This window comes from Molothrus ater, chromosome 7, assembly GCF_012460135.2.
Source record: "Molothrus ater isolate BHLD 08-10-18 breed brown headed cowbird chromosome 7, BPBGC_Mater_1.1, whole genome shotgun sequence".
NCBI classification, from domain to species: domain Eukaryota; kingdom Metazoa; phylum Chordata; class Aves; order Passeriformes; family Icteridae; genus Molothrus; species Molothrus ater.
In genome coordinates, this window is record NC_050484.2 from 5,316,570 (window position 1) to 5,440,240 (window position 123,671).

Sequence of the window (123,671 nt, forward strand, 5' to 3'; positions counted from 1 at the left end):
AAGTTCTGTCTCAGCGTGAGGAGGAACTTCTTGTAGCCGAGCCCTGGAACAGGCTGCCCAGGGAGGCTGTGGAGTCTCCTTTCTGGAGACATTCCAAACTCACGTTTCTGTGTACCTGCTCTGGGTGACCCTCCCTTGGCACCGGGTTTGGAGTACATGGTCTCCAGAGATCCTTTCCAACCCTAACAGTTCTGGGATTCTGTGATCTTAATCACTTCCTGGATCTTGTGTTATGTTTCTTTCATAGAGCCCACAATGGAAAAAACTGCCTTTGTCTTTCTCTTTCACTTTTCTTTTTCATATTTTAAAATTTTGTTTTCAGGAGCTGAACCAATGACTCTTGGCTCCCCGACATCTCCAAAACAAGGAACTAGTGCTCAATTCCTCCCTGGGTTTTTGATGGGTGACTTACCTGCACCAGTGACTCCGCAGCCACGTGCTTTATACGGCCCTTCAATCGGTGTCATGGAAACAAGGTCTCCACTGCTTGCAGGTCAGAATTTGTTGAATGTCGGAAAATTGTCCTGAAAGCAAAAAATTGGTTTGTTTCATTGTTCTGCATGACTGCTGCAGACTTGAATCCTTATAGTTTTAGTTCTTTCTGTAAGCAAACTCCACTGATTGAGTAAGTGGTGAACTCAGTGTATTCAATTATAATAAATGTTTTAAATGTGACAGTTTTGGTATCAGGAAAATTTTGTTTTACGAGGAAGGTAATAAACCTCTCCTAATACAGAATCAATTTACACAACTCTTTGCAAGTCAGTTGCACTTACATTGATGTTGAAAACAGAGATACCTGCTGGCAAACGAAATACAGCTTGTGCAAACTGCTGATTTCTTTGCAGAAATTTTTCTATTTCTTTGAATTCTAAAAGGCCACTTAACAGATTTTCAAACTTAAAAAAAATGGAGGGAGAAAAACTGAAAATCAACTTCTTAATTAGTATCTAGTGATTGTTGCTAAACTCTTGATGTCTGCTGTCATTGGGCTGGAGTAGTGACTTTTCCTAGCTGTAGATGCTCATTTCTCTTCAACCACCTAATTAATCAGACTAGGAGAGGTTCTTACCCATGTTAGTATTGTACATCTATTTTCTTCTCTGAGAAGAATCAATGAGTAGTTGACATGCCATGGGTGATCTTGGCTTTTGTACTAAATCAGTTGGCATAATTTAACATCTGATAGTGCTAATATGCTAGTCATTTTGAAGGAAAAATTGAGGATTAAAGTACTGCAAGAATTTCTCTTAATAAAATATTCTCTTCTTTGAATGTCAGGCCGGATTGGACTCAATGATCTTTCCAGGTCCCTTCCAAATTAAAATGTTCCGTAGTTGGAGGTTTGCTGGTCGTCTGCTTCTTGCTCTTATCTGCCTGCCCCTACACATCTGGGAACAAACCTCTTAGGAAAATATTTATGAAATTGAAAGTAATCATGTGAATTTCACCAAATGGTTTTTTAAAGGGTTTTTTATAGCCTCAGAGTATCAATTTTAGCAAGAGAGGAGCTAGTAAGACACTAACACAAACTTCCTAAAGGAAGTGATCAAGTACATCACTTAAACTGCAAACCTTGATGGGAGAGTGCTTTACATAATGCACATTATTCCATGTAACAGAAGCAGTTCTTGTATGTGTTCAATAGTTCAGAGTAGAGCCTTGAGGCTCAGAATTTAAGATTGGAAAAGCTTGGTTTCCAAACATTTTGCAAATGAAAACTTGATGCAAACTACTTTTTTTTCCCCCTGGGGTAAATCCACACAAAGGGTTAAGATAGGTCAAGTTCTTTCAAGAAGTTTACTTCCCTGTTATACTGGAAGTCCCCAAGTTTACAAAATCGGAGGGCAGCTGGTTTAACTTCATCCTGTCTATATACAAGCTAGTCCTTGCTCTCAAGAGCTTACACTTTTATTTTATATGAAATTAGATAAGAAGCCAAGGAATTTGGACAGTGGGAATGTGACAGTAATGTGCAATGTCTCTGTGCATTTTGGTATGGTTCAATTTTTATAAATCTCAATTTTATATATCTCAGTTTTTAAAATTCTTGCTTTTGTGTCTGTACTATAGGCAAGTTAGTCTCTCAAACAATTAAAATAGATTTCTAGCTTGGCTTAAAATTGAAAGATACAGCCATGCTCAGGACTTCAGAGAAAGAACATGTAAACAGTGAATATAATGGGTTAATAAGAGGTCTTAAAGTTCTAAATAATACTTCTGTATTATTACCAATAATACTTCTGTATTATAAACAGGATGCTGTGTGAGACATCTGTGATGTTCCTACCTAGAGCATTCAAACCTGAACAGTTTGGTAGGACAGATGGCTCTGCAAACCTCCAGTGAAACCATCAAGTCTCAACAACAATCAACACGAGAGCATGGCTGAATGTATTATTGAAGTTTCAAGAACAAGTAGCACCAAAGCAAAATGACAAGTTTTCTCATGCTCTTCTTTTGTTCCTTTGAATTGCAGGAGGGTCTCCCCCACAACCAGTAGTCCCTTCACATAAGGATAAAGGTGGTGCTCCACCTGTTAGAAGCATCTATGATGAGTTATCTAGTCCTGGGCTTGGATCAGCACCTCCGTCCTTAAGAAGAACAGTAAGTGTCTTCAGCACTGGCCTGTTCTTAGCAGAAGATGTGAGGCAGCTTACTGCCTCAGTGAATTCTCTAACTTAGCTGTAGAAACTGTTGTAGCAAAATGAGTGTTGAGCCTAGAGATCATGCTGTTGCTTAGTATGGGTTGTTTGGTGTACCTGTTCCTGTTCGAACAAGAGCTGTGGTCATGAAGCAGTTTCCTGTTACTGCCAATTTTCAGTTCAGCAGCAAATGAAAAATGCAAGTGATCCTCAGTTATGCAAGTCAGTTATGTTCTCAAATTCAGCTTTGTTTATCAGCTTTTCATTTTCTTGTAAGTTTACTGGGCTGCTGATTGCCAGAAGGACCATTCCACAACCTGAAAGGAGCTTGTAGCAAGGTAGAGGCTGGTCTCTTCTCCCAGGTAACAAGTAATAGGACAAGAGAAAATGGCCTCAGGTTGCACCAAAAGAAGTTTAGATTGGATATCAGGAAACATTTCTTCACTGAAAGGGTGGTCAGGCATTGGAACAGGCCACTTAGGGAAGTATTAGAATTGCCATCTTTGAAAGTGTTCAAAAATGTGTGCAAGTAGCACTTGGGGACACAGTTTAGGGGTCAAGATGGGAGTGTTAGGTTAATGGTTGGACTCGATCTGAGATCTTTTCCAACCTTAATAATTCTGGGTTTCTGTGATTACCTTTTAGAAGGCAATAGAGGCACTTATGGAAACAGCAGGAATTTTTTTCTGAATAAAGTATCTAATCAAACAGTTGGGGTTAATTTTGAAGGAGAAACACTGAACTTTCTATGAGCTAAATTTTATTATAATCTCTGCTGCTTAACTAACTAATGAAGCATTACTAAGGTCCTTTTTCACTGAACTCTTCTGATGCAAGGAGAACACTTTAAACTGAATGAGCAGTCTTTGTATTGAGTGTTGCCTTCTGAAAAGTTTATTCTGAAAGCTGAGGTTCTCTGTGAAGGACAGAATCCTTCACAGAGCGTCTTCAAGGACTGGATGTTAAATTTCAAAAAATGTTGAGCATCTATGAGAACCTATGTTGCTAGGTCTACAGGTATCTCCAGGCTGTTTGATCTTGAATCTAAGAAATGCCATAACTCAGGCTAAAAGTAGACTAAAATTGTTTTGAGTGTTGAAATCGTATGTTAAAAAAAAAAAAAACAAAAAACAAGTGCTACCATCTAAAACTCAAAGTATTCTTTCCTTCTATGCACTAAATAGTTGAGCAGGAAAGTAAGTCTAGTAATAGTCTCCATAGAAGGGAAGGTTATGTTCCCATGATTTCTGAACCCTTTAGGCAGTGAAAACGCTGATAAAATTAGGATGCTAATATCCTTCCCATCAGGATGCATATGAATGTGTGAATTATTACAGTGCAGCAGTAGTGCATTGAACTGTTCTAAGAAGGTTTCTGATTATTGATACTTAAAGCTACTTTGTTTCACAAAGCATATGTCAAATATGCTGTCAAATAACTTTTCATTAATAGCTCTTGGTAATCTTTTGTTAAATATACATGCAAATATCTGTTCTCTAAAAAATTAAGAATAACTTAAGGCAATTAATATTATTACCTGAATGTTTAAATCACTTGATCTGAGCAGTATACCTATAAGAATAATTTGTTCCTTTCTGTATATTAATACAGGGCAGCTTTACTTTATTACAGAGCCCATCCACTGGAATTCTGCCATCAACTCCAGGAGCAGGTAGATGTCCTGTCAAAATTTCTGTTCTCTTTTCTTACTGCTTTTTTTAATACAGAAAAAGCATCACTGTTCAAGCTACATCAGTTCCTTGCTAGTTTATGAAGAGGTGGTGTATTTGTTAGCTTTTCAAAAGGTGTGTGGGTATGAGTAGGAAATAATTATTTATTCTGAGACTGAGTTTCAAGCAGCTTTTCTTGTTCCCTGTTCCAAATGTGGTGTTGAACTGAGCACAGAGGTGGTTGTAATTGAGTGAAGAAGCTGAGATTGATGGATTGCCTTCCATCTTCACAAGGTTTGATATCTTGTGTATGAACTGGTGGCTTCTTGCTAAGCTTTATTGTGTTGGCCTGTTCCTATTTGGCAACTGTATTAAGCTATTGGTGTTTTGAAGTTGAAGAGAACACTAGGTTGCTAGCCATAAAAACTTCCTAGTGTGTTTGCAGATGTGAAGTTATGATTGACTTACTTGTTCTGTCTGTGAGTAAATCCCCATCAAACTCTTCGACATCCAAGTGAAATGCTTGACACTGAATGTATTCTTTTCTAATAAACCTCTGTCTTGCAAAAGAAATCTGTTCAGCAATATCATTTCAATTGAACAGCTTCTTCAAGCATGTTCAGCCCTGCAAGTATTGGGCAGCCTAAGAAGACAACTCTATCTCCTGCTCAGCTGGATCCTTTTTATACTCAAGGTGATTCCCTTACTTCAGAAGATCAACTCGATGACACATGGGTAACTGTATTTGGGTAAGTTGATTTCCAAAGTATTGGAAAAACCTGGGTGAAGTCTTTAGAGCATACTTGGGCATTGATGTTGTCTGGCATTGGTATGTGCTGCAAGTACAGCTATGGTTAAAGCAAGCAAACACATACATTTCAGTTAGCCATCTTAATTTGAGCTACACATGATTTTTTCTAGTTAGAAAGGCACCATTCTGCTGTTGGGGTGTGTGTGCTAAAGTGCCTAGAAGGTGGTATTTCTCAAGTCACTGCTTCTGATATTACAGTGCTCTCTTCTGCATTTCTGTAAATGCTTCACCTGAATTCTTAAACCACTCAATTTTATGAGTATTTTTTTCTGTCTTTCAGATTTCCTCAAGCATCAGCTTCCTATATTCTACTACAGTTTGCTCAGTATGGAAACATATTAAAGCATGTGGTATGTCTTAGTTTGACACTTAGGTCAGAAAACATTGTGAATTAAGCATTTAAACAACTACATTTCACAATTTTCACTTGATCTCATTCAGATGTCCAACACAGGAAACTGGATGCATATTCGATATCAGTCTAAGCTTCAAGCCCGGAAAGCCTTAAGCAAAGATGGAAAAGTTTTTGGTGAATCTATCATGATTGGTGTCAAGCCTTGTATAGAAAAAGTAAGTTAATAGTTGCTTTTAGTTCAAAGGCACTCTGCTTTTGGCCTTGCTTTTTATTTTCCCTGATGTGTTTATTTTTTTTTCTTTTGGAATTGCAAACTGTAGGTAGTTCATCTCTATAGATATAGTCTGTTACACATTCACATAAGTTTTTTCTTAAATACGTGCCCACATTTCCTGCTGAGAAAGACCATGATGAGCACTCTCTGTGCTCTTGGGAAGTTACAATGCACACAATTATATTGCTGTATGAGATGAGGAAGTGAAACCATACTATAAAACACAACTCACATAAGTTTCCTGACTGGAATTTAGGGCCTGCAGTAGATACCTAATGGCAGATTAAGACTGTGGCTGCTCCTAATTGTATCTCTCTATTTTTTATGTGACTATGTGCTTCTGGCTCTTGAATTTATCTTAGTAATTTGGATTGAAAATTTGTTAGCGAGGAAATCCCAATCGTGTCCTCCCACCTGCCCCTATAAAAACATGTCACTCTCTTGTAAGTAGTAGCTGGGGGTAGACATGGCTGTCTTGTAGTCTTAATATTAACATGAGTTATTAATGTCTAGGTATTGGCAATATCCTGACCTTTAACAAGTGCAGCCCTTTGCACTGGGTACTGTACATTAGCTTAAGAAAATAACAGTCATTCCTCAGTCATTCTGCACAGATTATTTTTTTTTGGTCTCCTTTAAGGATATATGATACTAAAGAGTAATGTAAGCTTTCTAATGTAAACTATTCTGAGAAGGCAGCCTTAGAAACTGAACTTGCAATTACTGAAGTTTTAGCAGACTGAAACATTTCTTAGACTCAATAAAATTCAGAAACAAGTACTTCTATGGCCCTTTTCTCTGTGGGCTTCTGCTGGAGGTCTGTCCATGCCTTTTACTCTTTGATATCCATGATATCGTCTTTTACACTTTGTATCCATGAATGAATTGCCTGTAAGCTGAAGCTCTAGGAGTAATGATCTAAGACATAATTGCCAGGCATCTGATCTTCATTACTTCTGAATTCTCATTATGTTTTTTGTGGATAATATTCACTTTCTTATACCAATAAATAAACCCATAGTCATTCATTTGTATTTTTGGAGGCAAAAGATTTCAGGAGACTAATCCATTGAAGGATTGGTTTTGGTAAGACTTTCCTGCAACTGAAAACTAGATATGATGGATTTGACATCAGCACTTAGGCTTCTGATTTAAAAGGATTAGTCAGTTCCATGGGTTCCCCTTGTGCTAAGCAGAGCCAGCTGCACACCCACCATGTGCACCAGTCCTATTGTTTCTTTTGCAAAGTGCTCTTCTACCAAACGTGCTGCTGAATTTCTGCTGTCTTTAGGCTGGTTGAATCCTATGCTCCACTGAGTCTAAATGCACCAAATCACATGTCCCCAGGCTGGTTGTTATTTACCATCTTGTTTTCTCTGGTTTGTTGTGGAACTTGTGGTTCCCATCAAGTCACCTCCTACCTCTTCCATTCTACATGCGTTCCTTTCTAAACATGAGCTCCATAAAAATGGAGCCTTGAAGTTTGATTGCATTTCCTTTTCTATTTTAGTCTCTACATTGTTTAACTTGACTGACACTCAGTACAGACAAAGAACAGATTCCAACCTTGCACTACTTTGCAGTGTCATCATCCAACATGTAAATGATTGCAGTGAGGAAAATGCTTGGTGGTCATTTGTACCTGTATGTTCTGTACTGACACACCTTTTATCTTTTGGGATCCAACTATGTTCTATCCAAAAAATTCAAATAGTAGATAATTTTAGATGATAAAGGTTGGAATACTGCTTTTCAGAATTTGTTTACATTATATTAACCCTCTATTTAAGAGTGTGATGGAAAACTCTGAAAGAAGCTCTACATCCTCAATGTCTTCGATTTTCACTCCACCTACAAAATCTGTTGGCACACCAACACAACCTGCAAATTACAGTGCAAGGATTTCTACCATGAGACCTCTGGCAACAGCATATAAGGCTTCCACTAGTGACTATCAGGTATTTTAAGGGAAACAGAAACATGTGTTTTTGTGTTGTCTCCCCTTACCTCTATGAGGCTGTGCAGACATTAGCTTCAATGTGACCTTTACCTTTTGCTGTCAGTTCTTTAATGATGTGGTTCCAGTACAAGCTCAGTCTGTTCAGTCTCTAAAATAATAATAAAACAATACTCAATTAATGACTTGGTACTTTTCCAGGGATTAAGGGGTTGTTTTGAAGAGATTTGAAACATATTTTGTCAAAATATAGTAGCACTTAGGAGAAGAAGAAAAAAATGCTTAGTGTAAAAACTATTAACTACATGTTGACTAATGCTCTGTATTTTCTCTTTTTGTTTTTCTCCCTGCCTTCTAGGTGGTTTCTGACAGACAAACTCCTAGGAAAGATGAAAGTCTTGTATCTAAAGCAATGGAATATGTTTTTGGCTGGTAATATACATGAGGAAGTAACACACTAAGCTGGTCAGGGTTTGAACTATGCTACTGGCATTTGTAGTTAGTTGTATAACTACTGGTGGCAGTATTTTATCTTACATAGCACCTGGTATGCCTTCAGTTTATTCAGAAGACATGTAGCTTGCACTTTAAATGATGGCAGTGTACACATGGTTTTACAAACTGAGTAAGTGTAAATAAAAGTGCTTTACCCCTGTTTGTTCTCTGATGGCATGATTGTGAAAAAATTCTGTCTCATTAAGAAAAGCTGTCTGAAGCCAGCAGCCTGTCAGTTCCCTGAGGGAGAGGTGGGCAGGACTGCAATACATCATTTTATTCAGCCTCTAATCAATGACTGTGCCTTTGGTTGTGTTTAAAGCCAAAGGGGAAGCTGCTGTCTCCAGTGCAACAAAACTCCTTCCTCAGCTGAAAAGTTTTCTAGCAGCGCTGAGAGGTCAGGCTGCTCTTCCCCAACTCCCTGTTTCCAGCTGCAGAAGGATTGTGTGTGCTCTTCCCTTAAGGCAGCTGAGGGCAGCTTCTGTCTGTGCAAGCTCTGGTGGCTTTGGGATGGATGCAGAGGATCTCAAGGAAGGCCAGAGGAGGCCAGCAAGGAGCAGGAAGTGGTCCAAGAACTGGAGCATTTCACTGATAGGCTGGGAGAACTGGGAATGTTCGGCCTGAAGAAGGCTCCAGGGAGCCCTTAGAGCCCCTTTCCAGTGCCTAAAGGGGCTCCAAGAGAGCTGGAAAGAACTTTGGGAAAGAGCCTGGAGGGACAGAGAGAATGGCTTCCCACTTCCAGAGAGTGGCTTTAGATGGGATATTGGGAAAGTCCTGTTCTATTTCTTTGAGCTACAAAATCTAATCAGCTGATATATTCACATTAGATCAAAATCCAGAGGAGGGAAGGTAAAGATGGATTAGTCCAATCGTAATGGAAGGTGTCCCTGCCCACAGCCAGGCAACTGGAACTACAGGATCTTTAAAATACTTTGCAACACAAACTGCTGGGGGATTCTGTGATTCTCAAAGCTGAGAGCAAAACTACAATTGTCCTCAAGTTCTCAACTGCTGAGCAAACATCACAGCAGCAAAGGAGTTTTAGGACTCCAGCTTAGCCTTATATAGTCACCATAGCAACTTACCAGTCTCAAATTCAGCATCTTTGTTGTCACTGCAGACTCTGGAATTAGTGCAAGTTCCTTATCCCAACATTAGGTAGCCCAAAGGCAGCAGAACAGGCACTGGCAGAGCCAGAGGAGCTCTTTCTTGCTGGAGAAAGCCGCATATTTAAACTGCAAAAGGGTAGATTTGGGTTAGATGCTCTTGCAAGCACCTTCCAGGACTCTCCACTGTGCACAGAGCACTTTTCATGCCTGTTCTGAACAGTCTTTTGAAAATAGAGCACAACCTGGCTCTGGGATCAGCAAACCCCAAACATAGGAAGAGGAAGAAGCAGCAGCTGTTTTGCAGCCATGCCCAAGAGAGACTGGAAGGGTCTCCTCCCTCTGGTCTCACTTCCTTGGGTTCCTAACTGTGTACGAGGCAGGAGCTGTAATTCCTCAGTTGTGGGGAACAGAACTGCACCCAGGATCCCAGCAGTGCCAGAGAGCGCTCCGTACAGCAGGATAGTCGTGTGTAAGCCCCTGTACTGCTGCTTCATTTGCTTCCTTTTTAGTACACCTAAAGCTCACTGTAAATCAGGGTGGTCTCTGGTTCTGCCCTCTTCCTCTCCCTTTGTAGGGAAGGACCACTGCTGTGCTTTCAAGGAATCTATTCTTGAATAACTTCCAGCATTCCAAGCTCCTTTGCCCCCAGTGGATGCTTGCCATGGAATCCCTCACAGCTGGATTCAGGAAATACTGAAGTTGACTCTTCTAAAATCCAGGCTCTTCGTCCTACTGCTGACCTTCAGTGTGCTCAGCAAGACCCTTAGGTCTTTCACAATGCTGTGAAACCAGACCTTCAGGGCAGGGCCCTTTCCAGCCTGATGTGCTTTGCTTCTCTCTGCACAAAACGCAGCACAGAAAAGAACGGCAGGACGGGGCCTGCGTGCTCCAGGGCTCAGGTTTTGATCCACTTCAGCTCCACAAAGATACAAATGAGGTGAAGAAGCTGAAATGTTTATTAATGGCAAAGCTGGGGAGAAGGGAACAAGCAGGTTCCGAGGGCCGCAGAGAGGGACAAGTAAAGAGGGAAGGCAAGCTCAGGCTTGCCCAGCATCAGCTGGGCCTGGAGCTTCAGCTGCTTTCCTCTCATCTCCAGGTTGTCTCCTCCTGCATGGGATCTGCTGCTGTCCTGGTTGTCTCGATCCAGAAGATGAACTTAGTGATGTAGCTCTTTCATCCAACATGACTTGAACGACCAGGTTTATGTTGGAGGGGCTCTCATCTGTGCGAAGGGCTTGAAGGGCTGAAACAAACAGAGCCACGGTCAGAGTGAGGAAAGCCCCTGAAAGGACCGGCCCACTCAGCTCTTGCCATGGCCTGAAGGAAGCAGGACACAACAAGGATCAGCTAGAAGGTGCTGGCCATAATGACACATCTCTAAAAAGGCTCCGTGCTCTCCTGATGCAGCCCCTCGTGCGCACAAGGAGAGGAGCCCGCTGCAGCTGGGGCAGGGATTGCAGCTTCCCCTGGCAGCTCCTACTGACACCCCGCTGGCCTCACTCACCCTCACAGATGAGCTGCAGTTCCTCCCGCTGTCCTCTCATGAGCATCCCGGCAATCCCTAGGAACACAGAGCCTGTCACGACCCCTGGCCCGGATCCTGAGGCCATGGGGAAGGGAGGGAGCAAGAGCCGGCTTGGTGGCTCACCAATGGACCTGACGGCCGCCTCTCGCAGGGGCTCCTGTGGGCTCTGCAGGTACGGCAGGGCCAGGCGCAGGTGCTCAGGCCGCTCGGCACCTGTCCTCTGCCAGCTGCAGAGAGCGGCAGGGGCGCGGAGAGAAAGGGTCGATGCGGGCCCTGCCCATGGGCCGGGCGCTCCCTACGCCCTCGCCCTTCCACAGAGCCCTGAGGCCCGGCTGGTCTGCACCAGCCTTGGGGCCAGAGGGGCCTGGAGAAGAGCCCACACGGCCCAGGGAAGGGAGCGGCGTGTGGGGCGCAGGCTGGTGCCCCCGCCCGCGACACTGGGCAGGGGCCACAGCTGCCAGCCCCACAGACTGGGCACCGTGGGCAGGCGACTTCTCCAGGCATCGGGCTGGGGATTCCAGCCTCTCCTTACCACGTGCTCGGCAAAGATCCACGGGTCGTCCATCTTCAGCAGCTGTTTGAGATCCCTTCTCTTCAGGAACTTGACTGCAGTCAGCAGCGTTTCCCGAGAGGCCTGCAGAGCAGCAGAGACCCAGAGATGGCACCGCAGCCCAGGGCACAGGACCCGCATCTCTGTGCCAAGGCCAGGAGGAGGCTGGAGCCCGTCAGGTGCCAGGGGTGGGGAGACAGCTGAGCCCCCTCCCATGGGGACAGCCAGGAGGCCTCACCTGTGCCACACGCCGGTTCTCATCGTAGCAGTGGAAAAAGAGAGGGAGCAGGCTCTCGCTCACATGAATCTTCAGGGCCTTTTTTCCCTTTTCCACTACTGATTCCATCACATCTTCGTAGAGGCCAATGGAGAGCCACTGCACGTGACTGTTGTCCTGTTGGAAAGGAAAAAACTCAGCACTGGATTCTCCAGGCCCCCCTGTGCACAGGCCCAAAAGGCCACAGGGCACCACACTTCTGGGCAGCACCCAGGGGCCATGGCTGGGGGCACAGAGCCTTACGCTGTCAAAGAGGGGCCGGAGCGCGTCAGCCAGTTTCGGGGCTGTGGGGCAGGATGTTAGGATATCCTTGTTGAGCAGTATATTTGTGAACACAGACAGACTCATCTTGACCACCTCTATGTCTTCATTCCTCAGGAGATCCATGAGGGGTCCCGACAGGCTGCACATTTTTTTGGCCTATGTGGAGCACAAGGCTGTGTTGTGAATCCATGAAAAGCTTCACCACCAGCACTGCTCCAGCAGTGCAACCCCACCCGCCTGCCATGGAGTCTAGAGGCCTGAAGGCCTGTCCCAAAGCACTCAGGCAGCACAACAGCCACGCTGGAGAGCTAGGAGCAGCTGCCACAGCCCAGCCAAGCCCAAGGGGCTGCTTGCCCCAGCCCCACGCTGCCAGCACAGCTTCAGCTGCTGCCTCCTTCTCACCATTGAGGGGTCTCTGCTGAGCACCATGAGGCCTTTGAGCGCCAGTCGACGCATCTCCACAGACTCGCTCAGCAGGTGCCTGGTCAAGATCTCCAGGATGCTGTTACCCCATTCATTCAAGTCCAGGCCATCCAGGACCTGAAAGGCACAGAGCAGGCACAGAGGTGCCCAGCTGGCAGGAGCTCAGAAGTGCACAGGGCCCAGCCAAGGCAGCAGCAAAGGGCACAGGCAGTGTCCCAGGCAGCTGCAGCTACCAGAGGGCAGAGGGGTGGGAGGCAGCGCGGCCAGGCAGCGCTGGCCATGGGGCTCACCTCCACCAGGAACGCCAGGGCAGCCAGTTCCCAGTGTGATTCCTCCCTGCTGAGCCGGCAGACCAGGCGCAGTGCAATGCAGGAGCAGAAAGGTTGGCAGACACGGCGCATCTCCCTGGCAGGGAGAAAAAGGCACCATTGCTCCTGGGCCGGGCGGGCAAACCTCTCCCAGGGCAGACTCACAGAGCTCTGATCTGCTCCTGAGCACCCCGGGGGCGCTTTGGGAGGCGGCTGTTCCTGCGCACCTCCTCTGCCGGCCTTTTCCATTCTGCTCATCCCTCCCTTGGTGACAAGGCCCTGCCGCCCATGACCACGGGGGACTGTGTGGGGCGTTGCGGGCACAAAGGAGAGGGGCGGTGGGCAGAACGAGGTCTCACCTGGCCAGCAGACCCACTGCATAGTGGTGGGTGCCAGCACAGAGCAGCGTGTCCCAGGCACGCTTGCGTTCCAGTGCCATCAGTAAATTCCGACATCGCAGATGGTGCAACAATGCCTTCACAGTGCTCACTACAAAGCTGTGTGCAGAGCAAAGACCGGGTTATGCTGGGACCTCGGGCTTCAGCCCTGGGGACGCGGGAGTGACAGGAGGACTGGGATGGAGCACCTGTTGGGGCTGGCGGCAATGCCATTTTCCTCCTGACATTTCTTCCAGAAAGTCTTTACTTCCTCTGACACCTGCTCTGTACTGGTGAAAACTTGGCACAGCAGAGCCACAAGGAGATGGGGGGAATATTCCACAAATGGCTCTGGGCACCACGGCAGGCGGAGAATCTCCCAAATCACCCTGGTTGCCTGCAAAGGATAAACCATCTAGAGACAGCACTGAGTATCAAGTGGCAAGGCCTGAGCATACAAGGGAGAGGCCAGGGGAGACACAGGGGGAACAGCCGGCCTGGCACCCCTGAACCCTGCCCCTAAGCCAGGTGTCAGCCCAGTGCCTGAGGCAGGCAGATACATTGCAGTGAGGGAAAGGATGGAGAGGCACTGGAGAAGCAACCTGCATACAAGCAAAGGCCAGTTATGGAAACTCACAGCCAGGGCAAATACATCCTTATTGTCCCCATCAGAGGTGTACATTTTTTGCATTGGCCAGCCGTCCATCACACAGAGCAGGATTGGTAGCACCTTTTCTGTTGTTGTCCCTGATGAGGCTATGGTCTTCCATATGATTGCAGCACCTCTGCAGGACCAGAGCTGTGTGTCATGGGGGACTCAGCCAGGACACTGTGGCCTGGGCAGCCACAAGGGCCCAGGTGACAGAGGGGTAGGGAGGGAGCATGTCAGGAGGCCTATGGGCTGACAAGCCAGGGCTGGGAAATGGAGGCTCCAGTGGCTCCTGTAACTCTCTGCCTGTCTAGCAGAGCCCATTGGACTGGCTGCACAGGGTTAGGCCTGAGCCCTCAAGCAGGCAGGTCCTGTACCTGTCACATGATGGGGCACAGCGCAGCAGGGTCACTGCCACATCGGTGGGGTGTGCCTCAGTCAGCCGCAGGATGTCCATGAACAGCCAGTCGTCTGGAGGCTCATTGGACGCCAGCCTCTGGTGCACGTTCCTAACAAAGCCTGGCACCTGCAGAAGGCACGGGGAGACTTGGAGAGCTGCCAGAGCAGCAACTTGCCCAGCTTGCCCTGAGAAGCGCTTCCCCTTCCCACCACATTGGGCCGGGCCCCAAAGGCTTGAGGCGCCACGCCACTCCTGGAGATACCCAGCCCTGGCCACAGGCTGCTTACTTGACTTGCACTGGAGACTACTCTCTCCCCAAACTGATCCAGGCTGGGAGCAGGAGGTATGCTCTGAGGGGCTGTGGGGCCAGGCTCTGCTGCATCCTTGGTGAACATGGTGATCATCTCTCGACACCAAGTGAGGTTTGTAAACTTCTGCAAAAGAAGGAACAATAGGGAAGAGAGGCACGATCCATGGAGTGCTCCAATGGTGATGCTCGGCTGAGAAGGAGGGGATGGCTCTCAGTACCTGGCCTACAGAGTGCCAGCAGCTACGGGCAGGATCTAGCCCTTGTGTCGGGTCCTTGGCTGCATCTGGCAAAGAGCAAGGAATGCCAGAGCTGAAGAGCTGCAGGCGAGGCCAGAGAACACAGCCCAGCCCTGCAATCTCCCCAGGCAGGGACAGCGCCAGGATGCCCCAGGCTACCAGCGGGGCCAGCTCCAGCCCCTCTTCTGTCCTATCCATGGGCATGTCCACAGGGAAGGGATGGCATGGGGCAGGGTGAAGCTGGCTGCAGGCCAGCCCTGTGTCCCAGCTCTTTGACTCACTCTGCTGCAGCAGCTGGAGCTGCTCCAAGTCAGCACGTCGCTGGAGTGCGGCACCACAAGGGCAATTTTCCACCTTCTTGGGTGGGGTGGGAGGTCTCTCTGCCATGTCTAGGTTGGGATTTAGGGCAAGTTGCAGGACAGACGCCTTGGAAAAGCTGCAGGGCAGCAAGGGCTGCAGCTGTGCCTTGAAGAAAGCTACAACAGAGAAGGCTTGGAATGGCTACAGGACACTAAGTCCTGCAGTCTGGCCTGAAGGCCTCCTGCCACAGTGACAGGAAACATCCTGTAAAGGCTCTGGGTCAGCAAGTCCGACAGACTGCCCTTCAGGGCACCTGCAGCAGAGAAACCTTGGGAAGGCTATGGGTCACTGAGCCCCACAGTCTGGCCTCAAGGTGACCTCCACAGAGAACACTTGGAAAAGCAAGGAACAATGTGGCTGTGTGGGGGCTCCTTACAGCACTGCTCTGTTGCACAGCGTGCACCGAGCACTGTGGTGTGGCCGCGGCGTCACCAGCACCTATGGCATGACATGTCACAAAGGGTCACCCTTGCGCACTCTGTCCCGTTCCATCCCATGGTGACCACAGTGCACTGTGTCACAGAGAGCCCCAGGACACACCTCCACGTGCCCTGGGGACACCCCCACCCCACCCAAACTGCCCCAGCTTGCAGGCAAGACCTTGTCCCAAGTGTTGAAGACACAGCCCAGCAGGAACTTTAGTAATGGCCCAAACAAGAAGCAGCTGCTGCTTTGCTCTGCCTGCTCAGGGCAGCAGAATGAGCCCCCATGGCTGCCAACGCAGCAGAGCAGGAAGGGCACCGGGGCCTTCCACAGGCCCTGCCACGGCCTCTTTGGGACCAGTCCCGGTGCTGGGTGGCCGGCACGCTCGCAGGGGCCTCACACAGACGCGGGACCTGTAGCCCGGAGCACCAATGCTGCTCTGTCCCCTGGGAAGCGCTGGCGGCAGCAGCTGTGGAAGAGTCCCTGAGGAGGGGGTGGGCATTCAACTCCCTCCTGGGGGAACAGGTGGCAGCTCAGCTGGCCAAGTTTTTGCCCTATCATCTTTATGTCCTGCTCCATGCTGGATTGTTCTGTGTTCATCTTGCCCACCCCCTCGTGGAGACCCTAGCACAAACCCATGGCTTAGGATCCCTCATCCTGCCCTGTGGAGTCCATCACACAGCCAGGCCAGCAGGAATGGATCCAGCACCTCCTGCCCAAGCCGGGCTCCGTGCTGGATCACGGAATCCCATCTGAAAGGCAAAGACCTGCTGCCAGAGGTTCAAACAATGCCTGCGCGGGGAGGACAGTGACAAGCACTGCTAAGGAAGGGGGGAGACCATGCGTAGGGGGAACTGCTGGGGGAGCTCCTGCTGCTCCAGAATGGCCTGCAGAAGTTTTCACAGGACTGCAAAGTTGATGCCAGCCTCGCCCTCGATAGCAGAATCCAACAGCTGGTACAGGCTGACGCTGTCCATGGCTACTGCCCTGCCCAAAACCACAGCTCCTGCCCTGGGGGAGCAAGAGTCTTTGTGCCTGGAAGGATCCTCTTGGGTAGAAGGGGCAGTTAGCTGTGACTGCATGGCAGATGATGCCCAGCCAGCCACCCTCCCGAGAGCGTCTTTCTCTGGAGAAGGTGGACAGCTCAGGCAGGCACCAGACCCTCACACAGTCAGTTGATAAACACAGACCAATGGAGAAAGCAGGAGAGGCTTTTTGTATGAAAGTTCCAATTCTGTGAGTGGTTTAATAACAAGCACACCGAAGGCATTCAGGGATAGAAAAGACCCGGCCAAAGGAGGGTTCAGGGTTTATAAACAGTCAGGAGTAGGCAGGGTATCACAATCTGAGGGCCAATGGCTAAAGGGACTAGGGGTGGAAGGAAGGTGGGGTAAGGAGGAAACAACCAACGGGGATACAGTGGAGGAGCGTCTACAAGGGTAAGCCAATGGGGAAGCTAGAGACAGTGACCTTTCCAGAACTGGGGAGGAGAACAGGGATGATGTCATTGAGCTTATTAACATACAGAACCAGAGGAAAGCAGAGGACTGTGGGGAAGAGTTTCAGGGTGTCTCTCAAACAAAGGTGTCCTCCCATGGCATCCCAGTTTCCCCCTCACCCACCTGAGATGCTACATTTAGCCACAAGTCTTCTGTTCCTTCCTGCCCAAAATCTCAGTGCCTGTTCTGGAGGGACAGGAGCCTTCCTGCCCAGAATGGTTTTTGTAGGGTCAAAGGGGTGATCTGTAGTTTCCTTCTGTCCTGAGAGGAGGGAAGCCTTTGTCCCAGAGGGGATGCTGTTGGGTGGGTTAGGTAGGATATAGGGTGGACATCTGGGAGCCTCCTTCTGTCCTGGCAGGAGCCTTCCTGCTCAGAGAGGATAGTGTTGTGTAGAAGATGTGAGCAGTCAGCAGGCTCCTGCCTCATCTTCCCCCTCAGAGAACTGAAGCCTGAAGCACATCCCCATCCTCAGGCCATTGCTTCCTCATTGTCTCCCATTGCTTGGCAGTGCTGCATGCTCAGCAGTAGTAAGTCACAAAGTCATTGAGTCATTGCACCCCCCTGCCACAGACAAGGACGACTTCCACCAGACCAGGCTGCTCCAAGTCCCATCCAACCCGGCCTTGGACACTTCCAGGGCTCCAGAGCAGCCACAGCTTCTCTGGGCAGCCTGTGCCAGGCCCTCAGCACTCTAATAGGGAAGAATTTCTTCCTAATATCCCATCTAACCTTGCCCTCTGGCAGTATGAAGCCATTCCCCTGTTGTCCTGGCCCTCCAGACACTTGTCCAAAGCCCCTCTTAGTCTCTCTTGGAAGCCCTTTAGGCACTGGAAGAGGCTCTAAGGTCTCACTGGAGCCTTTCCTTCTCCAAGCTGAACACCCTCAGCTCTCACCCTTTCCTCACAGGAGAGGGCTCAAGCCCTTGGAATATCTCTGTGGTCTACTTTGGATTTGCTCAAACAGCTCCATGTCCTTCCTGTGCTAAGCCCCAGGGCTGGAGGCAGCTCTGTGTCACAGCACATGTCACAGCACATACAGCAGTTGAGACAGCCACCATACACAGAGCATCACCACACAATTTCAGAAAGTTCCAACCCACACAGAGTAACACCCCACCTCTTCAGCAGGCTGCAAGCATCTGCCCTTCTTGTTTTTCAGCCCAACCTTTTATCCCCTCCTGTTGATGCACTGCACCTGTGTGCCCTCTGTTCCCTTTGGTGGTTGCTCAGTGCCCCTGGGCACTCCATGGCTCATTGCTGTCAGTGCTGCTCACCTGCTTTTCATAGCTGTGCCCCATTGAGGATGAGGCTCAGCCACAGCCCCACTCCCAATCACCACAAACTGTGTTCCTACAGCTTTGCAGGTGTTCAGGTCTCACCCTGAACCCCTGTCCTTCTGCCCACACTGTGGGATCAGCCCAGGACAGGGTTGGTTTCTAGGGGTGAGCACCCATGGCGGAGGTATGTCCAGCTCTCACCCACCAATACCCACAGGTCCTCCTTGGCAGGGCTGCTCTCAATCCCTTCTTCCCCCAAGCTAGATTGATGTTGGGGGTTGCCCTCACCCAGGTGCAGCATCAGCACTTGGCCTTGTTGAACCTCATGAGGCTTCCATGGGCCACTTCCGGAGCTTGTCCAGGTCCCTCTGCATCATTCAGTCCTTCAGGTGTGGCATTGCACCCTCAGCTTGGCGTCATCTGCAAACTGGCTGAGGGTGTTCTCGATCCCTTCATCCATGCCATTCATAAAAATATTACACAGTATTGATCCCTGTACAGACCCTGAGGGTCACTTGCCTTCTCCTAGTGTACCATGACATTGCAAGTCCATGTGGGACAAAGTGGGTAGCATCATGTCAAGAGACAGTGCTTAGGATCACCATGGTCATGGCTAAATCTTTGATCTCTTTTTATTGCATATATAAAAACCAGTCTGCATTTGTATCTCTCTTTTCATGTGCTGCAACTCTTGAGAAACACAAACGGATTTCCTCCAAACCAGAAAAATAATCTCAGAAAGTTTTCTTGGAAGTCTGGGGTTGCCACCCAGGATGTCAGGTCCCAAAACCATAGATCAAATGACTCCAGATGCCTGGGATGAATCTTGAATAGATTCCAGAGCTGAGAGTTTCTCCAAAGGAGAAAAATCACCTCAGGTAACATCCTGGGAATAGTCTAGGACTGACACCTGGGATCTCTGAAATCAGAAATCAAAACACTCTAGAAGATCCCTGGGAAGAGTGTCAGAGGACTCCTGGAAGAAGCAGTTTCTGTCAAACAAGAATTGTACTGAATATATCCTGTATCTCCTTGATCTCTTCTGCATGTGCTCAATCCAAAATTGCAGTTTGGAGCAGATTTTAACAATAGGTGAAATCCACACAGCCATGTCCTCTCAAGACACATCACTGCATGACACTTGAAGAATTCAGTTTCAGCAAGAAGGAATTTAAATGCAGAGTAATATCACAGACAGGTGTAAAGATGTCCATAATTTGGAAAAGGCAAACAGGGCTGAGTTGAGACAGCCTGAGCTGATTCTTCTTAAATCAGTAAGTTTTTCTGTCTTGCTTATCTGCATGAGCATAAGCGGGAGGATGAGGGAAGTGATCATTCCCCTTTAGTGAGCTGCTTCCTTGATTACATTTTTCTGTGGCTAAATGCATTAGAGGAGGCACAGGCTCCCAGCATGGTTTGGTGGATATGCTGCTCATACATCTGGGGACAGGCAACCCAAGCCACAGGACATGAGGCTGCTGTGCCAGCTCCCCTCTGCCTGGGACACACACTAGCAGACAGAAAGGAGAACACAGTGAAGTTCCTCTTGCATCACCCTTAGCAATTTATTATCTCATCTGACTTCCAGCTCTGACAATGACCTGTGAATGCCCCACAGCACCATGGTCTGAGTTGGGGGAAGCCTGGAGCCCTGGGGCTCAGGCTGTGCCATGATGCCAACCACCTCACAGCTTTCTGCTTCAGCTGCCCCTTCTCCAAGGGCTGCTGGTGACTTCACCTGGGGAAGCTAGGTGCCACCAGCTGGGGGACAGAACAAGAAGAAAATTAAGCAAAGCAGTAAGAAAATTAAGCAAAGCACTCCTTTTCTCACACATCTGGGGGAGGACAGGTGTCCTTCCCCTCCCGGCACAGGCTCCAGAGTAGAGCGAGTAACTCAAAGGCCATCGCTGGCACCCACAGTACAGAGGTCAGCTCAGCAGGGATTGTGCAGTGTCCCCCAAGCCCCAATGGTGGGCACAGGGGAGACCCCAAATCCCACACTCTTGGTATAGACAGCCAGCCTGTGACAAAAAAGGCAGCCTTGCAACCCAGGATGAGAGTCTGTCCAAATGTGGAATACAACACAGCTCAGCAGCTTCATCTGATCTTCAAAATGGTCTGAAAAGGCACTTCACTCCCCATCTGGGGATGGAGAACATACCTGGAAAAAACCTTAGAAAGGGAATGTTTAGAAGAGGTTCAACAGCAAGCAGAGGCTCTGCAGCACCGGCACAGCACCCTTCCCTGGCAGAGGCAGTAGTCCACATGCTAAGGTCAGCATGGAGCTGTCCCATGCAACACACACCGCCACGGCCCCATGCAGACTCGGGGATCCAAGACAAGTCCGGGGCCGTGGCATCCCCAGCGTCCCAGGTTCAAGCAGACAGGGCTCCCTGCTCCTCCTGGCCTGCCCCAGCCGAGGGGCTGGCTCTGGCTGGCAGCTGCCCAGCCAGGGGGCTCTTGGGATGCAGCCGGCAGAACCGCCCCAGCGTCCAGATGGGGAAGATGTTGCGGTACGCGGTGTAACTGATGGCACACGACTTGTTGAACACCCCTGCAATGTTCTCCTGGGAGACAAGCAGAGAGCAGAATGCTATGAGTGACAGGGGCCTGCTGCACGTTCAGGAACTTCTCGGAAAGACTCAAGATATACCTGAGGCCAGTCCCCGTTGGGCAGCTGCTTATCCATCAACACTTTAATGCCCCTTTCCAGCACACTGATGTCGGGGTACCTACAAAGCACAAGGGAAATGTAAGCATCTTTATCCAAACCATCTGCAAACCCTCATCCACGTGTTTGGGGAGCTCAACCACCTCCAGGCTGCCCCGAGCTTGCCTCAGGCATACTGAGTGCTTTGAGAAGGGCTCCCCACAACCCCAAGACACTAAATATTATGAATACGGCACCATTTTCCCAGGCTAGAGGCCTGCAGCTATGATCAAAAGCTTTGCTTTGCACTGGGTCACATCAGCCAGGCCCAAGGCCACCCAGCCCAGCTTGATCTCTTTTCCCTGAGCACTGGGGCTACTCTTACCTGACAGCCATGAGCCCCAGCAGGGCCCAGCAGGTGTTGTGGATCTGTGACTCAGCACTCTGCACGTATGTGCGCTGCTCGCAGGACTCAAAATCCTCTCCCCACCCGCCATCTGCCATCTGCTTGGAGATGAGGAACTGGCAGGCCTGGGCCACCTCTTGGCAGACAGTCCTGCAGGGATGGGGGCCAGAATCAACACAGGACTGGGGACAGAGAGTGTTTGGACGCCCACAGTTCTCAGCTAAAACGAGAAGCAGTGCCCATGGCTGGGACTGCCCTGACTTTGAGGGTGAGGCAGCAAAAGTGCCTTGGCCATACTGCAGGCACAGGATTTGGGAGGAGCAGTCCCTGAGGCAGGAGAGTCCATGCACAGCCAGGGATCCATCCAGCCCCACCACTGAGTCCTACCCTGGCCCAGGAGGTAGGGTAGGGGTAGGGCACCCAGACATTCCCTTCTCACCCGTTGTGGTATGTGTGCTGCATGCTGGCAAACGCCTCCAGACCAAACCAGGTGCCATAGGTGAAACAAACCCCCCAGCTCCTAGGAAGAAGAAGAGAGCAGCACTGTCAGGGGTGCAATGCCCCAGGGAGAGGCAGGCTGCAATGCAGTTGTGTTCACAGAAGAGCAGAGCCAGGCACAGAGCTGTAGCTTGTCTTCCCCTATGGCCCAACCATGCCCAGTCCCACCAGCACCTGCTCCCAGCTAACTCAAGTGTCAGCTGAACTGGGACCACAAGGAGCTGGCGCCACCCCAACCTTCTCTGGGTCTTCATCTGTTCTACCTGGGCTGGAGGGAGAGTAACTGAGAGCAAAGCACAGCAGCTAGAGGAGGATCAGCCCTTCCTTTCCCTTGCACAGATCCTGCCAGCCAGGAACGCTTGCCATGATGATCCCTCTCCCACTGGGGCAGCCAGAAGGAAATGGGGTGCTGGGAACACCACCTACCCTTCCCAGGACCCATCCGCTCGCTGCTTCTTGCGACAGAAATCCAGGCCCTTCTGCAGAGTCTCCCTGGACAGGAAAGAAGTCATCCACTTCAGAAGCAGCTCAAACCCAGTGTTTGCTTCACTGGGGGCTCCATCAGCCCCTCTGAGGCTTGGATGGGTCCCATTATTGGAGGGCACAAGAGACAAGAGCATGCAGACAGGCAGCTACATTGTTCAGGAGGCCATGGCAGGCAGCTTGGGACAGTGAGCCTGCCTTCTCCCCTGCCCAGCTCTCATCTCAGTGCCTCACCTGATCTCCAGGGCTCGGTGCTCAGGGAACTGGCTCTGGAAGTGTCTCAGTGCCTGCATGACAGCTGATGTGCATTCCACGTATGTGTAGTCAATCATGATGTCACCTGCCAGCAGGCAGTGGGTATCAGTGCCACAGCCCCTGTGTGAGCAAGCCTGCAGGCCAGCCACTGCCAGCCTGTCCCAGAGCCAGGGCACACTGATCCCCTGCCAGGCACCCGCTGGGCATGGTGAGCCCAGGCCACTCTGTCCCTTCTCAGTGGGCAGGACAACCAAGCCCCAGAGCTGCCCTTACCAAACACCTCCGAGGGGTTCAGCAGCTCCAGTAAGTGGCCTCCTCGCTTGGTTTCATATGTGGCAAAGCCTCCATCTGGGTTCCTCATGCTCAGCAACTGCCCAGACAAGCAGAGGGGGATGGTACAACCTCAGGGGCAGCACTACTCCAGTCTGGCCCCAAGCCAGCTGTGAGGATAAAGTCAGACCTACAGGTCTATGGGGCAGGCAGAAAACCCAGGTCTCAAACCACTGTGACAAAGCAAGCCCAATCTAGGCCATCACACGACATTAGGTGACACAGGCAGCTCTGAATCACAAGAGTGCTGCCACACCAGGCCTCACACTAACTCAGATCTAACCAGATCTAATACCAGATCTATCAATTCCTTGGGCCTTGGCTTCTCTTACAGTCCTGCATGTCCCTTGGCCTAATTGTTGCAGCTCTTACCACATTCACAGCATCAAAGAGGCGCTCAGCAGGCACAGGCTTGGCTATGAAGGGACACTTCTCCTGCAGCAGCATTACTGCCTTCAGCCCCTCTGCTGTGCAGTCTGCCACGATCCAGCCGCAGTCCCGCGTGCTGAAGGGGAAGCCACCCTGGAAAAGGATCAGGTGGGCTTAGGGAGCAGGATCACTTTCCCTCAGCCACTCTATTCTTGGAAGAGAGCAGGTGCTGCCCCTGATTCCTGTTCCCTCTGCCCAAATCCCTGTGACAGTGATGAGTCCTTGAGAGACCAGTGCCAGCCATCATACCTTGTTCATATGGCGGTAATACTTCTGGTAGTCAGGTGGGTTCTCGGGGATCTGCAGGAGACAAGCAACAAGTGAGAGCAGCCTGGAGGTGCCTGGCTGCAGGATCATGGGCTGAAACCATTGCAGGTGGTTTTTCCATGTGGAAGTGGACAGTACCTGCCTTCCACTGAGGGAAGTAGACAGAAAAGAGGTCAGCTCTGGAGCAGGGAGAAATCACCTTTTTGCCTGATTTCAGCAAGTGTTTCTAAAGCCCCCTTTGGGAGCTTGCCTGTCAGGGAACCATCTGCTTTCAATGCAGCAGCACCACAAACAAGACTGGTGACTGCATATGCATCTAGCTGTTGGTGACAATGACGCTCACCTTGAGCCCCTGCTGGCCTGGCGAGCAGAAGCTGAGCTCATACAGTCGCTATCGTACAGTCACTATCCAATGATCCTGGGTTTCCCAGAAGGGTACCTCAAAGATGAAGGGCAAATAAGCCTAAGCTCTCAGTTTTCCAGCCCCTCTAAGCTCAGGCAGACAACCCAAGCATCCCTGGGCCTTGCTAAGGTCCTCTCCAAGCTTCAAAGATGGTTCCCTGAAAACAGGGAGTAGAAAACAGGAGGCTGGGCCTGGGACTTTGCTAGTCAGCCCTTCAGAAACTCTCTTCAGAAGGCAACAGATGCATCCAACAGGGTTCTGAGCAACAGCCAGGCCTGCACAGGCAGTGTGTGAGACACCACTGACCAGCTCTGCTCACCTGGGAGAACTGGAGGAATCCATGGGCGTTCTGGAGGCAGGAGGTGAATTCAGGCATCTCCTGGGCTTCTGCCTAGAAATAGAGATGCACAGTGAGCAGTCAGCAAGGGGCTGTAGCCAGCCATGCTTTCCCAGCTCAGTCACACCATGCCAGGCCAGAACAGAGCTCCAAGGGGGTGCACAGCAGGAGCTCTGGTACTTGGGGACTCATGAGCAGAGATCATTTTCCCAAGGCAGCACTGAAGGGTGTATTACCTCCAGGAAGGCTTGGATGGCAAAAGCAGTATCCCAGAGCTGGGATCCATTTGTGCCCTGGAAGAGAGAAAATGGATAGTGAGAGGCAGATGCTAGCAGCAGCCTGATCCAGCTGTGGGGACTATGGGACAGCACATCCCTCCTGCATTAGCCCCAACAGCTCCTTCCTATGTCATCCTGTGCTGGCACAGAGAGGACAGATGCAGCAGGTCAAGGGACAGCAAGGGAGCACAAAATGAGACAGCTGCTTCAGTCTGCTCTGTGCATAGCCAAGGCAGGAGAGGTGGCTAGCATCGAGGAACAGCAGGACACAATGGCTCTGAGAGAAGCAGAGCTCAGCCTGCACTGAGAATCAGGGGCCTGGCTTTCTCCTGCCCTTCTCCCAGGACTCATGAGGATGGACAGAATGCCACAGGGAGGCAAACTAGCAGGACAGACAGTAGCCCCTCCTGGCACAGCTGGGGGAAATGGCAGTGAGAAGGCCACCAGGCACTAGAGGTGAGATGCCAGGAGCTCAGGCCTGGGATGAACACTCTATGCCATTACTCCACAGGTTGCCCCAGCACACCATGGTCCCTGCAGTCACAGCTGAACTCCTACAGCACTTCACCTGCATCTTCATGCCGTCGAGGCCCAGCCTGTGGGAGGAGAGAGCACAGTGCTGCAGCACAGGCACAGTGGGAACACCAGGAGGCATGTCAGGAGTCATGGTGTGCTGTGCCAGATGGACACACTCAGCCCTTACCAGAGATAGTCAGGGATCCTGGAAACATGCTCCTGAAAAGCTGGAGAGTCCTTCCCTTCCACGAACCAGCGAACCAGCATGTTGATTGTCTTGGAGATCTGCCAAGAGGAGCACTGTCACTGCTCTGGAAAAAGCTTCTTCCAGCCCCAGAAACATACATCCCAACCCACTCAACACAAAGCCATCCAGAGGTTGTCTCAGCCTTGATCCCAATGTGACATCACCCAGCACAGCTGAGTTAGCAGGGCAGGTGCCATGAGATCATCTCCCTGGACCTCAAGGAGAGATACTCCTCAACAGGGCTACAGCTGTCCCCATGCCCTCTGCATCTCCTGTGCCCTGCTAGCCTTAAGCTCTTGAGCATCAGGAGCAGGAGGAGTTGAGCAAGATTTGGTGATTATTACATGCCACACCTGCACAAGCTGGTCCTTGAAGAACAAAGAGACACTAAAGGACTAAGAGCAAGTGTCCTACCGGCCCGATGCTGATGCACTTGGTGAATCTGTCATCAGCCTTGATGTGGTCATACAGCTCTGTGATGGCTCGCTGCCGCAGGTGGGTGCTGTGGTGAGCTTCATACATGTTCATGATGGCTGCAGGAGAAGAAAGGGACATGCAGTGAAAAAACCCACCCTGTGCAGCCAGATTCACTTGCTGTGGCAGGCTGCACCCCAACTCACACAACAACCATCGACCAACAAGCATCAGGACGGAGCAAAGCTCTGCCCCAGAGTGGCCTGAGGACATAAGCACAAGGCCCTGCTGCTCTCAGAGATGGAGAATCCCATGGATCACATAGTTCCAGTCTCCATCCCAGCTGCAGGGCATACACCAGTAGCTGGTAGTAGACCCTAAGCCTCAGTATTCCTGGCAGCAGCCTCTGCACTCACCGTAGGCAGCACCCAGCAGCCAGCTGTGCGGGGTGTACACGTCACAGGCAGCCACGTTGTTCCTCTGTGCTGGCCAGTCTATGCTGCCGTAGTCCTGCACATACAGCTCCTGCAGCAGAGAGCAAAGGGCAGCCTGGCCAGCCAGGAGCAGCACCTGGGGCAGGCACTGCTGGGAGCTGGCTCAGACACCCTGCAGCTTAGGAGAGGCTGGCTCACAAGAGCATGGCCAGCACAGCAGGTGGCCACAGAGCCATGTATCCTTGTCCAGTGGGATCAGCTCCCTCCTTACCTGCCTCAGGCTCTGTATGAGCTCGTCCTCTTCTGCTGACAGACGCTTAGCATAGCAGTAGCTCATGGGAAGGTAAACCTGGCGGCAGTGACACCAGAGCCGCGACGGATGCGCTGGAAACCATGTGGGAAGCAGCCTGGTTGCAATAGAGACAGTGCTGCTGTGAGGAACAAGGAAGGCCAAGGGCCACCGGAGAGATGTTGTGCGGGATGCCCAGAGCAGGGCAGGCCTTTCCTTGTCCCCTGCAGTAAGGGATATACACACAGCCTGGACCTACTCAGATTCCCCCTCCAACAGGAGCATTCCCCTCCTGACACCACTCCAGGCCCAGCTGACACAGGGCAGGGAGGACCTCAAGCTCAAAGAGGAAGGTGAGAAGCTAGTTCAATCACATGGGATGTTGAAGGCAGAGGCCTGCACTGACAGTTAATGGCATTTGCTGACAAAGCACCAGCAGCCCTCAGTACTGTGCAGCCCCCAAATTCCTCTGGGGATAGTGTCAGACACTTTGTGTCTCTGACACCCAGCAGCCCTCTGAGTATTCAGAGAGGGTACAAGCAAGGGTTGAGGGCTGGCAGCCTCACATGTGGCTGTCCCTTCCTGCTAGGGCCCAGTTCTGGCTGCTGGAAGATACTGGTGGCAGGCAGGGAGCACATGAATGTGTTAGGGATCCCGTGAGAAATGCTAACAGGGCTGTGCTCTGGCATCTCCCTTGGATGCAGTGTTCAGTGCTATCCACCTGGCCTGCTGCTGGCTCTCAGCTGACAAGCAGCCTGAGCACCTCCAGTTCCTGGCTGTAGCTGGAGTTATACCAGCAATCACCATCACCTGGTACAGTTCTGGGTGGAGGCTGGTGGCAGGACTGACACCAGCTCCTCTCTCCACAGTGAGGGGGGCACATACCACATCTCTGGGAGAAGCGTGTTCATTCCCTCCCAGCTGTAAACGTTCAAGACAGCCAGCCAAAACTTGCCCCAGGAAGGGATTCCCACAGCACCTCCTGCACAGAACAGTAGCAGCTTTCAGGGTTAACACAGCCATGCCAGCTCCCAGCTTTCTTCTCTATGTTTGGGAGCACATTACTCAGGCTGGGATACATGTCCCAAAGCAAGGCAAGCAGGCAATGGCACAAAAATGCAACACAGCTTCCCATCATTAATTGAAAATACAGTTGCCACGAAAGGCAAGTAAGAACAACAGTTCTTCCACTGCCTGGCAGCCCTCAGTGCTCCCTACAGCCCTCAGGTGTGACCAGACTCTCTCACCAGTGTACCAGCCCCATGGCTGACCTTTGCTGTGCAGGTTGACACGGGCCCGCACGACGTCAGGGTCATCTGGTCCGATCCCCAGGATCCTCAAGGCTACGTAGTTGAGGGCTGTGCCAAACACAGTTGATTTATCTTCCACATGTCTGTCAGAAGCATATACAGAAACACCACATCCATTAGTCAGCTATTGCCATTAGCCAGACACAAGCCACTGCACAGGGCTGTCTTTGTCAGGGTGAAGTGGGATGCCAGGGGTGAGTTTGGAAAAGAGGGACTGACTAATAGAGGAGTAAACATTGCTCTGCACTACCCTGTCACACATGTTGCTTTGGGATATAGTGCCCCAGAGGAGATGTGGCCAGACTTGATGCTATGGCCACCTCTGTGACAAAGAGTGTACGTGGAGTGCTGCACGAGCAACTCCAACCACCCACAGCTATCACACATGATGAGTCCCCCTCCCTGAGCCTGGGCAGATCTGACAGCAGCTCTAAATCCTGCACCTTGGAGCTGCCATCACCCAGAGAAGCATCCTTGGTACTCACAAGCCCCAGCCTCCGTCCGGGAGCTGCACAGAGCGCAGGTAGCGCACCATCTCCTTCCGGAACCCCTCGGGCAGCTGGATTTTGGCCGTGTGGCAGGTGATGAGGAGACCTGGATGACCAGACAGGCCGGCACTGCAGAGAGCCGAATCCCAGGGCACTCACCCCTGGGCAGGTGCCCAGGCTTACCTGGCAGCAGGAACAGCGGCCCCCCGTAATCGCCCGCCCAGTGCCCATCCTCGGCCTGCAGCGCCGCGTAGAACCGCATCCCGTTGCGGGCCGCGTCCCGGGCCGAGCCGGCCGCCGGCAGCGTCCGCAGCGTCGCGCCCTGTGGGGAGACAGGGCCACCTCAGCGGCGCGCCCCGGGCACGGCCCCGCCGCCCCGGCCCGGGCCCCCCGCACCGTGTCCAGCCCGAGGCTGTGCTGCTCCAGCGCCGTCTGCGCTCGCCGCTCCGCGACATCGCCTTCGCCATCGCCCAGGTAGCGCCAGAGCTGCCGCCCACCCTCGCAGCGCAGCCGCCAGGCCGGCAGCTCCGTGGCCGCCGCCGAGCGCCGAGGGCCGCCGCGCCGCCGAAGCGCCCTGCCGGACACGGGCACCGTAAGCCGCGGAGGCACCCCGCTCCCGACCCCACCGCCGGGACCCCGCTGCTCGCCGCCACCGCCGGGATCCACCCAGTGCCCCCCGCCAGCGCCGCTCCGCTCTCCATCCCAGCGCCGGGACTCACACGCCGTCCGCCGCCATCGCCGCTATCGATCCCAGCACCGGGGCCGCGCCGGCTGGTCCCACATCGCCTCACGGGCGGCAGCCAATGGCGGCCCCCGGCCCGCCCCGGCCGGCCCCCGGCCCGCCCCGGCCCGCCCCATCTCCCGTCTCCGGCCCGCCCCATCTCCTCCCGGCCCCGGCCCCGGCCCCGGCCCGCCCCATCTCCCGTCTCCGGCCCGCCCCATCTCCTCCCGGCCCCGGCCCCGGCCCGCCCCATCTCCTCCCGTCCCCTCCCGTCCCCTCCTGCCATGGGACATCGCCCCGCCAGTTGCCGAGGCTCGACTTCTCACTCCCACTCCGTCTGCCCGCGGCACAGGAGTGCCATCCTCTTCACAGACCCTGACAGCCGAGCCGTCCCTTTGGGTAACAGCGCCAGCCCCTGGAACGACTGTCCCCGCCTCCGTGCCTCCCCAAAGTCCAGGCGTGTGGTTTCCATCGTTAATGGAAATAACAAAACAACGCCGGCCCAGCCATGGGCACAGTGGGGCTGGGGAGATGTGTCAGGGAGCAGTGCCAGCCATGGGCACAGTGGGACTGGGAGATGTGTCAGGGAGCAGTGCCAGCCATGGGCACAGTGGGACTGGGAGATGTGTCAGGGAGCAGTGCCAGCCATGGGCACAGTGGGGCTGGGAGATGTGTCAGGGAGCAGTGCCAGCCATGGGCACAGTGGGGCTGGGAGGTGTGTCAGGGAGCAGTGCCAGCCATGGGCACAGGGGGGCTGGGGAGATGTGTCAGGGAGCAGTGCCAGCCATGGGCACAGTGGGGCTGGGGAGATGTGTCAGGGAGCAGTGCCAGCCATGGGCACAGTGGGGCTGGGAGGTGTGTCAGGGAGCAGTGCCAGCCATGGGCACAGTGGGGCTGGGAGGTGTGTCAGGGAGCAGTGCCAGCCATGGGCACAGTGGGGCTGGGAGGTGTGTCAGGGAGCAGTGCCAGCCATGGGCACAGTGGGGCTGGGAGGTGTGTCAGGGAGCAGTGCCAGCCATGGGCACAGTGGGGCTGGGAGGTGTGTCAGGGAGCAGTGCCAGCCATGGGCACAGGGGGGCTGGGAGGTGTGTCAGGGAGCAGTGCCAGCCATGGGCACAGCACACCCTGGACGCGGTGTGCCCACGCTCTCGCTGCCCCGTGCTTCCCCGCTGCTGATTCACAGTCCTCAGCTCTGCTTTCCCGGGGTGTCAGGCACTCTAAACACCGGGGCCCAGCCTGGTGAGGAGGGCAGTGGCTGGCAGGGCTGACACCCATAAAACACCGTGTTGTGCTCTGCAGGTGAGTCAGGTACCTTCACTATGAACCCTGCCCTGGTCCCTCCAGCACGGTTCGAGGGTGTCACCTTCATGCAGGTAATGCCATGGGACAGCAGTCCATGAGGAGATGGCAGAGCTCCTCCTGACATGTCCCCATCTCTCTCCTGACACCCATCACTGCCTTCCCAGGCCAGTGAGCAAGAGGGTTTCAGCCCTTCAAAGCCCCTTGGCTCAAGAAGGCTCCCCAAAAGGAGGCACACAGGGATTGTAAATCCCAGATGCTGTACTTGCTGTTGGAAGGGCTGGGTGGACATTTAATATACACTTGTTTAAATGGAGTGATAAATTCCTTTCAGCCTTTCACAGTGACCTGGTTTCTCTCCTCCCACAGAGGTGGCACCAGACCATATTAAACTGGCAGAAAAGCCCCTCCATGTCTGTGCTGTACCCAGGGACAAAAGAGCTACTCACAAATGTGGCACCCATCAACACCCCAGGACAGGAAAATGACTATTAATACTTCTATAATCATTAATACTTACAGTATATAATGCACAGTAGAAGTTTAAATTAAAGTACTCCTCTTCTAACAAACAGGTCTTCACTCATTTCACGTCCAGAATAACATCAGGGATTATCTGGAGAGGATACAGTGATTTTATGTGAGAATTACTGAATTAATTTTTTATTAATTTTATAAACTAGGCTTAGATCACTCAGTTCAGCCCTGGCTGTGTTCAGGAAGAGCAAAATGTTTTTTGGATGTGTCTGGACTTCTCCTGGAGGGAGAGTGGATGGGGATAATATCTTTGACTTGTGTCTCATCCCACTGGTCCTCAGTAGGGAGAGCTGTGCTGCTTCTCTTGCACAGTTTATAAGAACAGAGAGAACTCTAGCAGTTCACTGACATGGGTGCTGTATTTGAGGGTTAATAGTCCATTTATTTTTGGGTTAAGAAAAAAAAAATTGCCATAATGATTCTGCCTGAAATGAGGTTCATGAAAGTATCTACTTGTCTATGGGTGCCAAAATCTTAAGATAATTTATGGTAATATTTGCCTAAGGGGAGTGATGGAGGATGAACAACTTGGTTTTATTTTTCTGTCTCTGTACAACTCAGCTGCATCAGAAATTTTTACTAATTGCCAAATTCCTGTTACTTAGGCATTGTTTTCACCCATGTTTTTCTGTGTCTGATCTCAGCTGGATTCAGCCAGGAACTAGCTCACCTCTGGCTGCTGTGTTTGGAGGTGCCAGGGAACCTGCTCCCTGCAAAGCTGCTGTGTGTGCTGGCACTGAGAGTGCAGCCCTGCAGAGGCAGAGGCACTTTCTTCCCCCTCCCACCCAAATTCCTCTGCTTTCATGACTTTTTTTGTCCCAGTTCAATGACCGCTGGCATTTGTCTCATGGTCTGGCAGAGCCTGGCGCCACACACACCCGAGAGACAAAGAAATAGGCTGTCTTTTCTCCTGGAATGAGGAGCCCACATTGTGAGGGAGACAGGCAGAGGGCTCAAGTGTTTTGCTCAGCCTTGGGCACTGAAAAATGCCCTTGCTTCTTTAAACATATCAGCCCAAAGCTCTGGCAAGGAAGCTCTGACCCTGAGGAAAGGAGCCCCAAGGCTGTACCCTCCCGTTCAAAGATCAGAACATGAATTTTAAAATAACAGAAGCAGCTCTTTGGGCAGCACTGAAAGCACAGCTCACAGCCCCACACTCATATCCAGACCTTCTGGACTGTCACAGGCTGGGTTAGGGATGATGCAGGCCAGGAGAGCAGTCTTTGCAAAGGATATGAGCCTGGAAAAGGATCAGGAAAGTCTCTTGGAGCTGCCCATTAGCAAAGGCAGAAAAGGGTCAAGGTTTCTGGTGTTCACATCTGATCCTGCTGCTCCTTCCCATCCTATCAGGACATCATTCCAGATCATCACCTGTAAAATACAGGAGTCAGAATGATTTGGGGTGAAATGGACAGCAAGAACCACCAGGAAAGAGAATTTCAAGACTTCAAGTTTTGATCTGTCAAATGATACTTTTTCTGTTCCATTTTAAGGAAAGGTCACTCTCCAGAATGACATCAGAATATGGTTTAAGGAGATGAGCTAGCACCTTGTCTCTGATTAGAAAAGGTTTACTTTAATGCATTTTTTGGCTGAGGACTGAGCTAGAGATCTACCAGATCAAATTGCTATCGACAGAAAAATGCCATCTCTTTCCTGCTGACAGAGAGCCCTATTTATAGCCAGCTCTTACAGGAATGCAAGTACTCTTGGAAAAAATCAAATTGTGCAAAATTGTTGACAAACTACCTCCACACTAGAAACACCACTACTAAAAGCATCCCTGCTGTCCCTGCTAGTCCCACCAGAGCACAGATAACTGCTGTAGTTTGCAATGCCAAAATGCAAGAATTTTAGTGGTCAGGCAAATATTTAGAGTCAACATACTCAACCTTAAAGCCAGGGAAATTATTTTTCCCCAAACCAGTGTTTGAGCCTGTTACAAAAACTTTCATGAGCTGATGTAAGGAACTTATCAGTGTAGATGGGTTTTTTTTACACCAGAATGTGAAGTTTTTTAAGCAACATGGTTGGTGTTGTATCAGTAGATTTGGGAACACAGGAACTGCCAGGGAATATGTCTGTCCAGCAACAGGGTTTAGATAAAAGTGCATTTAATGCCAGTTCATGGTGGCTGCTAGGGCTGGCAGGGAACATGTGAACAAGTTTTGTTTTGAGACCCCATTATAAAAAAGTTTTTTTCAAAGTTTCTAAAAAGAAAAAAAAATTCTAGTGTGAATCAGTATACAAACAATAATTCATCTTTTTTTCTGAGTTTTGCATGTTGATTTACACTTCTCAGAATTGCTTCAAAATATTTGCAGTTTCACTTGTCTCTGGTGTTAGGCGGATATTTCTTGAACATTTTAACATTTCTTGAACAATACACACAGAAAAGTATAAGTCTTATGCTCCCACTGACTGCAAAACATATTTTCATTGATACTTTCACTCCCATGGTATAAATGGTTTTGCACAAGCAGCAAAGGTTTCAGTTTTTTGAGTGGTATGTTTGGTGAAGCTGAGTGAATTGAAATAACCTTATTTTCCCTGTCTGGCCTGACTCTACAATCTTAAAGCAGTAGAAGCAGAAAAAGTGTGTTAAATATTAATAGTGTTCAGTAAACATAGTGAAAAGATCAGACGTACAAGGAATTGCTGTTTTTGCATACTCACTGTTCAGAGCAGAACAGCAGCTTTAAAGAAAGCATTCACGTCTTTGAATTGCAAGCTTGGTTCACAGAACATTCTGTGTTCTGTGCGTCAAAGGAACAGAGAGTAGGCATTCTATCTTTGAAAAATATGAACAAATAAATGGCACCATAACAGATTTACTGGTAATGCGTAACAACTGCGTCTAGGGATGATCTCCGTTTACTGCAATACATTTTGAAACGGGGTATACCCCTATGTACGTGTCGCTTATAAAAATTGGCTGATTGAAGTACCAGCAGGTAAAAAGGAGAACAAGGGAAGCAGGCGGTGTTTCCCTGTCCCAAGGGCGGCTTTCCAACGGCTCCCGCGCGGGCGTTGGGCCGGCCAGCGGCTCTGCGGCTCTGCGGGCACAGCGCCCGGCCCGGACACCCCGCCCCGGCCACGCCGCGGCCATAAGAGGGCAGCGAGGCCCCGCCGGGGGTGCCTGGCCACGCCGCATCGCCGTGCACAGCCCCGCCGGCAGCACGGAGGTGAGAGGGGCCGGGGATGCCGCGGGATGCCGGGGGATGCCGGGGGATGCCGGGGGCTGGCCCTGCCCGGGGGGGAGGTGGGCGCTGTCAGGGCAGGGTCACCGCTCCGCATCACCTCTGCTCGGGAGCACTCCTCAGCCTTGCGGACGGGCAGCAGGCAGGGCTGCTGCATGAAAAGGGTATTTTTGTTAGGATGTTTTCTGCCGTGTCTGGTAACAGTCTTTCGGTTGGGGCACTGACTGCTGGGCGGGGGAGGACATCAGCTGTGGGATCAGATTCAGTAGCTTGTGGTGGAGAAACAGGAGCCAGGTTGCAGGGCAGGAGACATTTACCGATGGGATATGAACGAAACGAGTGCCAGGCAATAAGGCTTCTTTATTTTCCGAGTCTTTGGGTTGGCAGCTCTCCGTCTCCACTAAAGAGATCAGAGTCTCTGTGGTTTGTCCGTTTGTGAAGTCTGCAGGGAACGCTGCAATCCGAATTATTATCATATCCCAAGAGGGTCTCCAGACCAAGTGTGGGAGAGGGAGGTTTGAGAGATGTTCATTTTGACCTGCTCGCACCCATCAAAACCGGTTTCTGCCGGGTTCCCCTGACTGCTGGGCTGGAGAGAGGGCTGCAGGCAGAGACACAGCCGAGGGGACCTGTGACAGCAGGGACAGCAAAACCTTTCCGAAGCTCCGGAGCTGACCCCATGCCTGCCTCTCTCCTCGTCTTGTGGCTCTGCTGTCTTCGAGAGTCCCTGGCAGCAGAGGTTTGGTCTCTCATGACCTTCCCCCTGAAGCCAGAGCTGCTGCCAGCGCTTCCCAGCAGAATGCCTTGAACGCGGCTCCGACCTTGCTGATCCATGGGCGGAGCCCGGGGTGGCCGTGCTTCCAAATCAATGGGAATTGCTGGAGCTTGCCCAGGCTGGCGCTCCACCGTCCCCTCTGACCTCAGGGCTGCGCCGCGACCATGTCTGAACTGGAGAAGGCAATGATCGCCATCATCGAGGCCTTCCACCAGTACTCCGGGAAGGAGGGAGACAAGCACAAGCTGAAGAAATCCGAACTGAAGGAGCTCATCAACAACGAGCTGAGCCACTTCCTCGGGGTAAGCACTGCCCTCCCTGCAGCCTGCCTGGGCTCAGGGGCCATCCAACAGCCCTGCACTCCCCAACTCTGTCTCCCACAGAAGCCTTGCACAGGTGAAGAGGTTTATTTACACAGCAGGACATTAAATCCTTTGCCCCAGCTCTACAGAGCAGCAGGATGAGGGGAACAGCCTATATGGCAGACTGGGGTGTGGGTTGGATACTAGGGAAATTACCTTCCCTGACACGGGGGACAGCCTCGCCCCAGGGGGCTCAAGTGTCCCTTCCCAGCAGCACAGCTGTGGCTGCAATTCCCCAGGGCACAGGGCAGTGCCCCACCAGACTGGGAACAGCCACAAGACATTTAGGATGTGTCTGAACAGAGATTCAGCCATGAGAGCACTTGGGAAACGGGGACATGTTACTGTCTGGGCCACGCTGTGGTCCTCCCCAGCTTTGGCCCCTGTTTCTATCCCTTCAGGAAATCAAAGACCAGGAGACTGTGGACAAAGTCATGGAGGCCCTGGACTGCGATGGGGATGCAGAGTGCGACTTCCAGGAGTTCGTGGCCTTCATTGCAATGGTCACTGCTGCTTGCCACGAGTTCTTTGAGGAGGAGTGAACTGGTGGGAAGCAGGTGAGCCCCTTCTGCTCATGCTGGAGAGAGGCAAGGCAGCATTGCTCCTCCAGGAAAAGGACTGGCTGTGATTACAGACACCTTAGAGTTCAGCTTGCGCTAGACTTAAGCAGCTTATTAAAAGTGCTGTGGCTTTGTGAACAAGAAACACTTGTGTGGCTCAGGAGAGGCTGTTGGCTGGTGCCCATTGGGCTGGGTGCAGTGAGAGTGCCTTGCCTCAAGCTCCTTCCCTGCTGTTTTAAGTCAGGAATGTGCATGGGGCTAGAAGCAGAGGGATGCTGTGATCCAAGCTTGCTTGCAAAGGAAAAAAGGAAATTCAAGGGTTGAAGGAAGAGGTGATGCAGAGGGGCTGGTTTTGGAAACTTGCTGCTGAGCCCACTGGCCTGAACAGGAAGGCTCCCAGTGATTTCCTGTGGGCTCTAGGCATGGCATTAGAAACCAGCTCCTGTCCCATCACAGGTGCTCAGCAGAGCCCACCCATTTCTTGGTACATGGAGACACCTTTGGCTTGCAAGGCAAAGTGTAACAATCTAAAAGCATAACCATCTGACAGCTCAGGCTTTCACTCGTTGATCAATCCTGCTTTAGCAGCCTGCAGAACTGGAAGCTACAGCATATGAGGCTCCTGCACTGGGGTCAGCTCCTGGGCCTGGGATATGCCTTGACAAGGTGTCCAGGCTCAGTCAGAAGGGAAGTGGGAGTGGCCCATGTGACCACAGACAAGGCACAGCCTCCTGCGTGTGTGGAAATGACAAGGAATAAAACATTGGTTTGGCCTCTGGTGAGAAATGTGTCCTTTTGTGCCAGGCTGCTCTGCACTGAGAGAGAAAGGCTGGGGGATCAGGCCTGAGGCACTGCCACAGCTCATGCCCCTGGGGGTCTCGTTGGGCACTGACCCCTCTTCTCTTGCCTGGTGTCTTTGTGACTGGCCAGACAACCCTCGATTGTCACCAGCACCGAGTTCCAGCTGGCTGCCCACACTGCCAGGTGTACCTGCCAGACAAAGGGACACAGGGGCCCTCTGCAGGATGTCACTGCTGCTATTGGGGGCATCCAGGGGCTTGCAGTGGTGAGCCCTTGCAAAGCCTCAGCTAAACCCAGAACAACCGCCCCAACACCTGAGCTTCTGCCTTTCCAGTCTGCACCTGCCATCCAGCTCAGCAGCACCTGTGAGCTGGGCCTTCCTGCAGCTCCAACAGTGACAGATTCACAGCAAAGATGCTCTCAGATGGTACTGGTTTTACCTCATTCCACATATTATAATGATTTTATGCACAAAATGACATCTTTGGACATCTTGCTACTTGCTAGACCATCTTGCTATTCTCACCAGCCTCCCCCAGGTTGTGCAAGGGGACTTTCAGGCAGAGCCAGGCACACAGACAGTCTCTTGTGATTGTCTCTTTGTGTGCATTGCTTTTAAACACAAAACACATTTTGCAGGATCGATTCTTGTGTGTTTCTAAATCTACTGTCAGTGCAAATGGTTTCTGTACGAGCCTCACCTCTCTTGCCTTTTCAAACAAAACACTTGCCTTCTTTTAAAGACTACAACTTAATTTACTTCCACAAACAAGGATCTAAGTAGAAGCAGGTGGTTTGGTTAGGAACCTGTGAAAGTCTGGGTTAAAAAATGCAGATGACATGAAAAAACCTCCCAGGGCTCCTTTCCAAGATGGAATGCCCTGTAAGCACAGAGTGTTCTGCACACTGTGAGCTGACTGTGGGCCCAGCAGTCTGACCCATCTGCTGCACCTCAAAGAAGTGTTTGCACTGAACTTTGTGTCAGAGAAAGGAACCACTTGGGAACACACTTGGGACTAGTGCTGGTGCAGCACATCATTTTGTCTAGATAAAAGTTAAACCAGACACCCTACCTCCCATGAGCCACATTGCAAGAGGGACAGGAAGAGTTCTTTTTGGAGTTTTTTTACAGCTTTTCCAAACTGCTGCAGCTGTTAGAAGTGACATAACTTAAAAAAATAATGGTTTTATTAAATTTTAATTAATCATAACCAGTATATTAATTATAAGCAGTACATTAGTCTTGTATCATTTAAAGCCAGCATTTAACAAAGTTGTCTCAAGTTACTTTTATGGGAACACAGCTTGGGAAAATTTCTGACACATTAAGTTTTGATAAACTAAATCTGATATGCTTCAATGAACAAGGCCTGGGAGATAAAGATGTATTGTTGAAGCTGGACATCTGGAATGCAGAATTTAGGGACTACAAGGACATTTTGCAGAAAGCAGAAGAGACTAACAAAGACTGTGTCTGTGTGTTGAAAAGTCCCTACTGGAGAAAACAGACAGTAAACTCCCTAAAAATATGGACTGATTAGCATGAACAGCGAGGAATCAATAACCAATAGAGAACAGTATACTAATAAATGAAATATAATTATGCAATTTAGAACCAATGAACATTAATTTGTTTGCTAAAAATGTAGAAATAGGTGGAAAAGTTTTGTATTTGTGCCTGTGTAGAGGCTGGAATTTTGTCAGCCATTTACAAACTCTGGCCAGGAATAAAGAACTGCCTCACTCTCCAGCACTACAAAGACACCATTAGAGGACGTGAAGAACACATTTTTGTCCTTGCAGATTTTTCTGTACGAGACATCTATCCGATCTCCAGCCCTTGCGAGGTTGCGACGTGCATGGTAGTACTTCAAGCTGAAAAGGACTGTGCAGAGAGCACTGTGCTCTACCAGCTTCTTGAAGGTTTTAAAAGAGAGGGGGCTTCCCCTTGAATGTGGTGCAAATACAAGTTTCCCAAAGTTTAGACAGTATTTCACAAGTTCCAGGGGCAAACTCTGGGCAAGCTTGTTGTCTTGGCACAGCTCTCTGAGCTGGGCACAGCGTCCTGGCTGTGAAAGGAGCATGGCTGCCACTGGCCTGCCAGCTGAATTCCCAGTCCTAAGCTGGCAGTCTTAAGGGTGAAGTTTAAACAAGAGCTACTTGTGCTGCTACCTATTCCTCTTCCAGCCCCTCTGTGGGAACACCTGTGCCTACCTTGAGGCTCTGAGATCCAGAGAACACAATGGTAGAGGCAGCAGAGAAGGGAAGGACAGAGTGCACTGGTGAGTTTGATGTGGTTTATGTGCAGCAAGGGGAAGGTGCAGCCCTGCACTGGCTTTTACTTCTAGAGCCTTCTTCTATGAAAGCAACTGCTGGACTTTGCAATGAAGATGTGAGAGTGAAAAAAGTGATGCCAGGTCTGTCTGGAAAAAGGAGATACAGAGCATTGTGTGCAGTTTAAATGCTGTTAATAAGAGAAGGAGGTACTTTGAGAACATCTTCTGTCTTGACACTTCCATCTGCATGACCTCTAGCAGCTGCTTGGACATTGAAAATATGTGAAAGTGATTGTGCTGTGAATGTCAGGCTGGCAAATGCCTTCTGTCCTGGCACATCTGTCAGTCAGAACTGCAGCTGGAAACACTTTGCTCTAACAGTGGACTCTGCCACTTTGAGAGAACGTGCTGATGCTATATATACAATTTAGGAGGAAAAGGTCAACCACGAGTATGTTTTGTCTAGCTTACAGACTGCAAAGGGACTATAGAGGCCAGCAGTGGCTTTCTGTTATAGGACTTTTTCTTTGCGAGCAGCTGCTGGACATTTTGAAGGGGTTTGGATCTGCGAGCGTTAGAGTGCAAGATGGCACACAGATCCTGAGGGAAAGTGCATATCTCCAGGGAGCTGGATGCAGTTCAGTGGGTGTGAGTTACATGTTGAGCAGCTGGTGGCACAGAAAAGCTTCTAAAAGGACGCGGCTGTGCTGCAATTGCCTTTTATTTTGAAGCTTATAAACTGCACAGCCAACACAACCACACGATAGCGCTGTCGACTCACAAAACAGGGACACGCACCGAGCTCGAAACCACCCCCAGGACAGAGCTGAGTCAGAAACGTCCCTGCTCTCCAATCACCTCTGCCAGGACAAAAAGATTTGGCTGATCTTCCCCTTGCAAGTACAAACTCTTCCTTGCAGCACATTCAAATGGCAACATGAACTCCTCTGCCCCAACAAACCTTTTCACTCTCACAGAGTCTGGTAACAAACTTGAATACATCTGCCAAAACCAGGGCTCATGTAAGTGTCAGTGGAGAAAGCTCTTTGCTGCCTACAATTTCAACTGCCCCCATCAAACTACAAACACACCCCCTGCTATAGCCCCTTTCCTTCTCAGCTCTAGGTACCATCCTAAGCCTTCAGTCTCAGAGGCAGGATCCAAATGGGATGGCACCAGGGACTGCTCACATGCTAAAGCTACAAGGACAAAAACTCAACAGCTTGGCATCTGCATTCCCACTGGCAGTTCAACAGCTTTAACCCAGAGAACTGAATATTAGGAAAAGCCTCTAAATTCACTGAGATCACCGAAGTGCTCATCCAAATTTACTTTCTTTGCCAAAGAGAGCAACTAGAACTCCATCTCAGAAGAAATGGCATCCCCTCCAAAATCCAAAACATCCAGGGACTGATCCCCTACACATGTGTCAGAACACTGCTATTGGGCATTACCTGCCCGGGGCACTTGATCAGCTGCACACCAACACTCAGTGTAGCTGCTTACCTTGTCCAAAAGAAGTGTGCTGGCAGAATTTCAAGAAGGCTACCTCTAACAAGTGGAAAACACATGCCAAATTGAATCTTTCAGGAGGGAGACTGCTTTTCAAAGATGGATGCTGACTCCATGATTGTACAAATTGAGTCAGTGCTTCCAAACCAAATATGCCAGGGTAGAAAGTTGCTGCCACCCTTGAGCTGCACAATGCAGCTTCTTATCTGCACCTCCAACGCTGGGGCCAAGTTCTTTCCTTCCCATGAGGAAGCACTGCCATTCTCATTCAGGAACTTACCAAGCACAAGTTGCATACCACGTCCAGCACTGACTATGTCCAACAATGGCTCCTACACACAGAATCACAGAATCACAGAAATTCTAGGTTGGAAGAGACCTTTAAGATCATCGAGTCCAACCCATGTTCTAATACCTCAACTAGATCATGGCACCAAGTGCCACATCCAGTCTTTTTTTAAACTCTTCGAGGGATGGTGACTCCACGACCTCCCTGGGTAGATGACACAGCAATGTCTTGCTGGGCTGTACCATGCCCTTAGCTTCTCACTGCTATGGAGCCCTGTGTTCTGCCTCTCTTGTCATCTCAGTCTAACTGGAAACACTTTTAGCACAGCAGCACAATCTGGGTGAAGAGAAGGAGACATGAAGCACATGTTTTTATCCTGGCACATTTTTGTAAGAGACTTCTATTGGGATCTTTAATCCTTATGAAGCTGTAATGTGCACAGGGGTCCTTCAAGCTGAGAAGGACCATGCAGAGAGCTGATCCCTGTGGCCTCAGTGCCTACTGACACCTTCTATGTTGGTTATTTCAAGCTGCTGGACACGCTGGTGCCACTGACGACACACAGGGTGTGCACAAGTGTTGGGGGCTTCCTGCACCTGCTAGGTATGGCCCCCATCCTCCTCCCTGAGGGGCACAGGTGCTGACAGTGCTGGGTGCCAGACTGTGCATGCATCCCTCCTTCCCCCCAAATGACCTCCTGGCTATGCTATCCCATCTGGCACAGTGGAGACTGCACCAACCTTCCTGTGGCTGGCCCTGAGCCCCCCCAAGACTACAGCCTCAGCTATGCTGGCAAGGTGAGGGATCACCTGGGCAGCCAGTAAGTAAGGGTGTCCTTTGGCTTTACTGCTGCACAATGGGCTCCTCCCATCGCCCTGCCTGCTCCCTGAGCCCACCTCTGCTTCCCTGCTCCCTGTGCTGGGGGAGTCTCAGCAGCTGGCAGGGTCACTGCTGTCTCCTGTATGTGCATCCCTGGTAAAGTGTACTATCCTTGCTTTGGCTGGAGCTGCCATGCCATGCCACGCCACGCTATTCCATTCCATCTCATCCCATCCTAACTCCCCTGGCTGGCAGGGACATGTTCACCTGCTGAGCTGTTGTTTTCCAGGGCATCCTTGGTAGTTCAAGGAGTCCTGAGTATGGCCCTCACCCTCTCCAACCCTTTTCACACCCAACATCCCCTCTCCTTCTCATCTTTCCTTCCCAGGGGACACAGGGGCCCATGGGACTTACTGGCCTGCAGAGAGAGCCTTCTTTACCCTGACAGCTCTGGAGAATTTGGCAGCACAGCCTGATGAAGTTGCTGGAGGGCATCATCCCAGTGCTGCTGTTTCTCCTTTTCCTTTTCAGTTAGTGCTTCCTCCCTGGCAGTCATCAGCCCAGATCTGGCATCAGGCCTTTCTGTCCAGCTGGTGCCTTCTGCAATGTCTCCCAGGGGTATAAACTTCAGTGGATGTCTGGCTGCAAAGCAAGCAGGGACAGGGCCAGTCTGTGCCTGCAGCTGGAGCTCAGAGGCCTGGAGAGGCTCAGCCATGCATGGAGCAGCTGCTTAGCTGCACCATGGCCGTGACATCCTGCCAGCCCTGCCCTGCCAGCCCCACAGCAGAGATGTCATACCTGACACAGTGACAACAGCAGTGCAGCTTGGCAGAGGCTCAAAACACAGGAAATTCAGGAGCATCCAGGATTTACAACTCTTTTACCTGCAAAGCAATTGCAGTGAGGTTTTGCAGAAAAAGCTCTTAATGCATTAAACTGATATATGAGTGAAAACTGGTGCTAAGCCAAGGTTTTGACCTAACAGCTTGAGTTTCAACATTCATCAAGTCAGATTGGCAAGAGCTGTTCTGAAATGTTTAATAAGCTTTTTGTTTTAAGATTTACTTTACAAGGCAACTTGTATCACTTTCATCAGTATCTCAATACAAAAGTCTTACAATGCTTTGTTTGCTAAAAAACTACAACATGGAACTGGGGGTTAGGGAGTTGTCTCCTTTTGCCAGCTGTTTTGGGAGGAGGGCTGTCCCACAGCCTGCTGCTGGAGGCTGCTGGGCTCAAACAATAAGTTACACAAGTTCTGTACATAATTACAGTCAGAGTATGCAGCTGTATAATACACCATAGGTAAACACCACCAGGGCCCATAACTACTATAAAGGAGAGCTTTTCTTGAAGATTTCAGTTTGACCATGGATAAATCTAATCTATCAGGGGACTGACGTCCATCTTTCTTAGGCACTGATCCAGGCAGAATTGCCTTGCAGAAAAATCTGGCTCTTTTGCAAACTTGTGCATTATTAAAAAAATTTTCTGTAGCTCTCAAGTCTTTAACAAGTTTATAAAAATAATTATTTGCTAGTCTTGTGCCTACCTTCAAACACAGAATTACTTGAATAACTTCATATTCTCTTTCTGTATTAGGTTCACTGCAGTATTAGATCAGGCAGAAACTCCAAAACCTTAATTAGTCCAACTGTGACCCAACCAACTGGATATTTTAGCCTGAACAAAAGAGTTTAAATACAACTCCAAAGAAAACAAACAAAATTTGTACCACAACAGCTCAAGCTAACTAACACTGAATGGGTTTTCCATGGTGGGAAAAAAAAAGTTACTATTTCAAGTTTTAGCACAGAATATTCAGGGAAAACATTTTGTAAGCCTATGCTTTGTAAACATTTATACAAATCATTCAGAGTGGCTTTGGAATGGATTTTTGAATCCTTGGCATTATGCAGGGCAGGAATTAACAGCTCACACTATGAAAACAAGCGACTTGGACATGGAGTTAGAAGAGCAAGAGCACTGAAGGCTCCTGCATCAAGTACTTAAAACTGGATATTACTTTGTATTTTATTATAAAGTTTATAGCATTACAGAGTCCAGCATGGCACCGTAAGTAACCTTGTTACAGCATTTGTTTTTGCTTGGTACAAAAAAGCTGATCAGCAGCATAACTGTTACACTGAATCCAGGATTGGAAGGGGTTGGCTTCTTCTGAATAGGGATGAGTCAGTGTTTTAAAATAAAAAGGCTGCATTTTTAAATCTCAAATATGTGCAAAATGCCTTTCAGTAGAGAATGTGGCAGAGGTGTGTGCAATGTTGAAGGATATGCCCCAACCCCAATACTGCCCATATACTGCAGTCACATGGAGGGTGAACTCTGGATGGTTACTCACGACTTTGGGTGCTGTTTCCAGGAGTCCTCCTCACAGCTGCTGTTCTGTCCCCACCCCACTCTATGTCCTTTTATGCAGTGCATCAAGTACTGACATTCATAATTATTCTCTCCTCTCTGCCCCCCCCCCCAAAATAAAATTGGTCCATGATAGTTCTAATAAGCTTCCTTCAGGAATTCCAGTAAACTCTCCATCCTAAGACAGCTGTGACTGTTACAATGAAAGCAAATGCAATCTGGGAGATGAAGGGCTGCATGTAAAGAGAAGTATCTCCATTTTCCTAGGGTCTTCAACAGCTTGTAAAAACAAGAGCATGGATTCCAATGTTATTATGAGGAAAGCCCCTTGGATTTTGGTGCTTTAGCCTTGATGTTATTTGCTGTTTTCACATGTTGTAGGCAACATAAATAGGATCCAACTGATCAGCTAGAAATCCGTCTCTCAAGTGCATCCGTTGTTTCTCGCCGCGGGAGTTGATGGGAATGACCCCGGGATCCACGATGACCACGACACCAACAATGAGATAATGCTCTTCCAGGACCACGTTGGTCACCAGTGCCACCAGATCCAGAGCTTCCTGCTCTGAGCCTTCCAGCTCCACCACCACCACCAGCAGGTTTGTCCACGTAAACACAGCACTGTCGGCACGACACACGTGTTAATGGGGAGGAAAGAACACCTGGATAAGTCACTAAAAGAGATTATGAAAAGAAAGACAAGGCCTCCCAAAGCTTACAACTAAACCTGAATGCTTTGAGGCTGGAGAGGATAACAGCCTCAGTTATATCCATAACTCATTAGGGCTAAATGGGAATAATACACATGAGAAGACATCATCCATGAAATCCCTGAGATGTGTTTACCACACCCACAGGTGTACATTCTGACACTGCCAAGGAACTCATAAGTTCTGCTTTAGAAGAAATAAAATGATAGAGAAGAACAATGCTGTGGTTCTTACCATTCTGCAATGCTCTTATGTGCCCTGATGACAGAGGTTTCTATGTCGATGGGGTGGTACCTCATTCCTCTGAGCTCCAGTGTTTCATCCAAAGAGCCCACCACATACAAGGCATCGTGCCTCTCTGCAATACAGCACGCACATTTCAACACCAGCACAGCTACAGGACAAACACAGTCACTTGTAGGAGCTTATTCCTGACCTTCTAACATGTTCCCAGTGCTTCCTAGGGGAAAGTCTATAATGCACGCTCCAGCATTTGAGAGAATGAAGAGCTCATGCAGCACTTCTGCCTATGACTGCAAGCAACTGAAATCACAATGAAAAGAATTTCTGGGTCATCCAGTTCTGTCCTTCGTCTCATGTAATGTAACCTCTGTTCATAAACCCAAGTAAAATCCACCATTAAAACATCTTTTTGTTCCACTGTTCTTACCAGACAATTCTTTTTTGATCAACACAACCACTTTTCCAATTCCCAAATTTAACTTCTTTTTTTTAACACCAGCTTACACCCACTAGTCCTCATGCCAGCAAAATTCTACTCAGTTTCTTAAGATCCCACAGTTTACAAAGTAAGAAGAACAACTCTGTCCTCTCCCCAGCCTCAGCTTTGCCAGGTTAAATAAGCAAAGCTCTCCTGGAAGACCCTACCCTACTCTCAACATTCATCCTTGTAACTCTGTTCAGTTCAATTTTGCTTTTTCTTTGTTAACTATTTCATAGTCTTGTTCAGTTATGTTACTGGAGGTGTGAAAATCATGCTGGGAAGTTGTATTTTGTGTATACTGTAAATTCACTGCCCACAGCTTCTTAAAAACTAAAGGACAACTGACATTGTTCCATGGTGATAAAAATCTCTGTGAAATGTGATTTTTCAGAAAACTACAAGGCACAAAAACTTGCTATTGGGATTCAGTGGCAGCAGTCAGGACACTGACACCATTCATTTAAGTCCAATCACAGAAAACCAGCAATATACATTTGTTACTAAGTGAAGAGCATCCAAACTCCCTTCCTTAGAATGTTCAGAGACTTATTTCTTTACATATATGATAACTAAGAACTGTATCTGCTTTGTGTTCTGTCTCAACAGAAAACAGAGCAGATGGAGGATAAACTCTTCGCAAATTCAGACATTTTGGCTTAGACTAAAAAAACCCAAGTTTAATAATTTATTTTCTATACTGGAAAGTTTCTCCTGTAGGGGAATAGAATATAAGAAAATAAAGAGAGTGTAGAAAGTAATTTACCCCTAGGGAGTTGCAGCTGGGCCAATTATCAAAGATTAGGAACAGGCCTGACTTTAACAGGCCATACATGAGCAGAAGAGTGCTATAAGAGTGGGGTGGCTGGGTGAGAAGGGAACTGGGGGTCAGCTGGCTGCTTTGTGAAGAAGAAAGAGTCAGTGCTCTGAGAGCTGCCCACGAGAAACACCAAGAAGGTGTGAAACTTTTGTGATAAGGAGACAGCAGTGTGGAACCCCTGCAATAGAGACGACAACATTCCCCTCCAGACCTTTAACTTCTGAAACACTGCAACATCACCGGTGTCAGTGCACGTTCTGAACCTGCTGAATGACAGAACACCTCCCCCTTGACTCAGGAGTCTCCTGTGATGGAAGTCAGCACAAGCCAGCTGGAGAGCCCCCCAGAAGCCCTGCAGTGAGGAGTGTGCTGTCCCCGTACCCCCGCTGGCGTCGGTGAGCTCGGTCCGGCGCAGGAAGCCCAGGTAGCCGGTGCGCGCCCACAGGGTCTGCGTGTCCCCGAAGCTCAGGCGGGCGGTGAAGTGATCGGCGTGCAGCGCCTCCTCTCCGTACACCGTGTAGTAACCAGTGGCATTGTGGGGGCTGCTCACCCAGATCTGGGGGACAAACCAAATCCAACTGCAGTGAACATGGGTCATGGTGCCAGGCACACTGAGCATCATTAATTGATTTAAAAGATCTGTTTCACTGACCATTTTCATTACTCCAAAATGCCAGTTTAATTGTATAAAGCATTATATATATATATATATAAAATGTATTATATATATTATATACATCTATATATATTAAAAATGTATTATAGATATTTATTATATATATTTATTATTATATGAAGCATTATATATATTATATATATATAAAATGTATTCTATAGATTATATATATATATAATGTATTATATATATTTATTTATTATATATATATTTATCATTATATAAAGAATTAACTTCTGACCAGAGAAAAGGAGTTTTAGGTACATGTAACTGGGGGGTAGTAAAGGCCATAAAAAAATGAACCAGGCATTTGGCTTACTGGAAAGGAACAGCTGCTAACCTATTAGCTGGGCATCTTATTACACAACAAAAGATGCCTATAAAACAAAGGTCAAACCAAGCAGCAAATTACCTACTGCTGCTGCCCACTGATGGGAGTACATCCCTACCTGTTCTAGTTGCTGGGCAGACACAGACTGTGCAGCCACATGTGCAGGAATGCACACGGTGCCAGCTCTCTGTGGGGCTCATTCACATCCCACTCAGGGGAAGGAAGGCATTTATCTAACAGGAGGTATCCATGCATCACATCACTGCCCACACACACAGTACAACAGTACCAAAGCTTTACCTCTCCTAAATGGGAGTCTCCCAGAGGTCCCTTGGTTTCTGTGTGTGCTATGATGACCTTGACTCCCGGAAGAATCTCGAGTAAGAAGCAAACAGAAATTAAGAAAATGAATTCATCAAAAGAAATGTTAATCAGAAGTCAACAGTCTGTGCTTCCCTTTCTACTCCTTTCTGCACCACAGACACCAATCATCGCTTCCTACTACAGTTTTTTAAATTGTTAAATAATTCTAACTCTGAGCAGCCATTTTGCAGCTTCAGCTTTGGTTTCACACCTAGAAAATGCCTTCCTTATGAAGGTCTCAGATTTGTTTTGGTGGTACAATATATCCTATTGCTTCATGTCATGCACCTGGCTTCACTTAACTACTCACTCACAACCTGTTCTCCTGGACACATTCTGATTAGCCAATCTCATCCCACATATTCTTTCATGAGATCCACGTGATGCAGCTCCCCACCCAGGTGAGGGCCATGAGGACATAACGAGTGTCATAATGGCTTTAAACGGTAACAGGAGGTTCAGAGTAGATGTTGGGAATAATTGTCCCCAACTGAGGGTGGTGAGGCCCTGGCTGGTAAAGGCTGTCCAGAGAAGGCTGTGGCTGCCTCACCCCTGAAGTGTCCAAGGCCAGGTTGGACGGTGTACCCCCACCCATGGCAGACATGGACTGGAATGAGATGAGCTTTGAAGTCCTTTCCAACCCAAACCACTCCTTGATTCTGTGAGGAGGAAGGATGACACTGTCTCTCACCTTGCCAGACTCCATAAGTGGCAGACTGTGTGGAGAACCTCTCTCTACCAAACGCACCCTGAGAAGATAAGAGGAAGGAATACATTTGTACAATGCTTTAAGGACTGTTGGAGATTAGGATTTTTTTTTCTTTTCTTTTTCTCTCAGGGAGTTTTCTCCCATCTGCTGCCTAAGAGATGATAATGACTGTATTTAAAAAAGACAAAACATGCAGTCAAGGAGGAGGGGGAAAGGTGCAGCTGGCTGCACTCTTGTAGCTGAGGGGCTTTCTCTTGGGAGACAGCCCTGCTCTCTTCTGCTGATGCTTTGGGCTCTTCCATTACCCTTCAACCCAGCATCCTGTGCCCACCAGTACAGCCCGTGGTTCCTGTTACAGCTACAGATTTCTGCTATGTTCTGTTTGCCACTCAGGGAAGGCTGAGGAACAGAGCTGTTTTGCTTTGAAGAAAAAAAAAAACCACAAAAACTATGGGAGATTCTAACTGTGCTATTTCCACTACCAAGAGGATTGTTAGGGAGCAGGTTTCTTGGAATTGCACAGCACAGGGATATAATATGGGAGGAAGTCAGTCGGCTGCTGCCAAGGACAATTCAACAGACCAGTGCAATGAGGCTGAAGTTTGTTCTCCACAGCCACTGAAGAGTTAATGCTGCAACACAGACTGTACCTGTCGTGTCGAAGTGCTCTCATATCTACATAGACTGTTGTTGGATCTGGTCCTGCTGTTCCCTAAGAATAAGGAGGAAGAAACAAATTCAACAGAAGCCACAACACCCTGCTTTCATTCTCACAGCCACATAAATTCACAAAGTTCCTTTCTTTTTTACAGACACTTAGAAAGAACTTCCCTAATGTCCAAGAAATAAAGTAGCCCCCCATTCTACAGTGACTACTGTAGAGCCTTTGCTTTTTATGGAATCCAATCAATGAATGCACAGGTGAACTATGTAGTACAGGTGAGTCTAAGTTTGCCGAATTTTTAGATTTAAAATTCACCTTTTAGGATTTTATTTGAGTAAGCACCTGCTCTGTAACCCACATAGGCAGTGCAAAAGGATGCAAGCACAAACCTATGTGGGCCTAGTCCCTAAGACTGCAGAAGCAGATGGACTTTAGGACGTGACAAGCACACATGCATCACTATACCTGTTCAGCCAGCTTGCCCAGCCTGTTTGGCTGACAGCAGGACCACAAACAGAAGTAACAGAGGCCATCAAAGTGTGGGAAACAGAGAGAAAGGGGAAAAAAAGAAAATACAAACAAAGAGGCACTGGAAACATAAGATACACACAGTAAGACAGAAAACAAAACTTACACTGTTTTAGAATGAAAAGAAAATTTCCATTTCAGATTATTTAAGAGCTTGGCACTTTTAGGTAGTTCTTTTGGAAACATGCAAATCTCAGATCATGTAACAAAAGAAGGCTACAGCAACTCATACATTGCTTTATAATAAATCCCTTCTCCCTCTGTAAGACTGTTTGCAGCTTCTGAAACACCTCAGTGAACCAGTTTAGCAGGGCTGGAAGACATGTATTTAGCCTGCTAATTTGTATCAACAGTTTGGTCATTCATTTACATTCATTTAAATCCAATTTAAAAAGTCTAATGGAGGAATGGGGGAAGAATGGGGAAAAAGGGGTAGAAAACCCTCTCACTAAAAAGGGTCTCAAGAATGGAAAACAGAGATGAAAAAGGCATGAAATGAAGGGGAAGCTTGACTGCCCAGCAGTCCTGTATTCCTCACCAGGTTTTTTTGGAGGACTTGTTATGCTGCCATTCAGTATTTTGCAGAAAACTGTTTCTCACCCCTTGTTCCCAAACTGGCTTTTGAAATTTTTATTCACACAGGCAATTTGGAAAGCTATTCTTTCACAGTTGGCAGCTTTATTCAATGTTAAAATCTTAATTTGCTGTCATCTTGATTTCACGTGCATCCTTCCTGTTTTTCCACCTATTGATTTATAAAATCACTCTGACATTTCTTTATAACCATTTAGCTTGGTCTTGTTAAAAATCCTTTCTTCTTTAATTGTGAAAGAAACTACAGAAACTAAGGAAACAATTGTGAATGGCAACATATTGAAGTAACTCATGTCCCAGAATATCTCTCTTGTAGGAAAACTAGAACACTGTAATATATTCTGAGAGATAAAAAGGCTTTTCTTCATCTAGTGGGCACCAGGAAAAAAAACAAGAAAAGGAAAAACAAAATTTTGCTGAAATACAGTAGCAATTTACATAGAATTCTATTTTATTAAGTGTAATCCATACCAATAAAACTGGAAATTAAATTTACAATTACACATACTTAATCATGTGCCCCCTAAGATATCCCCCATGTACAAAGCTACATATTGCCTCATCTGAAACCTGAGCAATTTATTTACTAACTCAAGCATCCTCCAAACTCCAGGGTGCTTTTCCCACTTTCTAGTCCATGCTAACTTAATGGCTGATTTTTCAGGTAAATTTTGGAATATAAATGTGTATGTTTATTATGTATGTATGTATGTATGTTTTTTTTAATCTCTTGACTGGAAAAGAAATACCTCATTAAGAAAAGTTAGATTTCATCTGATTAAATTGCACATAAAAGATTATTATCAGCTGAGTACTAAACTATCAAAGGTGGTTCTAGCCCACAGAATGTCATTATCTGCAGACTGTGAAGCATGGCTGAATACTTTATGGGCATATCCTCCCTCTGAAAGCTTGCAATTTCACAACTTAAAAGTTAAAAAAAACAAAAACCAACAGTCCTGCTCTTACACAAGGTGAGACAAAAATATTTGCATGTCGCTAATACTCATTTGAGATCTTTAAAAATTAAAAAAAACCCCTGCCAACTGTGTTAATTTTTCTGAGTCTTATTTGTGAAATTCTGTTTTCCATTTAATTCCACATTATACAAAACAAGACAAAATCTGAATCACACAAAAGCTGAAACAGCATTGCTTGTAACATGCAATATTTATGTACAGGAAGCTGTTTATTTAATGCATAGTAGGAAGGAAACAAGTTTCTTAGTACTGACCCTCTGGATTAGAAAAGCAAATCAATTGGTCAATTAGTACAGAAAAATGAAATTATCATAATCAACATAATAGTAAACATCCTATTAAAAAGCTTAGCTTGACTTGGTGATGAAGCAAGCAAGCAATGGAGCTCTAGCTCATTACAAAAAGGGTTGTAGTGAACATGAACAACCTGAACATGATTTTCTACCAAGTCCCCAGAGATTCTGTGCAAGGAAGCAGCAGTTGAAGCTCACCTGTAAGCAAATGGCTACGTTGACCCTGCACCCAAAGGTGGTGCTCACTGCACGGGCAGACAGGCCCAGGTCTTTGAAGAGCTTGGAGAAAGACTGGGTGAGGGTGATCCTGGGTCTCTCCTCGGCCACCACCATGCAGGTGCGCACGCAGGACAGGTTCACCCCCTTCATCTGGGAGGGTGGGACAGAACACACACTGTGACTGCAAAGGCAGCAATTCTAGAGAGAAACGGGTTTATTTGTGCAACAGAATGGCTTTAAAAGCACTAGAGTAAGACATGAACTGTTTTAACATTACAGGTGTCGTGTAGCTGCAACACAGTCACTCAGCATTTTGAGCTGAAAACCCCTCAAAATGTCATTTTGCCACAGGGCTGGACTGGCCAGGGACCTGCTGGCTCCCAGCACTGTGCAGTTCAGGTGTCCCAGACATCACCAGCTCCTCTCAATGTGAATGTGAACCTGGAGCAACTGGCTGAGGGCCAGGATTTCCTTTGGTGAGGAAATTCCAGGAAATTCCTTGTTCCAGTGGAACAAGATTTTTTTTTGTCTTTATTGACAGCTTACAGTACAATCACTTTTTTGTGAAGGAACTGCCACACATTCCCAGTAGAAGTCCTGGGCGGCTGAGTTACTACAGCTGTGGGAATACTCCTTCTTCTTTAAGGAAATTAAATCTGAGTTGAGAGATTTCCCTCAAAAATAAATATATGTAGAGTGTAACTGATGTTAGGAATCAAAGAATCATATAGCATATGCTTTGGTTGGGAAGAAAAGAACTTTAAAGCTCATCTCATTCCAACCCCTCTGCATGGGCAGGGACACCTTCCTCTAGATTAGGCTGCTCCAAGCCCCATCCAACCTGGCCTGGAACACTTCCAGGACAGGCAAGATTATATCCATTTTAGAACATAACACTTTTGGTATCAAGTGATATCTGAAAGTAAGTGACCCGTGGTGAGTTCTGGGAGCCTTTCTCTTCTGGCTGTTTTGAGTGAGGTTTGTGTTTGGTGGGGATTTGGGATTTTTCCTTCTGTTGGTGTGTGATTTGTCTGGAATATTTTTTGCTTGATGTTGGGTTGTTTACTTGTCTCAGACACAAAGGTTGATAGGCTTGCTATGTATTTTGCCCAAAATCTCAAAAACATCCAGGAGCACAGAAGTTGCACAAATAACTAAGCCAGAAAATACAAGACTTTTTTTCCTCCACCAGAAACATGGAAGCTGAATATTCCAGCAGTCTCAAAACTCCCTAAAAATCAAATCATAATGGAAGGCTCTCACAGGAACACTTAAAACCTCATCTTCTCCAAGCCCAAATGAAGTATTTTGGAAAGATACTGAAGTATTTCTGGAAAGATACAGGTATGTTTATGTCAGAATGTGGAAAAATGAAGCCCACTCACCCGGAGAACATCAGTCTGTGTCCCAAGGCCCTTGGTGCATATCTCCATCACGGAGTAGGAGCAGAAGGTGACACGCACTTTGTACTGGCTGACAGCAGACAGCCACAGAGACACATTGCTCTCCAGCTCCAGAGGGGGCACCAGGATGGACTGGTGACCTGAATATATGCTGGGGAGAGGAAGCAATAGGAACATGAAAATTTAATTAATTCATGTATATGGCATGCTTCAAAAGGCAAAAAACTTGCAGCTTTGTGAGATGGGCTGCATTAGAGTAGGTATCTGGTTGAATCCAGTCAAGACTCACTCATTTTAAGAAACATATAATTGCTTCCTTTAGCAGTATTTCTTACTGCATACTAATCTTGCAGTGAACACCTTAAAGGTCTTGTCAAAACATGTGGTTTAATCTTAAAATACTTTAAAAGGATTTACTCAATCAATGTGAAACAGACAGTGAAGTCCTTTTCTTTTCTTCCTTGAATTTGGTATGCAATTAATTCCACTTGCAAACAAAGTTACTCCAGTAACTAACCGAGTGAAATGGATTTTCTTATCACAAAAAGCGTTTTCTGAACTACTGATAAAAAGGTTAATTTGGGTTTCTTTGCCAGTTTCTCCCTGGGGTTCTAGAGAGGGCTGAGCACAGGTGAGGAGAGCCAGAGCTGCAGAGCCATACCTGCACAAGCACCAGAGTGCAAAGCCCAAGCCACAGTAGGGGTCCAGGCAGATGGCAATCTGTCGGGACGGGTACAGCTCACACTGCAGCTTGATCGAGCGACATAAGGCACTTGTGGCTGCGTGTGACATCTGCAGGAGGAAAACAGGACCTCTCAGGGACCTTCTTCTAGAAAAAGGGTTTCACAGATTTCTTTATAAACTTCAAGGAATAAAACAGGATTATCTCTTGTTACTGTACCTTTACTCCTGCTAATATACCAGTAGTAGACACACTGAAGTCCAAGTATGCCAACATATCTGGAGATGTAGGTCTGAAAACACTAGCCAGCTTCTTTTTAGGCATATCATCTATTTGAAATACATAAGTAGAGGAGAGTACCATATTATTTTGGGAAAAAATTTATCTTCACAGCATTATCATCAGATCCTCCCTGGAGTTTCTAGACAGCTATTTTAATGCAATGCACAACACAGCCACTCAATCAGGCAATTGTGGTGCAGCAAAATAAATGTATCACTCTTGAAACTATTTCCATTTTGGCTATCCTACCTGTATCCAAAATAGTGGGCCACGTTTTAATATCTACAGCTGCTGCAGCCTCCTTGGACCTGAGCAGTTTCATTATAGCTTGGGTGGTCAATATACATGCAGACTTACTGACCTGCAAAAGGCAAAGTATTAAGACCATTGTTAAAACCAGGGAGTGCATGCTCAAAGTCATGTCATATGCATCCAGATGAGATAAGCAGTAAGATGAAGAGATGAAGATAGTAATTGGAAACAAAGCAAAATATATCACAACAATAAAACACCATTTTAAATAAGTTTCTGAAGAAGTCATTACTGATTCAGCCACAGCACACTGAATATTTATTTTCTAGCTTATTTTACACTGACTGTGGCAAAGCAATTCATCAGGCTGCATCAACCATTCACCATTCCCCAAAAGCACAGGCAGAGCAATGTCTCATACCTACCTCTACAATCATTTTGACAGTGGGCAGAGTGGTAGCAAGGTTCTGAGGATGAGGTGGGCGGACAGTGATGGGAACACAGCCAGCGTACAAACAGCCATAGAAAGTTGCTATCAAGTCTACTCCTGGAAAGGATATTTGTGAAATTAAAGCCATTTTTATCAGATCAATTGGCCAAATTCTTTCACCAAAATCAAAATACCCACTGATTTGTGTTATTAAGACACAAGGATTTGTCACAAGCATCTGTTCAAATCAACAGGCTGTTCCACACCCAGCTTAAAATGTTTTGCATTTGAGAGCTAGCAAAAATTATTCCAATTCAATTAATAAACAGAACTTCTTTTCTTGTGCTGTGTGACTGTGGGTTTTGCTGTGTTGCTTTACCTGGAGGGTAAACCAGGGCCACATGGTCACCAACGTTCAGCCGTCCCTTCTCCATCAGCGCCACTGCCACTCTCTCTGCCCTCTTGTGCAGCTGGATGCACGAGGCAGTGCTGGCTACAGTACCCTGCACAGGAGACAAGTGACAGCAGAAACCTTTACAGGAACAGCAGCAGCTCAGTGACTTGGATATTGACATGAAAAGGGGTAAACCAAGAGGGTTTCTCCCAGAGACAGGTCAACACACAGCACGGTAGCTCATTAGTCCTCAGCTATTTAAGAAAGGTGTTCACCAACAGGTAATTTTTCTTTGTGCCCAAGTTTTGTGTTTCCTTTTGCAGAGTCTCTATGCCAAGGGTAAAACTTGCCTGAACAAAGTGACCTGGGAAAGGCTGCTTCATGCTAGAAAAGCTCCCTCAAATATTCTTTACTCTGAGATAATTCAATCAATTAAATCAAATTCAACAATAACAATGTTGAAACAATTTCTTTTGCTAAAGCACAGTCCCAAAAGAAAAGTTAGAAAGTTTGAACTATGTCCTAAACTCTTTTGCCCTTCTGAATGAGACCTACAAATCCTTCACTTCCCAAAGATTGCTGCTGGACTTTCTGGAAGACTCCTGTCTGCAGCACAGCACAGCACAAGGCAGGTCCAATTTGTCCCTGGGCTCTTATTGTCACTCTATGTGCCATCCTTTTTGAGGGCAGAGCCTAGCCCAGAGCAAGGCATCAGTATATCCCCTGCAGGATGTGACAGTGCTCCTGGAAAATTTGACTCCAAAGCTGTCCCAAGGGCTCTCTACTTAGGCTCTTGATCTTCTTATCAGGAAATTCTCCATTTCTGACTTACAGTTAACCCTTGTGCTCAGGAATGAAGACAGAATCATGGCTTCCATTAATATGATAAAATTGTGTTCCAGCAAGAAATGCAATTACTGCAATGTTTTAAGCTAGGCAGAATGCATACTGAAATTCCAGTAAGTGGAATAAAACATATGACATAAAATTCCAGAAGTGGAAAAATTTATGCTACTTACTAACTAGCAATTTTCATCTGCTTCATTAAAATAATCTGCAGCATTTCAAGAAAAGACTTCATGAAGGAATTTTCTTAGAATCTAATAATCTTTTGCTTTGGTTTTAATCTCCAAGTATGACCTAAAGTGCATCTTACCTTGGAATTCAACAGAAGGAAGAGTGGATGATCTGGAGTTGTCTGAGCTCGCCACTGAAGAACGTCTGCTAAATACAGGAACTGAAAGGGAAGAAAAAGGAGACACTCAAATTCACTCAAAGTACCTCAGGTTTATCTCCTGGTCTTCTCTCATTCTGAATAAGCTAATTCAAATATTTAATAATAATGCCAGGACCCCAGTGTCACCTTTCTTGCCTGGTCATTGTCCTCCAGCTGGCTAACATCTCTCCCCGAGGCTTGTGCAATCCTCTTGCCAGCTACGAGGTTTCCTACAATCATCGACGCAGGACCAACATCTGCATTTTGAAAAGAGCAGTGCAAGTGAGGAAAAAGAACCTAAGGAAGGCAGGACCAACATCTGCATTTTGAAAAAAGCAGTGCAAGTGAGGAAAAAGAACCTAAGGAACGCAGGACCAACATCTGCATTTTGAAAAGAGCAGTGCAAGTGAGGAAAAACAACCTATTGAATGCAGGACCAACATGTGCATTTTGAAAAGAGCAGTGCAAGTGAGGAAAAACAACCTAAGGAAGCAGGACCAACATCTGCATTTTGAAAGAGCAGTGCAAGTGAGGAAAAAGAACCTAAGGAACGCAGGACCAACATCTGCATTTTGGAAAGAGCAGAGCAAGTGAGGAAAAAGAACCTAAGGAAGGCAGGACCAACATCTGCATTTTGGAAAGAGCAGTGCAAATGAGGAAAAACAAGCTGGGGAACAAGCACCAACGCAGCCTGCAGGTGCCAGGTCTGGCAGAACCAGCACGTACTCTGCTTTCCTCACCTGGCTGCTTCTGCCGAGGCTTGGGCAGGTTGGTAACACAGGTGTGGGGACACATCAGGACGTTGCAAGGATGCAGAGCACCCTCCAAAAAGCGCTGCTTGGTTTCTGAAATATGAATTCCTCCGAGCGGAGCCTTTGGCAAAGTGTTGGCTGGCACCAAGGCAAGGCAGTACACACCTACTTGGTGAATGCTATCAATTGCCTTCACAGAAATTAAACAAACAAACAACATTTCACATTATCAACTGGGATGTAGCTAGAGCAAGAATTTGAATTCAATTAATTTATAACATTAAAAGTTTTACTTGCACCACAATTTGCAAATAAAGGGTCCAATTCTGCACTCACTGAACTCATAGAAGCTGTGCCATGACTTCAATGGGAGCAGGAGCAGACCCAGGACTTTGCTTGTGCCCTCTATCAAGGGGATGCCACCTGCACATCAGGGATTAGGAAAGTCTCTTAAAAGTGGGCAAAAAGTGCAGAGATTTTCAAAAGCCAAAGTTATATCACAGCAAATTTAGCATGTATGGCACAATCACAAAAGCGCAGTAGAACATAAAACTCACAAAATTTAGGAGGGAAGCATCTTTGCTGCCTAAATCTTAAGTGTCTCTTTTAGTTATGACACTTCTAAAAAGAGAAAAATATTTTCTGTATCAATACCAGATACCCTCTCCAAAAGGATAAGAAGGCTGAAATTAGACAGAAACCATTATCACTCAACTGCCTTACTCTTAAGAGCAAACTTCCTTTAAGTTGTTTTCTGGATCCTTCCCTACAGCTGTCCCCAGAGTCTTCCATAATTGATCTCTCCTTTTTCACTTCCTGAGAACTGATTAATTCTACAATCTGCAAATGCAGATCTACCACAGCTCCCCTTCCTTCTGTCCTTCATCCCCAGGAACATACAGTAAAATAATTAAGGGGAAAAGTTTTTAATACTTCTTGTTGCAGATCCAGAATAAGGTTGTTAGTGATAAAAAAGCTTTTGGGGCTGTTCTGATATTTGGCAGCATACTTGTGAATATTTTCAGAGGTAACTCTCAGTATGAAATTAGAAGAGACATGTAGCATTGACCCAAACAAAACCCATCACCTTTAGGCCTTTGAGAATCCTAGTAGTAGGAAGTTAAAAATACATTCTGAGAGAAAATCTTACTTTTTACAAAATTCTGTTAATTCTGAACCCTGAAAAAATTATCTTCTTACAGCTCTCTGGGGTTATACTGATAAGTTTTGCTTATGAAAAAAAAAAAAAAAGAAAAGCTCTGATATTCTCATTTCATGCATCAGCCTTATTCACCTGGAAAGAGAAAAGGACAGACTGACTACCTGTAGAACCCTGCTCATCCACTGAAAACTATCCTCCTCTGAGGCGTCAGGGCGTTGCTCTGCCACAAGCACTATCCGATCATCATGCAAAACGGGCACAGAAAACACTGCTATCCTAAAACACAAAGGACAGAAGAATGATAGGGTGCAACACAGGGTGAATGGAGCATGGCTTATCATCACATGGCAATGGCTGCAACCTCTCATGGCACTGTTTCACACACACGAGCATTATTCATGCCAGATCTTCACAAAATCACACAAAGATTTAGAACACGTGTGGGATCCTTGCTGTAACTGCTTTCTGCTGGGGGTTAGGTGGATTTGCAGTCACCCATGTAGCACAGGTCTGATAGTTCCACACATGTAGGGGCTGTGCAAACTTTGCCTACAGAACTCCATCCTGCACACTTAAGACTTGTAGGGCCCTACATACGATGTCCCTTCTGGAAGACAACTATGCCAAATTACTGATCTCTAGGTGCTTGCACTGAAAAATACTTAACTCCCCTGGGGAATTACCTTAGTTTTAGGCTTAGGATAAAATATTAATAATGCCTCAGCCTGGGCTGGTCCCAGTCTGAACCCTGAGAGACTCCACTTGTCACTGATCTTCATCTGGACATGGAGCCATGGACCACTGAAGAGCACTCAGGCTGGTGATACAACACCTGGTCTTCTCTCATTCTGAATAAGCTAATTCAAATATTTAACAATGCCAGGACCCCAGTGTCACCTTTCTTGCCTGGTCATTGTCCTCCAGCTGGCTAACATCTCTCCTCAGAGACCTTTCTCTGAGGATCCTTCAGCAGCCTAGTTTGGTCTTTAGAACAGGCTGCAGAGTTCCTCCCCGTCAGCCACCCAAAAGACCCAGGGGACAGAAGTGTTTTATATCCAGCATATGAGCTTCTTTTGAGAGCCTTAAGAGAAGCTTTGAAATAAGTTTTAAACAGATACTTTAAGATCTACCTTTATAATGTGTGAAAGTAATTTAAAATCTATTATGCATGAAGCAGGGTGCGAATATTTACCTTTCAACAACCCAAATTCATAACCTAGTGCTAACTTTCCTACAAAACACACATAAAAAAGTTCACATGCATTCCTCCTGTGTGTGCTGCGTCACTTGGTGACTGTGGGTTAAAAAAAGAGCAACAAGGCCCAACCAGCAGTGGTAAAGTTTTTAATGCACTCACCTTCCCCGATAGACAAACTTCATGGGTTCAACGGCCAACGCAGTGGCCACCACATCATCTGCATTGTGCCTGCGGCCACTAACTGTCATCAAGCCATCCAGTTTCCCCACCACAAACACCAAATAGTCCTGAAAAGAAGGAAGGATTAGAAACACAGCAGAAAAACCTCCTCACACCTGGCAGTACGTGCCTGACTCAAGCCAACAATACTCTTAAGACCTTCAGGAGGTCCTGAGACAAAGTGCTGCTGAATTCAGGGCTATCACTTTAGAGTTGGGAGGCAGGACAAAGTAGGGCCCTGAGGGCTTGTACACACTTACAGGACCCACAAAGCCAAGCAATCCTGTCCTTGTGAAGGGCTGGTCTGATACAGGCATGCCAGCTGCCGTCACTGGGATGGCCTGGAAGAACACAGAAGGATTCAGACACTCACTGGACTGATAAGGATTTGCACTCCTTTACTGCCAGAATACATGAAATGAGGTACCACTGCAAGGAAAAATATGGGCAGAAAGATTGAAATGCCTTCAGGTAACTACACATAAGACCACTGTGTTAATTCAGAGCTAAGATAAATTTAAATGCTCACACAGGCCCTACACTGGACTGTGGAATACAGAAGCAGATGAGACTTGGTATTTTTGCTTGTAAGAGACAGAATGTCTTGTAATGATTCTATGAATGAAGCAAAGTCTACCTGGTCAGGGCTTTTTTCTAACTAACTAAAAAACCAAACCAAACAATAAAACACACGCACACAAAAGACCTTTAAGGAAAAAACAGAGTATTTACAAGAAGAAATACTAGAAATATAACAATTAAAAAGAAATCCAAACCTCAAATACATTCTTGGTGATTCCGAGGAGACCAAAATATGCTGTCCCAGTTGCTCCTGAATTCACACATATTTCTCCAACCTCATCAGCTTTACACAGATAAGGAGTCCCATCCACCTTTACAACACACATGCTGGCTGCACAGAGGAAGAACACAGAATCACAGTGTTAGTCTGCTCCAGCAGCTGACACACACAGTGCTCTGCCACTGACAGATAAAGATTTTAGTATCAATTATTCATCAGCTACAGCAGAAACACAGCATGTAAGAGAGCTCACTTTAGCTTCTTGACAGCCTGTGCAATCTGTTCTCCAAGATTAAGTTCACAAATGCAGTGCTTTTTTCTTACAGCATTTCACAGCCTCCACATCAGCTGCAGCTGAATCCAAGGCACAATGCACTGAGGGAGTGTAAGATTCAAGATCAAGAAGGAAATCAATAAATCTACCCAGGTCAATACAAAATCAACATGGCAAAGCCAACTCTGCTACCTGCATGGACCAAGGAGTGCTGCTGAAATAGATCTGTGGGTACACTTTCAAACCTTAGAGAAGCCTTCCAATTGCCAACATCCTAGGTCTGAACAGGTGAGACCATTATTCACCCTACCAATAGATCAACCTCTAAATTATCTTGGTTTCATAAAAATTACCTATCAGAACAACTAGCAGCTATTAGTAATTGTCTGGAACCATGCAATGATAACCTTGGTACAAGCAAAGAGATGCTACTCAAACTCTGGTACAGTTTCTGGATATTTTATGTGTGTACTACATGTCTGGAATTAAAACCTACAGTATGAACTACTGGTCATGCAAAACCCACATTCTGCAATTAAGGAGGGAAAAAATAGAACAATGGTAAATTGGAACTGACAAAATAGTTTATTACTACAGGAAATAACTTGAGCAAACATCAGAACTCTGTATGTAACACTTAAACAATGATGCAAAGAGAAGTGTTAGTAATTGGAGAAAGCAGAGTTTGTGGGCATTAACAAATGTACAGCCCTCACTGCATCCACAAACATGGAAGAACCAAAGGATCAGCCTGCAGTCCCTAAATGATGCTCCATCCATGAAGCCAAAGGACAACCCTATCACCCTGATCAAGTAAAAAAAAAATACTTACCAGTAACCAATGTATGATACAGGTAGTCTACAGGTACATTCTAACAGCAGGCACAGTTCTGTCCTGCCAGGTTATACTGCAAGGCTGCCCTTCTGCAGTATCTGTGGAGCCTCTACTCTCGCTTCTCCTCCTTTTCCTGCTCCATGTGTGACATACAAGAGAGTGCATCTACCACCATTTCAGTCTCTCTCAACAGCATTGCATCTGAAAAAGAATTAAAGAGAAGGGAAAAGCAGATGGGACAGGAATGTACATGTGGACTGCACGTCACGAAGAACACAGATTCCTGCCAGGAAAGCTTTCCTTCTTCAAATGAGTCCACATGTACATTCTGAAAGATGGTGACTCACAGCAGTCAAACCTGCCAGGGAGTATCCTGGCAGGAGATGAGAATCCTGCTGTGCAAAGGATGATGCTGATGCCCTACCAAAGAGTGGATTCAGCTCTGGATGTTTCAAGACTAGCACAGCAGGAATGCAAGAAGAATGCCAGGGGCCTGTACAGCAGAAGGTTGTGATCAAAGGTACTGATGAGGCTCAGGAAGTGCTCACTTCTTCCCTTTCCAGCATTTCATAGTGGATCAATACAATGGCTACCCTTGCATTACATTCTTCAGGAAGAACTTCTCTTCTAGAAGTATGAAGCCTTAGGAAAAATACTGAAATGCCAGGATGAAATGCCTCTAAAATCACTGTGGAAGGTATTTCCAGGGTTTCCAGAGAAACCTCATCCTTGTGAAAAACAGCATATGGGGATATCAAAAGCAGACCTGAATCTCTTCCTGCTCCTCTGGAAAGGGAAATAGGCATAAAGCAAGCCAACTTCCTAGATGAGGATGCACATAAATCTGGACTCTGGAGGTGGTCCATGAGCATCCAAAGTGTAACATTTAAATTGGAAGACAACATCTCATCCCAAGCGCACACTGGCACAGGTCTCCAAGAGAAGTTGTTCTGCAGTGGTTGTTGTGCCGCTGTGTGACAGACTGAAGCCCTGAGGAACACAGATCTGATGATTATGATAAATTCTAAGGGCTGAATGGAAAAGAGGTGCTGTTAACCCACAATCTAAAGAAAAAAAACTGAAAGTTTCACTAAGTTGTTCTGTACCAACTCTTTCTACTGAAGTAAAGGAAGCAGACCCCTCTGCAGTGAAGATGCTTTGTGGTAACTACCAGAACCTTGGCAAATGTTCACTCAGACATGGACAGAAGAAACAAGACATCCATGGGCTGGAAACAATGTGAGCATCCCAACATTTAGGAAATTAGAACCATCTCCCCAAAGTTCCAGAAAAGGTACTGAATGCAGTCACAATCCAGAACATAATTGAGTTCATTGCAGAAGATGTTGCAGAAGCCCAAAATTTGATGCCAAAGTGAAGTTTTCTGCTTGAGTGTAACAAAGTAGCTGCTGCAGCAGCACTATTTCTAGGAACCAGCCTTTGTATGATTAGAGGCTATAGGGATTTATAACTTTTGGGTTCAAGACTGTTAGCTCTTGTCAAAGAAAGAACATGAGAAGGATCCCAGTACAAGAATGGAAAGGATTGGTTGGGAAGTAGAAGGGAGACAAACTTAACTACAGTTAAAATATCCACTAAGCAACACATCCAGGCTCAAACTTAAGGTAGGTATAATATGCTTTCAAGATGACAGATAACACAGCAATCACATTCCAGTTGATGTGAAAGTTGGAGGCTGAAAATGTGCAGAAGAAAAGAGGTTTGGCACTCTCCCTACCATCTTTACCAGTCCAATTTGAAAAAAATGAACTGAATGTTGGTGAGGAGCCAAATTTAGCAATGCCAGTCCCAGACAGAAACTATGCAAAATAGCCCAAGATGGTCAACAGGTGGGGTAAAACATCATTCCTCTAGAACAGGATTCCATGGGAATGCATACCAGATTTTCTCTTAAGAATTCCCATGCTATCTTTGAGGAGAAGATTTCTCTGTGGATGCTGCCACTTCCATTGAGAGTCTTGTGATGGGCATTTATGGTAGATAATGAATGTGAAGGGAATGTGGCATCAAGAATGGCCTATGGGTTAAACAGCAGTGACATGTGACATGACCCTGGTGCTGATGGCTCTGTTGAGTAAGATCCCCGAGCAGGTGAACTCCACATTTCAGAAAAAAAAAGCAAGATCTGAAGAAAAGGAGGGTGTGAGTAGACCTTTTATCTGTGACCTTTTAACCAGAGAGTTCCTGAATAAAGCATGCCAGAGATGCTCACAGGCAATGAGAGCAAAACCATTTGGCTTGACCATTTCCAAATGAAATTCAGGAATGTGAGCTCCCTATGTCACAAAGTATTTGAAAGGCTAGGGCAGACTTCCAAGTTCAGTGGGGATCAGAAGATGGAACGAAGCCTTCAGAAAGAAATACAAAACCAAAAGCAGATGAAGAGCAAGACTCATCAGCCAGCAGAGGGGCAATGAACAGGTGGTGGTATGCTCTCTCCTGTATGCCAAACACCAAGCCAGAATGGACAAGGGCACACCCTCCATGAATACTACACAGGAGAAAGCATAAATCTTACCAAGTAAGGCACAAGTATCTCCACTGTTAGAATGTACATGCAGACTCATTTGAAACTAAGTCATTGATTTACTTAAGTCATTAATTTTTTTCACTTAGCACACTCCTGTAAGTAGCTGCTAGTCTTGTGACTTCCTTCGTACTCCAAAGGATTTTTTAGGAGAAAAAAGTTATCAATTATCCTTTATAATGAAATCTATAAGGCATATTCTGACTTAAGTAATGTACAGAGAAACTTCTGCTGGAATTCTTAAAATGTGGATAAACTGAAGTAAATCTGCCCCAGATTCTGACAGCTCAATGCTAGTCAGAATTTTAAAGGAGTCAATGAATTAAGTTGCCCAAATTCTGCTTAACCTACAAATAGTTTAACCACTTACTATTGTATTTTTAACTAGCAACAGCCATCAATTACAAGTCATATCACTCTGAGACACTTCATACACATTTAACTGTTCTCCCCTCACACAATCACACAAGTCACTTGATGCTTGTCACTCATGTAGAAAGTAATGGTAGTGTTATCACTGCCTGCCAGTGGCCCCCTAACCCAGACACATCCCTTAGATTTGCCAGGCAATGCTCCAAGGAAGTTTGACAAAGGAGAAGGGTTTTTTCACACATCCCTCTGACTACTCCATCAGGCATTTCACAAGGACAAAAATGTATTTTTTGACAACTCATAAGGTGAAACTCATAAGGTTTTGACAAGTCATGAGGTGAAATTACTTAACCATAAGCATACAGGGAAATTTTCCAACATCCTAAGGCAGACTCGAAGCTGCCACTGAGCAAATGCTCTGTGGAAAAGTAACCCAGGGGACTTAGAGCTCCAACAACTGAATATGAAGAGTAGCTGCAATCAGCTGTGTATCTTAGTAGTAGTCAAGCACAATTTGCTATGAGAGCAAGCCTACAGCAAAGCCAGGAGCATCCTGTTGGTTTTGCATGGCCTGGTTTTTTAGCAGGGGGGCCATAGAAGTGGAGCCACATGAGATAAACTGATCCAAAGAAAGATTTCAATTGATCCTACACCTAATACCACTTTTTTGAACAGCAGCAATATTGAGTTTAAGCTCAGTCAGTTCACCAAAGGGCATGACTACCTGAACTACCTGATTCAGACTTGGTCCCTTTGTGTCCCTGTGTCTAACCTATAATCTAGAGAAAACATTGGGAGCACAGGTGAATTTCAGTGAGGTTTCCAGGGGACAGCACTAGTGTGGACACCCCAAACAGACAGCAGTAGCAGTAGATGCCATCTATATTCAAGTCAAAGTAGAAAAATCACTATTTTTTTGAATTTATTCTGGACTTTCAAATCAACTTCAAATGGTCTGAATACAAAAGAAAAACTTGAGAGAAGCTACACAACAACCAAGTGACTTCTCTGCTTCATTTTGGTATGAAGTGCAGATCTGCTCAGCCTTCACCAAAAGGAAGCTCTACTGAATTTAAGTTCAATAACAACAACTGAACCATTGACTTCAGGGGTGGCAAAGGGCTTCTGGGGATAATAAGGAAAATTAAACAACACCAATGAGACTTGCACACAATGGCTGAAATTCTCATCAGCAGAGTGGGAAGCTGTCTACCTCCTCTTGTTTGTATCAGGGGCTTTGGTGTACAGAGAAGAGGTTGTTGCTGAAATCACACAAGTTGAATCTCCACCTTACCTTGAGTAAATGCTCTACAGAGAGCAGGACTTTAGAACCACAGCTCTGCAAGGCAGGAAGTTCATAACGAGACCAAGAAGAGCAAAGCCTAAGGTGCCAAGGGCATGACCAGAATCAACCAGGTTCTTTGGTAATTACATAATAAACTTCAGGGTGAGGAGAGTTGCAAAATTCTGTATTTTATCCTCTCCAAGCACACCAGAGCAGACAGACAGTGCCATGAAACTGCCAGCCTAAAAGCTGGAGTAGATGGCAGCAAGTGTCCAGTCCTTCATCTCACTGTTCACAGTCTTAGGTCTACTTTGGCACCCTACCTTTACTAACCTTCTTCAGAGTGCTCTCCTCTCCAAATGCAGCTGGATCTCAAGTGAGAATAACGTCTCTTTGCTTCAATTAATGGGCTGAGGAACAATACCCAGCTCTACCTGATTCAGGAACCACAGTGTTGCAAAGAGATGTCATTAGGAAATAGGTTAATCCAGGTTACTCCTGATCACTGTCTTGTTCTCCATGGGCATGAGAAAATAGTTTCCAGAAGTAGCTGTTCCATCACCTCTACAGGGTCTGAGATGAGGTCCCTTTCAACTGAAATATTCTATTCTATTTCACTCCACTCCATAAACAATTCTGCAACAAGCCAAAAGCACTTGCCCATACCAAAATCCATGGCCATTCAGTTTTATCGTGCATGATTCTGTAATCCATCATGTGTTTGGATAATGTGTCAAAACATAACTCATGCTACCTTAAAGGTATTTAACATTTTTATTCATTCCATGCACACAAAGATAACTTATTTGGAATATTCTGAAACCCACACAAAATGTTTTCCTACCTCCAGGCATAATCTGCCCAACATCCTGCACAGTTAACACTGACAACTTCTCCTCTGTATCCACTCTGATCACGCCAAAACTCAGACAATTCATGGATAACACTGCTTTTCCTGGAGGAGGGCCACCCAGTTCAGAAGGTCTGGAAGACACAAAGTCCAGTTAGATAAGAATCAACAGACCAATACTGGTGAGAGGGTTACTAAAAACATTCTGATGGTTTCTCAGGCTTGGTAAGGTTCAGAAAGAGAACGGTTTCTCACTTTGAACAAACAAGAGTTCAAGACTTAGATAGTAACTAAATGAAGACAGAGCTAAAACAAAACTCGCCAAAATTTCCAAGTTTTTTGTTTCAAGTTTTCTTGAAGTTGACTTTCTGAAAAGGCACATTTTGATCAGAACTGCTATCAAAAAATCCAGCATATCCCATCCATTTGTCTATTAATAATTAAAGTATTTATTTTTCTCAGAGTATCCCTTGCTATCTCCAGAAATCCAATGGCATTTCTCAGACCAGCTACAATATTTTTTTTTTTTTTTATTTTAGGCCCCTGTTTACAAATCATTGTACATAAGCAGTTGATGGAGAACTCACCATCTTCTTCCTCCCAAATTAATAAGTCTTGTTTTGGGGGCATTTTAAAAGGTCCTCCAATACTTTCAGTGAGGATGAGACCTAATTTTCCCAAAGCATGAAAAAAACACCTTCTGCCTGACTATTCTTAGAAAATATTAAACTCTTTTAAGAAAAGAAACAAAAATCACCCATCTGTTAGTGAAGGAGGCACCTGTGAGCTTCATATTTCCTCTGCCTAGATCTTTGTGAATCTCTACGTGGGTTATGGTATTTTCTGACTATCACCTTAACATGAGATTCCCCATCCCTGGAAGTGTTTAAGGCCAGGTTGGATGGGGCTTGGAGCGACCTAGTGTAGTGGAAGGGTTTGAACTCCTTCCAAGCCAAAGCATTCTGTGATTCTAGGACACATTGCAATAGTCAAGCAAAGCTTCAGCTCACTTCTCAGAAAAGGGAATTACCTGCGAATAGCAACAGTCAGTGCCTCTGAAGAACTAGCACAAGGACAGATGACTTCTGGTCTCAAACCTCTGGACTGAAACACATTCAGGAATGCATCACAGGAAGATATTGACCCTAGAAAGAACAATCACATAATCAGAAACATTTTTCTAAGAGCAGGAAAGCTTGAGCTGCAGGAATTCAAAGGGGTGCCCACTCTCAGCTCAGTTATATGAATACTGTTGCATTCATGTACAAACCAAATACTCTTTCCAACTGTCTGAAAGGTATTCCAGTTCACTGTAAGAGAGTAGATTTGGAAAAAGAACTCCTAGTGACTAACAACTACACTGAATGAAACTCCCAACTGCATACTCCTCCTCTGGCAGGACACACCAGAACTTAGCACCATGGAAAATCCTTCAGGGATCAGAATACTTTGTCACTAAGGGTAACTTTATGTCAACCTCTTATACAGCTCCTTTCTGATACAGCTCCTATCTGATTGTTTCATACACAAGTCACAGCAGTTAAACATCAAATGCTTCTGACATACCTTCACAATTCTACCAGGCCTCTAGCACTTGGCCCAAAGTGGATTATATCTATATTTATATCTTGTAGGTATCAGTTCAAGTCAATTCAAGGAAAAGTATAGCACTAATGAAGACATGAAGATCAAAAAATGAATTTACACTGGTAATTATAGCCAAGAAGTGCAAATTAAAGTAATGAAAAAGCAGTGGCATCACTGGCACACAGATAGTTTTACTACAGAAGAAACTGCTTAACTCCCCAGGCATCAGCTCTGACACAGGGCTTACAAGAAAGAGAATCTTGGCCAGACTGACACTCAGGAAACACATCCATACTCACATGGATTGGCTCCATCTGCCACTATTAACATCCGTAAGGAGCTCAGGCTGACATCCCTCTGATCCCTCTGAGCCAAAAGTGACCAGTGCATATCACGGGATTTTACTACTGCTACACGGGCTGCAAGTCAAAACAAGAATTATGCTGCATGTGCAGAACAAAATCAAGACCAATCAGAAAATTATCTAAGTATTCTTGTGTATTTACACAAACCTCTGAAACTACACACAAAATTTATGATGCTACACATGTAGAAAACAAATAAAAATGCCAAAAATTCAACTACTATAACATGTGTATACTCAATATACGTGTGTTATAGTATACAACATAACATACACCAGATGGACTTGATCACAGAATTTGAATGTTTGCTATAAATTGAAATACTAAGAAACACAGTCTCTTTAAAGGTCTCTCAGAAGAAGCCATCAACATCACTCCTCAGTGAAACTACGAGCACACAGAATACTGAAATGGGGTAATCAGTGTGATACAAAGACATTTTGTACAATTTAATTTGTTTTCACTAACCCAAAAAGAGATGGGTGAATTAAAACAACCTTTAGGGTACCTTTGTATGAGCAGACTTTCTGTATCCAGGAAAGTGGATTAACCTTCATTAATGCATAGGGAATACTGATGACATGCATCCTGTTCATAACACTCTACAAGAAAGAGGTTCAAAAATAAACTTCCAAGTGGCTTAAAAAATATAGAACATGTAACAATGCTTAAATAAACCCCTCCATCATCACAGCTACAGCATAACTCTTACAATTAACTGGCAGTGAAAACTATGCCAATACTCTGAAAAAATACGCTACACAAGGTACAGCAAAAGCAACAGTTGATTCTGAAAAATATAAATACTGAAACAAAAACCATTTGAGAGAAATGATGAATTTATAGCCTCTTTCTGATACCAGTACACTACCAGTGAAAGAAGCAAATTGCTGCAGTTTTTTTGCCTTTCTAGCAATACTCACCGTTAACACTCCATGCCAAAGGCCAGCCTCTCTTTTGAAATCCAAGACATTTGTTAGTGTTTCAGCTGAAAGCAAAGGAAAAAAATATCAGATTTAAAAAGCATTTTTATAAAAATACTTAAAAACTACAAATATTTGTTCAAGCAACTCTGAAACTTCCATGACTGCTAAGAAACCAAAGCTCTGTTGCCTATAACAAATAGGCTGCTTAAGCTCCTAGTGACTTGCTTTACTTCTTGCAATAATCTTTGAATTATGATTACTAGACTAGAATATTACAAGGTATTTAACATCTTGATTCATTGTAATACCCATTCCATCTGCCAATGAACTATGCAGACTGAAAATTTAGTCTTGAAGCAAACTTTTTCAGCTGAACTGAAAAAGTTAATCTGTATTTGAAAGAATTAGATCTAGTAAGAAATATCACCACGGCTCTACTAAATTTTCTTGAATATTTTCTCTGAGAATTTGAATATCTTATGTGATTCAAAAAATAAACAAATAACAATCAAAGATTTTAAGTCAAGGATTCAATTGATTAATCAGTCCCTGGTTTTTGAGGGATATCTTGTCTTGATTAGGTAAAAGTTGCTCATCACTGATGTAGGATGGATGGATGCAGGGAAGTACTTGGTTAAATGGTAGCACAGATTAACTCTATACAGATGGACATAACCAAGTGCAGTTCTTGGCTGTTCGTTGGGAGAATGACTGCAAACAAGCAGATCTCTCACTGTGTTCACATCCCTGGGGAGATGCTCTTTTGTGGGACATGATCAGGTAAGAGGAAGATCCCTCCTTGATTACATTTTCACAGGTGACTTAACGCTCTTTCACACATCACACCCTTTAGGAATGAGGAAGTTTGTCTTTCCCTTTGCAGCTGAAGTGACTATTCTGTATCTAAAGTTCTCTGCAGACAGCAGACATGATTATGCAACACGAATTGTCTGAAGATGCCAAGCTGCCAGAACCCTTTTAAAGTTACCCCTATCTAACTTACCTTCTGAATAACCACATGCCTGAGTCAGTGCATGACAGTGTGCCAGCATGGAGGCATGAGATACAGTAATGCCCACTGTGCTGCCCTCTTTACTTGTTTTGTACTGAGAAGAGAAAGTGTATGCAAGCATTAGATTAACAGCAAAACCAAGAAAATTTACAGTAGTGAATAGAAAACACATTACAGAAACAAATCCAGCTCTCTAAATTCAAAAAGCTGGCATAAAAATATATTTACATCCACAGAATACATTAATATGGTAAAAAAAATCTGTTTGTCTAGTCCAATTAGATTATCCTGGGGATCCCAAAATGCTGATTATTCCCAATCTTCAATGTGACTCTACACAGTCACTCAACTGACACTCTGCCTGGCAGCCTGATGCAAACATTCTTGTTTCACCAGTTGAAAACATTATATATAAAATAATATAAAACATTATACATATATATATATATAATCTTTTATTGTATCCAGAGTTTAGAGGAAGAAAAGATCACAAACCATGACAGAGTAAGCACAGAAGTTAGCACATGCCACTGCCTCACCTCGATATAAGCGATCTCGGCGCTGGCATCCCGGACCTGGGGATGCCAGTCCTTGGCTGGTTTTGCCAGATGCTTCCCATCAATCACAAACCAAATGAGACGAGGCCAGCCTTCAAAGAAAAAGAAAAGCTACTGTCACCACAGTTGCAAACATCAGAGTTTTTTCCCCAGTATTCAAGGATAATGACAGGAGGCAAGCAAAAGCAAAATCCCCTGCTGGAGAGGAAGAAACAGCACAGAGCACTGCAATGACAATCAAGGCAGCTCTTTATGTGTAAGAACAATGCAAGCAAACTCAAAAACTCAAGTTTGACAGCAACAATGAGTACACCTGCTTTTTATCCCATAAAAAATAAACCCACACCTTTGAACGTCACCACCTCGCCAGTCTGAGCTTTTGGGAGGCCTTTCTGGCAGGCATCAGTGGTTAAAGCTAACGTGACTCCACAGCTGCCCAAAAGAAATCCAATCTGCTGGCTGCCAGCATCCTGTAGAGAAACAAGGAAATAGCAAAATTACAAATAACAAAGCTTTTGGACAGTTTGTTGTAACTTCTTCATGTTTAGAAAACATTAAGTCAATTTATATCACAGGAAAAAACAAAAGTCAATCCCATAAGACCTTGAAATGACTGAGAAAATGAAGTTTGCTTAGTGCTAGCTAAGATTTGCAGCAGATCTAGTAAGAAAAGCAGTGCCAAAAGCAATGGCTGTACATCCCTCCACAACCCAATAGGATGTTTATAAATTCTGCTAAAACAGAAAACTGGTTTGATGCTGTTTCTGAGTCCTGACACACTGAGGAGCAGAGCCTACAGCTTTTTAGCTCTTTGCTAACAATCTCCAGGTGTGAAGGATTATAACTGTATTTCAGTAACTATGGTGTCTCTGCCTGCCTCATTACTCAGCATCAGAGCTGAAGAAACAACCTTTCTCTAATATACTCAGTGAAATACTTCTGCACATCTTTTTGAAAAAAATAAATTTAAATAATTTCTACAATTACATACCCTAAAATACTTAAATTATTAGCTTAATATTACTTCCCCCTTTCCTTAACTGAATACTGTATATAATTCCAAGTACAGAATGTACATTGAGCAGTCCACCTGATGCTTTTTAAAGAGCAGGCTCTGAAGGACCCCATGTAAGGACTGTAGGATTTAGACATACACAACACACACATAAACACTTCATTTATCAAACCATAAAAATGTTGAATGTATCTGCCTACCTTTCTTGTCAGTGGAACTTCTATTGGGACAGGAATAAGTTCTGCCAGAAGACATCCATAAAATGCCACCATAAACATCACTGGATCACTATTAGGAAATACAAGAGCTACCTACAAAAATATAGTAAAACAAGAAAAATGTTTATTTGTCATTTGGCAGAGAGGGGGGCTGCTTTTTAATTTGTGGAACAAAATTTTCACAACAATGTCCAGGTTCATAGATAACCAGGCAGAAAAATACTAAGTATTGAGACAGTGTATTATTATAAGTCACAGTAATGATTATTTCACAATAGATTATTACAATATTTTATTACAAGGCTTTCTTCAGCTAAAGCTGTTCCTCACTATTTCATCCATAGGGACCACTTCCAACAGCAGCCTACCCGGTCTCCAGGCTTCAGCAGGGGCTCATTCTTAGTGGTTAGCTTGTTTAGCAGGGTATAGGCTAACTTCAAGCTTCGACTCCAAAGCTTGCCTAAAGAATAAAAGAAGAAATTAAGAAGCACAAACTAAAATTTTAACACTTAATTGGCAGATCTCAATCCCTCACGCATGCACTAAGCATGAGGGTATCAGAACAGTTGGCTGAGTCCAAGTACAATTTAGAACTTGGCTTCTTTTTGATTTACCTCTTTTTTTAATTTTAAATGTAAAACTAAACATGCTATTCTAAACAACACTCAAAGCTCCACTGCAGAGTAATTAAATTACTGCAGCTGCTCAGCTATATTTCCTGCATCTTCATCTGTGAGAATGCAAACAATAAAGTTCAACATTCTAACATATTATACAAGGAAATGCTGGAGTGAGCTATCCTGAAGGACAGAGTTATTTTCCCAAAAAATGCAATTTACTATAATACTTCTCAGTCATTAATATAGGCAAGTTTCACTTCCCACCATTAACATCCTGATTGTGCTCCTGAGGTATGAGTCTTCTCTATAAGGCTGTGCAAGAGGATGTTAAAATGGAATGTCTCCTCTGGGAATGTGAAGAGTGCATTCTTAGTAATCTGTTTCTACCTCCCAGTTTACACTGGGCTATTTTTAGTGTTCTTTCATGAAAAAAACCCACACAATTCTAAGAGATTTACAAATAGCCACTAGGAAAGAACCAATATGTTTTGCAATAAACATTTTCTCTTCCTTAACTTCTTTAAAAACGCTTTTCATATACAATGAATTTATAATTTCCATTCCTACAGCAATCTCCAACCATGCATTACAAGCACAGGCAGTCCCTCTGAAGCAAGGCAAACTGTTGTTTCATGGAGAACACCTAATTCCTCCTTGCAGCTGGCTCCAACACGTACCATAGGTCAGGGTATAAATGGCTTTGCCAGTGGTATCCAGTGCTGTCAGACAGGGGGCTTTGGCCTGGGTGGTTCCCCAGCGCTGCAGGGCAGCCAGCAGTGAGGGGGGCCAGTTGGTCACCACCCCCAGGGGTTCCCCTTTCAGTACATTCACTTGGTTTCCTTCAGGCTTTGGTTGATTTGGGTCAGGCTGTTGCACTAAAAGCAGAGCACAGTAAAAGGGAAATGTCAATCTGTACAAAATGTGTAAGTTACACTTCACAGGCTATTCTATAAACCATCCACCTCTTCCTCACAGCTATCAACACTTCTCCTCCACTTTATGATGATGCTATGCTAATCATCTGTTGGCTTCCCAAAAAACAGTGACCATCACTTCAGAGTTGTGATTCCACATTATCAAAAGAGCAGAATTTGAATCTCTAGCTTACTTCTCTCTATTTTGGAAAGCTGCTGTTTTCTGCTGCTTGTTCTCCACATCTATTTCAATGAAAGCCTCTGCCAAGTCAAGAAGGGTTATCAGAGACAACAGCTTCAGTGACATCTGGACACTGATTTTCGCTGCACTGAATTCTCAACAGGTGATGAAAAATGACACTGTGCCTGGCTAACAATGTATTTTTAAAGAAAGGCCTTCTGTTAAAATCCTGCTCCAAGCTGCTCCAGAAAGTGAAGTATCTTGATCTTAGTTAGCAAAGTCCAGGCTGAAGTTAGCAAATGCTCAATGTAGATAACCAGCAAAATTAATGGTTCCAAGTGATTCTTTCCACAATTACATGCACCTCAATGAAAGTTCACCTGGAGAAACTTCAGCAAAAGACTAAAACCACAAAAACATTTTATCTTACAAGTATCAAACCAATAGTAGGGGAACTCTATTGGCAGCTGCTCAGAAACATCACACTGAGTAAGAAGGTTGAGTTCAAGATTATCTTCCACTTTCTTGCTCCACTGTATTAATTTTACCATGACTAGTTTTCTATTGAGAAGAGAAACCAACACTTGCTATGTATCAGTTCTGTCATGAACCACTTACACAAGGGGTAAAAAATGTATCTGAAAGAAAATTAACCTTCAAGCAGCTCTTCAAAATCATCCACAAAAAACTCCTTCAGAGGTGGGCGCTTCGGTCTTTTCAAAGTATTTAGCAGTTGCTGGATTTTAGAGGACACTCTGCTGTTCACTGGAACACCTGCCAAATGGAAAAGACTTACTATTTATCATATATTAACCAAAATACACTAAAACACACAACTTTCAGGTGGAAAAGTCATTCAGGATGAGTACCTTGTTTGGAACAAAACAGCTTTAACTAGTAAGAGTTTCCACCATGGATTTATGTGCTTTCCAACAATGCTGTTACCTGGCTGACACAGACACCTTCTCATGCTTCATTTTAGCTTTTCAAACCACTGACCCCTTCATGAGATTTCAACTGAAACATGAACAATGTCCTTTTCTCCAGCAACCTAGTAAATACTACACCTTAACATTCATTCCATTCTGAAAGCACCAGAATGCTTGGAAAAAATGAGTGAATCTTTCAGTATTTTATGAGGCTTGTAAAAACAATCACAACACAAAACATGTTAAATGCTGATTTCCATTTGTATATGTTAAATTAAATGCAAATATATGTATTTATATTTGTCAAAATTTAAAGCTCTGAGGCAATGTAAAATGAAGATGCATCTGAAGATACACAAGGGGACACAGATGGAAAGGTGTACAATGCAATCACCATCTGCAGTTTCCAGAATGCTGCTGCTGTAGCCTCTGGGCACTCCTCGCACGGAGGCGACCTGCGGGCGCTCGTGGTGCAGGTATTCCACCAGGCCAGTGGTCACATCAGGGGGGGCAGAGTGGTTCTCTGCAGAAATGCAAGACAGACACAGGAGCTCATCAGGCACCTTAAGAATCAACAGAATCAACACTGCTTCTTACATGAGGCCATTTCATAAATCCTCACAGGGGCTTGAGAACCTCCTTAAAACCTGGAGGCACAAGCCTGCTTTGCTTGGAGCTGTGCCCCATTTCCTGGCTGTAGAGCAATGCTTGGGGAATACCAAGGAAAGGTTCGGGTTGGAAGGGACCTCAAAGCTCATCTTGTCCCACCCCCTGCCATGGGCAGGGACACCTGCCACCAGGCCAGGTTGCTCCAAGCCCTGTCCAATGTGGCCTTGGACATTTCCAAGGATGGGGCAGCCACAGCTTCTCTGGGCAACATGTGCCAGCCAGGGCCTCACTACTCTCACAGGGAAGAATTTCTTCCTAATCTGAGTCTCTCTTCTTTTTTAATTTAAAACCATTCCCTCTTGTCCTATCACTAACTGCCCCTTTAAGAAGTTGCTATCATCATTCCAAAAATGTAACCATGGTTATAGAATGGTTTTGGATGGAATGGTTTAGGAAATGGCAGTAGTTTCAAAAAGTGTTTAAACAACAGACAACAAGAACAGGAAGACTGAAATATGCAGAATCGATGAGTAAAAATAGGAATGCAGCAGGGAGGAACTGGAGAAAACCCTGCTGCCCAGGGCTGGAGCTGCCAACAGCCCTTGGAGGATCTCAGCATGTCACAATCCTGCCAGAAAAACTGCAGGCAGAGGGAGATCTGGGCAGTGCAGTGAAATACATACACAATCCCCCACTATGAAGCACTGATCAGCCCCAAGACAGCAAGTGCTTCTTGCACTGCTCCCACATTTCCAGAGCCACAAGCCCAGCTCTAAGTGGTTTTAGAGGGATCACCAGGAGAAAAATTTAAATCCATTCCCATCCTTTCCACTTGAAGTCACTGCAATGCCAATGTTTGTGCTGCAGAGACTAAATTCCTTTCATGTGGGTGAGGTACATGAAGGAGAAAGTGTTACTTCATCTGTCACAAAAATGCTCAGGATTCAGTAACCACACAGATGACAACTGTGTAAAGCTGACCTGCATAACTGCACAGGACCATAGAGAGCCCATGTATGCACCTGCCTCATGTTTATACTCTTACTCTGTTCTATATATTTTTGAAGTTGCTTTTTGGCTGGTTTTTTTTGTTTTCTTTTTCCCCTAGCTTTCCCAAAGTACCAAACCAGAGGCGTCCTGCAGGCATACAGCCTGGCCACAGAAACAAATGTACCCAGTTCCCACTTCCCACCTGACAAACCCTCCAGGGACTAGCAATGTCTCACTAGGTATGGAGAAAGAATAGGTTCAATTCTCAGGATTTATGCTCAGATAAAAACCACATTAGCTTAATTAAGAATTTGAGCATTTTATTAATCAATGCCCATGAGACCCCATGCTATTAGCTTGTATCATCCAGAAATACCATGGCACAGCAAGGTAAGAGAAGTGGTGAGGAGTTAAAAAAGAAAGTGTGAGCAGACTTATGACTTCAGGAAAAGGTTAATTGGATTCAGACTGAAGGACCTTTCCATTAGTGATGACAAGACAGAGATAAATGCAAGAGAGTAGTGTCCAAAGGAAGAATAAATGGGATATGACAGAGAATTAAAAGCCATGGTGATCTGTACTTCCAGCTGCTCTAAGAGCTAAGGTGGGAAATACTCCACAGATGATGCAGTGACCTTGAAAAAAAACAGGACATACCACCAGCCTTATTCATTAAAAAAAAAAATTATTACACAAAAGAAAAAAAAAAAACCCTGCATGAAGGGTTGTCCTTGCTGCTATTAAGTGAAAGACAAACATGTTAAAAATAATGCACATTTCTATCTGACTCCACTAAATACTGTAACCTTGCACTTCCAACAGTGCAGTTTACTGCCTGGGAACTTAGTTTGAGCTCACCATTAAAAATGCAGGCTGGAGAAGATGAGCTGTAAGGGAACAAGCTGCTAAATTTAAATTCTCCAACATCTCAAAACTGTGAATAGCTATTCAGTACACAACCAAAACACAGAATATTTCAGTAGGACATGGCAATTAAGATATGTAAGATGCCTTTCACATTGCTGATATCAGCACACTATCTGAAAAATAAATAAACTCATCTTCTGTGCTCTAGGACAAATCAACGCCACTTTTAGAAAGTATGTGAGTATTTATCAAGAGTCATAAAAGTTTGCAGTGTAAGAACTGAGTCAGTTTTCATATTCTTGTGACCTAGGAAAATACATGCAGACAGGAAAAATGTCCCAACTGAACTGATACAGGCCATGCATGAATGTTACCAAGCTAGGAATGAAAACTGATAGAACATGGCAAGCATTGCAGACATGAGGAAGACCATTCTTATGTGAAAATGCCTTTTTTTTTTTTGCCAATTTTATCTTTATTAATATATTTAATAGATCAGCTCTTAAAGATCCCTGAGCTTCCTTCCTTCTAGATATTATAATTATTTCCCATTAATGAAATTTTAAACCTGCATACAGCCCAACATTCAGCTGCTTAAATGCTGGACTCTGAACTCTTTAGTAAGGCCTTGATTTTGCATACAAGGTATTGATTTTGTATGTTGTTAATTAAACAGTCCTGACAGACAGGTCTCTCTGGCCTGGGGCATGAGATATAACAAGATGCAGTGCTATATTTTGGGTATCTTTCAAGTTTTTACAACTATATTAAGAACTTCATCAATCCCAGTTAAGCTTAAAAGGTTAGCCATAATTGACTTTGTAATTTAAAGGAGTTAAACATAATTTCTATTAATCCATAATATGAAATCCAGAATTGCTCAAAGTGAAGCGGTGACAGATTATCTCTTTCTTACGTCTACCAAGGACAAAAAAAATTGCAAATTTCTTATTATTAATAAGCTTGGAAATGGGAATATGAAAAATTATGTTTCTTTACAAGTTTTGTACAGACAGTAAAAAATTTCCCTAATGATTAGTACCTCTGATTTTGTAACCTTCCCAAAGATTCTGTGTGTTTTTCTGTCTTTTGGGTGCTTACCAACTGAATCATATCGGAAATACACAATCTGACATTGTTTAGGGTAAATACATGCAGATTGGAAAGCATGCACCGAAACCAGGATTCCATTGAAATTGTGCTTTGGAATCCACTAAAACTGAACCTTAATTTCTTGGTAAAGCAAGCATTTTACCAAGAAGAACGCATGTTCAGATCTCATGAGCAACTGCCTTGGGGTACATACATACACATACCTACCTGGTCTGTGAATTGCACATTTTAAGGCCATTCACAGCTATCTCCTGGTGAAGACCTTTGTGTTTAGCCTTGCTTTGGGATTTGTAATCTGATTTCATTCCAACCACACCGGCAGGTTTACTGACCTATCTGCGTGTGTGCCATGAGATCTGCAAGCACAGCGGCAGCAGTGGTGGCAGGAGCTGTATTGGAAGCAGCAGCAGGTTTCCCTCCAGGATGAGATGAGGTGGAGGATGCAGAGGATGAGGTGGAGGAGCCCTGAATGACCCGGTTAAGCCAGGGCTCTACGTTGGAATGGCTCTGGAACGGAGTGGAGCCGATCCGCCCTTGCCGCCGCAACGAGCCCTCATCTTCTGATGCTGACGATGTGTCTGTGGTCAAAATAATGATGACAGGCCTGTAATGGGGGAATGGCAATGACCCAGCACCAGGAACACGGCGCCGGGCCGCGCTCCGTGTGCTCCGCGCCGCTTTCTCTCCTGCGACACAGGAGGGGTGTGCACCAAAGGAATGGGACAGCCACACACACAAATCCCTCTTGCTGCCCTGGGCTGGTTAACGGAACCACTTCTACACGTTAGGGCAGAACACACTTGGAGCCAAGTTTCCAAGTGTGTACCAAAGGAATGGGATATTCACACACACAAATCCCTCTTGCTGCTGTTTGCTGGGTTAAGGGAACAACTTCTACACATTAGGGCAGAACACACCTGGAGTGAAGTTTCAGCTACCTCCAACTTCTACACATTAGGGCAGAATACACCTGGAGTGAAGTTTCAGCTACCTCCGACTTCTACACATTAGGGCAGAACACACCTGGAGTGAAGTTTCAGCTACCTCCAACTTCTACACATTAGGGCAGAACACACTTGGAGCCAAGTTTCTAAGTGTGTACCAAAGGAATGGGATATTCACACACACAAATCCCTCTTGCTGCTGTTTGCTGGGTTAAGGGAACCACTTCTACACATTAGGGCCTGAACACACTTGGAGCCAAGTTTCAATTACCTCCAATATTTGGAATGACATGAGAGTTAAAGAAGGCTTCCACCTACAGCAGAAGATCCATGAGCATCTCATCCCATTCCTATTCCACTGAAAAAATATTTCTGTTCTGAACAGGTCAATTTTATCTCATCACACCTGAATAAAGCCTTTCTTATTTTGTTGTTGTTGATTTCCGTTTTTACTCTTTTTGAGGGGAAGGGAATTCTTCACTTTCCAATTGTTTTGAGAACTAATTCCTAAAAAAAAACCATGGTGCTCTGAAGTTCAATGAAACAGTTACTACAAAGCATGCATTTTAACCACATAAACTAATATGAATGAGTAATACACAGAAATGCTTAGTAAAGCATCTTTTCATTCTAGATGTACATTTGCTGCTGTTAGAAGCCTGACAAAGGGCTCCTAATTTAATTACCATCCAGTCACTTACAACTTTCCAGATGTTTCCCTTTGGAATCCTTCCTTAATTATTCTCCATCCAAGAAAAAAGGTAATTCTAAATATCAAGAAAATACATCCCTTGTGATTTTGAGTGAAAACCAGAAAGTCTTACCACAGAAAAAAATCCTGCCCTCATAAAGAAATTGCTGAATTTTAATGACTTGATCCGTTACATGCTTTATATAAGGTAAGGTGTCTGTTACTACACTCTAAGAGTCCCAGACAGGGAAATTTGGGTTGGTTACATCAGGAATTCTGCAACTTGAATTTTGGCTGTTTTCTTAATCCTCTGGACACAGAATTGTTCATCTAGATACAATTCCATATACATTTCTTGAAGCAACATTAAAAAAGCTACTCCTCATCTTGGGCAACACATTTCAGTTACCAGCTCTTTCATTTTCTGATTTTCAGAATATGTGCATTTCCAATAACTTCAAAATAATTTCTCTTAGGAGTCTAAAATCATAAAAACTAAAAAACCATTTCTTAAGAAACCCAGTATATTGATAGCATTTTCAAAGTTAAAATTGTGTATCTCTCATTATTCGACCTCCCTCATCAAACATGACAATTTTGAATAAAAATACCCAAACAACAGATCTCTGAGAAGATTCAGCTGTGATGCATCCCCATTCCTGGGTCCATGTGATACTTCCAGCCTGCTGCTACATTTGGAGTTTTTGGCAGCTGACTCCATTTGCTCCTGGAGAGAAGCCAAACCTGACCCACCTTGCTTGTAATCTTCCCTTTCTTTTAGGCAGAAAGCAAAAATAAATAATCCCAGGAATATGGAACAAGATGGGATTATGAACAGCCAGGAATTAAAAAAAACCCCAAACCAAACCACCATGTCTGCCATTTCTAATCACTTCAGAGGAAGAAACAGAACTACAGAAAAAGCAGGTTTCTCACAGAATACACACTGTGACAGTATCTCCTTACCCAGATTCGAGACAAATGAAATCTGGGTACAAAACTGGAGGATCCATGGTAAAAGCATTCTACTATCAAACATAAATACACCACGAAGCAGCAAGGTCACCCCAGCAGGAGCTCTGTGGCAGTGGCTAATCCATGGATCCTGGTGTGTGGTGACAGAACAGTGACAGAATGCTGTGTGCTTGGCTTCCAGCTCTTCCTGGCTGGGAGCTGACCCAAGACAGCCACAGAAGCCACCCCTCTTGGAGCCAGATTTGCAAGAAGGATCAGCTCCAGTTCTGATCACAGGAAATTCGTGTGGGAAGGATCAAACAGGACAAAACCAGAAGTACGTTCAAATTTTTGGAAGGATGACTGATAAATGTAGTTCCTTTACTGCCAGCCAGGAGCTGGATTTCAATTTAACACTGTGCTGAGAACCATGCACTCATAGAATGGTTTGAGTAGGAATATCCTGAGTTGGAAGGGACTCATGAGTCCAACTCTAGGCCCAGCACAGGAGCACCTAAACAATGACACCACGTGCCTGGGAGCATTGTCCAAATAGTTCATGAACTCCAGCAGGCTTGTGGCCATGCCCACCAGCTTTCAGCTCCTGGTATTGAAGGTGCTACTGCACCCTCCTCAATCCCAGTGTGAGCATACCTGGCTTCTTTGCTGACCACCTGCAGAGCCATGTTACATGATGACACTCAGCAGCACAAACACACAAAAACCACGCAGATCCCACAGTCTCATCTTGCTCTGCACACACTCACACAGCTTGGAGTGCAGGCTCAGGGGCCTGACCAGGCACTTGTTCCATTTACACACTACCAGCCCTTCTGATCCTATATCCTGCTGTTTTCCCCACACTTGTTCCTCCCTAAGTCTGCCCCTTTGCCAGTCTGCACTTCCTCACCCTAACATCCCATAACAAGACTCACACAGTTCTGAAATACTCTTGCCCTCACTGTGTCCCTCACCCCTCTGTGTGCTCCCCCCAATCCAGAAGGTGCTCTAGTGCTGATTGGTCTTGATGGCCTTCACACCTGGCCAGGAGGGCTGAGGCTCTCCAGGGACAGGCCTGGACAGGGTGACCCTTCTCAGAGTCCTGAACTTGCCTTCCTGCCTGGTGCTGTTCCCAGTGTCCCTCTGGGCTGGTGGCTCCTGGGACAGGGTGCCTCACTTGCCATACCCCATGCTCCTCTGCAGGTGAGCATGGCAGCTTTTATCACACAACCTAACATTCTATCCATAGCATCTCAGACTCTTTTTAAGTTGCTCAGAAAAAAAAGATACTTTAATAAAAATACTTACATATTTCTAGGCAAAAACATTAAGGGTCAAGAAAGACCATCTATAAGAACCCAGAGGATTATTGTTTATTAACTACTGAAATAATTGGAGAACTCACAAAAATAATATACTTAAGTGTGTGACCAGCAAACTAAAGTGGAATTCTCTTTAAATGGGAAGAAGAGAAAGAAGAAATACAGCTCAGAAAGCAGGAGGGCAGCATACCTGAACTCTTCTTTTAGAGAAGGGGGTTAAGAACTGGAAATGATGGAGAAGGGCAGTAGAAGTCAGTGTGCTTCTGCTCCTGGGCCACATTACAAAAGACACATACACATTCTCAAAATAAAACATTTTAGGCAATCTCTTCTTTGTACAGAAGACACTGGCCTCAAACCATTTGGCTTGCTAGCACAATATGTTGTATGATTTTCTTCTAGAAAATTCATTGTGAGACAACAGAAGATTACCTTTTCCCCCTAAAATTAAAGAAGGTGTTATGCCATAACCAATCTGAACAATTACAGTGTATTATTCCCTGACTGTTTCAATCTGCTCACCACTGAATAGCTGAAACCATCTGATGAGTGCTCTGCAACTGATGCAGTAACTTAGTGCTCTGGTATTTTCTTCAGCTTTTACAAGAAGAATCTTCTGCAGTTTGAAATGAGGTATTTTCAGCTCTGACATGCTTGCCTAGATTATCTCCTCTGAGTGAGATATGATGTAAGAGAACATACTTAATGCATAAAGGGCACCTGCTCTCTATGACTGCTTTCATGTGGACACTATCTCTAGATGAAACTCGAAAACCATGAGGAAAAACATCACAGCAGAAATCCAACCAAGACCTGATTCCTGGGAAATACAGCCATGATATAGAACTCCAGTGCAACCTATTAAAAACTTAGGGCAGGGACACCTCCAGCTCTCCCAGGCTGCCCAGTCCAGCCTGGCTTTGGGCATTTTCTGGGATGGGACAGCCACAGCTTGTCTGGGCAGCTCTGTAAGCTCTCTGTGTTCACTCAGCACGTACCTGGAGGCGTGTAAGTCTCTACTGAAGAGTGCACCAGGACAGAGCGTCTCTTCGAGGGCATGGGCATCTTCCTCTCTTTATATTTTGCAAGTGCTGCTTGTACTGCCTCAGTGTGGACATCTAGATAGAAAACAAACAAACAAAAAGGTCAGAATTGCAGTTAGTCAGGAGGAATGAATCAACATCACTGCCTCCAGCTCCAATCCAGTACAGAAGCAATGGTTTCCAAAGCTAAGGAAGAATACAAGCAGGGGCAAGTTGATGTAGTTTCCTCATAAAATCAGCCTGAAAAAGCTCTGTGAGTAGCAATTTGAAGACCCCCCTGAAATAAACACTGCAGTTATAGAGTACCCAGTATATGTTGGTTTTGAACTATCAGTTATTTTCATTTGGGGGGGGGGGGAATTTCAATGCAGAATCTGTAAATTTGCAACAGCATTTGACTCTTCATCCTCAAAATCCAGGAAGGGAAAAGAAGTGCAAGTACATGCATACTTGAAGTTCTCAGAAAACAATGCCAGCAATAAAAACCAGAAAAAAGATGCCAATGGACTTAATGATTTCAGAGCTATTTTCCAACTCTAACAAAATTCCATGATTCTATATGAAGAAAGGAAAAGACACGCAGAGCTTTCACCTTCCTGAAAGTAAAAATTATCCTAAGAGGCTCAAGGGCTGTATTTTAACTTTTCTAATTTTTAAGCCAAAACTGAGATTAAAGAGGAATTCAGTGTTCAATCAAGACCTTGCTGCAGATAAAATTTAATGTATTCCAGTGATTTTTCAGCAACCTTTTCTCTTTGACATCTACATTCCAATAGTGTCAAAAGCTAAAACTTATGCAGGAATAAAATTCATGAGAAGTGAACAGATGTTGAGGAGGAATGAGGCAAACCAAAAATATACTTTTGACTTACCACCAAGACTCAAACTCATGAAAAGCACAATACATCATATACACACTTTTACAATGGGCTGGTTGTGGCTTAGGAATGGCATTCTCCAATCCAGTATTCCCTCTCAAAGCAATTCAAGACAGTCACTGCTCACTCTCTTCCCCCTCTCCCTGCTCTCAGTGGTAGGATGGAGAGGAGAATTACTTGGAGGCACAAAAGGCAAAGACCGTGGGTTGAAGTAAGAACAATTTACTGAAAACAGCAATGAGATAGGAAAATCAACAGTAACAGCAAGACCCATGACAGAGAGTACAAGGAAAGAATTGCTACTGCTGAGTGTGGCAACCCCTGTCAATAGACAGAACCCAAAACAGGACAGAGCCCAGGAGTGAGGACGTGATTCTGCATTGGGCTGACCACATTTCTTTTACATGGAAACTGCTGTATAAGGTTTTCAGAATTTAACTACTCAATTGGAAAGAAAACACATTCTTTCAGTAAGTATCCATCTAGTCTTTTGCTATGATTTAAATATGTAACAGGTAGACAAATTTGAAGGTATGAAACTATTTGTAGGTATGTAAATGTGTATGAGAGACATATAATTACACAATTTACATATAATATACAATGCAACATAATTGTACATATAATTTTGTACATATAATATACAATGTAACTCTATCCCTGTACCTACAGGGATTTACCTTAGTGATGACTACAGGATCAGTATTTTACAGTATCATCTTCTTTTTTTTAATTTAAAAAGTACCATTTCTGTACTGGCCCTGAGCCCCCTTGGGTCATGCCCAGCACAAGGGCATTCCTAAGGAACATGCCCTTCAATCTGGCCAAATGGATTCTACAAAATCACAAGAATTCCTGAGTAAATGGTCCCAGACACCAACCAGTTCTTCACAGCAATAACATCACTTTTCAGTCTGCAGCTCCCTGCAGATCATCTGTTCAGAGCAGCATTTAAAATATGTATACATGCAAATATACTATCCCACCTGTGTTCCTACAAGACTCAGGAATGTACTAAGTAGATGCTTATCTCAAAGAAGAACTTTTTGTGCAACTAACATGGGAGGTTCAAAGATGATGATGTTATGAGAGAAAAATATTAAGAAGGAAAAAGAAAAAAAAAACTCAGTAAAACCTCTACTCTTTTATACAGTAATTTTTTTTTTGTCCTGGTCCCCTTGTCAGATTTTTGCTCCTGTCCTTCACACCAAGGACCTAATAACAGATGTTTTATAAATTAAAAATTTCCCTTTGCTTATGTCTGCCTGTCTCCTTCTCCATTTCCACATCTAGGCTTATTGTCAAATCTTGGTTTCTCCTGATCCTTAGTTTTAGTTATAATTGTCCACTAATGAAGTTTATTCCCACAGATATCCAGAAGCAAACCTTTTATGTCCCCAAATTCCAGAAAGTTTAAGCAGCATTCAACGTCAAGGTTGTTTTTGGAGCCTTAAAAGTAGGGAAAAAATGTCCATTCTGCAGGACACGTTTCCTTGGCACAATTTCCAGCCAAAACCAAGCTGGGATATTTCTAGAAAGAGACAGTAACTGTGAGATGCAGTCACTTCCACCATGCCTACATCTACATACAATTTAGAAGACATTTTTGTTGCATTAACATCTCATAACAGCAGGGGAACATAAATTGTTCTCCAGAAAAGGTCTTCCAAAGAGCAAAATAACACAATATCTGTAGTCGCCATATAAATATATGAAGCCATTAAATAATGTGGCAGATTAAAAATGAAAGCATTCTTCAACAGCTGTGCATTTTGGGAATGGAAAGGCCTAGTTGGAGACAAGGGTGTGCTGGGGCTTTTTAACAAAGCAGAGCAGGGCAGGTCATAACATCACACAGATTTGTGGGAGCAAGCATGGGAACTACTTTTTATTCCATTTCCAGAGGGCAAAATCACTACCACCTCATCCTCTAGCCCTAATTCCCACCCCAAAACCTGGAACAGACTAGATTAACTGATAAAAATGCAACCAGGAGACAGTCAGGATGAATTTTTATTCTGTTCCATGTTTTATTTTTACAGCGCCAATTTAACTCATCATTCCCTCTACACTCATTAAAATCTATTCCTGGCTTGAAATCTTTCCTATAATATCTTGTCCTTGGACATCAGCTGAGTAGGAACATCCTCTCTCATCCAAATCAATGAAGTAATTGCTTTCACTTCCCTGGAACACTTTGTTCCTATTCCACTTTTGCTTTAAGAGCTTTGCTACATGATGAAACACATTTCAATAAAAGAAGTAAAAGGAATGAAATAATTTTAAAGAAGCAGAACACTTAGGGTACAAAAATTCATTAAGTATAGTATAAATTATTAGTATAAATTAAAGTTTAACTGGATATTGGAATTGCAAAAAGAAACTCTCTACCACTGTCTGTTACTTAAATTCTTCAAAATTTACTGTGAAAGTGATTCACCGCATAAGAACTGTGGAGTTCAGGTTTCTTCAGGGAATTAATCACTCATAATCAGACCAAATGTGTCACATTTCTGAGAACAGGGATCACAAATGCTCAACAGTGATCACTGGAAGTGATGAACAGCAAGCCCAGTATTTCATTAACACAAAGAATACATGTGCCAAAGTGAGGGAACAAACCCATATGCTGCCATCCAAAAAGCAGAAGAAAAAGTCTTGGAGAAGTATTTCTAAGCTTTTGCACTTTATTAAGCTGCAAGCAACCATCAACAATTAATAACTTATAAACATTTTCTCCTTCTGCTGTAGTAAACCACGTAATCTTCTCTCCAGTTCTTTGTATCTATTTTCATTTTCTTTCTTTCCACATGCCCTTAAAAAAGGATTAGGGAGGAAAACTAAAATAGTTTGTGGACTATAAATCACCTAAACTCTTACAGCTCCTAAACTGTTCAGCTATTAGAAGAGCACTTCTCTTTCCTATTTGTAGTCTCTGCTCATTTATCAGCCTCTGATTCCTGTCCCTGCCTCAGGCACAAGGAAGGAAGAATTTCTACAGTAGGTTGAAGAAAAAAAAGACATTTTTAGCCTGACCAGTGTCCCTGCTACTCATGGATTTCAAAATACCATCAAGCAAAGCAATAGCACTAGGTAGGTGGGATGGGGAGAGGACTTGGAAAAAGGTAAAATCCACAGGTTGAGATATGAACAATAATATCTGAAGTAAATTAAAATGTAATAATGATGATGATCATAATAAAAATAATAATAATGTACTTAGAACAAGAATAATAAATATGAGCATTATTCTCATTGTAAATCCAAATACAGTACTGTACCAGCTATTAAGAAGAAAATTAACACTATTTTAGCTGAAGCCTGGACAGCAGGCTTGGATTTATCAATAGTATTCACTGTTGGAATTTTTTGGATACTATTTGTTGTTTGAAGATAAGTTATCTGGGCATGACAAAAACATACAGTTGATTTAAATACAAAACTCTTCTGTGAAACTATTTAAAAATGTGCTTACAAAGAGTAAAAGATTAATTGTATGAAAAGATAAATTGTTTCACTTACTTGCTTATTTTAAGTAATTTATGTTGATGGTTGTAAAGTACCTATAATTGCTCCAGAAAGAGATCCTGTTTTAGGAAAAGCTGCATTCTCCCCTCAACAACTACTCTTGAAAAAGACATAGGAGAACTGCTGAGATCTGAAGCAAGGAAAACAAGAACCAAAGACTGGAAGGAAAGAAAGAAGAAGGAACAACACAGCCTCCCTTCCCCATAACAGTCTAAAGAAAGGTGTGACATTGAGGGAAGGAGGCTGAAGCTGGTTATCCCTCACAACAGTCCATGTGTGTCAGCACACAGGGAAGCCAAAAAAGGCACCAATATCTCTTTGCTGAGATAAAGAAGCCAATCATTAACACAGTACATCTGAAGTTGTTTTTTTTTTTAATTACAGCATAGAAAGGGGAATATGTACTGGCATCCAAAAGCCATAGCTACATTTCCTTACACAGACTTAAATAAGTTTAACCTAAACAGAGTCAAACAAAACCATCACCATTTGCTGTTGATACCATCTGAGCACATTAAGCCTTGTCATATATCCCTAATGGGAGAAAGAAAACCAATTATGTGTGCTGTAACTAAGAACTTCGCAAATTGCCAAGTAAGGAACTTGTTCTAGGCAGAAATATTGAATGAAAAATTAGTTTGTGGAGCTGTGATAGGAAACCACAGAAGGACATGGCAGTCCCCACCAAGGACTACCTCCCAAGGATTTCCTGCTGTAGTTGTGCTCTTCTTGCAGATTTTTAGTTCTGTTAGCTTAACAATGGCACATCTTACTCTAATTATTTTCTATGTTATACTTTCCTATAACATATTTCTATAATTTAATAATTTAAAAAATATTTTTGAACATGTCATCATTTAGCTAATTACAACACTTTGCACTATTCCCTGGCACTCAGAAGTTTCTTCTCTGTGTAGCTGAATGCAGGCATCTTTCCCTAGAGTCTGCATATGTCCACAGAATATTTAAGAAGTCTCATTCATGATTCAGTTAGCCCTAAGGAATGTACAAGGCACAGCTGCTCCAACTCTGGAGCAAGGTTTTCCATATCAGCAGGGCAAACAGGATGCAATAAAACCCTGCCCAAGCAGTGGCAAGAGAAGGTGACCCAAGAGCAGCCACCTATTAAGGAGGTGCAGTGCATGCCATCACTTACACTTCTCATGCCCAAACCCAAGACGTGGAATTACCCTGCACAACAAACAGAAAAATATCCAGCTAGAAGTCCCAAAGCATTTAGGAGAGAAAAGCTTTCAAACACCTGTTTTTCCTGACTATTGTGACAAGGAATTTCACAGGGAAATGGTGCACTTCAACCACCTGAAAAGTAACAATGGGAACAGGATGCTATGAGGATATCAGTATTTTCACACAATTTTCCAAAACAGGTTTGTCACTGTAGTGTCCACTTAAAATGAAGTAGAATATCCATTGTGATATTTCCCTTTTTTGTGCACTTGCTTTAAACCAGGAAATATTAGAAAGAAACTACAACAAATCTATAACCTTGCTTTAACAAAATAACCCAAACAAGCAAGCAAAGAAATCCTCCAAATTCACACACTCTAGCCTCCAAAATTTTTACCTAACTGTTACACAGACTGGAAACCCAATTTTGTTTTCTTAGTAAATATGAAAAACCTGTTGAGCGTGGTAAAATTCACAACAAGAAACACATCAGAAGACAGGCCTACAGTCTCCTTCCCTTCTTGCATTTCCTCCAGGCCGAATTCAAACAAAACCACTCTTGAAACAAAACCAAAAGATCCTTGAAAAACATTCATTATCTCTTCCCTCCTTGCAAAGCACTGCACCTTTCTGTGTGGGTGCAGGTACCATTTTCCAGGGATATTTTGCTCTCAGGAAATGTGATGCCTCAGCTGTCTCTGTGTGCCCTTACCGGATCGGAAGCGCTCGTCCCTCGAGTTGGTGGATCGGGATTTCTGCTGTTTTGATGCCCCAGCAGTGGCTTGGGAAGAGCCTGGGACTCTGTTCTCAGTTTGCAGGGATGGATCCACACCTGAAACACAGTTTATTTTAGTACAAACTCAGCTTTGCAAGCATAGTATCTGCTCCCCACGTCTACATTGTTTCACTACAACTGGTGCAAGACAGTATCTTTAAAAAGAGCTCATCTTCTACCTGCATTTTAATCCAATTTCATCTATTCCCATTTAACAGAGAAACACTCAAAAGATTCACATTTTACAGAAATGCTGCAATTCTCTAGTAAGACCTGTGCAGATATTAATGCAGAATTACTGTCAGCTTCAGCTGTGTAAAAGCTCCTGCTGTAATCTAGGTCTGGTTGCTTCATGTACTCCTGAAACAATGAAAGACCTTCCCAGCCCCACACAAAGTAATAAAAATAAGAGAAATTGAACCATTCTCTAGTTGTTTGCTCTGCACCTTATTAGAACAGGGCTCTATATAACCCAGAGCAGTTGCTTATGTTTAGGCTGGCTGATATTCAGGAAGATCAATCTGAATTCTACATTGTAGCACAACAGGAGTAAAAAAAAAAAATCAAAGGAGTGGACAGTAACCATTAAATATGCATTAACTCTTCCCCATCCCCAAAATGAGGAGACTCTCTGCTGGCTCTTGATCCATCAAGGACTGTATGAATTTGGACTAGGAACTTCCTTTTGCAGTTTTATTACACATCCACGCTTCAAAATGTAATGTAAAAATTCCAATGCAGCTGGAGGGTTTTTTTTGCACAATCCTAACGTGAATATAGCTTAGTGCTGTGTTTTACAACAAACTTATATGGCTGCATGAAGGTCACTGTATTTACTCAGCCCCTGTACCACACAGGGCTGAATAGATCTTTCATTTCACTCCTCCCTTCCCTTGAAGAGCTTCTGCTTTCCTACCTGGCCCCAAGTCCTTTGAAAACAACACGTTTTGGAAACAAAGTATTGGAACACCACATTTTCAAAATGCAAATATTTACCAAAAGCAGCTCTCACTGAACTGAAGACATCATCCCAGAGGAATCTGGGTCAGTTCCTTTGCAAGGAAAGATCTCACTTTAAAAAGTAAGAAAAGGTTCACTTCTCTCTCATGGGGTTTCTGTTCCCTTTGTTACAAAGTGAGTATCAGGAAAGAAATTGGCAACTGCTAGCAAATCTAGGAATTATAAGATATTTTTATGAAGGTGTTTCAGTGAGATATAGTCTTTACATTAGGAGTGTAATTGGATTAAATATCCCATTTCTACCTCAACTAATGAAAAAGAGCTTTCAAATACTCTATTTAAATGTAATATCCTCAGGGAAAGTGTTTTATCATCTTCATGACAAGGTAAATTACTATATACCAGCTTTCTTGGGTATCTGTTAAGACCTTTGGATGAATGCACTCCATAATCCTTTCCCTTTGCAGCTAACAGTGAGCACCTCTGGATGTTGAAGAGGCAACCTTGAGCTAGATATGGGTTCAGGGTGTGGGATAAAGGGGCCTAAATAATAGAAAAACAAATGAAGATTTAATAATTCACACAGATCTAAGTTTTAAGAAATTAGTCCGACTCCAGAGATATGCTCCTTTCTTTTACAGTTTGTACTAAAGAACAAACACATTCTCACTTCATTTTTCCGATTTTCCAAAAGTAAAGCTTTTTAAACAGATGACAGAATATCCAACACCAACTGCATTCCCCAGTGGGATATATGGAGACAGCCCAGCAAAGAAACCAAAGTGTCCTCAGTGGAGCAGCACAGAAAGTGTGTTTGCCAAGATACAGACCTAACACTCCTTGAAACACTTAAGCAGAATTCTGTTTGTAAGAGAAAAACAAATGTGGTCTCCCAACTGAATTGATTCAACAGATCTGATAAGTGGTGAAAACACTGCAGAATTCTATTCCACATTTCACTTGAGCACAAGTTTTCCATAACCACAGGTGAACAGTCCAGAGGGATTGGTTCATCTGGAAACAATAAACAGCAACTTCAGATTTTGTTACAAAGATTGAGGCAAGTCATCTCCTTAAGCCTCAGCCAAGCAAATAGCCAAGGCAAAGGGAGAACTATGATGGTACAAAAGAGAATAGGGAGCAGGGCTGGGAGCCTCCTTCAACTAAGACTACATAAGGAATCCTCAGAAAACATCATATCTACATCATTTTTGTGCAATTTTGTCAAAAGAGACCTTGGGTGAAAAAGATAGCAAAAGAAAACCAGAACTTGTTTATTTGTGTGCCATTTCTTTTCCTCCAGGAGGGTTGTTAGCTGTAAGCAGAAAACAAGATTCATATTCCTCCCAATTCCTTACTCTTCCCATTTGCAGTCTTGTAGTAACTACAGAGCCTTGAAATCAGGACTTGTAAGAGCCCCTTTTCCACTCTGTGATCCCCTGTGGGAGGAGAATCATCTGGAAAATGAGCTGACTGGTATAACCCATCAGCAGATGCCAGCCTGCATGCAGGATGTCCCGACACACGTGCAACCCAAGCGCTGCTGTTTGGCCACACCAACCCTGGGGGCAGGAGGAGCAGGGGAGAAGTGACCACACATAACAACAGGAGTCCATGACCAACTCCACCTCCAGAACACTCTCCTGCTCTCAATCAGATTTTTGTGAATCACAGTTATTGTGATGAAGTATGTACCAGTGAATCTCAGAAGTTCCTCTTAAATTAGGATGAGGCATGAGATCCTTGGCACTTTTATAAACTACAACTCCATTTCTTTGGATTAAGTTTCCCTTCTTGCTTTCTCAAAGTAGGTTTCATATCACAGTGCAAAAATAGCAACAATGAATCTGAAAAATGTCACTTTTTGGTAAAAATAGTAAGATAGTGCATCTGACTCTTAGGCTACATAACTATGTGCCAGTAAAATGCTGTTCCACAAGCCTGGTGAGCATGTTCATTTATTCTCCTACTATGCAAATCACTACCTTAGCCTTCAGCAAAAGCAGATGGGTAACTAGGCAAAGTCTCCCCACTCACACCAACACCTTTACAGAAAAGACAGACTAAAGGCACTTGATCCACTATTCACTGTATTTTCTCCATTTTTAACTTGCCCAAAGCTAGCAAGAATGAAGTCAACTTAAAGAGGCTGCTTGTTCCAACTAACTGAACAATTTGCTTCTACTGGATGAAAATTAAAAATAATATTTGAATTATTCCTGTATTTGTCCATCCACAAGCACTGGAGAATCAAGACTAACACTGGCATTTCAAGCCATTTTCATTAATACAAGCAAAAATGATTTTACTGTAAGAGCAGGGAAGAGCTGCCAGGACAAGGAAGATTCTCTGCTGGCATCAGTGGGGAGGATGACCAGCTAAAGTCATTAGGTGGGGAGAGATAAAATTTTCAAAACATAATGTATTAAAGAGCTCTGTAGAGAGGAAAGGGGAAGAGGGAGGCCAAAGAGGAAGCTCCAGACTCTTTGTACATTATCAAATCTTTCTGCAGCTATTGAACTGGGTCTGGAAATAAGAAAGGAACAAATGACAGCAGCCAGGTTCAAAGTGCAAAAAGAAAGGAAAAGGTATGACAAGGCAGAAAATCCAGAAAGTGGAGGTCTGGCTCTGGGGCAGTTACTGAGTATACAGTCCTCACTCAAGTTCAATGTTACCATCCTTTACTGTCATATCCCATCTCAGAACATATTACCTGCTGTACACACTTTTTTTATCTTCAAGATCCAGTTTTGGAAGTGCTCACACCTTCCAGATTAGAAGGACTGAATAAGAATTTACCCAATGTAATTTATTACCCAGAATATGGTATCAGAAATTCAAGAGATTAGAAATAATAATGATAGCAAAAGGCATCATGCACATGCATTATGTCTGACAATCTTCCATGATTCTGTAACATTTTCCTCTACTCAAGGAAGTAAATTCCACCTCCTAAGCTTTCATTTGCAGCCTATGAAACCATTCTAAGGGCATTAACACTTTCCATTCAAGGAAGCATGGAACAGCAGCAAAGAACACAAAAGCATAGAAGACACTTGTTATAAATTCAAGGAAAAAAAATACAAGCCAAGATTTGGATCCAATTCAGAGAATCCAAACACTGACTAAACTACCTCAATAAAAATTAAAAGTGTTACTTACTCACAAGTAGGAGAGACACTTATTTAGACACTATGACAGACTGCTAAGCAGAACTCCCACAGGCATTAGCTAGAGCTTAAATTTCCCAAAATAATAGTCCATTTTAAGCAGCAGTTCAGGAGGTGCTTCACAAGCAGCCCAGCACTCCTAACATACAAGGATGTGCACTGAATTGAAAAGGCACAGGAATAGCAATCTCTTGATATTTTGAGAAACTGAGCAATGAAGCTATAAACTGCTTTTTCAACTAGCCCATGTGAACACATTACAGTTTGACATAACTCATTTAAACCAAGTACACCAAGATCCAACCAAATTAGCCAATTAAAATTTGGACATCCTTTAACCACAGCCATTATACCCATAGTATAAAGTGGGAATTGTAACTCCATAGCACCAAGAAAGCTACTTATATGTTTTTTCCTTAAATTATAAGAAATTATAAAGCTTTTGTAGACTCCAAGACACCAGAGTAAGTTGCATACTCCCTAAAAATGGAACTACAGGTACTAAGTGCTATAGGGGTATGTAAAACTCCCACTCTAATTGAATGAGAGGCTGATTTGAGGGTACCTCTTTCCCACAAAGATGAAAAAACAAAAGTCACAGTTATACAGAATCACAAAGGAACCCAGGTTGGAGAGACCTTGAAGATCACCTGGTGCAGCCAGGAATAGAAAGCACATGTATTCCTGGTAGCAGCAGAAACATTTTTCAGAGACAAAAAACCATGAAAACTTAAGAAAAAAACAAGTATGGAACATGCCAGCCTCAACCAAAATTAGAGGAAGCTTCATCATAATTTTCCCTTAAAATAAAAATTTGAAATGGTTAGCATTTCAATTTTGCTGGAGCAGAAGTGCTAAGGAAGAAAATAATGAAAGAAAATAATTCTAGAGTGGAATCACTGTGTCCCCAGAGAAGAAATGAAGTCACTCACCAAGGTGTTCTTCTAGCACTAACTAAATCCAGTGGAATCATTTCCAGGGACTGCTCTGTAAAGTAGCACCAGGACACTAACTGCAATTGCAACCTCATTTATGCAGCCAAAGAGGCAGACTGAAAATAACCACTAACACTGTAAAAACATCAGTAGGAAATCAGGATAATCAGGAAACAACCATCACAAGGGCAGGAGTTTTACTTGAGGTGTTAGAAAGGAGCTTAAGACCATCACCTGCCCATCAGGAGATGATGCTCACTGTACATGCTGCTTACTTTATTCTGTTATTTCTGAATGTTTTTGCATCCCAGCTTTATCCACATTCAAAATCACCCTCTGCCATCTATCTGATGTTATCCATCACTCAGAAGCTTCATCATGCAGCATGCCAGATTGCCTACAGATATAATTAATTATTTCCTCAGAGTTTTATCTGTAATTTGCATGCAGAGGTTGACTGAGGAAGCCAATTACTGACTGTTAAATTTTACTTCATTAAAATAATTAATTACTGTTTAATGCTTGCTATTACTCAACACTTGTTTTTGATTTTGCACAGTGCACTTGGTTGGATCAGTGAAAAATAACTCATCCTAGTTATTATCTACATATAATTACAGAGTTTTATGGTTCCTAAGCAAAATCTTTACATTTTCACTAACTCTTCATCACTGCAGATTTAGAACTTTAGAATACAAAACAATCTACAGGAATGAGACTCTTGAATCACAGAGTGTTCTGCTTAATTTTCCTGTTAATTGAAAATGTGCTTTGCAGGCACTTGTGTCTTTTTCTGTTCCCCAAGCCCTCTGTGGGGTTGTTTAACACTGTCTGGGTAATGATCTGGCTCCCCACAGACTCAGCCATAGAGTGCAGCAGAACACAGCCCAAACCATTTTGATGGTATTGAGAGAGCAGGAGTTTGTAGGTAGCACTTGATGAGGTGTAACAGGGAAAGTTAAACTTCCAGAACCCAAACCTATGATCATGCAAGTGCATCTTTATGTCATAAAGCTGTAGAAAGACATGATTTAGTGGTCCTGGGGATGTCAAATCATAGAGCAAGAACTCAACAAATGTAAAATGCTGACATTCATCAGTCTGCAAAGATTTAATGGATACTGAACCTTATGAATCCTATCAGGAATGCTGCAATTAAATTGTTAATGATAAAAAATTTCTGCAGGCTCAAAGCCTTTGGGACTCCCACACACCATTCTGAGCCAGGCTGGAGCTGTGTCAATTAAGGAAATTTCAAGTTAGAACTGGGTTAATGGAGCATATGTCAGGAAACTGAACCAGGCAGTTTAGCTTAATGTTTTAAGCAAATTTTATCTTTTTGCCAGAGCATCATTCTTTGTGCTCAGAGGCAGACAGTCTATTCATTTTTTAGCATATTAAAGCTAGATTCCTGTCAGCTTAATGCTCATCTAGGCAGAAGTGGTAAAAAAAGATCAGGTAATCTGGTACTTCTTAGAAAATGTGGTCTCAAGCAAGTAGGACAAACCACAGGATTTGCTGACTCATTAAACTACTGCTTAAGGCGATTAGGGAAAATATACCTGAACAAGGAGAACAACCTTGAAGCAGCTGAAAATCTAAACTCACTTTAAGGAGTATGGCAGACAAAGTACTGGAGTTGTCTAAGCTATGCTTGAGAGCTCAGTACTTGAATATTTGTGCAAACAGCCTTGTGAGAGCTGAGAAGAAAAAATATAAAGTAAAACCCCCACTGTCAATAGAAAGCAGTGAAGGCAGAGTAAATCAAAGATAATGAGAGATTAAACAAGAGACAGAAATCCAAATACATGACTTGCTAGGAGACAGAATGCATTGTCAGAATATTTCTAGTAATTGTGAAACCCCCATGTAGAAAATCCATACCTCACCTGGTCTCAGAATCTTTAACTAAGCTGAGTTAGAGGACAGGGTATTTGGAACAGAAAACTGAGACAGTTCTTTCCAGAAAAATGGTGTAAGGAGGAGAAGCTGTGGCAGCTGAGGCCAGAGCTTGCTGCTGACTGTCAAAGTCATCCTAAAAATCCAAACTGCTCCATTGCAAGGAACAAGCCATTTTAAAGAGATGAGTTTGGTTCTGCTTGGCCTACAGAGATTCCAAATTTGCTAAGAGAAAACCTACATCTATTCTTAAATAAATCCCCAAATCCAAATAAAAACCAAAACCACAAAAAAGAAACATTTGCTAAGAACCCCATGATGAAACACCAGATTACATTCTGACAGTTCAACACTGTCTCAGTTTACAGTGTCTCATTATTGCTTCCACTCAACTTAGTTTTCTTCTCATTTTCCCTTATCTTATAATCTGTCAAGCTATGGAAAATTGGGGGATTTCAGAATACCAAATCTCAGTGGTAGCATAACAGCCTAAACCCTGAGTGATTTCAGAGTCCTAGCATAAAAATAAATTTTATAAAGCTGGGCACTTAGGTTTTGGCTGTGGATGATGAAGTCTGATAATAACCAGCTTCAGAAGTAATAGTTGAAATATAAAAAAGTCAATAGTTTGAAGAAACAGAGGGAGTGAGGGAGTGTGTGGAAATGGGGTGAGGCACAGGGCAAATGCAAAAAACCAGCACATGAAAGCATGAGAGTGGGAACTACTGAGTATTTTCATCTAATGAAAACAGCCAATTTGCTTTTAGCAATAACTTTAGAAATTAATAAAGTTGTTATCTTCAAGTTACAGATGCAGTTGTCAAACTGAAGTTTGCTCACAAAAATGTTACCATTTAACATTTGATATAAAACTATTAAAAAATATCTATTTCAGGCTTTTTCCTTGCTCTGCACTTCTCTGTGAGAGCCATCTCCCACTGCTGCTTAGATGCCATATCAAACACTATTCTAATTCATCCAGTCTATTAATGAGAACTTTTCCATTTGATATTTTCACAGATGTGGCACAAAGGTGTAACTTCCACGCAGTTTCTCACCTTGAATTAGTGGTATGTACCGTGCTAACAGCTTTGCCCTCTTCTTTTCATATCCTTTCTGAGTGATGTCTCCTAAAGAAAAGAAGAAATAAATACATGTTGTTTGGAAATTCTACATTTAAATCTTTGCATCAGGCACATTCTGTCAGCAACACATTGGTGAAAGAATTTAACAAAGCAAACTGTGCAGGGAAAAAACAACAAAAAAGGCATTAATTACATATCTATATGGATTCAGCCCACCTCTGGCCAAGTAGAACTCCTTTTACTCGGTCAGATTTCACACATAAGAGTTCTTACTCTGTATTTTAAAATGGTTCTCAAGTACTTTCCTTAATCCATAGGGACTGTGTTTAATTTTTTGCTTAATATTCTTCATTTCCTCATATATCTGCCTAATCCCTATATCAGGAACACTAACAGACACAAAGTCATTTCATTCTGCCATCCCCAACCTCCATCCAAGTGAAAATGCATAATTTCAAACTACTGACACTCTCCCAAAACAAGCAACGGGAGTTCAAAGAATGGTCAAAACAGGTAAGAAAAACAAATGCACATCCTGGAGTGCTTCAATTATTGCAGGTATTTCAAAATACAATCTGCCAGTTTTTCTTCATAAACCCATGTAAATATTATATACAAAATTTGGGCATAACACAGAAATTACCATTTTTCTTGAGCAGAAAAAAAAATTAGCAGAAAAATACACAGAAATATAATTTTTATGTATATATAGTATTATTATATCAAAATGAGAATTAGATCAAACTAAAACAAAGCACTACAAATGCCCAAGCAGATTTGTCTGCCTGGGAACATGTGGTCAAAATGACAAACTACACTTTTTATGAAAAAAAAAAAAGGAAAGGATATCAGAAGATATCTTCTTTCAGAAGAAGAGATGCATAATTATCAATTATGGAAGAAATAAAAAACCCAATCCAACAGACAAGAAGCACCAGTAAGAAGAACAGTTTTTCCTCAAACCAGAAGTAATTTGGAAGACTAAAGCTCAGCAAATTCTTGAAGGATCAAAACTGTACCTTACACCAAAGTGCTGCACTGTAAGCTCAGTGAGGACACCAATTTGCACAGCATCATAAACGCTCCACATAATCCTTATCCCAACCCTGTGTGCAGCTCAGCCTCTGCCAGGTACCACCCAAGTGCACAGGTAGGTAAGCCACGAGCAAAAGGCAGGCTTCAAGAGAGAGTCCTATTCAAACCAGAGTACCTCACATGCTGGCATCCTGCTGCACTTGGAATTCTTTGATTTTGCTGGAATGCTGACTGGAAGGACTTTGCTTGCATGAGGTTAAGCAAAGGACAAAGTCAGAAGCATCTCTGCCGCTTTCTGCAACGCCGCCGTGGCAGGTCGAGCTGTGCTGCCCAGCCAAGCTGGGCTTTGTTCCTTTCTCCAAAGCCTGGGGGTGGGGCTCCTCCTAACAACTGTTCCCCCCTTGCCCCCAGAGCCTCAGGGGGATTCACCCATCATATGGGGTTTTTGTGATCCCTCATTTCTTCCAAAAGGAGCCACTTTGCCACACTGGTACACCGGGGCCACAGCTGCTGTCATTTAGCCTCACTTTCTCCTGGGTTACTGGATTACACAAAAGCAATCTGAGGTTCCTCGGCCTCAGCAAGGCAGCTGGGAAGCCTGCAGAGAGCCAGACACTGGGCTGAGCTGTGAGAGCTCTGTTTGGAAGAGATCTTGACTTGAAATATCTGATGTATTGTAAAGTATACATTGTAAAAGATGTCAGAGGTACCAAGAAAATCTAGACAGAGCTGAAAGTGGTAGCATTTCTTAAAATGATCTATAAAAATATATTCTTCATTAGTGCACACAAGAATCTGTCATGTAGTTACCCTTGATGCTGCCCAGGTGTGGTTCTATTCCACCATGAGAGCACTAGACCTAACAGAATCTTAATGCCAAATTCACTAAATGGAACTGAGAATGGATCTGTGAAGCCTGGCACTTGCTAAAGATAGGGAAATGGCTCCTGGTCCCCAGTTTGCAGAGGTCAAGAGCAGAAACATCGCTAAATGAGCTGACTGTACATGAAACGTGGATGAACCTAATCAGCTGGATCAGCTCTGCAAGAGGGAACCTTTAATAACTGCACTGTCTGGCCACTGGTGAGCACAGCCACAATTGCAGGTCCGTCACCTTGGCTGCAGAAACCTTTGCCAGTTCCTTCAGGATAAAGTCAAGGGCACCAACATTGGCTTCTGCCTCAGAGGTGGCTCCTGGGTGGCTTGGAAAGGCAGGCAAGTTGTCAGTCTAAAACATAACTCACATGTCATCTGGAGAAGTATTTAAAGCATATCCCCCATGTTTCTGGGACAGGCTGTCACTGTATTTGAAAAGGTGCTGGAAGTGGAAGAATCATTTCAGCAGACATAATTGCTAATTCTACATCTTAAACAACCTTTTTAAAAAAAGACCCTAAAGATGAACCAAAGATCAAAATACAAATCCTTTAAGATGAACTATAGAAACATTGGAAAAGATGCGAGAAGGTTAAGGGACAATGGCAGAAATTAACCAGTCTAAAGAAAACTGGAAGTGGTTTGGGAAATATTTTCTCCATATGCACACCTGTGAGCTTCAAGCTGGGACACACACAGGTGTGCCATCAAAAGATTGTGCCCATGACAGTTGACAATCATTTTTATTTAACACACAAGCTTTTATCACCACCTAAATCTAGGAACCAGAACAACTCCTCCAAACCTATGACTAGTACCCATTCCAAGCCTTACCTGGCACATGTTCTCCCAGACACTACACTTATGTAAATCAGGCAAAAGCCAAACTCATCAACAGGCAATAAAGGAACTAAAAGATGAAAATCATCACTTGCAATCAAAGAAAGTTTTGGATCTCCAAACTGTACAGCAGCCAACACTTGCTGCCATCCCTGAAATATAGGCTCTGATAGTTCTGTGCCTACCACATCTGGTAGGTTGACTGATACCTTAATTTAGTTTGCATATGATGAGCTAAGTGAAGTGTGAAAACATCTTGATTGGAATCTTTCATATTACAGGAATCTCTTTAAAATGGAAATCACATCTGATCATTTCATATGGTGATGCATTTGACTAAGCCATTAGAAATTCTATTTCAAAGACCCTATTTGAAACATCCTGAGAGCATCACTATGACTTTAAAGCAGTATCACAAGTTTAGCACAACTTGGCTGAAAATGCACAGTACTGGTAATTCCTAATTTGCAGCAGGACTTGCATCCATTTGAGGGAATTTGAGTTATTGAAGTATAAAACTTGTCTGATGTCAACGCAGCAGCACGGAGATACACAACTATATAAATGCAGAATTTCATTAAACCTTTGCACATACAACAGAATCACTGGCACATCAAGCTCCAGACACTAGGCAAATACTGACTAGCTAATTATATGTATCTTAATGATAGAAAGGGAAGGAATTTGACCAATACGTTAATAGCAAAGATCTGGTCTTCCACTCCATTCACAATTACACAGTGGGACTATATTTTACAATACCATTACTTGCCTAATAAATTATAGAAGGAATTATCAACACTAATAAACTTAGTTTGATCAAGCCATTAGGAATTTTTAAATTGACAAAGCAATCCAAAGTAACATTTGGAATTAGAAAATTTGAAATTAGAATAAGAAAATTCTATTTTGACACATTCACATATCACATCTTCACCTTGAAGTTTCAAAGCAGTCGCAGGACAAAGGCACCACTTGTATTTCACAACCTGAAAAAGCCAAGGGTGGGTGAATCCTGTATTCAGAGAGGATGGGCAAAGTCAGTGCATTCCAGGTTATTCTGTTCCATACAACCCCTACTTGGGAAGTGTGTGTGTAGGCAGGGAGAAGAGAGAGCTGCTCCTTTTAAACTCTGCCTGGCTTAAACACTTATTTGCTTCATCTGCCAGGAGTCAGCATCTGACAGTGCAAAATAAGGTTAAATAACCAGATCACAAAAGCAGCCTTAGCAGCAGTTTCTGGGCTCAGTTAAGCCAAATTAATGAATTGTTCTTCCCCTGCTGCAGTAAATCCTTAAGCTTGGTCCACAGGGAGACAGGAAAAGCTCCAACTCTGCCACTTCTCTTCCATGCTGTTGGAGCTCCCTGCAGAACACAGACAGACTGACAGATGCCAGCTATGTGTACACCTGTGGGTGAACAACATCCATCACACCAGGTACCACTTCCATTAGAATGGAGATCAGTAACTTTGCCATCCCCTTCAAAAGGCTGAGGAAAGCTACAGACATGGGGAGGAAGGAATGGGAATCCTCTGGCCCATAGGGAATGTACTGTCTGCTTCCACAAAAGCCAACAAAAGAAGCTGGGAAAAAACAGACTAGGAGTGGACAGGCAGATCAATGGACAGACAGGGTCTTTAAATGTCAACCAAAAATTAGGGCTTGATGTTTACTTATGAATAACTCTAAACACAGTTATTTTGGTAAGATTCCAAGGTGAAAAGCTTTAGATAGAATGCTGTACACATGCAATGTACTCTCCATCATCAAAATGCTATTTCAAAACAATCAAAATATCAGTGTACTCTAGAAATGAAAATGCTAAGAGTTTCTGTTTGTCACTTCCTAGCTGTATCAAGGATAAAATACCAAACTAACTGTCTGACAGGTAGTAAGCAACTATTATAATGAATGAGGCCAGAAATAATTATCTGAACTAAGTTATTCTATGGTATCCCCAAAAAATTCCATTAAAACTGTCTCTATATTTGCCTAAAGATCCAAATCTAGAAACAACCAGGTACAGAGGAATCAAAGAAAAGCCTTTCTAAAGCATAGCTTCTTTTCCTTTCACATCCTTCAGAGACTCATTATATAATGCATAGTGATTAACACAATGAAGATCCTTTACGTTATTAAACCAGTATGAAACTTTATCTTAATGGTGTGTTTTTGGATGTCAGCAACGTTGATTTTTTTTCCTCTCTCCACTAATATGCAAAAAGTTACCACAACAGTCAGAGATATTTTACAGGAAAGAGAGCATGTCATATTTACTACCTGCAAAAAGCTCATATTTAAACTTTGGTAGCCATCACAAAGATCAGAGCAAAGGTTCCATTTAGGCATGATGCACCACACTAAAGACCAAAGCAGACTGATTCAAAAATCCATGACCATGGAAATATCCAACTCATTGATGAGACCACGAAAATAATTTAAAAACCCACTAGCAAACCCCAAAACACTCCAACAGCAGCACAACACTCAAAATTCACCAAGTATGTCAAAAACATACAATGAGAAGGTCTGTAACCTGCAGTGTCTACTCCATATACAACTTATTTCAATTTGTAAATGATGAAACTTTTTCAATGGATTTCTAGGTCTCATTTTCAGATTTGATTAGTTTCCTGACACAGCATTACCACATCCTCACATGCACTGTAAAACCATGCTTTTAGAGACAAGATTTACAGTTAATCTTGAAATAACAGGTGAGGGGGGGTGGCTACTGGGCAAAATTTTATGGTGAATGCTGACATTTTGACTTGTTAAAATAAAACATTGGCATATTTAAAAAAACTAAACTTCATCAGTATTCATGTTAAAGCTACATAAATAACAAAATACAATGTAATTTTACTAAGAGATCAGACCTCACTGATATATTGGGTGCACATAAGTCATCTGACATGATCACAAAGAATCAGATGAATGATTCAGAGATCCTGGCTGAACTACAGAATGATAAACTGAAAAAAAAAAAAAACAAACCAGCTGAATTATTCACAGAAGGAGGCAGCAAAGCAAGCCAGCTGGTGCACACAGACATCCTCTCATGGCAGGAAAAAAAAAACATCAATCCCTATTAGGACCAGAACAGTTCAGTGCTTGCACATTTGGGAAGACCCAGCGTGGGTCCCTGTGGTGGCTAAACTTATTTACAATTTATTTCCAGTTGCAACACTACTCATTAAGTGTATTTTCTGATGAAATGGAGCTCTCCCTGAACAGCATGAACCAAACATTGGCAACAAAATGTTGAGCAGGGAGGTTGGACCAGATGACCCACTGTGGTCCCTTCCAACCTGGCCCATTCCATGATTCTGTGGCTTCTGCCAACTGCACCTTTTCCTTTGTTTATCTGTTACAAAGAGCCAAAGGAAAGGCAGGTTTGGTGTCTGCAGGCTCAGATGCTCAAGCCCCCAGCCAGCACCTGTTTGAGGTTCAATGTAACATGCTGATCCCAGGCTGCTGCCAAGGCAGGGGCTCAGCAGCAGAATTTTCTATGAACTAAGGTTTGTTAAAGCCTTATTTGGGAAATGCATCTTTATCACAATAAAGTATTGAACACAAGAATCGTTTTTAAATCAGCTGCTTAAGAACAAAGCATGTTAGGGAGAAAAGATGAATCAACTCCAGTACATACCAAACACATTTCCAGACTGTCCCATGCAGTGATACCCATAATCAAAGGCCTGAAAAATACTCTTTTGCAGTAATATATCCTTACCAGCATTAATGATGATCTGGAAGAGACAGGTTAGCAGTACCTTAAGTCACTTATTCTTCCTTACGGCATCTGCCTAATCTTTGCAATGGCTGTTTCCCAAAATATGCATATGGATATGGATTCTGTCCTGCATCTTTTGATCCTGAATCCATGTATTTGATGGCAGTGCCTCTGAATGTCCTTACTAAGCTACTTGGTTATTTACCTTTACTAATCCTACTCTAAGAGGAAAAGTATTTGACTGTCAACTGAATGAGAATTACCAAGTGCCTTTAACTGGAGCAAACCTGAGAAATCTAAAAATGCTGCCCTTTGGGAGGTGGTCACATTTATAGAATCAGAGATTGGTTTGGATAGAAGGGACCTTAAAGCTCATCTAGTTTCAATACCCTTCTATGGCCAGGAACACCTTACACTAAACCAGGCGATTAATTACAATTTATAGTTATTATATAATGAGTGCTATAATACCCACAATGTTATCGAAGTATTATAATTTACAATTATGATTATATAATTAATTTATAATTCCCTTGTTAAGGTCATATCATTAAACTGCTTTTCAATTCATTCATAGTGACTTCTTACCTTTCCAGCTTCCTACTGTCACATCACTAACTCCAAAACCTCTATTTTTTTCCAGGATTCCCCCATGGGAGTTATACACAGAAGATTTTGGTCCATCCAAAAGGCTGTATCCTTAAGTCTTCCCTATACACACAGACTGACCTCCTTCTGTCCTAGGATATGCTCATCTATTTCCTGCCAAATTACACTTCTGGTTTCCTGGTGACCAATTTCTTACTACTTTGAGTCTGGGAAACAGACAGGAGACAGAAAAACACCAGTAAGTTATTCAGAAAATCTGTACTAGAACAACCATGAATGTCAGACAGGCAACTCACTTTAGGATTTGGTATTCTTTCTCTTTCATGTGATCTCTCCATGTCCATGCCATAGAGATTCATTGAGGGCTGACCTTAAATCTGGTGTGCAGTTTTGGTGCTGTCATTAATGCTGAAAGGTCACTTAAATGTGCTGAACACTCTGTCCATCATGAGGGTGGCTCAGGAGGAGTGCAGCAGCAGAGCTGTGAGAAACAGAGGCAGGGAGGCAAAGGATGCAGGTGCACGAGGCAGGATTGCAATGGGAAGAGAGGGACCTGCTCCCTTTGGATGCCCCAAGAAAAACTGCCCAGGACACATCCTGCACCAGGCCCTTCAAAAACCCACAACAGAACAAAGCTTCAATTAAACAACGAGTTTCAACAAAACCTGGTTTCAAGGAAGCAACAAAACACCAAAGTTCTCTTGTATTGACACCAACCAGTTCTGCTTTCCTCAAGCTCTTCCATTATAAGCAGCTTTTACCACCACAGCTCCTTAACACTGAGCACTATAAAGTAACTACAAATCATCTAATCACTTGGAATCTCTTTATTAAAATAAAAAGATTGCAAGCAATTCCCTTAAAACAATATTCATCTCTGAACTTTGGAAAGTTCAGGTATTTGATGCCTTAACAGTGAAGCCCAGTACAAAACCCCACCAATGCAGGGCTACCCAGTACTAACACAACACACAGAGTGTCTCCAAAATGCAAGCTCAGACAAACTATTACACTCCAAAGACAAACACTGGAGCACAAAAATACCAGATTTAAGCTTATCCATTCAGTCCAACAAACACCCTTGGCGTGCAACTGCTGGGAAAATTTACATGACTGCATTTATTTTTCAGCAGGACCCGTGACTCATCCAGGGCACTGAAGAGACATTGTTCAATAAACAGAATATTGAATAGGTATCTGTTTTGTTTCTTAATTCTTTTGCCAAGAGACAAAAGGCTTCAGAATGCAGGAGCTCATGAACAGAAAGGTCATGGATGAAGGCACAGATTGGCAGTACTTGGGAAGGAGGAGTCACCACCTGTTTCAGCTTCTTAATCCTAAACCAGAAAATAATACTTGTTTATACTCAAAACAGTCTTATTCAGACATGTCACAGTATGAAAAGTCACCTAATCCTAAATTCAGATCTAGTCTGACTGTGAATTTATTTCAAATCTCCTCCAAGATCACCAGCAGCACCTCTTGCTGGTGTTGAAACCTGGTAAAGCAGCAACAACCTGTTGGATGCTTGGGACTGGATGCAGGACAGAAAGCAGGACCACCCAAGGACTTCAAAACTAAACCAAGCCCCAAAAAAACCCAAAAAAAACCCCAAACCCAAGAAGAGATGCTACTGTTCACACAGAAGTCAGTACCTTCAAAGATCTGCTTTCACCTTGTATAAAACTGCATGAAAGAAGTTTCAAGACACATGCACAATCAAGCAAGCTACTGTTAAGTTGGTTTTCACTCAATCTCCTGCATTTAAACTGAGGCAATTGGAATATAAAAGTCTCCACACAAGAAACTCATTAGCAAAGAAACTGAGTTCAAAGCAATAGACAACAAACTTGTCTCCAAAAGCCCCAGCACCACTGACATTATCCTTCCAAATGCCCTCCTACAGAAGCACCTACTCAGACAATTGAAAGGTGCTGTTAAAAAGCAGCCCACTAAACTGCAATTTATTATTTATTATTTAAAAAGTAATTAAACATTAAAATGGCCAGAGCCACTTCAGCAAACCTTTGAGTTTCAAGGGATTACTGCTTGCTTTTTCCATCTTTTATGGCAGTTGACTCCCTTATGATTGTTTCAATAACCAAGACTTAGACAATGTCTGTGATAAGTGGAATATACCAGCATTTTTTAACTGACACCCCACATCATGTCCAAATTGTTTGAATAATTGGTTTAAACATTCCTAAGACAAAGCCATTCTTGTTCAGGCATCTACATTACTTTTATATAAAGAACTCCTTACAGTGCTAACACAGAACATGCAGATACTCTTAGAGTTCAAGATTTCAAATAGCTATAATCAGTCCCTTCATTTTAACTGACCATCAGAAGACACTTGAATGGCCTTGCTGCATTTCATAAACAGCTGTGAATTTTGAAACAATTAGATTCTTGTTAATCTAATGTGTAGAAGCTGCTGATGTGGACCTGTACAAATGCTGCTCCACTTCCTCTGCCCATTCATCTAGAATGGGTTTCTCAAGTTCCCCAGTCTTCTCTCTCCCCAGTCTTGATTAAGATCAATGAAAAAAAAAAATCACTTCTCTACCATGACTTTTATTAATTAATGAGCATTTTGGTTTTTATTCCTGGAAAAATTAAGACTTTCCAGCTGTCTGGTAAGAGAGCTCTAAATCATCAATTTATATATATATACACATACATACATACATCTGAATGTATTTGAACAAAATTTTCCTTTCAGAAATGCAACTCCATTCCCAAGAAAACTGTCTGGCATGCCATTATTAACAGCACTATTTTTCAGCCAAAATTCTGCAGTTTTTGACTTTCCAATACCTCCAAACCGCAGAGCTTTTCTGATTTTTATATATGTCTTCTTAGGATGCACCGTGGTCTTGAGAAAACCACTGAATCCCAGTAATCCTATATTCTCTACAGCTGCATGGCTATATCCTCCAGTGCTTCAGAAATGAGACCATTCAGAAATTGGTTTTTTTTGCTACACTTGAGCTCTGCACCCTGGTGCCCTGTGATTCCAGCTACACCTGCAGAGTTTCTGCTGCCTCTTGTTTGCCACTGGGTGAGCCTGCCCTGCTGTTCAGGGCCCTGCTGCCCCTTGCTTGACATTGTTTGCGTTCTTCATGTACTAGAAAAATAATAGTTTGGGATAAAAAGTGACCCTACTGTGATGCTACTGTGTTGCTTTGTTATAGCAACACTAATTTATTTCTTGTTGAAGAAAATTTGTGAATCCTGTAAAGAAAACTAAGAGATCTGCCACAACCTTTTGAGGAGATAAGGGCAGTTCTGAGACCATGCCTGGCACCTAAGCTTTCTCATGATTGTTGTCATCTTACTGCAGAGCTCCCATACCTTCTGGTGATGTCTCATGATTGTTGCCATCTTACTGCAGAGCTCCCATACCTTCTCAGTGATTTCTCATGATTGTTGTCATCTTACTGCAGACGCTCCCATACCTTCTGGGTGATTTCTCATGATTGTTGCCATCTTACTGCAAAGCTCCCATACCTTCTGGTGATTTCTCATGATTGTTGTCATCTTACTGCAAAGCTCCCATACCTTCTCAGTGATTTGTCATGGCCATCTCCTTGCAGTACTGACTCCTTCTTCCTCACAGCACAGCCAACAAACCCCAGCTTACTTCTCCCCCAGCTAACCCCCTGTTTTTTAGCACTCACCCTCACAGGACACAGCTGTGGCCTGTTAAGGGCAGGCCTGTTCCTGATTGGTGATCAGTACAGCTGTAACACTTCAGGGCTGAGATTACCTTCTGCACTCTTCTCTTACATTCTATCCCTCCACAAAGAACTGTTATTCCTTTTCCCATATCTTTGCCTGAAAGCCCCTTAACTTCAAAGTTACAGTAACTTGGAGAGAGGGGATCATATTTTCCATTCCTAGGGAGGCTCCTGCTTTCCTTAGCAGACACCTGTCTTTCAAACCAAGACACCCCCAGAAGGAGGAGACTGAAATCAAGAAATTCTCAAGAAATCTCAAGGAATTCTACTCATGTCAGGCTAATACAACATCCCTAAAAAAATTCTCCAAGTCACTGCAGGTGGGAAATAAAAAAATAAAAAAAAAACAATTTCAAAGTCAATAATTCTGCATGCAGATTTTCCTTAGAATCCTGTTGTTACTTTCTCTTTGTGAGCAGTTGTGAGCAGAAAAAATTCACTACAAAAGCCACCAGTAAAGGCCCTCTCTGCAGAGGCTGGAAATCAGCAATGTTATTAACAATGTGTCAAGATCCAGTAACATCCACTGAATGACAAAAAGAAGGTTAAAGGCATCAACACAACATTCTTCTGTCATACTACAGATTCTATATTTATTTCTATGTTTATGCCTCACTTTCAGTAGCCCTCAGTCAAGAACTTGCTGCTCAGAATCTCTGCTAATAAACTCATGTATTCCAGACTCTCCAGAGGTGTGAGAGCCCAGACATCAGAAACTTTCCTGAAACATCTAAAAAGCCCTGAAGATCAGTCTCAAAGGCATAACACCAATTCCTACAAAGACAGCAACCGGATTTCCTTTAAACCTAAGTTTTCCTCAGTCTCAAAATGCAACCTACTTGCATTTACCATAAAACACCAATTGCTAATTCCACTAAGTACATATTACTTCACTAATAATGTCTACAAACTGACAAATCTGCAGAAGTTACTACACTATCACCAGGTTTATCATCTGAAGGGAGTATGTCACAAGGCTTTTTTGGGGCTTGAGCAGGTTACCCTCCTCTGATCACAATGTAAAAGCCTTGTGCTTACAGAAATATCTTTTTAAAATTAATCTGAACCATGTTTTGCTGAAGATAATTTTACTAATTACAAAACAGCCAACATGAACTTCAAGTGAACTGTCATACCTTCCATCTAGCCCAAAATTAGGTAAGGTTTGTTACACAGCATCAGGTAACAATTGATGTGACTTATCTCACAGCATCAGGTAACAATTTCACTGCAATCATCCTCCCAACTATGACACCCACTGATGAGGACCACAAAGCAAGTTCACCAGTTTTGCAGCTCATAGCTTCCCTTCTGAAAGGGCACTGAGAACCTATTTCATGTGATGAACACAATTTTGATAGCATCAGTACTGCATGAGTCATCAATCTATCCCACAGTCCCCTTCAATCTCCCCAGGGAATTATCTCATACCGATTCAGAATCTCTCTTTATTTGCCAGTGTCAAAACATTGCTTGTTTGAACACAGCAAGGCTACCTCTTGTCATGAGTCAGTTTATTGGGCTTCCCAAACTGCACCAGCTGCACCAACATGTGACTGAAGCCCTGCAGAGTTCAGCTCCAAGCTAAGCATCAAGTGCTATCAGTTCACTACTTACAAATATTCACTAAAGAAAGGAAAATCCTCCAAAAATCTCATGGCTTGTTATTAGTGCTGAATATTTTGGACAGAAGTGCATAAAAGCAAGAAAAGGCTCATTCCACAGTGAGGAAAAATCTACCTGTTTGTAGCACAAGAGTGGCTAAAAGGCCCTAACCCAAAAAGAGAACAACCAAATAAATGGTACAAGCAAGAGCCTGCCCATGGAAGATGCAGTGAGGTGCTGTAGGCCACAGAAAACATGTAATGATCACAAGAACAAGTTGTCAGTTATTAGCTATTCCCAAGTTTTACATGTTTTAAATTATTTTAATTTTTTTCCCCTCTGGATGCAGTCCAGGGAACACCAGTCCTGCCAGGAAGAAGGAGCAGCAATATAGGAGTTGTGTAAGTACATACTGAGTTTGTCTAATCTAATTTATATGGCTTCCATTTTAAATAAAAATCCAAGACTATTTATTTCTTATATTACATACCATTTTCTGGTTTCACTAAGCATTCTGCTACTCCTCCTCTGTCTCAAACCAGCCTGTAATCACCTCATCCCAACTACCCTGCTACACAGACTTATCTCACAGTTTAAGACCCATATAACTTGCTAGGATAAAAGTAACATATACAAGGATTTATACACAGACATTTTACAATTTAAATTATGATTTATAATCTTAACAGTAATTTAAGATTAGAATATTGAGCCACAGCTACAAGAATATGTGTGTCAAGGAAGGTTTTTATAGTTTTGCTGAGGCCATGGCCCAAGTTACTTATTTTGTAAGTAACAATGAAGTAACAACCAAATAAAAATCAGTTTCACTGGAAAGGGGCAATATCCATAGTGATATCTTCTGCAGATCTTGGTCCCAGTCCCTGCCTTCTGTAAACACCTTTGTTACAGGTATTTCCAGCACCTGAAGTTCTTCTTTCAATTAGCAGAATCTAAACATTCTGAAGGGCATGTGAAAACATCATCTTCTAGAAAGGGAAGAGTCTCATTTGCTAATGGTCAGTCTTGGGTACTGATAAATTGATGTCCTGTGGAAATCAAACCAAATCAGAGGCCTGCCAAAATCTGCTAAAACCCAAATCTGAAGAAAACTACGACTTTGCATCTATTTAGGCAATAGTTGCTGATATATCTAATCTTGGCTTCATAGCTGTGAAAAGTCTAGAATCACAAATATAATTTGTTTCAAACACTAAGCTCATCAGAAGAATTTCCTGTTTAAAAATACACATTTCCTTAACACATTCCTTCATCTGTAGCACGATCACACTGGTTGATGACTATAAGTAATGCTTTTAAACAGACTGGTTTATTCAATAATTCATGAAAAGTAACCCAAACCCTCTCTAGCAAGGAGGCTGTAGATGGAAAGTGAGCACAGGGATAACAGTGCCCATCACCTTGACTCCTGTGCTATTGCTCAAACTGTCCAGCCACAGATCTGTATCTGACCATCACAGAATATATCACTTCTCAGTTTCCCAAACTGCTCAAGGCAGACAAACATGTGGCAAAAATACAAGACACAAACCCACAGCAGCCAAACTAATCCTGACCTCTCTGGTGTTTCTGTGTATGCAGGCAACTGAGACTTTGCAGAATCAAACTGGGAGGATCTCCAGAGTGATGCTCTTAACTTCACTTGCACTAGATCAAGGCAGGGGAAAAAGACCTCAAGCTCCTGCCAGGAGTGACTGTGGGGTCATCTGATTGACTGTTAAGAAGTTTCAGGGTCATACATTTTACTACACAGACCTCTAACCCAGAAGCAGTAAAAGAAGGCAAAGAGCAAGAATGAGCATCCCCAAGTACAACCATTTAAATTCCTACAACGTGTACCACACAACCTCAACTCACTGGCTTATAAAGTTTAAGCTTCTTCATGATTTTGAAGAATTCAAAAAATTCTTCAAAATAATTAGAAAAATGCTCACACCTAAATTTTCTCTTTTCAAATAATCTTTCTGAAAGAAGAATGAAGGAAAAAGTCTTTACCGAGCTGCCATCTCTGAAAACAATGAATATTCTTTGCAAGCTGAAGTAACTCTCACCAAATACAAATTATACACAAACATCTGAAATGAGAAACTTCAGTAATTTTGTCAGACAACACATAATTGCCAACAAATGTTTTGTGGTCACAATGCCTTTTCCTAGCCCTACCACACTGTGTGCTTCCACAATATGGCCTGTCTGACATGCTTTCTTTGCAACCACACATTCTGGCACTTTCTAAACATTTCTTACTCCTTATAATGTAAGGCAGAAATCTCATCATGTGGGACTTGGACAGAATTCCATCTTCATACACAGGCAGCTGGTACATATGGAGCTGAAGCCCTTCCAGTTACATCTAACCCACCTCCCAACACAGGTTTTCACTGCTCCATAAGCAAATAACTTCTCAAGCACTATTTGATAAAATGCTGAGTTGACTGGTATTTTCCCTGTATCTGACGAATGCCAGATCTGTGGGACACAAACATATTGATTATGATTTATGGGAGCTTTGATATTTCAAGTTCTAGGACAAAATGCTGCTACAATCAGCAAGTCCTACATTTCATTTGAGGCTGGATCCACAACAGATTGAAGGAACAGCCGTAGAGATACAGGCAGACACTGAAGAAGTTTATTTTGGGTATGGATTCATGTTGCAGCTAAGATGAAGTACTGGCACCCTCTTTCACTCTTCTGCCCTCAACCCAATCCAGCTCTGAGGCCATATGGTGGTAAGTAGGAAAAAGGAAAAATAAAATAAAAATTAAAAATTTGAGCCACAGTGAATTATAACAAAAAGCCAGAAAAAAGATTCTTTGCATCTATCTTCATAATATCACAACACCAGCTATTAGTATCTTTTTAGTGTCCATAAATAGCAAATCCTACAAGAGGCAGATTTTTGTCAGACATCACTGGCATCCAGCAGAACACTGAACAAAAACTCCCTGCTAGTTGAGGGATGAAGCCCAACTGGCTTCACCAGGTGTTGGAATTCTCTTCAAGTTCTTAAAGGGATGCACACAGAGATAATTAAACAGAAAGGTCTTGACCTTTAAAAGGTAACAACAGACACAGAAGATTACAAGCTGCTTCATTCTTCACTGAATTGTAAATTGCAGACATCAACCACAAGGCACAAGCTTCAACACAGGAAAACAACAACAACAAAAATCCACAGAAGCTTAAAATCTTTGTGTCCTCTGGAGCACTGCTGGGGAAACACCACCTTGAGAAAGAACAAAGGTCATACTAAAGCAGTGAGAAAGTGAGAGAAAGATATGATGATGATGATGATTTGGAGGTTTTAATTTTTAAGTCATACATTTCAACTTGGTCCCCTGAATTCTGCATTGCAGAGCTGCTTTGTGAGACCACTACACAAGAAAATCATACACTCTATTTTTCTATATGTAATGGTGGGGTAACAGTTGGACTCCATGAACTCTGAGGTTTTTTCCAGCCTAGAAGATTCTATGACCTTCGAAGCTGGGTCTGCAATCATCACATCAAGAAAACTCAGGTGAATGCACCAAGTTTGTGTTTCCTCGAGAGCTACAAAGCTTGTGCCAAGAAACTGTCAAATACTTTGATACTTATTCCAAGGTAAACACAAGGGTTCTTAATAACCAAATGACTGGCATGTAATCAAGAGAGACTGATATGTTTTCCCTCCCACTTGCACACAGGTATATTAAAGTCTGTCTTTCAGTAACAGAACTGGGTGATACATCTGTAACTGTATGAAATATCAACAAGCAGGCACCTTCTTTAGTCCAAGAGATGCCACAGCCCATCTTCATGAAATCACATTTCAGAAGAACAGTCTATTCCTTTCAAAAACCAAACTAATCCAAAGGAAAAAAAAATATTCCCAACAGCATTTTAACCAGCAAATGGAAAAGTAAAAGTCACTTCATGATCTCAAGACTGACAGAGCTTAATTTAGGTTTAGGGGACAGATAGGGAGGTAGGACATAGGATTGTGTTCAATGCTAATTTTATAAAGGTCTATTTACTTCATAAATGTGCATTTATAATTTCAAGGGAAGCTTATTTTTACACAAGAACACCTGGAAGAAAATGTATTTCCTTTATTCTTCTTAATGTACAGGTTGCCATCATACTTTTGTTCCTCACCAGGTTTTAACCTTCCTTGCCAATGCAACATACAAAAGAATAACAAGACTTCTACTCAAATACAAGGAAGAGATTAATTTAAACACTGGTTAACTACAGCAGAAATCTAGAAGACAACCAATAAAGGTCCCAAGCACCTAACTGGTTGAGTCTGAAATTCTGCTTTGATGGGAAAAGAAGTTGATGACCTAGCAATCCCAGTTTTCCTGGTTCAGAATCTTCTCTTTCCTCACAGTGATAAAGGTAACAGAATACTACATTTAGTCCTTTTTTTCTGCAAGCCTTTAAGTGCATCATCATCATTCTTAAGCTGGAAGCCAGAGCCAACAAAATAAGTCTGGATGTCCTCACTGCTCACAAAATTGTTTCATTAGAAATAGCTAAAGGTAAGAAGTGTAAGGATGCTCTCAGCTAAGACTAGATACCTTGTTTATCCTCCTATGTTCCAGAAGGCAGGAAAGAAAGAGGAGGGAGGGACAGCAGAATAACAATGATGGAAAATGAGTATGATGGAGGAGTGGGAATGGGAACAAAAGGGAAGGCACATTGCAGATGAAAACCATTGCCAAAAGTACCGTTCCACTGCTACAACAGTGCTTTCTAACACAGTTGCTAACATTTTAGGTCAACTCAACAAGAACCTCTTAACCAGCTTATTATCTTCCAAAATAGAGGGGAGAATAAAAAAAAATCTCTCATCATCCAGCACATCAGACATGGCAAGATAAAGAAAATGGGTGCATTTGTTTTACCCTCCCAATGCAGAAAGGTTCAGAGGACTCTTGGTGCTCAGTGTGAGGCCTGAGGACATTGAGAGGAAAGGGTGAACAAGGAGTAACAGTTCCTGGGTAACCTGCTTTTTGTGTGCTGAATACAGAAGCCTTGCTAAGCAGCACCATGTGGTCTAGCCTAGCCTGGTTTGGTTAGCACATGGCTTTGGCTTGAGGAAGGGGGAAAAAGCCAGCTGGCAGCATGGAGGAAGGCCAATCTGGGCTGCTGAAGAATGGCAAGGCATGGCCACTCAGGTAGAGAAGTTACTTGTGGAAGCCTGCTCTTCTATTATTTCTCTAGAGTCTTATATTGTTGTTATCACATTTCTAAAGTCCATACCTCTTTGGTGTATTCTCATGGCTGCAGATCTTCACTGACTCCTTCTTCTGCATGCTATTCTGTCTCAGTTCAGGGCTCCTTCAAGGCTCTCCCTGACTGGCTAACCTGCCCCCTTTTATCCCAGTTATCTTCACTAGTCACAGCTGCAGCCCATCAAGGACAACCGGGACCTCTGGGGCAAAGCCTGTGTACAGATATTCAAATACAAATATTCAAATACAAGACATTTCCTCTACTATAGAAGTCTGTCATGTGGATGCCCATGTCCCCAAGAGTCAGGCTACTGAGGAACACTGAAACAAGAGGGTAGATCAGGCTGCAAAAATAGAGGTGCCACAGATAAGATGTGGACTGGCAACGCAAGGGAGAGTTGTTCCTAGCTCGATGGGCCCATGATGCCCCAGGCCATGAGGGCAGAGATGCCACCTACAAGCAGGCACTAGACCAAGGAGCAGATTTAACCATGGACAGTATGTCCCAGGTTATCCACAATTGTGAGATGTGTGCTGAGATCAAGCAGGCCAGGCAGGTAAAACCCCTATGGTATGGTGGGCAGTGGTCCAAATATAAGTATGGGGAGGCCTGGCAGATTAATTATATCACACTGCCTCAAACTACGTGGTCATGATGGTAAAAACCACCATGGGATGGCTGGAGACCTACCCTGTGCCTCACACCACTGCCTGGAACCCCATCCTGGGCCTGGAAAACCAGCTACTCTGGTGGCATGGTATCCCCATAGGAACTGAGTCCAACAACAGGACTGATTTCAAGAACAGCCTTAGGAACACCTGGGCCAGAGAACATGGCATTGAATGGGTGGACCACATTCCTTATCATGCACCAACTGCTGGGAAAGTTGAGAGGTGGAATAGACTGCTTAAAACCACCTTGAAGGCACTGGGCAGGGAGACTTTGAAAAACTGGGAGCTGCATGTAGCACCTGGTTAGCTAACACCAGAGGCTCCACTAACTGAGCTGCACCTGCCCAGTCTGAACCCTTGTGAACAACAGAGATAACGTTCTGGTGGTACACGAGAGGTATCCTGGGAAAAACTGTTTGGATTAATTCTGCCTCAAGCCAATACAAACCCATCTGTGGGGTTGTCTTTGCTCAGGGACCAAGCTGCACCTGGTGGTGCAAAAGGATGGAGAGACACAATGCATCCCTCAAAGGCACCTTGTTTTAGGGTGAGCTGCCTGTCACACTGTGCCTGTATCTAAATCTAGATGTATACATGTATATAATTGGGGTAATGCACATATGTACATACTTTAAAAGTTTAAGTTTGATGTAACATGTTGGTATGGGAAAAAATTCAGGATGGATAATGTTAGAGATTAGGAGGTTTTTTTCCCCCTCTCAGGGAATTTTCCCCATCTGCTGCCTAAGAGATGATAACGACTTGTACTTAAGAAACAAAAGATGTAGCCAAGGAGAAGAGGGAAAGGTGCAGCTGGCTGCACTCCTGTAGCTGAGGGGCTTTGCCTTGAGAAGGGTGTGAGATTTTGGCTGGGGCCGGGAGCTGGGCTCAGCTCCTCACTCGCTCTCTCTCAGGATGGGGACAGCCTGCAGGACAGCAGCCAGGTGCCCAGACCTCTGCTGGGTGTTAACATGGGAGAACAAGCTTTGAAAACTCACTTAGTCCCCATGGGCATTTGGCAAGCCCCAGGTACTATCACACAATTAACAGTTTCTGCTGGAGAGCCCTGAAATTAATAAAGAAAGATGCTGTAGGTCAGGTTTCACAGACTGCCATCTGTCTCCCCAGTTACAACAGTTCTTCCCACTGACAGCCTCAGATCATATTTACTTCCAAGTATTTCCAAGACTTCCATAAGAGAAAACTACCATTTTAGGACCAGAAAAAACTTAACTCCTAAATCCCATTATTTATCACAAGAAAAACAGGTGCAAGTGTTTGTGGGTGTCTCTCCCTCACCTGATGTCACACAAAGAAATGTAATACCACATCAATACTGTTGGGTGTAACAAAACGACCTAAAGCTTTCAGGTCTGACCACTACCTTTAGGTTTTATAAGAAAGGTGTTCTGACCAAAAAAAACCCCAAAAAACACAGTATTCTTGCATCAATTTTTCAAAAAGCCTAATCAAACTAACTACAAAAAGTATTTGCTGAAATATTGCTGGAAAATTTGCTGTAGCCAAAGATGTCAGACATTAAACACCCTTACTTTTTCAGGAAATACTTCACAGCTGGTGTCATCTTCCATTCAGAAATTACCTGCGGTACCTCAAAATGTGCCAAAAAACCCCTAACCTTTGCAAAACAATCCCCAAAATAACAAAACCCCAGAGAAAGCTTCTTTGTCATATACACAGTTTCTTCCTTTCTTAAAAGGGAAAGAAAAATTGAAATAAAAATGACATTGAGAGTCAGCTTTCAGTCCAGGCAGATGTAAACACTTGGAGGGGAACCAGAGCAAGCAGTCACTGACCACTCCACATAAACTGCATCCTTTGCCACTGAAGCTCAGCCAGGCTCAGGAGAAACCTGTGAGCAATGTGCCAGGAAGCAGAAAATGCTCCTCCCCAAATCAACTGAGAAATAACTGAGGTTATAATCAAGATGGTAAGCTACATGAAATACTTTTCTATCTCTGAACTAATCCTACAGCCTCTCTGGTAGAAGCCACTGAGAGCAGTGTTCCCCATCTGTCAATCTGTGGAGTAATAGAATATACTTGAACTAGCAAAAAAATCTCTTCAGCCTCTTTACTGTAGGTAATCTCTGGAGTTGCAGCTTAGTTCATAGCTGGAAAAGACCTCCAAGATCACTGAGTCCAAAGTAAGACCAATCTACAAATTCCTAGCAAATTGGCAAGAAAATAAACAAACATAGTCATATATTCTTGTTAAGTCCCTGAACTGCTGGCTGAGACACTGCCACCACCACCAGTCCCAGAAGACAAAGCCAACACAAGCTGACACCAGGTCCTCATGGCTACATGAACACGTCACACAACTTGATCTTGGACTACTTCTATGGATCTTGTCCTTAGACAATCAAGGAACAAGTGAAGCACCTTCCTGCACAGACAACCCTGAAAAAGCAAAGAAATAACCCAATTCCAAGGTGGTGTACAAGTACATTTAGGCACCTAAAAATATATACATATATATGATGCCATTTAATAGAAAAAGTACAGGCTTTAAAATGCACATTGATGCCTTTGCTACAGAATCTCCACTGCAGGTAAGAATTTTTTTTAAGAACTGTTTATAACCTTAGCTCTCTTTCAGAGCAGGGAAGAAAAAACGACACCAAACCTACAAAACAAACAAACAAACCCCCAAACCCCAGTGTTTTGTAGTTACCAATAAACAACCTGAAGTACTGGAGCTTACAGCATCCCCATCATACTCTTTGACACAGATCCTGCCAGTCTGATTAGGGAGCTCTGCATATTTCCATTACATCAGAAAGCTGCAGCATCTTTGAGTCTTAAGATAAGCAAGCCTAGCTCACAGATCCATCAGCTGAATCTCAGCTTAGGTGCCAGGAATGGTCTCAGAACTGCCCTTATCTCCTCAAAAGGTTGTGGGCAGATCTCTCAGTTTTCTTTACAGGTTTCACAAATTTTCTTCAACAAGAAATAAATTAGTGTTGCTATAACAAAGCAACACAGTAGCATCATAGTAGGGTCACCTTTTATCCCAAACTATTATTTTTCTAGTACATGAAGAACACAAACAATGTCAAGCAAGAGATTAAGATCTTGTAAACCTGAAGGATTCCTAACAGTGCATATAACTGGAATTGTATCATGAACTGGCATTCCATCCCCATCCAAAATTCTTCTCAGTTGAATGCTCTACTTAGGATTTTGAGTTATCTTTAGAAAGTGCCAACATACTGATGTCTTCATTCTTCTCTACACCTCAACACAAACACTGTTCCCAACTTTTGCTGTGATCATCTGAAGCACAACCAAAGGAGGAGATTAATCATCTTCCCGACTTACATTTTACAGGTGAAAATAATGTAATCAAAGAGAACAGACATTATTCCTGCCTCATCACCACAACACACAAATATTCCAATTAACAAAGTACACGGACAAACTAGAAAGGAACTTGCTCTCATGTTCTCCTTTTCTCTTTCTCCCTTCACAGTTCGTCTCAGATGATGGGAACATCCACCCAAGTACTGACCTTCTCTAACCTGAGGCATATTCAGTGTTAGAAATCTCAGATTGCTGTTCCTTCCTCTCCAAGTAAGCAAGTTCTGAGCATTAAAAGCTGCCCATACAAACATCAAGCAATGGCAGGATACGAGCACATAACATATTACCAGATGTTGAAGAACTACTTGCAAACATTTTCCAGTTTAGGAAACACAGAAAAGGAGTCACATCTAAGCTCATAAACTAAGTCTTCAGAGTCATCAAGGAATTCAAGCTCATGTTACCACTTTACCCAGTCACTCCATTAACCCAGCAGCTACACAGAAATACACATTCCACATCAGACCCACAGCACCAGGACAGTGTGCAATCACTTCAGGCCTCTCACAGGTTTAACATACTGCAGATCCCCCTATAAAAAAATATTTTATCAGTTAAAACACCACACAGACAGGAACTGCACAGCAGAGGAGCCAGCCCCAGGATAGCCCTGCACGTGTCAGCAGGCACACAGGAAGAACCACTGCAGGGCCATGGAGCACAGGGTCCCAGCTCACACACAGAGGAACTCACCTGGCACAAGCAACAGGCCATGCCAGGTACTGCTCCTGCCTGTGCCAGCAGGCATGCAGCAACAGGTTCCACTTGGACAACAATCACCCATCCTACACTTCTCCCCTGCCTCTGCACCAAAGCTTCCACACTGGAAATGACGTCAGCAGACCTGTGAATAACTCCTGAAACCGTGACCTGAATCAGGCAGCACATGTTTAGGTGAATTAGCTCCAATTGTGCCCACCTGAACCTGCTGATCTGAAAACTGCAACATCTGAGGAGCACACTGAATGCGCCGAATCCCAAAAGCACAGGTGGTATTAACAGGTTTTTAGCTCTTCTATTCAAGGGTGCAGCTTGATGGTGTAACTGGGGAAAATGCAAGGAGCAACACTCCCAGAACATGCTGCCTCTGTCCCCTCCACCCCAGCATGCCCTGCTGTGCCAAGTGCTGATACCTGCCTGTCTGCAGGACAGGCCACGCCAGAGAATCAGTATGCAAAAAATCCTTGCCCAGCTCCTTAACAGAGATACCGTGACTGACACCCACAGGGCTGTTATCACCAAACACTGACCTGGAGGTGGAAGGCATGTCTCCTGGGGGCTGAAAATCCATCAAATGGTCACAGAGACCCTGTGCCTGGCACTGCATATTGTCACCTCTGGGCTCATTAATGCACAGGGCTGGAGCCCCTCTGCTATGGAGACAGGCAAGGAGAGCTGGGGGTGTTTAGGAGAGAAAACTCTAAGGAGACCCTAGAGCGTCTGGAGGGTCTTCGGACAAGGGCCTGGAGTGACAAGACAAGGGAGAATGGCTTCCCACTGACAAGAGGGGAGGTTAGATGGGCTGCTGGGGAGAAATGCTTCCCTGAAGGTGCTGAGGCCCTGGCACAGGCTGCCCAGAGCAGCTGTGCCTGCCCCATCCCTGCAAGTGTTCCAAGGCCAAGCTGGAAGGGGCTTGGAACAACCTGCTCTAGTGAAGGTGTCCTTGCCCACGGCAGGAGAATGGAACTGGACGAGCTTTAAAGATTCCAACCCAAACCATGATTCGGTGGCTCTAGAAAAATGGAGCGAGTATCATCATATCCTTCCTGACTGTATATACAGTGAAGCACAAAAAAGTTGAAAATTAACGACAGATACAGAGAGAGCGATTTAAGGTTTTACCTACAGTTAGGAACTAGGTATTGAAACTAAAATAAAATTGTCTTTCCAGAGTATCACTAAGTGCCCGTTTGGATGAGTTCCTGCGGGGCCTCCAGCAGGCGCCGGCCGCAGGGGCCGCGGGCGGTCAGTGCAGCCGCGGGGACGGCGAAGGCCCGCCCGCTCCCGGCTCCCGGCTCCCGGCCGGGGGCTCCGGCAGGAGCGGAGCCCGGGCCCGCCGAGAGCTGCACCGGGGGGCGAAGCCGCCGCCGCCGCCGGTGCCCCCAGGCCCCTGGGCAGCCTTGCGGCCTTGCTGCCGCGCCGCGGCCGTGCCCGCCCCAGAGCCGGCCCCACTCACCCTCGGACAGCTCCAGCTCCAGCTCGGCCAGGCTCTCGCGCACCTCGGGCGGCAGCGGCACGGCCTCCAGCGCGCAGCCCCCGCGCTCCGCCGCCATGGCGCGGCTGGGCCAGCAGCGAGCGGGCCCGGCGGAGCCACCGCCCAGCGCTGCCGCAGGTGGGGCCGGGGGCGGGCCGGAGGCGGGCAGCGGCGGTCCCGGGCCGGCGGCAGGCAGGCAGGGAAGGAGGAGGTGGCGCCAGCCCCGCCGCCCCGCGCAGCCGCTGCCGCAGCCCGGGACGGGGCCGGGCCGCCGGGGAGGGGCCAGAGCGCGGCCCGCCCGCTGCCGGCCCGGCGCTGCCCTTCTCGTGCTCCTTTCCTTTTCCCACCCTTCTGCTTGCCTTGGCACCTGCTGTGCTGAGGCCCCTTTCCTGTAAATACCGAAAGTGCCCTTTCCCTCCCCGCTTCTTCCTCCCGACGGAAAATAGGAACTGTGACCCATCCTAGGCCCACCCGCTGTCCCAGGATAGAGCAGGGACATGTTCATGGCACGGAATTCCACTGTGAGAGCCTGGATGTAAAGTGGTACCTGGGACTGCATTAAAAAAAAAATCTGGTGAGAGTGTCTTTTTTAAAGCCAACCACCTCTCAAAGGGCAGCAGAGAGCAGCAGGACGCGTGTGCGCTGGGGCTGTGCTGAGGCAGCAGCAGCTTTTCCCTGTTCAGCTGTGGGTTCCAGGGTGAGTGTGTGGCAGGGCAGCAGAGCCTGATGTTCCGGCATTCCTGCAGCCTCCCAGAGGCTCGGGCAAAGGCAAATCCAGGACCTTGCCAGTGGCCTGATCCCCCAAACTGCTCTGCCAGTAGCAACTTCCCTAGAACTAGAAAATAGGGAAAGCTGGGGAGTACTCTTCTGCCACCAACTGCTTCTGTCCAAAACACCGCTCGTGTTTGGGACAATTGGGGTTCATGTTGGGGCTTCCAATTTCTCTACTCACATTACTGAGGTTAACACATGACAGGAGAGTGTGTCCCATATAGCTGCCCTTGCGAGGGCACAGACACCACACCAGCACTAGAACACCATGCTGCTTAGAATGTCATCCCTTACACTGGGCAGAAACACTTCTTTCACTTACTGCTGTAATCTTCAGTTGCTATTTTAAAAGGTTGATTTTCTAGACAAACACTTCTGCTTCCACTACCCTCCAGAAAGCTGTCTGTGGGTATTGGGGAGCTGATGGGGACGTAGCCACAGGGAACACCTTACCTGTGGGTCAGATCCTACTGGGTTGGGTTCCTTTGATGCCATAAGTTTTAGCTTTCATATTTTCCAGATTTTGTACTGCATTAGTAAATAACTTGGAGCTTCATACAAAGTGTTAGCAAGTTCTCCTCACAGTTTAGTCAGACAAAACAATCCTTTTCCAGCCTGAGAACCAAGGACACCACTGCAGCTTCAGGCCCAAGAAATATAAATAACAGGCCCAAGAAATATAAATAACAGAAAACTGAGGAAAGAAATCTGGGAGAATGGGACTGCATAACCTGAAGCTGTAAGTGGACAATTAACCCCAACAAAGGACCAAAACTTATAAAAGTGTGAAAACGTGTGACCTGTCACCCATATTGGGTGTAGCCTTGTACAGCCCAAGGCATATCCTTTGAAGGCCTTTTAATAAATACCTGCTTTATTCCTTCAACACTGTCTAGCCTCTGTTCTGGGCAGCCTCTCAAGGCATCATCATCTTCTCTGCAGATTTATTTTCAAGTGTTAGAACTCTTAGAATCTGATTTTTAAAAGAAATAGGAGGCAGTCACTGAGCCAGCTTAAACTTAGTTCAAATGGAAAAAGTAATTTAACTTGTCTAGAGTTCCAAACCCAAGCTTTTACACCAAATCAAGTATTGTTTGTTCACAGCTCTCTTAAATTTATGCCAAATCAGTTCAAGGGTTCTCCTATAGCTCTCAGGGGGTAATAAATCTGTACATATGCCAAGATCTACTGCTACCACTTTTTTTTCCAGAGAACAAAATGGTGATCTACCTGACATATAAATACAAGTTTACCAAACAAAGGCAGTTAAATAAGTAATAAAACAATCTCAGATGAATGCCATTATATAATTCTCAATACCCAGTACAGAAAAATCTTTTAATAGGCTGCAGCAGAACAATTCA

At 44.3% G+C, this 123,671-nt stretch overlaps 4 protein-coding genes across 11 annotated transcripts in view; 2 read left to right on the forward strand and 2 right to left on the reverse strand.

Moving 5' to 3' along the window:
• Nucleotides 1-8,367, forward strand: part of NUP35 (nucleoporin 35) — an 8,931-nt gene extending 564 nt beyond the window's left edge. The window contains exons 2-9 of one of the 2 annotated variants that reach the window (XM_036387125.2): nt 323-493; nt 2,480-2,607; nt 4,257-4,317; nt 4,920-5,064; nt 5,407-5,476; nt 5,568-5,696; nt 7,546-7,713; nt 8,071-8,367. In XM_036387125.2, the coding sequence (XP_036243018.1) occupies nt 323-493; nt 2,480-2,607; nt 4,257-4,317; nt 4,920-5,064; nt 5,407-5,476; nt 5,568-5,696; nt 7,546-7,713; nt 8,071-8,148 (950 nt within the window). In that variant the 3' untranslated portion in view covers nt 8,149-8,367. Of the gene's footprint in view, nt 494-2,479; nt 2,608-4,256; nt 4,318-4,919; nt 5,065-5,406; nt 5,477-5,567; nt 5,697-7,545; nt 7,714-8,070 lie in introns of both variants that reach the window. The other variant, XM_036387124.2, reaches the window with a different exon arrangement.
• Nucleotides 8,368-20,457: 12,090 nt separating this feature from the next.
• On the reverse strand, nt 20,458-28,983 carry LSS (lanosterol synthase). The gene is made up of 22 exons (XM_036387052.2): nt 28,947-28,983; nt 28,624-28,801; nt 28,411-28,549; nt 28,225-28,333; nt 27,701-27,822; nt 27,315-27,411; nt 26,412-26,547; nt 26,123-26,231; nt 25,707-25,825; nt 25,233-25,330; nt 25,098-25,125; nt 24,488-24,544; nt 24,234-24,305; nt 23,494-23,544; nt 23,188-23,337; nt 22,759-22,855; nt 22,465-22,570; nt 22,174-22,239; nt 21,689-21,769; nt 21,229-21,399; nt 20,847-20,925; nt 20,458-20,760 (listed from the first exon to the last, which is right to left on the reverse strand). Exons 1-22 carry the CDS (start codon nt 28,961-28,963, stop codon nt 20,569-20,571), a joined length of 2,274 nt encoding a protein of 757 aa, XP_036242945.2. The 5' UTR covers nt 28,964-28,983; the 3' UTR covers nt 20,458-20,568.
• Nucleotides 28,984-33,844: 4,861 nt separating this feature from the next.
• Nucleotides 33,845-45,114, forward strand: S100B (S100 calcium binding protein B). 2 transcript variants are annotated; one of them, XM_036387312.2, is made up of 4 exons: nt 33,845-33,969; nt 34,909-35,061; nt 35,523-35,678; nt 44,139-45,114. In XM_036387312.2, the coding sequence occupies exons 2-3, from the start codon at nt 34,924-34,926 to the stop codon at nt 35,661-35,663; spliced, it is 279 nt and encodes a 92-aa protein (XP_036243205.1). In that variant the 5' UTR covers nt 33,845-33,969; nt 34,909-34,923; the 3' UTR covers nt 35,664-35,678; nt 44,139-45,114. The 2 variants fall into 2 exon arrangements, with proteins under 2 accessions (XP_036243205.1, XP_036243204.1); XM_036387311.2 differs by lacking the exon at nt 44,139-45,114 and having other exon boundaries at nt 35,523-36,455.
• On the reverse strand, nt 42,403-121,666 carry DIP2A (disco interacting protein 2 homolog A). 6 transcript variants are annotated; one of them, XM_036387306.2, is made up of 39 exons: nt 121,519-121,661; nt 97,570-97,641; nt 89,485-89,604; nt 83,134-83,253; nt 78,557-78,802; nt 75,040-75,168; nt 74,371-74,490; nt 73,299-73,496; nt 72,370-72,461; nt 71,984-72,094; nt 71,115-71,238; nt 70,751-70,860; nt 70,203-70,305; nt 69,197-69,261; nt 68,782-68,875; nt 68,208-68,327; nt 67,352-67,466; nt 66,316-66,455; nt 60,132-60,268; nt 59,616-59,696; nt 59,296-59,423; nt 58,100-58,214; nt 56,765-56,966; nt 56,181-56,281; nt 55,965-56,045; nt 54,794-54,917; nt 54,410-54,531; nt 53,982-54,093; nt 53,670-53,779; nt 53,430-53,560; nt 52,751-52,919; nt 51,345-51,515; nt 49,217-49,246; nt 48,738-48,799; nt 48,070-48,127; nt 47,316-47,390; nt 46,390-46,564; nt 44,702-44,825; nt 42,403-44,378 (listed from the first exon to the last, which is right to left on the reverse strand). In XM_036387306.2, the coding sequence occupies exons 1-39, from the start codon at nt 121,613-121,615 to the stop codon at nt 44,126-44,128; spliced, it is 4,737 nt and encodes a 1,578-aa protein (XP_036243199.1). In that variant the 5' UTR covers nt 121,616-121,661; the 3' UTR covers nt 42,403-44,125. The 6 variants fall into 6 exon arrangements, with proteins under 6 accessions (XP_036243199.1, XP_036243198.1, XP_036243201.1 ...); XM_036387305.2 differs by having other exon boundaries at nt 56,172-56,281; nt 121,519-121,660; XM_036387308.2 differs by lacking the exon at nt 78,557-78,802 and having other exon boundaries at nt 56,172-56,281; nt 121,519-121,660.
• Nucleotides 121,667-123,671: the final 2,005 nt, after the last annotated feature.

Bases quoted from the DNA above. Each gene is read 5' to 3' on its own strand.
- LSS (XM_036387052.2), bottom strand. The intron at 25,126-25,232 runs GTAAGGGCTGAG...CTCCTCCCACAG, and splicing joins AGGATCCCTGACTATCTCTG to GCTGGGCCTCGACGGCATGA. The intron at 24,545-25,097 runs GTGAAGTGCTGT...TCTCTCTTCCAG, and splicing joins TCGACGGCATGAAGATGCAG to GGCACAAATGGATCCCAGCT.
- S100B (XM_036387312.2), top strand. From the start codon at position 34,924: ATGTCTGAACTGGAGAAGGCAATGATCGCCATCATCGAGGCCTTCCAC. The intron at 35,062-35,522 runs GTAAGCACTGCC...CTATCCCTTCAG, and splicing joins AGCTGAGCCACTTCCTCGGG to GAAATCAAAGACCAGGAGAC.
- DIP2A (XM_036387305.2), bottom strand. From the start codon at position 121,615: ATGGCGGCGGAGCGCGGGGGCTGCGCGCTGGAGGCCGTGCCGCTGCCG. The intron at 53,780-53,981 runs GTAGGATAGCCA...TATTTCAAATAG, and splicing joins GCCCACTATTTTGGATACAG to ATGATATGCCTAAAAAGAAG. The intron at 49,247-51,344 runs GTGAGCTTCAAC...TCCTGCTGTCAG, and splicing joins ACGTAGCCATTTGCTTACAG to CCAAACAGGCTGGGCAAGCT.